This window comes from Alosa sapidissima, chromosome 17 (genome assembly GCF_018492685.1).
Source record: "Alosa sapidissima isolate fAloSap1 chromosome 17, fAloSap1.pri, whole genome shotgun sequence".
NCBI classification, from domain to species: Eukaryota; Metazoa; Chordata; class Actinopteri; order Clupeiformes; family Clupeidae; genus Alosa; species Alosa sapidissima.
This window is the reverse complement of record NC_055973.1, coordinates 1,043,179-1,165,074: the sequence shown is the minus strand read 5'-3', so window position 1 is coordinate 1,165,074 and position 121,896 is coordinate 1,043,179. Positions and strand designations below refer to the sequence as shown.

Genomic DNA, 121,896 nt, shown 5'->3' with positions numbered 1-121,896 from the left:
CGAATAGACGAAATATATATATATATATATATATATATATATATATATATATATATATATATATATATATATATATATATATTCTAATAGACATATACATATACATATATATATTCGAAGACATATACATATATATATATATATATATATATCCACCATATATTTATTTTACCTGAATATTGTAACTTCATAAATGTCAAACGAAATTTAAAGTTTGACTGACTGGATTTTGTATACAAAACATAGTGAAAACTGTCTAAGGTCACGCTCACTCTCCCTTGCTAAAATCACTTTCAGAAAGACTGCATGGCGCCAGCTTGATTCATGTCCTGTTGTACAGTAGGCTACATGCTGATCATTATCACTAGGCTAGTGGTTTAGGGCGCGATTTCTTTTCTCTCCCTTTCTGTTTTCTTTAGTCTTAACTTTTTTTTTTTTACTCAAGTAACGTATGGGATATTTTATGTACCGATTTTATAAACTACTTAAAAAATACAAAATACACAGAAAAACTACTCAATACAGTAACGTGAGTAAATGTATTTCGTTACTTTCCACCTCTGCTGTTTGGAACATATCAAATACACCCCGATCCATTCGTCGTACCCACAAATCAAGCTTGGCTTTAAATGCAGCGACTTTATCTGCCAGTTTAAAGACAGTCGTCATTCTCCCCTGCAGTGACAGGTTGAGGTCATTAAGCAACCTGAATATGTCACACAGGTAAGCGAGTTTTGACACCCAGCCCTCATCACTAAAATATGCAGCTAACGGTGACTTTTTCTGTAAGAAATCTCTGCAGCGGCTCTCGCAACTCAAACACTCTGGCCAGTAACCTGCAACCAACCAATATGGATAGCGTACCACGGTGACCCATTCACCTTCTCTAACAACTGTGCCTCAATATCCTCGGACATATCAATTCGCCTATGGACAGTGCTTGCAGAAAGCGGTACCTGAGCTATTTTTTTAGCTGCAGCCTCCCCAAGTTCATTGCACAGGCCTTTACCAGCAGGCAGAATTAACTCTTCCCCAATAGTAAAGGGCTTCTTAGATTTAGCAATCCGACTAGCCACTATGAGGCTTTTAGCGCAGCCACGTTCACCGATGTGGTTGCTTTACGCACTAGTTTTTTGTCCTTCTTGCTCGCGTTTCTTACGCTCAAAGAACTCAAGGGGTTTGTGGAGCAAGTGTAGGATGCTTGGACTCTAGATGTCAAATTAGCTTTGATGGTTTCATTGCTTCGTTTGACAACTTATCGCCAAATACCACACATTAAGGACTTGGTGCATGCGAGTCACCGGTCTCTGCGAAACCATATTTTAAATATGACTCGTCATATTTCGTATTGAATGACCCCTTCTTTTTCTTTGAGGTATCTGGCTCACCATCCCCAGTGGGTATTATTGCGAATGTGACATTATTGCGAATTAAATTGAGTTTATTTAGTTTGCATGCATTTTATTTTAAACTCTTGTCGTAGGCTACGGCCCGGTTAGGAATGTCCCGCGGCCCGGTTGGGGACCGCTGTACTAGGATACATATCAAAAGGATATGAAACAGCAATTCAAAAATGTGATGAATGGGTAATGTGATCATTTACAACCCAAGACTGGCTAAAATCTCACGCACACGGCAACCCAAGACAATATAAAACTGGCTAATCTCACGCACACGGCACACCAGAGTTATTGTTGGCATTTCTTTAATAAATTCTGGCCAGAGAAAAAGTATAAAAAGACATTGGTTGCACATTTTTTTGTGCTTGGTTAAATGTCTTAAAAAATAATTTTCAACTTTATCAAAGATCTACACAAGGGCTGGTGGGTGTTGTTACCAACACCACCTGATTTTCAACATCATTCAGTAGATTTCCATACATTCAGTCAGCCAAGTGCTTCTGGTCTCTATACAGTCTAATTTAAATCCTCTACTGAAAAATTAGATGATCTCCAGGTGTTCAAAAAGATCTTCAAAATGAATATTATTTAATGTCTAACCCATACATACAATGATTCTTCCAGCTTTATTCAGTAGTTCAAAACGTCTTAACACAGTTGTCCCTATGGAAGTGCTGGTGAAGCAGTCTTTAGCCATAAAGGTTCTTTTAAATTTCAAACTATGAATGATGATGAAACCAAGCATATACAGACACACACAAAAATTATGAGCAGGAAAAGCTCACCATAAAAGATACCCTGGGAGTTTGTCTATTACAGAGGAGTATAATATCTTCAAACAGTATCTTAATATTATTAAGAATCCAGTAAACATATTCCTTGCATAAGGGCTTAGAATGGCAGTCAGAAAGGAGGACACTGTCCTCTCAATGATGCAGTGCTCATGTGAGGGGCAAATCCATGGGGGAGAGGTGGGGCTCCAGACTGAGAGGGTGATTCCCATGCTTGGCCATGGTGAGATGTCACTGTTGAAGGAGGAAATGGCAGAGCACCATCCTTTCCTGAAATGGTGTGGTTGTAAAGTTGGAGGCTGGAGGAACCATTGACCGGTACTGGGCTTTGACTGTATTCAAAACGGTGGTCTATATCACCACTGAAGACCATACTGTTTATGTTATTAGTACCTCCCCCTGACCCCACTGTTGCAACTCCTGTAACTCCCCCTGGTAAAGAATTCTGGGGCACTGTCGTACCGGCAGCAATTGGCTCTTGCTTATGGATGCCACAAAATGCATCCCTTAGAGTGTGCACTGGTATTTTCCCACTCATCATATGACTTAGGTAGCCATCTGGAAAACTGGAAGAGGGGAAGTGGGCAGGCCCAAGGAAATCACCTTCAGAACTAGGACCCTCCACACCCAGAGGAGGAGGGTACTCGGGCAAGTGACACTGTTTGATTTCAGAGCCTTGTCGATAGTCCAGATCTTCACAATGAGGGGGTGGCTCAGGAGGCTCTGGAGGTCTCTGGTCTGGAGGTAAGATGGGCAAAGACTCCTGTGATCTGGAAGAAGACAGCACCTCACTTCCAATAGATACTGAAAGAGAAAACATATATTAGCCAACAGATCAAAGAAATGCTTGTGCAAAATTAGTAAGAAGCAGGAGCCTCATTACAGAAAATTCCTAACTCTATGATCCTAAACTGAGATAAGACAGGATTTCATTTAGATTTTTGGTATTACAGAAACATGTACCCTAACTACATTTAGGAAAATATCTTAGCTCATCATAGGATAGGAATTTGACCATCACAGAACAGTCCTAACTTAAGACAGTCCCAAGTTAAGAATTTTAAATTAAATAGGCATAAACCCAGCCCAAAATAACTTTGGCAGTCTTGTCAAGCCTAGCCTCTGACTAAGAACATGATTCTCAGAGACATACAATCATGTCACTAGATTGGGAAAATTGGACAAACAGCCTAAAGATATAGGCTATGGCCTTGTCCTAAATGGAAGGCAGCTGCCTGCTGCCTTCAGCTATCTAACGAGTCACTTGCCGTACCAGCTATGAATTTTGTTTTGGATGGCCTATAAAAGATAGCAACACAAAAAGCTGTTGCTAGGATACCAGAAACCAGAATAAGGTAAACCTCGACTGCACAGCTCTTACCAACAGCTACACATTTTGTTGGCAGCATGAGGGATGCATCTATGCTGCCTTCAAAATGTGTCAAAACAAAGGCATGTTAGAAGGCAGCATTTTATACCACTCTGTGATTCAGACATGCCTTAAAGAATATATATATGAAAGAAGTTAAATTAAGTCTAAATTAATTTCCATAATTTCATAGTCAAGCATGCAAGCTTTAGTTTGTTTTAATATCATTTCTTTAGGTACCCAAATACTTACTACTTACTACTTGTAACATTTATTTGTAATTGAGTGGGTGTATTCCTTTGGTTGCTAAGGACTTTTAAAGACATCATTACAAAAACTTTAAACGCAATTTTCTATGCAATGTATAGTGCCAAAACATACTGTAGCTTACATGCTATGTAAACTGGTCTAGGGACACTTGTGACAGCATCAAGCACGCATTTGAAAATCACACTGTGCGCAATTGGATAACACTATACGACCAATGTTAACTGACTGATTCTAGACTTTGGCGCAATTGGATAACACTACGACTGTCATCTGTTCAGCTTGCCTCTGACAGTTGGCCTTTGCTAATTTGGCAACCCAAATAAGAGGACGCGCCAGCCTATTATTAATACGCTATTCTAGAATTCATCGTTCAACATAAACGAAAATACCACGAGATTTCGCCCCATAACTCAATTTTTTTCACGGGTTATAGTAATGTTGTCAAATAAGCCATTACTTCAATTCATCGTGTTTCCTTACTCTCTGACGACATGGTGATTAGCCCATGCCTTGAACATTTGCCGGAAGTTTTCACTTCCCATCTTCGGTAGCCTGGCCTTAATTGCCTTCCTACGTACTTCTGCTCGATTTTCATCTCCACGACTCCGTCTGGGATTCTGGCCATTGGCCTCGCTCGCAGCGGTAGATTCGACTCCGTGCCAATCAGCGAGCAGAAGGCGGGAGTTGTGAGAGACGACGTCGAGATTCTGTGCTGTGTTTGAATTGTAGTCCTCGAGGAGTTGGCAATGGCATAAGTTAATGAAGCAATTCAGTCCGTGCTGGCTACGCTTCCAAATATTCAGGAACTGAACTCCGAACAAAAGGAGTGTTTAACACATTTTATTTCGGGCAAAGATGTCGTGGCCCTACTCCCTATGGGATTTGGGAAACGTTTGATTTGTATCGCGCAGTAGCCTCGATATTAAATTACAGCATGTGCGGCAGACCCGGTATGAATGAAGCGGCGTGTTTTCAATGATCACATCTAGCTTTGACAATTGTGATGATATTGTATCGCCGAGGCTATTTGCCCCCGTGTTGGGCTTTCCCCTGTGTTCCCCTGTGTCTTCTGTGTTCCCGGCGTGTGTGCGTGTGCGTGCGTGTGCGTGTGCGTGCGCGCGCGCGAGTGTTTGTGTCTCCCTCTTCCTCCTGTGTCATAGAATGTGTCAATGAGTTCTGATGTGTTTTGATTGGGGGGAGGTGTCCGGGAGGGAATATTTAGGGGTTCAGATAGGTTAGCGATTGCTAAGGGGAGGGAATAGAATAGGGGGTTCTAAGACGTCTAAGTTTAGTCAGAGTAGAAGTGGATTACGTGCGAGTGAGTTGTGTTGCGTTGTGTTGTTGGCCGATGAGTGTGAATGACGAGTGATTGAGACCGTGATTTATCAGCTATCAGTTTGTTGTTTTGTAGTGGACACCTCCTGTTGCCCGTGCACTAGCCTGTACATCTATAGGAAATAAACTACCGGAGTTTTGGAACGATATATCAGCCACCCCGTCTCCTAACTTCTCTTTGGCGTTACAATATGTTATCTTCAACCTTACTGTTGAATAGTAATCTGCTATTTGCTATTCTTCCACTAACTCTTACATTTGTATCGCAAAGCTGGCATGGTCATTTACATCCATCTTGTTCGCTTTGGTGGGGAATGATTGTTGTAGACAATTTCTGAGCGTTGTAGGGTAGCTTAGTTCACGATCGAGCTGGCGCATAACATACGTCACGGCCAAACGTTAGCGATTGGGTGAAATCGGATCCAATCGTTTCAAACTTCTACAGAGTCCACACATCCAGCTTGCAAACATTCGTCAATAGCCGAGATCCCAGACCCTTGTAGAAGCGAAGCATACCAAGGGGATGGCAAATGGCCAGGCTACATCTCCGGTAGTTTTTATTTAAAAAGAAATACATATGGGACAGGATCATCCAAGTGAATAGCTATAGCTTGACTAATAAGCGCAAACTGAAGCTATCTCCCTTAGTGTCATTGACCGCATAGGCTCATTTGACTTTCCTTGAGTAGGCCAAAGCATTCACGTTATTGTTGTCACACTTGTGTGCAAATTATAGGAATATGATCGAGAAATTGTAATGTTGTGGAAAGGTGGCCTGGATCAACTTTGTTTATTCCATTTCGGGTGGTTTTCGTGTACGAGATGTTTTAGTAGGAATTCCACACAAGTCTTTGTACATGAAGCCCCAGGTGTCTTGCTACGGGCATGAGTAAGAGTTGTTTGGATAAGATATGCAAAAGATATCAGTAAATATATCGGTAAAATAGGCACACATAGGCTTTCACCGCTCTACTGTAGCCACTCCCCCATCTGCGTGTTTGTGTGTTAACCGCATATCTGTCGAACTGTTCATGGGATTGATTTCAGACTTGGCAGGTGTCTTGATACGGGGTACCAGTAAGTGCAGTGTCACAAAAAGTGCAAAAGATATTGTTAAATATATTGGTATAAGAAGCACACGTTGGGTTTCTCCGCTCTACTGTAGCCACTCCCTCTCTCACAGTACAGCGCGGGACCAGAGACAGAGGATAGAAGCGGAGCTTTGGTAGCACTGAATCAGGGCACAGCATGGGTCAAGATGTTTGGATGATAATCAGAGTATCAGAGATTCCCCTCACCCACGGCGGAATGGGTGGGTGGCGGAATTGTTTTCTGAATCTGTAAAATAGCACCAGGGAATGTTTGCGCCGGAACACGCCTCCTCTTTTCGCTGAACCGCCCCCAGGAGCTCAAGTTCATTTCCTAATTTAACGACCTGCGTCTGTGTGCATCTGTGGAGGGGAAATTCCGCTGTGCGTTCAATGCAAAATAGGAATGATACACGCACCAGTGTATGAAGTCAATTGCGCTACGTGCAAGATAGAACCCTATGTGTTTTATGTAATTTAACAGTAGGTCATTATCCCCTCCATCCAAGTTCTATTGTTTAAGTTACTTAGTTTCAGTCAGTCTCTAACAGGCGTCTGTAGTAGGCTAGTGAGTTTGGTCGTTCGGTTATTCTTTGACAAATAAAACATTCCATGCTAACGTGAAATTGAACGTAGCTCGTTTTAAGGCAGAGCATTGTCCCACCTTGAATCAGTTATCTATCAGATTATCAGGTATGTGTGGGCTAACCAGCAAACTGTAGCCTACAAAATGAACAGATTCCGTCTTCAGTTTAACTTGTATTTAATCAAATTGTAGCATTACGGGCATGCGTAAGATGCGTGTCTCACACAGTTGATCCGATGCGTGACACTTGAGCCATTCGTGTCGTTGACTTCAATGCTGGCTGCAGGTGTTTTGCTCATTTCTGCAGCTGTGGATACATGAACTCCCGGGCTATCGAACACTGTACTCCTCTGCTCTCATATATTTTACGACCCTCTCTGATCTGCTGACCACTTCTAGTTAGCATGGCATAGCGGAGCGAAAGCATACGGTTTCTTTCCTTAGAGCAACTGTTGTCACGACAAATCTAACATTACTGCGAGTAGGCTAGTTGGCAAATAGCCTAGATATTATTAATGCTGTTAAGACATCATTTTCATCTATGGTAGCCACAATACATTTTAATAGCATTAAAAAGTTGTTTTTCTGTCACATATGCATTGAACTATTTAAAGTCTTGTTTTACCATTTTGAATGGATTCAGCTCACTCGCGATTCAGAAAGATGGATGCATTTCATAGCACTCTGTCAACTGTCACTATTATTTTAAGTTCTTACCAGGGATACTATCCTGATTCATATTGTATGCCTTCTACTGGCGCAACACATGCAGGTTTAAATGGTGCATAATAAGTTAGCCATAATAACTTCTGCTTTTGAGACAGACATAACGTCACACTCAGACATGAGCTTAGATGGTGCACTCCGCTCCTGATGCACATGAAATTACCGAACCATGAATTCACGTGAACCAATACTCGGTAATACCAACTTGTTTCGGTCGGTACCGGTAAAAGTACAGGGGTCGGTACCCAACCCTACTTATTATACAGTAGAAGTAGAGTGAGTATTACTATTTAAGTCTTTTATTATACTTACAATATTTCTACCCTGAAGGATTTCATTCACGCTCGGACTGGTAATCTGTACAACCGGTGGGCTGGTCCACATGTGGGCCGGTGACCTCCGGGATTTTTTTTTTTTTTTTTTAAAGTTATTTAGCCTATTTGCGGCCCGTCATGTAGGCCTAGCTTATAAATGCAGTTGCATCCATTTGGCTTGGGGGATGACAGGTCAATAATTTTGGCCTCTTAATGACAGGTTCAGTGTGTGTTACGATCGCGCCACCCTGCCCCACCCCTCAAGTGGATTTGTCCAAGCAGCCGCTAGTTCGAGTGCATGGTAGCCTAGGCTGTATAAGTGCCCTCCGCTGGCTGGTGTTAACATTATTGCAGTTTAACCGTAAACTACAATCAGAGGTCTAGTTTTATTCCATAAATATATTGTTTTTATAGACGTTAGTTGCACGCGCTACCAAGAGCTCGTTTAGGCTACTGCACCTACTGTAGTGCGGTTCTGTCAACATAAAAAAACGGGTAATGTAACAATTTTCGCACAACTTGGTGGAAAAGTGTAGCGCAGGTTAAAGAAAAACCATTCATTTTTTGAGCTGATACTACTCAAAAGGAACGTCAAAGTATTTCCCATAGGCCTATCCTTTTAGCTCACAATGAAAGTGAAACTTGGAAAGTGGTCTCCACCGAGTGTTACATTAGATGCACAATCAATCGCGAGTCGATGCGGGGGGGGGGGGGGGGGGGTTTAGTAGATTAAGGCGAGACACTACAGGTGAATAGGGTAAAATTTTTAATAAGCAGATATCACTATGAAACTTCCCCAGTTGATTACTTACATTAATATGAGAAAAAAATGTATTACAAGTTTGCTGTAATTTAATGTTTACATATGCAAATTAGGCATTATCTAATTAAATATGCGCTAATCTGCATATATTTTTTAAGGCACGAAACCTGAGCATTGGATACAGCCAGTTTCAAAATTATGTTTTCATTGTGTTCAGATATTAGATGGGGAAACATTTACAGAGGGATTTATGAATATCTACTTTTGTTATCCTGTAAATCAGAAAATTATATCACTAGCCCTAAAAAATCTATTTTTTCCATGTTTTTAGGCATAAAATGTCATGTAAGTCAGGCTAGGAATAATATATCAACAAACCCCTCTGTAGAAATCTTCGACATATAGTTAGGCATAAGTCTAGAAAGTTTGGTGTATGTACGTGCTTCTGAAGGGGAGTTTTTGAGCTCAGAGGAAACTCATTTTGAGAAAACAGCCTTGAAAGACAGCCAATGAGATTCCGTTCTCAGCCTAGACTCGCCTTTGAACTTTCGCCATTGGTTGCTGATACAAAGGAAGTGTCCATATATGGATCACATAGCGTGATACAGGAAAAACAGAGCTTTCCAACGGTAGTGATATCACATGTCACATGATCTGTTTTGGACCACGGTCGCGGGAGTGCATGCAAGGTTAGAATGCTAACTTTTGCTGAATTTAGGAGAAATATACAGGCGCGAGTAGACAATATAATGAAATAAACACCTAAATGTGTAAATCGGACGTTTTTGTTGTAGTAGTGTGATAGAATACATGCTAAGGTAACATACTAGCTCAAAATCTCGAAATTGACCAGTGCATGAAAAAACAATGTTTTCACCTGCCGTGTCTCGCCTTAAGTGACAAGGGCTGCATAAGAAAGGTGGGGGAGGATTGGGGGGCTAACCCAACTGCCAGGGGTCTTGGTGTGTGTGTTGGGGGGATGACGGGGGAGATGGGATAGTGTGCTGTGTATGTGGGGAGAGGGCAGTGTGCAATATGTGTGTTGGAGAAGCTTCCTCATGAGACAATGTGCTGTGTAGGTAGGGGGGGGGGGGGGGGGGGGCAGTGACTGTGTGTGTGTGTGTAATACAGAAACAGAAATTCGTTCTACTTGGCCTCCACTGTACCATTCCTCCATGGATTTAAATACGTGACATGGAACTTCACAGAGGCGTCTCATGGAAAAGGAGCCCCAGATGGCGTGGGGGCAGCCTTAAAAAACCTGGCAGACCGAATAGTGGCATACGGCCAAAGCATCCCAGATGCAGATACTCTGTTTCAGCAGCTGACCCTGAACTCCTCGGTAACTCTATTCCAGGTGTGTGTGTGTGTGTAACTATGTTCTAGGCTATATTGCACATTGTAGATTGTTTGGTTGAACACCATTTCAATCTTCTGTGAAATGCCTGTGACTTAAGAAACTGATAATGAAGTTCACTGTGACTTTGACAGGTGTCTGAGGACAAAATTAAAGAGAGGGGTGAATTGCTTCCTCCACACCTTAAGCCAGTCCCAGGGACAATGAAAATCCACCAAGTAGGTCAAAATTAATATATTTAAGTGCTCACATAACAAGTCACACTAGCCACATACTGTAAGTTAGTACATTCAAGATATCATTATGTTGCCATCCTAATCACATTTCCATAAATTAGTAAATCAGTAGATAAATTACTAAAACTGTTTTTGTTAATCTACACAACAGCTGATGTCCACCACTCCTGGGGTAGTTCACACGAGGGAAGTGTCATGTTTCTGTCAGAAAAATTGTGAGTGCTTCTCTCCATCACGCCATGCATTTGCGGAGGAAGACGACGTTTCCACAAAGCCACCAGAGGCTTCCATAGAGGTTGGCCAGTGGGTCCTTGTGGAATACGACGCAGATCTGTTCCCCGGTGTAGTTACACAGGTAAAAAAAATATTTCAAGGCATTACTTTCAGGTGAAACTACATTGTCAGGCTTGTTTAGTCGCCAAGTTTCAAATGAGTGCTGGAGAGGCAAGTTGATGGCACTCTCTTAAAATTATTCTTTATAAAATACAGATTGCAGATGACCAGTATGAGGTGGACACTATGAACTGCGCTGGGGAAAACCGATTTTATGTGCCATCAATTAAGTTTTCTGGGGAAAAGGTGTGGTACTACCGCCACGACATCAAAGACCAAATTCCCGAGCCTCTGCCAGTCACTTCCTCTGCGAGGCATTTTTGTGTTTTGCCTGATATTTGGGCTAAACACAAGCTGCGCACCTGATGCATATTGTGATGTATGAGATGAGATGAGCACAATGAGATGTTGTAATGATCATTTTGTATGTAAACATTCCATTTCGATTTATATCTACATTGATGTGTATTGTTTTCATGAATTTAATGTTTCACAGTTGTGTAATGAGATGTATTGATTATATTGTATTTAAACATTCCTTTTCCATTTATGTCTACATTCATGCTTATATTTTTAATGAATTTATGTCTGAGGTACTGAGGTACAGTATGCTGGAATGTGTTTTATTAAAATACACAGTTCAAAATGGGATATTTTCATTCTTTCTGAGAATAATTTTCAACAGAAAATGCCACATTTACTTCTCCATACAAAACTCTAAAGGTAAATCTCAAGAATTTGTTATATATTCCCAGCATTCACACTCTGTTTGTTGTGTAAAGTGTTATGGTGAATTAAGTAGGAATCTCATTACCGAAACTTTGACACTCATTTCCGAAACACCTTTCTCTTTACCGCAACACAGGTTTATTTACTTATTATTTTGCTGTTGTAAAACAAATTCTAGTTTATAATGGTATTTGGATAAATTGTATTTCTTCATTTGTCATCTGTACTAAATAAGTAATTATACATTTGAATTTTCAGTTAAATATCCTGAAAAAACAGGACATGAATCATGAAATATGTTGCGGTAATGAGACAAATCATAAAATTGAAAAAAAATGGGAAACTTATAAATATAATATTTTCTGGGCTATATACACATATGGGCACAACTGTTAATAATATCTATTAAAAAATTAAAATAGTTGTAACTTTTAAACCATATCTATTCTGTTATCATGTTGCGGTGCTGAGAATTTATGTGCTCTGACTGACTAAAATGCTCCAAAATATACAGAAAAAAATGAATATATATATATATTTAAGTGTTTTAAGAAGTTTAGACCCTAATCTTGCATAACAAAAAGAAAAATTGTATTCAAATGCCATTTTAAAATTTTCAAGTGTGAACCGTTTTAAATCTGTTTTTCATGAGAATCGCCCACGTAGTGTGTGTGTGTGGGTAGGTGGGGGCAGTGTGCTGTAAGTATGTAGAGGAGGTGTGTTGGAGAAGATCCTGAAGACAATGTGCTGTGTATGTAGGGAGGGGGAGGGGGCAGTGTGCAGCAAGTATGTAGAGGAGGCTTACTGTAGCAAGCAGTGTGCTGTATGTATGTGAGGTGATGACCGTGATTATGTAAGTGTGTAAGTAAGAAAGGCTAGGCAATCAAGGACATGGGTAGATAGATGGTAGATAGAAATCAAAAATAATAAATAAAAAGTTCTATGGAGATGTGCAAACGTTGGAGAAAGTCAGATATGTGTGTGTGTGTGTGTGTGTTTTGATGTGTGCTGAAATAAGAAAATAAATAAAAGATCTGTAGCATAGGGAGAGGGATGTAAAAGTGCTAAAAGTCATGTAGGGGGGGGGGGGGTGAATCATGAGTGCGAGTTCAGAGTTCGGATGGCCTGGGGATAAAAACTTCTCCCTCTGAGCGCACTACTCTCTGCAGAGTACTACAATCTCTAACTGTGGAGTTCCCATACCAGGTGATGATGCTACCAGTTAGAACACTCTCAACCGCTGAAGTGTAGAAGGCCTTTATTATGTAAGAACATAATGTAATCTTAAAAACGGCTGCCCTGATTAAAAAAAAATGTAACTGATCTCAGCTGGTATTCTGTCTATAATGGAGTGGAATGGAAATTTCTAAATGACCCCAAACTTTTGACCGGTAGTATATCTACAGGGATATTGTTGGGTTTTACATAGCTACAGCTTATGAAAAAGTAAGGATATGTTCAACTGAGAGGTCTACTATGGCTTGTCTTAATATTCCAGTCATCCACTTAGAACAAGCAATCAATTTGGGCACAACAAGATGCATTAACTTTAAATAAGAGTTCACCTGGAGACTCTGGGCTGGGCTTAGTAGGCTGTCTGACTTCGGATGGAGGCAACAGAGAAGATATCACTGCTGACCCAAGTGGGACTCTTCCTTTTGGCAAGTCAGCCCCCTCTCCTCCTGGATTAGGGTTTGGGCCTTCTCCCTCTGGCTGTTGCTGAGGCTGCTGAACCTTCAACAGCTGAGCCAGAAGCATAGTTACAGCTGTCTGTGTGGCAGCTGCTTCTGATGCCTCTCCCCCATCAATTTTACTGTTAACAGGGAGGGGCGACAGAGGTCTAGGGAGTGGTGGAGTACGAGGTATTTTGGGAGTATGGGAGGCGGGTAGAGGTGGAGCAAGGGTCTCATTAAGGTTGTCAAGCTCAACAAGTCCTGTAGGAGGAGCTCTGGTCAACTGCTGCAGAGTTTCCAAGTTCATCTTCGAGCTAATGGCATGGCAAAATTGAGCAGAGGCTGATGCTGTGCCTGTAGTATTCTTGGATTTAAGCAAATTGAACAACACCGCCAACTGCTCTTGTGTCAGCTGTGGGCTTACATCTTTAGGATCTGAAGGTGAAAAACAAGGACATAAAACAGATTTGTGAACAAAACTGGAGGATGCACCAATACTGATATCATCATGCTGTCAGTTTCATGGTATATCACAGTATTTGGTAACACTTTACTTGACAGTATCTCCATAAGAGTAACATGACATTGTCATGACACATGAACCCTAACCCTAATCCTAACCTCTAACCCTAATCCTTACCTAATCCTAACTCTAAACCTAACTAACTAACCCTAAACCTTCTTATAACAAAAAACAAATGCCACTTAATAACAAAAGCGCTACGTCATAAACATTGACTGACTGACTATATGACTTGTGTATGATATATTCATGACAGTGTCATGTCACTCTTATGTCCATACTGTCAAGTAAAGTGTAACCCAGTAGGTATTTATTAATTTAGCACAACTCACACTATAGGTTTGTATTTTACTTTATGAATATATTGAACACTTACAGAACACACTTTCTTTACATACATACACACACACACATTAATAATAATAAGCTTTATTTGTATAGCACCTTTCATACACAGAATGCAGCTCAAAGTGCTTTACATTTGAAGCATGTAACACAATAAGTCAGTCATTATCAATCACTTTTCTTCATTGCTGGGTCCGTTTATGATCCACTCAGCAACATATCAAAAATATAGAAAAAATATAGCTGCAAGCAGCAATGAGGGGGCCAAGCAGTTAAGCAGGAGTTGGGATTGGATTGGACTGGACTTGACTGTGTTGTGTTGTGTTAGATTGGATTGGACTTGATTGGATTGAATTGGATTGGACTGGACTGGATTCGAAGGTCACCGAATTTATTGTGTGTCCTCAAGATGTACTCCTAAGTCCACATACCAAGTTTGGTTTAAATCGGTGAAAGTGTTGATAATTATAGCACACCTTGTGGTCAAAGCACACCAAATTAATTGTGGGTCCTTAGGATGTGTTCACGAATCAACGTACCAAGTTTGGTGTCGATACGAAAAAGTGCGTCCTCAGGATCGGGTCCCGAGTCCATATACCAAGTTTGGTTTCGATATGTAAAGGCGTTATTGAGATATGAGCTAATTTCCTGTATCTCTAGCGCCCCCCTAGTGGACGAAGGTCACCAAATGTATTGTGTGTCCTCAGGATGGGGTCCTAAGTCCATATACCAAGTTTGGTTTCTATATGTGAAAGCATTGCTGAGATATGACTCTACTTCCTGTGATTATAGCACCCCCCCTAGTGGTCAAAAGACTACAAATTTATTGTGCGTCTTCAGGATGGGGTCTCAAGTCCATGTACCAAGTTTGGTTTCAATATGTGTAAGCATTGCTGAGATATGAGCCTACTTCCTGTGATTATAGCGCCACACTGTGGTCAAAATGTACCAAATTTCTTGAACCTCCTCCTAATTGGGTCCTGAGCACATGTAGTAAGTTTAGTCCTGACACGAGAAAACCTTGCTGAGATATCACTTCACTTCCTGTTTGGCGGCTTTGCCGACAATTTTAATTGGCTGTTACGGGAAAACACATTTTACCTAATTGCAGCGCCCCCTAGAGGTGAAAGGTCACCAAAGTTTTTGAACATCCTCCGGATGGGGTCATGAGTCCACATACTAAGTTTGGTTATGATATATTAAATGGTTGCGGAGATATGAGCTCACTTCCTATTTGGCGGCTTCGCCACAAATTTCGATTGGCTGTTACGGGAAAACGGTTTTAGTTCCGAAGAGGAAAAGGGATAACTTTTGTGCTGCTTTTGTGCAGATCATATGTACTAAGTTTCGTGAAAATCGGACAAACTATGTGAGGCGTGAAACTTTTTAAAGGTTTTTGACAAAATCCAAAATGGTGGAAAATCCATCATGGCGGAAATTGACATCATAGGGTGCATTGAACTCGGCTTGGTCCAAGGATTCCAACAGTACTTCATTTTTCAAAATCAGGCCAATGGGTCAGAAGTGCGTGAACACATGTGCAACTTTGGCCTGTTGGTGGCGCTAGAGCAGTCGAGGTGCCGACTTGAATCTTGGTGAAATTAATCATGAGACTGTGCCTAATTAGTGAACCAAATTTCACAACTTTTCACCAGACGGTTCTATGGGCTGCCATAGACTCCCATGCCAGAGGAATAATAATAAGAAAACTAACAAACACAATGGGTGCCTTCGCAGCTTCGCTGCTTGGCCCCCAATAACATGTCATAAGACTGGCAGCCTTAACCCTTTACCCCCCATAAGCACGCCATATGGCAACTGTGGCAAGGAAAAACTCCCATATTCCAGGAAGAAACCTTGAGCAGAACCTGACTTAATAGGGGGAGCCCATCTGCTTCTGGCTGGCTGCGCCCTCCAATGGCAGCAGATGTAGAATAATCTGAAAAAGTAGTCTACAGGATAAGAGGAGTGAACTAAAAGCTTTCCTGTACAGGTATGTTTTCAGATATTTTTAAAAAATATTTACTGAACTCGCCTGCTTGATGTACAGAGGCAGGGTGTTCCATAGTTTTGGGGCATAATGGATAAAAGCAGCTTCTCCACTTTGCTTGTGGAGCACTTTGGGTACGATTAAAAGATTAGAATTGGATGATCTAAGTTTCCTTTGTGGTTGATAAGATATTAAAAGCTCAGAGATATATGAAGGTGCTATGCCATTCAGAGCTTTGTAAGTAATTAACATAACCTTAAAATCAATTCTATAGGAAATAGGGAGCCAGTGCAGTTCAGCCAACACAGGGGTGATGTGTTCTCTCTTCTTAGTCTTAGTTAAAAGTCTAGCCGCAGAGTTCTGTATGAGTGCCAATTTCTTTAGATGTTTTTTGGGAAGACCAGTGAAAAGTGCATTGCAGTAGTCTAACCTGCTAGTGATAAAGGCATGAATTCGTTTTTCTGCATCTTGTTGAGTTAAAAAGAGCCGCACTTTGGCAATGTTTCTCAGGTGGAAATAGGCTGTCTGAGTAACTTTACTGATATGGGGCTTAAAACTTAACTCTGCATCTAAGATGACACGAGGCTTGTTACTTTTGGTTTGACCTGGTGCGCCAAGTTCCCCAGATTACTAAGAACAATGTCTCACGCTCTCTGTTTTGTCATCATTTAGTTTCAAAAATGTTTTGCTCATCCACTGATTAATGGAGGTTAGGCATGCAGTGAGGGAGCAAAGGCCATCTGGGTTAGTTGGCTCCACAGAAATATACAATTGGGTATCATCTGCGTAGCTATGGAAATTTACATTATGCTGACTTATGATGTTTCCCAACGGAAGCATATATAGGGAAAATAGCAGGGGACCAAGGCAGGTCCCCTGGGCCACACCAAAAGGCAAGTCATGTTTTTCAGACACATGATCTCCTAGACTGATATAAACATCTCTGCCAGTAATGTAGGTTTGAAACCAGTTTAGAGCATTATCAGAGAGACCCACCCACTTCGCAAGGCGGTGAATTAGGATGCTATGATCAATGGTGTCAAATGCCGCACTCAAATCCAGAAGAATAAGGATTGAGACTTTGTTTGAGTCAGTAGCTAGTCTGAGATCATTGACTATTTTTACTAGAGCTGTTTCTGTGCTGTGATTTGATCTAAAACCTGATTGGAATTTTTCAAGGATACTGTTTTCGTTGAGGAAGGTATTTAACTGATTACAAACGACTTTTTCAAGTACTATGCTCAGGAACGGTAGATTTGATATAGGCCTGCAGTTGTTCAGATTGGTATGGTCAAGATTCGACTTTTTAAGTAAAGGTTTCACAACAGCGGTTTTAAAAGCAGTTGGAAATATACATGTTTCTAATGAGGTATTTATTACCTTAAGAATAAAGGGAGCTAAGCTATCATATACATTTTTGAGGAATCTAGTAGGGATTGGATCCAAAACACATGTTGAGGAGCCGGTTTGAGTTATAATTATACCAAGCTCAGATTGAGTAATATTGCTAAAGAACCTTTTTGATTATATATACATATATATATATATATACATATATATATATATATATATATATATATATATATATATATATATATATATATATATATATATATATATATATATATATATATATATATATACATACATATACACACACACACACACACACACACATATATATATATACACATATATATATATATATATATATATATATATATATATATATATACATACACACACATACACACACACACACATATATATATATATATATATATATGGCCTATTGTTTCATATTATAACATAAAAGTATTACTATAAGAATCAAATTAGGCCTTCTACACACTCTGTAGTATGATGTGTGCCTGCCTCTATACTTGCTGATGTCCTGATTGTGTTATCTGCCTTAATTATACATATCTCAGTCTTTGCTGCAATTTCAAACTAATACTTTTTCTCCTTGGGAGAAGTCCTTTTGAGTCTTGGAAAATGCTTTTCTACATTTACATCGTGATTGACTCTGACACTAAATGTTTGCTCAATAAAAATAATATTATTTTAATATAAAATTGGTAAGCAAACGCTAAGCCCAATACACAGTAATTCAACACTGCTCCCTTTCGCCTTGACCCTTTTGGTAGGCCGTCAGTCTGCGGCTAGTGCAACAGAGATACATCCTGGCCAGGGTTTATTTTAGCTGGCTACAGTAAAAAAAATGGCCGTTTTCACTTGCAGAAAATGGAGAGAATGTCATGCATGCATGCTGAATGAATGAATAAAATATTAAATAGGCTTTTATTGCACAACAGATAAAATAAGTTACAGTGCCTATAGAAAATCATCATACCCCTTTGAAATAGTTACTTTATTTGTCATACAGCCTGAAATCAAAACCCATTTAAAAATATAGCTGCAAGCAGCAATGAGGGGGCCAAGCAGAATAGGCCGGAGTAGCCACGGCGACAAGATAGAACTCAGCAGACACTCGCGATCAACACTTTCAACAAGTGTAACATCAAATATAACTGATTTTGTAGGGGTGAAACAGAGCTGAGTATTGCCACCGCCTCCGCCAGCCAGCCCCCCCACCTAATCACCCCAGCACGTCCCACCCCGTCCTGCCCTGCCCTGCCCTTGCACGCACGCATTAGAATTAACTGGATGGAACATGTTGTCATCAGTTTCACATCAAAAAAACAAAAGATTGATAAAACACATCAGCAAATACAGTTCAAAATGCAATATTGCTAATTGCAGCACCCCCTACAGGTCAAAGGTCACCACATTTTTTGAGCGTCCTCCTAATGGGGTCATGAATATATGTAGTAAGTTTGGTGATGATACATGGCAGGGTTGCTGAGATATGAGCTCACTTCCTGTTTGGCGGCTTCGCCACTAATTTCGATTGGCTGTTACAGCCGAATGCTTCTGTCAATTGTTCCAGAAAGCAATGCACTGATAAGGCATGGTCTGAAGATGGTCTCTGCCATTTTTGGTGAGGATTCGCTGAAATTTGTGACCTGCGAAAACTTGTACGTGTTTTTGATTAAATCAAATATGGCGGCCGAATCAATTACGATGACATCACAAGTCGGCTTGGGTCGGCCTAAGGACCTCCAACAGCATTACCAGATACCACTAGTGTGTTTTAATTCTAAGCACAACTGCAGCTACAGGCCAAAAGGCATGTTTCTTAATTACAGCGCCCCCTAGAGGTCAAAGGTCACCAGATTTCTTGAGCATCCCCCTGATTGGGTCCTGAGTCCATGTACTAAGTTTGGTTATGATAGATTTATGGGTTGCTGAGATATGAGCTCACTTCCTGTTTGGCGGCTTTGCCGCAAATTTCGATTGGCTGTTACGCGCGAACGGTTTTAGTTCCGAAGACAAAAAGCAATGCATTAATGAGGCATGGCCTGAAGATCGTGTGTCAAGTTTGGTGACGATCGGACAAAATTTGTGACCTGTGAAAGATTAGTTTCACTTTCACTAAAATCCAATATGGCGGAAAATCCATCATGGCGGAAAATGACGTCATAGGGTGCGTTGAACTCTGCTTGGTCCAAGGATAGCTCATTTTTCAAAATCGAGCCAACGGGTCAGAAGTTACGTGCGTGAAAGCATGTCCAACTTTGGCCTGTTGGTGGCGCTAGAGCGCTCGGGGTGCAGACTTGAAACTTGGTGAAATTAATCAAGGGGTACTGCCTAATTAGTGTGCCAAATTTCACAACTTTTCACCAGACGGTTCTATGGGCTGCCATAGACTTCAATGGCAGAGGATTTATAATAATAAGAAAACTAAGAAACACAATGGGTGCCTTCGCAGCTTCGCTGCTTGGCCCCCAAAAAATCTTTTTCCAGTTTTATTTACAAATTTAGCCGTACAACATCAAAATAATGGAAAAAAGGCAACAGGTCTGAAAATTAATAAAAAAAATGAAAAACTAGAATAACAGGGTTGGAAAAGTCATCAATCCCCTGATTTAATACTTCGTAGAGCTACCTTTTGCTTTAATTACAGCCATCAATCTGTTTGGATATGTCTCTATTAGCTTTGCACACCTAGATTGGACTCAAACATGTCTTAAAACAACCCTTAACTTTCGTTTTCAAAACTGTGCAACTCACCCGAGTGGTTAGTGGTGTTCGTCTTTCGTGTTTTATTTGGCATTCTGTAAAATCCCATTGATTTCTGTTGGAAGACTCATTGCACATTGATATTACTGCACCACCGTCTATGCTTCAGGTTCAAATATTGAGCGGAAGTTTATCCGCGGTTGTGAGGTGTCTGAATAAATAGTTCCAAAATAGCAAATAAGACGGCTGGAAATCATACATTGCGCCGATATATTTGCTTTTAATAATCAACGAACACTACTAACCACTCGGTGAGTTGCACAGTTTTGAAAACGAACGTTAAGGGTTGTTTTAGGACATGTTCGAGTAGCCTACAGTATGCCTGTTGGCAGCCACTCTAAGTAGTCAAAGGCGATTCAAAACGAGTCAGAAAAGTCGAGACGGGACCAATCGTCAAAATTTCGGTGTCGACCACTCTAGTTCATCCAAAACAAACCAGAAAAGGGACTCAAAGTGCTAAATACCAGAATTTTCCTTCAAGCCACAGCTTTGTTCTTTTGGCAGTATGTTTAGGATCATTGTTGTGTTGGAAGGTGAATGACCTGCCCATCCTCAGCTGTCTAGCAGAGGGAATCCTCAAGAATTTGGGTGTACTTGGCAGCATCCATTATCCCTTATATCCTGACCAATTGCCCAGTCCCCGTTGAAGAGAAACATCCCCACAACATAATGTTGCCCCACCATGCTTCATAGTAGGTATGGTGTTTTGGGTGGTGTGCTGTGTTTGGTTTTCACCAAACATAGCGCTTGGAGTTCAGTCCAAAAAGTTCAATCTTAGTGTCATCTGACCATAAAACCTTTTTCCACATGGTAGCAGAATATTCCAGATGTTTTTTGCATAGTGCAGACGAGAAATAAAATATGTGGCAAAAAAAATATTTTATCTGTAATTTTTGTATATTTTTGATGGTGCTTAATTTATATGAGCATTCCATAGTCAGCTATGCATAATGGTGTGCCACAGGCCCTTACCTGGAAGGGTAGTGGAGGCCACACCTTTGTGTACCACAGGTACCGGGAGACCCTGTGGGGTGTTACTGCGGCTATCATCCAACCCCAGTTCTTTTCGTGGCGCCTTGGGAACAATCTCTTCTGGTATCTGCTTCTGTCTCCGCCGCTTCTTGCTCCACAATTCATGACAATCCTGCCACAAAGGGAGACTACAGGGATTTGTAGGGGGGAATTACACAGAGAACAATGAAATCAAATTACATGAGACGACTACAAATTTGAAGTGCAGAAGTCATGAGAATGTGCCATTAATTGCTTTGAAAAGGTTTAGGATTACGTTAACTAAAAAATAAGGGTTTTCTTGTGCGCACATACCCAGGAGGGGGCATTTTGGCTGGGTTTACATCTTTGAGAAATTCACTTCTTAGGGCCTGTTCTGCTGTGCAACGCTTGCTGGGGTCAAGGGCCAACATGTGATCAAACAGGTCTAGTGCTGTGGAAGAGATACTAAGAGAAAGAGAAATGTGCTCAAATAAAAACCTATATATAATAACAGTCAATTACAAACATGCATGTAGGGCTGGGCAATCTGGCCAAAAAAATGAAATCTCTCTCTTTTTTTGGTACTGTAGACAAGTGTCGGATTTATTTTCTCTACCTGAACTCAAGATAAGATACATTTTATCTTGATTTTCTGATTTAGGCATTTTTCACATCAATCAAAAACAAACTCAAATTAAATTCATATGATGTGATCTGATGTATCGCCCAGCCTGATATAAATGTTTCATGTATTTTGGTTTGACAGGAGCAAATGTAGGTCATATTTTCAAAGTAACTTCAAATATATATATATTTTGAGAGTCACAGGTGAAAACACATCTTACCATAGTTTGACAGCACATATGTTGTACAGGAGCATGTCAAAAACTTTTATAAACTAGATTCATTACACATAAAGTAAAATATTTCAAGACTTTTTTTTTTATTTAATCTTTATGATTACAATTTACAGTTCATTTATGATACAAAAATGTCAACCTGAGATCAGCTCTAATCAGCTAATTAAGCCAGAACACCAGCAATGGTTTCCTGAGCCTTTAATATCTCAGTCTGTGCAGGGCAATGTACTTTCCCATGATATTCATTTTTTTTGAGATGCACCTGTACTACTGCATACTTGCTGCATACCACAAGTTACTCAGTTCTGTAAATATGACTAAACTTTGTTACGGAGTCCAGAGTCCATGAGAAGACTTAACTCACAAAGAAAATTCTTCTCTCAGACGTCGACGGTACTGTTTCTTTGGCTTCATCGTGTTGAAGTATGGTAGCTTTATGACATCTGGCCACACAGCTGGGCAAGGGCTGCCACATATTCGACTACAAAAAATACAACTCAAAATTTAACTCATTACTCAAAGTACTTAACTTCTTCAGTCATACCTTGCTTCAATAGTCCGCACATAGACTATCTACAGATGCTTAAATTGTCAACAAATTATCTATTGACACCCTGTTAACTATAAACTATGATTAAGGTGATGTTCAGTAATTGTTCAACAAGACATTCACATAAATGCTAACCAGTGTTTCCCACAGAATTTACTATTCTATTTGTGGTGGTAGGTTTGCAGAATTAACTTGAATGCAACATTTTTGACAAATTAGCGCAGCGTGGTTATGATGCAGATTTAAGCACAATTTAGCCAGTCGACTTTTATGCCAACAAGGATTGTTAATGTTTTCTTTAAAGGGGAACTTGGCAACTATTTCAACGTAATAAACCGGTTTAGAAATCATTTGGATGGTTAAATGACCTGTTCCGGTAAAAAAGTTGACTTTTCCCGCTGCCCCTAGCGTCCCCAGGCGGAAAACCAACCTTGCAACATTGAGACTACCGTCCCGGAAAGAGAAGTGAGAAACAAGAAACTCGTTTTAAATCGTGTTTCTTACCTTGTAACATTCACATTGTCTGCCGAACTTATGCTAACTGTTTTTCTAGCTTGTAAACAAATCCATGTGCTTTATCGTTACCTTTTTCCACAGTTTGAAATAGCATAATGCACAATTTCTCCAGCAGAGGGGGAAATCCTGCCAAGTTTCCCTTTAAATGTGCATGTAGGTAGTTGAGATACAATGAGAGGCTGTGCAAAGGTGCACATAGCTCTACTATAAACCAATTCCATCCAATTTAAATAGCACAACATGGAAAATCATTGTATGGTGGTCAGTGTTGATATTGTGGTGGGGCGCCACAAATAAGTCAATGTATGAGAAACACTGCTAACAGATGATCTGTTAAGTCTCTGTGGGCAGAGTATCCAAGTAAAGTGTTCCCTTTTCTTTATGTAACTTTGTAAAATTGAGAATACCTTATGTTGTCTACGTTTCTGTGTGCTCTGATTTACGTAATCCTAAATGGGAAACGAAGGCTACATTCACATCAGGTTCGTTTGATGTGACAATCAGATCGGAATTCATGCATATTATTAGTTTATATGCATGTTCTTTTCCTGTAGGCTACCAATATCTCCTGTTGCAACAGCACACTGAGGAAATGACAAAAATAATAGCCTTGTAGGCTACAGCTGACAAGTCGTTTCCCTGTCCTCCAGAGCAAAATGTGATACAATGATAAGCTACTTTTATAGATGTAAGAGGGGTGCGCTCAAGGCTATTTGGTGCTTACAGTCCAGGACCATAGGATCAGAAAGACAGGCTGGGCTACTTCTAGGAGACTAAACCCAGGGATGACCGGAGCACTCTGAATACTTTTAATACTTTTATATATGTATATTGTTTTCATATTATACTGATTTATATAAGGATGTTCCATCTGCTGAATCAAATCTATTTTATGTCGAAATGGTCTTAAATATACAGTATATTTACTTCCTGTATTACGGGTAATGTTTTTTTCTTATTGACTGTAACAATTGCTTACACAAATGAATGGTTAATTCTTATAGACCAAATAAATATAAACCATTGTGTCTGACTTTATTATTACTTTTTATGCATATTTTTATGTTGCTGGTAAGAAAGAGAATGTGAATTCTGTTAACATCCTAAATCCCGTTTCCTGCATTTTTTTACACTGATCAATAAATTTATCCTAACTTTTGAAAGGTTACACATATTCCAATTCAGTCTTTTTTGTTAAATAGCCCACAACTTGCTGAACATGTCATACACTCTATATTTTTCTCTATCTTGTAGTGAAATATGATGAAAATTCATTTTTATGTGAATGAAATGAATTTTTGAAAATCCTCTCCAAATGTATATCCAACATTTGTCAAAGACTGTTCATTACTATATACATTACCATATGCATTTTCAATCATTTCATAGAACTGATCTGATTACAATGGTATATCCCATTGATGGTATGTATTATACTCAAGAAATAAGGTTTTTTGTGTGAAGTCATCCAGCACCAAAAATGGAATGTTCGGCGCGGGCACAAAAGGATTAACTGAAGTAGGCCTATCCCACTCGTTTTTCCCCCTAATATGGATATTATCTCTTTCATGGCCAGTTAAACCTACAAATTAAACCCATATGCTATTTTCTCCATTTCCCTACCTTTCCCTCCATTTCCCTATCGGCCATTTAGGTTAAATGAGGAGAATCAGGAATTAGTCTTTACATTTAGCCCAACGCTACTGTGGCATTGCGTTGGCCCATCTGCTTTTTCCTTCACCATCTTTAATATGCTACGTGTTTATAACTTAACCTACCATGAATTAGAGTTTGATTCATGGTCTTGTTATTTGGACCCTAACGTTCTTCTTGTAGTCCAAATCCAAATAATAAAACAAAGTAAGCGTTCAAAACAAAACACATCTTTATTTACAACCGTAGACTAGCCATATTTCTAATTGTGCTATGTGATCCACGTTTGTGCTCTGCGCTTTTATGAGTGCACTTGATCTGCCGGGAGGTTGCGGGGAAAACATGCCATAGATAGTCACTGATTTGGCTATTTTCTTAATAAAGTGTGGAATGGATTTAATATGGTAGCGCTCATAAAAAGTCACAGTGAATAAATCGAAGTGATTTTCAACATGGTAGCCATAGCCTAGAAGTGTGTGTGTGTGTGTGTGTGTGTGTGTGTGTGTGTGTGTGTGGGGGGGGGTGGGGCAGAGATTAAAATGCAATAGGCTATCATGAGATTGTTATAATTATCAGAAAATCCCAACAGGGCGAACCCGATGCCCTGACTTTGTTTGTTGTTCGATTTGTTGGCCTGTACCGTTTCATGGCTTCTGCTGAGAAACAAATAGTTTGCTACACACAACACTGAATTCAATTCAAACATTCTTTAGAATGCAACTGATCAACCCGTCTGCTTTCACTTTAAATGAAATCCTTTAGTGAACGATAAAGACATGAATCTGAAACACAAAACCTGTTGCCTTTGACAGCGGTCTGTTTACACATAGCAAAGGACCTCTGAACATTGGTCCTTTAAAGGAGCATTTCACCGATTAGCATTAAGCTTTGTATCAGTAGAAACCCGGTAGTATCTTTGAATGACCATGCTTCCCTCCCTCATGTCCTCCTGAGAAGAGAGATATCTGTATTTTTTTGTCCGGAAAAAAAAAAATCTCAGACTACGCAAAAATTGTCATTTTGCATCATTGGAGGTTTTTTTGGCCAGAGGCTGGAGACTACAACACTAGTTCCAGATGTTTTCAACCCGCCCATGTGACCAGCCTATGAGTGTGACCTCACTCCTAGAATGTAATAGTAGTTTGACATCTTTTTTTTTTAAGCTAACAGGCTAACTGATATGGCAAAAGGGGATTTTGATAATATGGTGCAGGAATCTGATTCTCATTACTGCCTGTACGATCCGCGATACAGCGATGAACAGGAGGCCTGCAGCAAGACCTGTCTGTCGATTAGTAGGAAAGCCTGGGCCGACTCGAGCAGGGGCAGTGTCAATGCTCTCAACGGTATGTGTGGAGCACCTTAGCTTTGTAAGCTAAGCTGGCTAGGCTAGGCAGGCAGGCCATGCTTTTTCCCTGTGGATAAAGCTGATAAGTAACAACGACCAGCTTCCATTGGGCTTGGCTAGCCTGCCTTATGTCTCTGAAGTCCCTTATCCATCCGTGACGCTGCACATCCAATGTCTGGATGGAGGGATTGCTCAGCAAGGGTGCCTAACGTTAATCTGCAAGAGATCTGCAGCTGCCACGACCACCGAGCTGCGACTGCCATGCTAGCATCTACCGTTAAGTGCCTGGAGTCTGGATTGAGTGCTAAGGAACTCTGATGACCGCGTCAACCATGAAACAACAAACAACAAACGGTTGCTGTCTAGGACCACCGAGCTGATAATTGGCAGGGTCGCCCATCACAAATTCGGACTGTCTTGTTCTTCCAGTGCTCTCCAGACTGCCAGTGAATTCTCCGGGTTGGTCAGTTATAAAGAACTTTGTTGGCGTTGCACGGTTGTGAAGACACAGCTGTGCGCAGTTTTCACGCGGGTCATCATTGCCCTTGGACATTTTTAGCTGGTTTGGAAATTGGACTAATTTGACAAATTTTTTTTTTTTTTTTTTTAGTTGATTTTCTTTTTACTTTTTATTTGTTAATTTGTTTTTTGTCTGTCTTGTATGTCTTGGTGTCACGGGTACGCTGGCGACTACGCCGCTCCATCCGGCATCTTTTGTCTTTTTGTTATGCGTCTTGTTTGCGGAGCGCTTTGGGTTGCACTCTGTGCATGTTAAATGTGCTTTAAAAATAAAACTGACTTGACTTGACCTGGTTCTAGGGCTTAGCTGTGTTTCTCAAGTGCCTCAAGTAACTTAGAGGGCTAAAATGTGGTCAGTTCAAAGATGTTAGTAACTCTGTGCCAGCACTTTCTCTGATTGTTTTCTAGGAAACTACAGGGCCTCAGCTTTTGAAAGAGGTCAAGCATTTGATGATAGGCCAAAAATGGGGGAACAGTGTCCTCTGCAGTAGGCATTGTGCAATTTCGGGATTCTAAGAATGTTCCTTACTAATAGGCTTCTACCTAGTCCTTCTCCTGTAGTCATTGAGATAACTAGATGTACCGCAGAGCGGTACAAAATATGACCGCCGCCCAGTCCAGCACATTTTTTCCACAAAAATAAATCACGCTGAAAGGCCTATATGATTCTAACTGTCTTATGCATTATCCACACTCAATTCTCACTGGTATCTGCTAGACAACAAGTACAAAAACATGATTAGTTCATAGATTTCACATTTAAAATTCATTTTATACAACCCCACCCCCATCTTGCCTGTTCATAATTCTGAGAAATTCTTGAATTGTGTGCATGTGTGCATGTACACGTTTATGTTTATGTGTGTGGGTGTGTGTGTGCTTGTGTGTTTGCCTGCGTATGTGTGTTTGTGCATGTGCATGCATGCGTACATATCTCTACTGTGTGAGTATGTGTCATACGTATGATTACTGTGAATGTATGTGTGTGCGTGTGTATCTGTTTATGCACATGTGTGCACATGGAATGGGTCAACATGACCCCTGGAGGCAAACATACGGAAAAAATTGGTCATCCTAGGCCCTACGGTTCTCAAGATATTCACAGAAAACTGTGTCTGCCCTACCCTCCTTTCGGGGGGTCCAGTACAGCGGGGGGGGGGGGGGGGGGGCTACAGATCAAAACGAAAAACGATGGTTCCATGCTATCCATGTGGGGTTACATGCCCACCAAGTTTCGTGTACCCCGGTCTTTCAGTGTCCCGGGAATCCTTGTTGGTGTACGGCCACTAAATGTACACATACAATAAAATAATTTAAGGCCCCCCATGAACGAAAGTTCACAAAACTTGGCATGCATTCGGAGGGTGTCATAATGATCCTACACTTTCAATTTCGTGCAATTTTGACCATGTCAGCCAGAGATATTGTGATGACAACACCTAATTTTTTGCTTTTTAATTTTTAACTAGGTGGCGCTATACATGAAATAAGTGGTAATGGGATGAGTTGACATGCCCCCTTAAGACCAACATACAAAAAAAAGGTGGACCTACTAGGCCCTACGGTTCTCGAGATATTCACAGAAAACTGTCTCCGGCCACCTACAGGCCAGTTGGTGTATAGTAACATAAATTAATTTATTGTGTGGCCCCCCATGAACGGAATTCCACGAAACTTGGCGTGCATTCAGAGGGTGTCAATGATCCTACACTTCCAATTTCGTGCAGTTCTGACTATGTTAGGTTACAGATACCTGCGATTACAACACCTCATTTTTACTTTTTTGTGTTTAACTAGGTGGCGCTATACATGAAATGAGTGGTTATGGAATGGGTTGACATGGCCCCTTTAGATCAACATACAAAAAAAATGGTCCTCCTAAAACTTACGGTTCTCGAGATATTCACAGAAAACTGTCTGCCCTACCCTCCTTTCGGGGGGTGCAGTCCAGCAGGGGGGCTACAGATCAAAACGAAAAACGATGGTGCCATGCTATCCATATGGGGTTGCATGCCCACCAAGTTTCGTCTACCCCGGTCTTTCAGTGTCCCGGGAATCCTTGACGGAAATTTTGACATGCGAAAAAAAAAAAAAAAAAGAAAAAAAAATCGGACTAAACCTATATGACCGCCGCTTCGCTGCACGGCGGTCATAATAAACACCAACGCATTCCTGAACTCGCGGTCGCCTACATTAGATTCCATTTTTTTCAATACAGCTCCGCATACCAGCATCGCACTTTGTCGCCGTGTAAATCACGAGTCAGTTCTATTCGGCGCCGCTCCATAAAATCCATTGTTCATCCAGTGTTTGCAAGTAAAAACTTCGGCGCTGATGCATGTGGCAAGTGCACCATAGTCTGTATAAAATAGCAGTGCACTCATGTCGGCGCTGGTGACATGGAATAAAAATATCACCGAAGCACTTCAAGTTTAAGCTTTAATCTAGCCTACAAGCTATTGTCTACACTCACACTGTTAGGCTACACGTGAACTAAACATGGAGATATGACTATTTCTGTTTGTTATGCACTTCATTTAAATGTGCTCTAGGCCTAGGCTACATTTTGCACACCTGTGCATATTTCTCAATATAAAAAGTTCCTTATTTTCAACTGAACTCAAAGATAATGAATATAGGCTATATGGAGTATTTTCTGTTTGTTATGCCCTTTATAATGTGTGTAGGCCTACATTTTGTGCATGCACTTCTGCTGTAGCATTTATTTCAGTTTATAGCCTATCAGCTATATTTCTGAAGAATACATTGTGCTGCCTCAGGTCTGCTGCATCTTTTGAAATTTGATTTGAAATAATCAAATAGACTTACATCTTAAAGTTAAATTAAAAATATTCTTTAAGACCACTGAAGTTTGGGGTGTAGTTTGATTGCTTGTTGAGCTCAAATAATAACTATTCACTGGAAACTGCAGACAGTTAGCCTGGGTGAACCCAGATGAACCTGTTAGCAAATTTGAATTTACTCTGCAGGTCCGTCTGGAAAGGATCCCATTGATGCAGCAGTGACATTAAACTGAATTGGGTGCATTCAACTCTTCTTGTACTGTATGTACACACCGCTGCCGACTTGGGCTGCAAAAGAAGCTCCGGCCGCCCAGTTTTGGCCGCTTGAACCTAGTAGCACCTAGGAAATATTCCAGCTGGAATGTTCAGTTACATGTTAGATTTTAAAAGACCTGCTACAGTAGGATAACGTATCCCTACACAAATTAACCTAATTTGATATTAAACACTACTTTATCAAGAAGCGGTAAAAATATGAAATTGGGCTTGCCTCAGTTTTGAATGTTGGTCGAAGACAGCATCTGGCAACTACCTCGGAAAGTATGGCCCGTATATCGCTAATATCCATAACTTAATAATGTATCTTTATTCAGCATATTAAAAAAACATTTTGGACACCATGTAGACCTTGAACAAGTACTACGTTTCTGCAAACACTAACTTGACCTCAGTAAACAGAACAAATGTTTCATAGGAACCATACAGTCTGAAGTATAGATTTTACTCTCTCAGCTGTGTACACCTCATTTTGAATTGTAATTTTGCAGCTCAAATCGGCGGCGGTGTGTACATACCATTAGCAAATCACTTCAAAAGTGCAGCAAACACATCTTTCTTGTAAGTGAAGGTTTTAAATGCAGTTGCTTACTCAATTCCAAAGAAAATACAGATTCCTGGGTTTTTGGTGATTCAGAAACGGACGTCAATGGGATCCTTTCCAGATGGGCGAATCCAAATTTGCCAACAGGTTCGTCTGATTTCACCTCGGCTAGCAGACCGTGCCTTTACAGTTGAAATATGCATGGATGGCTAATTGTTGCCTAGGTTCATTAGTTTGTATTCTTGATTAAAATAAACTTGCAAACTTATATGGATGCATTAGGACAAGCACACCAAGTTTCATTTGTGCCAGTGGTCCAACATCCTGGGAATTGTAACTGCACTTTGGTTCAAAGAACTAAACTAAACATCTAACAACCGGCTAACCGCTGATCCTCAATTAACTGGTCTTGGATGTGTTTATGTTAAGCCATACACAAAGTACGGTGCCCAGGGCAGTTATTGTCTCACTGAACAACAAACCAGTATATTCATGTAAATGAAAAGTTTTTGTTTGATCAAAAAAAAAGACAGATGACTAGGATAATGAAAATACCTAATGAGTTCCAATTGTGCAAGCTCCTGGTTGGCTTGAAAGATGGGCTTCTTGATGAATAATTCCCCAAGTATGCATCTACATGGTTGAAAAACAGGTCAAAGACAAAGAGGGTATCAAAAGTATAATTATGATCTGTATTAACAACACATTCTACAATATGGACTACAGCAATAACAGTTCCATATTCAATAGGTGTATCTTACCCACAACTCCATACATCAATGGCTGGTGTGTATCGCTCCTCCCCAAGCAGAAGCTCTGGAGGTCTATACCAGAGAGTTATCACCTTATTGGTGTATGGTCGGCTAAGGAAAACAAAGGAAAAAGCAGTCAAATACTGTTCTGTGGTTCTACTGGAAAATTGTAGGTCATACTGCCACAACATACAGAGGCATCTTCAACAAATTTGAATGTCACTATATAATGATGTAAATGAAAAAAATGACAAGCAACCACCTGAAGTGGAGTACAATAAGATACTCTATATTTAGGGGTCACTTTAAACATTATGATGGAATGTAAATTGAACATATTGTTTCCATCCATGTTTATGTATGTAGCCCTACATTTGAATCTTATGGAAGAATATTAGACTCAAATGTTTTGTACGTGTGTATCACGTTTTGAAACTGTAGAAATTATTTGTAACTGTAAAAATGATCTGTACAAGTAATTGTCAATATTACAAATATGCCCTACACATCTATTCTACTGGTACGGATCAGTTTTACAGCTACAAATCATCCTACAGTTAAAAATATTTTACCATTACAAATATATTCTACAATACAAACATGATGCATTCCTTTTCTGGCCGCTAATGACCTCTTCAATGACATTTGCTTTTCGACTATACATTCCCACTTGGATAGCTATTACAACGTTTTTATTATAACGATTTAGCTTTAAAACAATAGCACGTTACAAATAACCACATTTAAGGTCTATTTTAAATGGTAATTAGTTACATGGTCCAAAAAAAATCCCACTGTTTCCCCAAACTCATCATTCATTCTTAGGCTACTTTAGTTTTATGAAACAAGTGTCTATTTTTACTATCATAGACTTTTCTGCATATGTATTACATTGAGCAAAACATCCAGACTTACCATAACTTAACACTTCTGGAAAAAAGTATTTCATAATTAGGCCTACATATTTTCCCTGACTTCCCAGACCTAAATTTACATTAATATTTATTAATTTAGCAGACACTTTTATCCAAAGTGACTTACATATGTCAATTATATTACAGAGTCCATTGTCCCTGAAGCAATTTGGGGTTACGCCTTGCTCAAGTGTACAATGGTGGAAGCCCAGAATTGAACACACAACTTTTCTGGCTACTGCATGCTAGCCTAGCTCCTTAGGACAGACCACTCCTAAAATGTCAGAACAGCTTTTATAGCACAACATTGCCAGTTAAAATGCTAGATAACCTAGAAACTAGAAGGGAGAGCATTGCAGCGCTTAGGAGCGCTTTAAAGCTCACAGAAGAAAGTAGTAGCGTTTGTGATGCAGTCGGCTCGTAAAATTAAATGAGAATCGAAGTCATTTAAAAATTAAATCGCGCACAGGGGTGAATCGCGATCGCGATTTTATAACGATTTATCGTGCAGACTTAATGCCCAGAACCAATTTGAACACCAGAAGCATGTATGCTTCTGGAAAATCACCCTAAACCCTAAATTCCACATATATGTTGCCAAATGTTCTTTTTCTTACATTACATAGATGGTGATACGGAACAATAATAAACCATACGAAGAGTTTGCACTAATATTTAACCTCATACGAATGGCCTTGCACCTTTGGTGCTCGGGCCCTAATAATTATACTTCCAAAAACAATTAAGCCTTGCACCCTTCGGTGCCCGAGCAATAATAATAATAATAATAATAATAATAATAATAATAATAATAATAATAAGTAGGGCTGTCAAGCGATTAAAAATATTAATCGAATTAATTACATACTCTGTGATTAATATAAATGTATCGCATGCATCCATTTTGCTATGAACGTATTTTTACAAATATTTCAATTCAAAATTTGTCAGAGTAGTGATTCAATGAAAAGCCAAACCAACATTATAGACTTCAAAGCAATCAGTTTCAGGTATTTTTGTCATCTTTATCGCTCCACATAGAGTCGCAATATCTATATTTTACTTTGCCTTTGTAAATAGCTTACTACTCATGGCTTGTACCCCTTGTACACAATGAAAATGTTTTTGTTGTGGAGGTGAAGGACTAACTGCAGGCAGAGACTCCAAAGAGCTATAGGCCTATCTACTGATAAGGTAGGCCTAATGTTTCAAGATTCTCACAAGATGTTTTTTTAGCATGGTAAATGCACATTACTGAAGTTTCCACTCACTGTTGACGTGTGCAGTACCCTAACACCGAGGTAATGCAGTCAATCTAGTAAGGGAGTTCATCAGTTAGTTAGTCGGTCATATGTAGCCTAAACAATAAATTTGCAAAGTTAACGTTGACATGGCTGGCGGCTAGCATTATTTATTATAATCAAGGGGTGTTCTAACTAGTAGCTTTCCTCCACGTTGTTTTGCATTGAGGTGATACTTCGGACTTGACGAACTCCTATGTTAGGGAAATTCCTTACTGCAGAAATCGCAGAGAACATGCTCTTGTCAACAGTTCCATCTGGGCATTTTTGCTGTAAGTAAGCTAAATGTTCCATTCACTGGACTAAGCAGTGTTTTTTTCATCATCTTCCTCCTTCAGTCACTGTAGTCAAAACTGCACTTGGTCAAAGGTCACTACGAAATGTGATTAATCAGTGTTACTTTTTAACACTTTATTCTTTCTGTAATTAATTGAAATTGACATATTATTTTGACAGCCCTAATAATAACCCTTACAGAAACAATAGGGCTTTCACACCATCCGGTGTTTGGGCCCTAAAAATATATGTCTTACATATTCACCTTATTCCGCGCGCGAACATGAGGGGCGCTAGCTTTGCCCACATTGTCTCCGAACTTCTGATTGAGCAGTACATCCATTGCGATACATTGAGATAGCAGAGCTCTATCGAGATGACTGGCATCATACAGTATGTTATGGGTCATCCTAATGTTAGGAACGTTTATTTAGGATTTTGGTGACCTAAGACATTTCTGTTATACAACTTTCCTATCTGAAGTTAGGAAAACACTGACTTTGGAGCAGCTGTTCTGTAATGACTTTCTAAACTAGTTACCAAACAGATAAGGATTTGCGAGTTTCTCCATACGATACAGCGGCCACTCCGTAGGGGTGAATAGCCTTGGGTAGCGAAGTACAATATTGAAATTTGACCTACTGATGGCATTTGTCGTTTTGCTCCCAAGTTAGCTTCTCTATCCTCTTCTGCCATGTTATCCCAATGACGCTAACTAGACGTAGCTAGCTGACCGGAAGTTTAAAGACAACGTGGAATTTAAAAAAATGGGCGGGGCTGAATAAGGTAAATAGCACCTTTAGATGTCTTATGTTATACCAATACTTTTCCATGTAGAAGGTTATTAAATAGACAGATATTAAGTTACTCTCACCTTTCTTCAGAGTTGTAGAGCCTGGCCAAACCAAAATCAGCCAGTTTAATCTGCCCCCTGAAAGACAGAAACACAAATTATACATATTTCATCTATTACATCCTTTACAGTGTACTTCATGATCTTGTGGCACAAAAGGGCTTGTTGTGTGGTTCTGCTATATAGTCCAGGTATACAAAATATACACACCAATGTAATCTGGAAACAGCCATTTGGTATAAATTTTACTATTAACAAGTTTCACCTGACATACAATGATTATCTTAAATGAATAAATGGGTAAATAATACACTAAAATGTCAATGTGTCAAGATGAATTATTTTTTAGCTACATTTTTTTCCCCTTTATTGGACAGGACAGTGAAGAGTGGACAGGAAGTCCAGTCCAAGAAGTGGGAGAGAGGGACAGGGAATGGGCTCAGGAAATGACCTGGGCCTGTATGTGGTGCTGGACGGTGACACTGCTACTGCACTATGGCTTAGCGACTTACAATATAACAATACAATACTAACAATACAATACAATAAAAAAGTTGGTAACTTGGACTACATTTAAGGAAAATAGGATAACACTTAATTTTACGGGGTCCTTATATTGTCCATACATCATGCATTTGTGTGTACCTATAGATCATTAGTACATGTAACAAGAAGTGCTTGTTACAATACTTTGCCAAAGTGTCATCAATCTTTTGGGAAGGAAAAAAAGCTATGGGGTGAAGTTTGGGACTCTCAAAAGGTTCTCAAAAAATGAGCTTTTGGAGTTTCCAGCTAAAACAGCTGTTCCTCAACAGATTAACATCCAGCTTGACTCATCTTCACTAACCCCAACTGGATCGTTACATAACCTGGGCGTCGTAATTGATGACCGACTTAACTTCTCTGAGCATGTACTGTAGCCTGAATTGCAAAATCATGTCGGTTTATCCTTTACAGCACAAAGAAGACCTGAAAATGACCTGGGCCTGTATGTGGACCTTATCTGACACAAGATTCCACATAACCATGGCCTAGACAAGAAGTTATCTCCAAGCTGGACTATTGTAATTCAATGTGTTATTATTGTTGCTATTGTATTGTAATGTTTAGTAAGAAAGTTACAACTGATTCAGAATGCTGCAGCACGCCTGGTCTTCAATCAGCCAGAGTTACACATGTAACGTCTCTCCTAGTTTTCTCCACTAGCTCCCTATAGTGGAATTAAATTTAAATCTCTCACTTTGGCCTATAGGACACTGACTAGATCTGCTCCCTGCTTTACTGTTAATGTAACTTTGTATTGTTGTTATGCGTCACTTTGGACAAAAGCATCTGCTAAATACCATAACCATAACAATGTACTTCATTACGTAGATACACTGGAACAAGGACCCTGTAAAAAAGTGTTACTGAAAATGGCAATAATAACATTAAAATGTTTTAAGTATTATCAAACAAAACAGAGAGCTAGCTTGTCTTTCCCTCCCCCTACCTCCCGTGCAACTGAAACGGTCATGAACGTGCATCTCAGCGATGATTGGCTGGAACACAGTTTGTTATGTTTCATGCTCCAGGAGCCTGGGCTGTCCACAGGGACCGCGTTTATTTACAGCGCATTCAGGGGACAGGCAGTTAGTGGATCACGAGGAGATGTTTGCTGTATGTGACAAAAAAATGTTATAGCTTAGAAACCGCATAACAAGATTTCGAGAACCTCTGATTAATTAAGTGTAAGCTGAACAGATTCGCTTTAGACCCCTCTTGAAAGACCCCAAACTATTGCAGGAACTCAGAGGACTGGGCAACTCATTCCAGGAACCACTGAGAAGAGGAATCTTGAATTTAACCTTGCGTTCATGGCTGTTCGACACAACAAATCCTCATCAGAAGACTGCAGTGGGCGATTGGGGTGTCCTATGGGCCAAAGTGAGGGATTTAAATGTAATTCTGGTCACTATAGAAAGCCAATGAAGAATAACTAAGAGAGGACTTGTCCAGCCAAGACACGTGTCCTCTTTGGCTGATTGAAAATCAGGGGGCCTCTTGTACAAAGCTTGCGTACGCACAAAAATGTTGCGTACGCCATCTTTCACGCTCGGATGTATCAAGAGTAGATGAGCGTGACAATGTGCGTTCCTCCTGGGAACTTTATGTGTGGCGTACGCACATTTCCAATGTGTATCGTCAGTTGGCGACACTTCAAGGCAATGCAGCGCAACAACATTAGGCCTAGTTGATCACAAGTCTAGGCCTTTATTTGCACAGGATATTGTGAAATGTGGGCTATTAAAAATCAGTGTTTCCTCTACGTTGATTTAGGAGCGCAGGCCCGCCACGGTAAAATGAATGACGCCACTGTATCAGAATTAGCGCAGACGCACAATGTATAGTCGCAGACTGGTTGCCTTTTAAATGATCCTGCCGACATATCCTGCCCCGGTGGCCGCCGCTCACATTGCAATCCATCCAGTTTCACTTCACATATTGTTGATACAGCCTAGTTTATTGTAAAAACATTAACTTTCTTCCGCAGTGTTTCCTCTTCATTTTGTAGTCCACTACTTGAGAATTAGGGCAGGCACACAATATTGTCTGGGTTAATGGTAGGCTATAATTTCCCTCCGCTGGCTGGTGCTCACAGCAGTTCATAGCAGTTAAACAATAGTCAGCCATACTAATCAGAGGTATCTGTATTTTAATTCCATAAATATTGTTTTTATGAACTACGTTAGTGGCATGCGCTTTCAAGAGCTTCCATTTACGGCACCATAGGCTACTGCGGTGCGTGAGGTCTGTCAACGTCGCAAAAACCACGCAATTCCCGCAAAACTTGGTGGAAAGGTGGAGCAGATCCGACTCAAAGGGAATTAGTATTTCTATATAGTAGCCTGGCTATTTTTTTACGATAGCGAAAGAAAAACTTGTAAAGTGGAGGTCTCTCTGTGTCCATTTAGTGAATGATGAATTTGTGCGTAGGCTATTGCCGATGTCATTAATTTCTTCACATCTTACAACATAAATAAATGCATTAATAGTCTAGTGAAGTCAGAAATGAGCCTGTCTATAGGCCTCTTGGAAATCATGTTGCATGTTACATTAAATGCGCACTCAATTGCGATTCGAAGCAAAAAGTATCACTGGTAGATAACGAAGGTAAATTGCATTATAGCAATTTTGTAAATGTGGCGACGGCACACTTGGTGGAAAACGTTTTGTATGCACTTGTGGTTAAAGTGAATCGTAGACTATATAATAACCAAAGAAAGTAAAGGAGCTGATTTGCACCTCCGTTCACCAAATAAAGGCCGTGGTTGTGTTTCTACAATAAGTTGGCACAAAACTTAATTTTCTAAAGTAGTCTAGGCTAAACGTTTTCATTGTCAACGACAACTATGATGATATCCATGTTTTTCATTTAGTCAAGCATTGCATGGGGTAACGTGACGTGCGTCAGACAGAAGATGGGCCTGTCCCTCTCAAATCACATTAAAAAAAGTGTGATTCAATCAAATAAAAAAAAAAAATAAAAAAAATCCCGGGGGAAACACCCCCGGACCCCCGTGTCATTATTATTAGGCTATAGGTCCAAATTAAGCTATAGGTTAAAGCTCCTTAAAGCCTTAGTATAATATGGTGTTGTGTGTAAATAGAGGTTAAGAAAGATATTCTTTTTTTTTCTTTTTGGGGGGGGGGGGGGGGGGTCCTGAGACTGGCCTGCCCCCACTGCTAAAAAAAATCTAGAGGAAACACTGAAAAATTTCATTTTCAATAACATTTACTGTAGTTATTGAAACACAACAAGTAGGCCTATGATTCTAGATAAATGGGCCATTTCAGACCATGAAATCAAATATCTGAAAAACAAAGCTTGATTTGTTTGTTTGTATCACATTCATAAACAAATATTGAAATCATTTCATAAAGTCATTTTTTTTATTTTTGATTCTAAATGGAATATCAAATGAACGAATCATACACGGACCACCCACAAATGAGTTTTCATTTGTATCAATATTGCGGGATAGGCCATTTTGGCTTCGTGGCAGGTCTGCGCTCTCGAGTGGCCTTTTAGTTAGCATATTAAAATGATTGTGATTGAGGAGAGAGGGTGGAGTGTAATGCTTGTGCATGTGCGCTTACTTTCAAGTTAATTGGGATGTACAAAGAAAAAAGTTTGCTGCGTACACACCGTTTCATACATCTGAATTTTTTTGTGCGTGCGCTACTTTCCAGATTTTCATGTACACAATGTTTTAATCGAGAAAAATCCCACGCAAGTTTTTGTACATGACATGAGGCCCCAGGTGTGCTGCAGCATTCTGAATCAATTGTGACAGTCTCATTACACAAGCAGGCAGGCCAGCGAACAGTGAATTACAATAGTCCAGTTGGGAGATAACCATGGCTTGTACAAGATGTTGTGTGGAATATTGTGTCAGATAAGGTTTGATATTCCTAATGTTTTAAAGGACAAACAGACATGATTTTGCAATTTAGACCTCACTCAATTATGACGCCTCAGTTACGTGCCAATTTAGTTGGGGTCAGTGAAGATGAGTCAAGCTGAATATTAATCTGTTGGGAAACAGCTTTTTGGCTGAAAACACCAAAAGATCAATTTTGGAGAGATTAAGCTGAAGGTGCTGATCTTTCATCCAGTCTGAAATATCCTTAAGGCATGCAGAAATCCAGACTTCCCAACCTTGAAGAATGTTTTTTGAGTAGCACCTCGAGAAAAAAAAAACTGCTCATGTCGCCCTTTATGAATGCAGCCAACAGACATAGCCATGCACACAAGATGCATTTTGGAAAGCGACCCATCCTTAAAGCAACACCAAAGAGTTTTTTGTAACTTAAAATATTGTTTTCATCAACTCGCAACAGGGTGAACGGCACTTCTGCATTCGCTTCGCGGCCCTCTATCGGCTATAATCGCACTATGTAAGTTTGCCAGATCGGGTAGCGGATCTGTAGTTCAATGGAATGAGAACTTTATAATTTCATAAAATCATGCAACATATTCTACCTTGTCTATGGACATAGTTATTTGCAAAGCCGTTGCTGGATAAACAAATTGCGTGCATGCGACAGAGGAAAAGTTCTTTGGTGTTGCTTTAATGTTGGATATCTATGTAATTTTGGTAACACTTTATATTAAAGACACACATATTCACCATTAATTAGCTGCCTACTAACATGTATTATAAGTCACTAATTAATACCTTATTCTGCAAGACCTTATTCTACCTTTACTAGACCCTTAATTAAGAATTTCCCCCATGTAAGCTCCTAATTACCCCTTATTCATATATAAGTTGTTGCATATGAATTATGACCTAAATATGCATGGCTTAGTATGGGGCTTGTAAGGTGGTAGTACCACAATAACAGTTATTCACTCCTAATAATACTTATCAAAGATGCTCTTTTCAAATGGAACTAGACACTAAACCACAAGTGCTAATAGTGTACAAATAACTCATAATTAAGTCTTTGTAATGCAGAATATGTTCCCTATTCTATCTATCTATCCCTTATGTTATGCCAACATATTTAATTCAACTGAATTTTGGCTACAGTAGATAGAGACTTATGGACATATGTTGTTGTCAATGAGCAGTCTATCCCTTAACTCACAATAGCTTACATGTTTTGCTTTCTAATGCAAATGACTGATTTCATTTAAAGAATTTCAATTCTCAGTTTCTTTCAGATGGCGGTGTCTTTCTGCCATCTGTGAGGCTGCAATGATTACAACTAAAGCGATAGGTGCGCCGCCTGGAAGCCTATTATTTGTTCTCGCTTGTTTTCGTGCTAATAAACCAGAACAACAATGATCTATATGCCCCAAAGATAAAACAAATTGAACACTCATCAATGAGAAGCTCAAAATATTTAGCCTAGGTCCACTTTCAGACTCGGTGTTAATGGCTGCATTTGGCCTTGGAAAGGTTTGCGCTCCCTGAGCGCCTTTTAGTTATGAAAACGTTAACCATCAGTGAATCACCATGGAAAATATAATGCTAACTGAAACAACTGATGAACACGTAAAAACTTTCCAAGACAACATCAAACTATTAGGCCTAGGTGAATTCACAATCGCACTCAGTTGAGATTTTTTAGTTTCGCAAAATGGCATCTGGGGGAACATGAATTTGCAAGTGAACACTTGTTAAGCTCACCTCATCGTCTTTGCCGTAACCCACCGTTGGCTGAAGAAAATATAGCATAACGAGGGGCCTTTGCCTGTCATTCTCACTTGTCACTTTCTCTCTGTACTGTATCTCACTCTCACATGAAATAGATTTGCGGAAGATTCTAATTCACATGCTCCAGTGAGCTTTTCGGAGAGGTTGGATGTCTACTTGTTTTTGCGTAGTTTTAAGTAAAAAATCGTACCCGCATACTTTGATTTGAAAATGTGTGGTTGCTATGCAAAATGCCTACAGGTTGGCAGGTCTGGAAATCTGATGAGAAACAGTAGTCCTCAGGTGGGAAAGACAGGTATAGTTGAGTATCATCCACATAGCAGTAACAGGCAAATTCATGGGAGCGAATGATCTCGCCCAAGGTGGTGTAAATAGAGAAAAGAAAGGGACCTAATACTGATCCCTGAGGCACACAGTGGTGGTCATGAAACTTTGATACCCGTCCCTGCCAAGACATGTTAAATTAATGTCCTTTAAGGTAGGATTCATACCAGTTAAGAGCTTTTCCAGTTCAGATAATGTAAAAAAGAAAATGTCATGGTTTACAGTATCAAAGGCTGCAGATAAGTCAAGTAGAATTAATATTGATGACTGAGAAGAGGACTTAGCTACTCTCAATGCTTCAGAGACAGACAGTGGTGGAGGAAGTACTGAACCTCAGTACTTAAGTAAAAGTACAAATACACAGAGAAATATTTACTTTAGTAAAAGTAAAAGTACCACAATGACAACCCTACTTAAGTAAAAGTAAAAAGTACCTGCTTTTAAATGTACTTTAAGTATTAAAAGTAAAGTATTTGCATAATGATTTATTCTCTTAATATCTATATTCTAAAAGGAAAAATCAGTATGGGCTGTGGCATTTTAATTAAGCTAGTTTTAGGTTATACTCGACTAGATAGTTTTAAGTTAATGCAATTGTGCTTACCATCTGTGGCCCAGTTTACATTCTGACCTACAATTCTAGAGACTGTAATTCTGGTTATCTACTAAGGTGATCTGCTGAGTAATATCATTCAGCAAAACACGAGAGCCTGAAGTTTAACGGGGTAGACAAGGGAAACGTCGGGTGGATCGTAATGCCAGGTGTCTTTATGATTAAGTTCAGTTTCACTTGCGCAGACGCATAGACATTGAATGAGCGCTCACGTTACTACCCCCCAATTGTAGGCTATGCATCTTTATTTAATCACACACAATTAAGGAATATTTCCTAATCTGGAAAATGTTACGTTTTTTCCGGCCACCGGTTCATTAATAGTCTACCATTCATTTGTGCCGCAAATGATCAGACGTGTGACAGAAGCATGGGCATAGCCTAACTTCGCTGATCCGCGGATAGCAATCTCATCGGAGAGGAGGCCCTAACGCTGCAGATAACAGACAGAGAAAGGCACAGAACACAGTTGCATGTACAGTGTAGCCATGGGTGAATATAGCCTACTGAATGCAGATGGCTACAAGCTCACGCTTTGCCTGGTCTAGACTAGAAGCTTGTTTCTAAGAATGCACGTAGCGCTCCAGAATATTTGGTAGCAACCCCCCGGTAAAACAAACGTGTGTCAGAGAGAAAAAAAAAACTGATCATAAAATGTAATCGTAAAAAGGAACGATGGTGTTGTAGAAATGTAGCGGAGTAAAAGTACAGATAATTGCTGTAAAATGTAACGAAGTAAAAGTCAAAAGTATGCACTATAAATTTTACTTAAGTAAAGTACAAATACGTGGAAAATTTACTTAAGTACAGTGACGAAGTATTTGTACTTCGTTACATTCCACCACTGGAGACAGAAGAACAGTTTCGGTAGAATGACCACTCTTGAAGCCAGGCAGCTTAGGGTCTAGTAGGTTATTCTGATATAGTAAGTCACAGACAGTGTTGGAACAATGGTTTGGTTAAATTACTAAGTAATGAAAATACTTGATAAAAAGGCAAATTGAGATACAAATTGAGCACAGAAATGTGTTTGGCACATAGCCTACAGGTGGATGTCAAAAAAAATAGAATATTCATTTGACTTTTTATTTCAAAAAGTTAAACTTCCACATTACAAAGTCTATTCTAATATTTTGAGATACTAGAGTATTGATTTCCACAAGCTCTGAACCGCAATCAGGATTAAAACAAAAACAGCTTGAAATAGTTCACTTTATTTGTAGTGAATCTAGAATATGTGAAGGTTTCACTTTTTGAACTGAATTATGGAAAATAATGAACTTTTCCACAATATTGTATTTTTTAGATGCACCTGTAAATGGTTAACAGAGCACATGTTACTCACTTGTTATTGAGAAGGATATTTGAGCACTTAATATCACGGTGCAAAAAGTTCTTCTTATGGCAGTAGTCAAGGCCTTCAAGAAGTTGCCTCATGAAGGATTTGATATGACTTTCATTGAAGTGTACCAAGCCAGATTCCAGAAGCCCCATAAGGTCATGGTCCATGTATTCAAACACTAAATAAAATGCCCCTGTAAAAGATCTCAGGATTAACAATAACAAACAAAAAAAATAAAAAATAAAAAAAAAAAAAAAAAAAAAAAAACACATTTTTACTCAGTAAGGAGAAAACCTGTTTACTTTAGAGATAGCCACCAATCATTTTGGTATATATACTTACTATCGCATAAATACAAAATTTCATCACAACCAAGTTACCAGAATCAAGAATGCATGGTAAACAATTTTGGATAAACAAAAAACAGATGTATAGGGAACACATAAGTAGGGCTGTAACAATATGCGATTCGAAACAGAAATAGCGACACTCATATCCACAAACCTGTGTCGCGGTGTCAAAAGGCAGAACCGCGAAACACCCTTTATAGTGTTTCACGCAGTGCTTTGCAGCTTACGCGGCCGCATAAGCAATAAATATCTCCCGCTTTCCTTACAGGTAGCCTACGTTGTCCAAAAATAAATAAATAAATCATAATTTCATACCTCTCGTTGCTTTCATTGCAGACTGTGTGTTCAACTTTACCAAACAGTATAGAAGTAAACCCCCTCTCCATGCCCCGCTCTCTCTAGCTCTCCCTCCCTCCCTCTCCCGCTCAATGGACACGCACGACTCGACTCGATCAACACAATCCAAATAAAACATTCACAAACAAAAATGCTGCACATATTTGTTTAAAATTCTTGCATTCAAGTTGACTGATCATCTCAATACCAATGTTTCCCAAAAGGGCCTGTCCCAAGGAGAACAAGTATTACCTTGAAACTTAAACACACATGGGGAAACTGAACAGTCCAATCAGTAGACTATGAAGCTAGCCAACTATGCTACTTTGTTTACAATCAGACAGCTAAATTAAAGAGGTAGAGTTGTAATGGAAATAGTAGGCCTAGGCTATAGGCTAATCTGCATAAATGTGCTGTCATAAATATCAGACATTCAGTATTCTCTCTTTTATATCAGGATATAAAATAATACAGATATATTATTATATTGCAACTACACCCCCCCCCCTCCAAAAACAGAAAAATCGAGGTTTGTATCGAACCATGGGTCAAAAATCGTGATACAAACCGAATCGTGAGGTTTGTGTATCGTTACAGCCCTAATAAGAAGTTGAACAATTTAATACTAGGAATATTGCATATTCCCCCAAAATGTTCTAAAAGATTTTCCATGAAGAACTGAAGAATATGTCAATATGAACCTGAATATATCAACAAACAATCTGACAGCCTGAAGCAACACCCTGTAGATTAGAATATTGGTGTTTTTCTTTTAAACATATTTTCTTGTCTCTTTGTCTAAGCCACAGAAACCACAAAAGTTTTATATTAATTCATGGTTGTACAGAGCAACATATACAGTGTGTTGTACATGCTAGAAACTATGTGATGGACTATTTACCAGTGTAGTACCGGTGGGATACATTTATATACATTCATTAATTTACCATACTTTTTCCAAAGCGACTTACATGTCAATTATATTACAAGGGCACTGTTACATTCTCCCTGGAGCAACTCGGGGAAGTCCCTTGCACAAGGGCAAAACGGTGGAAGCCGGGAATTGAACCCACAACTTTTCTGGCTACTACACGTTAGCCTAGCTCCTTAACCACAATGCTACCACCGCTCCTGGATGCATTGCAATACATCTCCTTGTTCTGTGTGTTCACTGTGTGTTTCACTAATTCACGGATTGGGTTAAATGCAGAGACCAAATTTCCCTCACAGGATCAAAAGAGTATATATACTTATACTTTATACATTTTTACATCATCCTCTACCGGCAACCCTTCGCTCAACACCACCATCTACAGGCCGATGGGAGTACGGTCACTAAATGTACACACACTGTTGGGCAGCCGTGGACTTGTAACCGGAGGGTTGCCGGTTCGAGCCCCGACCAGTGGGCCGCGGCTGAAGTGCCCTTGAGCAAGGAACCTAACCCCTCACTGCTCTCCGAGCGCCGCCACTGTAGCAGGCAGCTCACTGCGCCGGGATTAGTGTGTGCTTCACCTCACTGTGTGTTCACTGTGTGCTGTTTGTGTTTCAATAATTCACCGATTGGGTTAAATGCAGAGACCAAATTTCCCCTCACGGGATCAAAAAAGTATATATACTTACACATAAATTAATTTATTGTATGGCCCCCCCATGGATGGAATTCCACAAAACTTGGCATACCCCCAGATGCTGTCAGGGTTATCATACACATGAAATTTGCAGTTCAGAACATCTCAACTGAAGATTAAAGCAGTATATTCCTGCATTTGAATTTTTCACTGGGGGGCGTGCAAATCACAAATGAGTCGTTATGGGCTAGGTTGATGCGGGCCCATGAGACCAACATACCATAACAATTTTGTCATCTTGTGCCACGGTTCGGGTAGTTAAAAACTGCATTTTAGTCTAGTGGGGCTATGTACCAACCAAGTTTCATATGCCCCAGTGTTTCGGTATTCAGGGAAATGTGCAAAAATTGACAGGGGGAAAAAAAAACAACTCCTACATGTTACACTAGCGGTGGTCATAATAATAGGCGAGTGCAGATGCATGCATATATTAGGTTACTCTGCTAGTCACACACAGGTTTTTACTAAAGCAAGGTTTAGTGGCATACAGTCTCGGGTGCAAGCAGATTTCTTAAGATGCATCAACTGTCAAAAAACTGACATGCTCTTTGATGTTGCACTGCTTGCCACACTCATTGGTGTAAAGGATGTTACGCCCAAAACACAGCCATGACTGATTAAGAAACAAAAGAAAAACCCTTTAGAACAATGCGCCTGGCGTCTGATCACAAAATCACACTGTTAAATTAGCGAATGTGGATTGGACATGCCTTAAACCTAAATTGGACATGCCTATTTCACTATGATGGCTTCATTTATCCCTTGTTCAAACATGTTTAGGCAGTGTTATACGAAGATTCTAAGACATTTGTCTAGAAATTAAAACAGCTGATAAGAATGTCATTATTATAAGTATAGTATAACTATATATATACACTCTTTTGATCCTGTGAGGGAAATTTGGTCTCTGCATTTATCCCAATCCGTGAATTAGTGAAACACACACAGCACACAGTGTATACACCAGGGGTCTCAAACTCAAATGAGCTGGGGGCCAATTCTGCCAACGTCATCTGATTAGAGGGCCGGCTATTTCTGCAAACAGAAGTGCAAGTGTTTTTATCTAGTTTTAGACACCTGTGCTAGCAACCTTAGCTAATAAATAAAATAATGATAACATAAATATTAATACAAATTATAAAACAAATGAAAAGCATAAAAACAGGTATGTGTGTGTTTCACACCAAATAAAAATATTTTCCTCTCATAACTTTTTTTAACCTGGCAAACTATAGGCGTCAGGGTTAAGAAAGCAACACCATTGGATTTTTATATCAAAATTTCAAAAGGCCATGGCTTGAAAGTGGTCAGAGATAAAGTCCTACTGTAAATGTAAAAATCTTTGAGTAAAACAAAAGTTTATAAAGGGGGTAAATTTACCCATCTAATTTGCCACTGGATGGCAAGCACCTCAAATTATCCACCTTTCAGTAAATACTGGATGAACATATTTGAGCAGGTTTACTTTCCTTTTTTAATATTACCCACATAACAAATTAACAGGAAAACATCTACGATGTATACCAACACCTAAGATGTATATGGTTTCTAAACCACAAGGCCGACAATAAAGTATTCTGGTCAAATCAGTTCCTATCGCGGGTAATCCGAGTACCCAGAAGTTCGCATCATATTGCGGGTGACTTTGTAGTTTAGAGCCCTATTCCTACTAGCCCTGCTGTCTGTACCACGTCCATTACGGACACCATCATCACGATTACCACTGAAACCTCCAAGCTATTTTGGGCAGAGGGTCGAAATAAGCATGGTATGCTTAGTGGACACCGTCGTATACACGCAGACGCACCTCCATTCAATAGACGATCGATCATAATCTCCAAAAGGATATTCTCCTTCAGATTTAAAATAGGTGAGTAACATAGCCTACCTAAGACTTCATCACACGTAAACGTTTTTCAACATTTGGTGTAGGCCTATTTCTGCTTAATTTCTGCTTCAATTTATGCAACAGTATGGCCTGCATCGCTTCCGCGTCATTTAAATGCACGTCTTTGTGTTTCTCGCTAATACAAGTATTTCCTGAAAACTTTGCGCAGCGATTTTGGGTTTGAATGAAGCTCTGGATGTCTAGCACATAGTGGAGCAGAGTACAAATGAGATGTCACCGTACTTGGAACTATCGTCTATTTTAATCAGTATCGTTGTTTGTCGCAATTAAAAAGTCTCATGATCCGGATTACATTATTATTTTGACATACGTCGCGGGCCGGAATTGGGCCGGATTTGGCCCGCGGGCCAGGTGTTTGAGACCCCTGGTATACACAGTGAGGTGAAGCACACACTAATCCCGGCGCAGTAAGCTGCCTGCATCAACAGCAGTGAGGGGTTGGGTGCCTCGCTCAAGGGCACTTCAGCCGTGCCTACTGGTTGGGGTTCGAACCGGCAACCCTCCGGTTACAGGTCCGAAGTGCTAACCAGTAGGCCACGGCTGCCCACAAATACGTTTATACAGAACTTTTTCAGACTAGAACAAATTGTTAACAGCACTGCAATCTGGCTTCCATTTTATCCATGCATGCAAGCCTATCTAGCATAGCTAACATCAATATAAAGGAATAACACTCAACTACCATCTGAGTTTGTCATCTAAAAAATCTAGGTTTGAATTTTGTACATATCCCTCAATTAGGTACCGGAGTCCATTGACCGATTCAGAAATTAAGGGCCGGATTCACAAATCAGGGTTTCCCGCAGAAAATTGGTTAGGCAAGGTGGTAGGGTGGGGTTTGCGCGGGAGTGAGTGTGTGTGTGTGTAGGGGGGGGTTATTGTTTGTGCGATACACTAAATACTCCACCATACAAACTATATACACACACACACAACACTATACAAATATTTACAAATAAGAACAGTGAATTAATGTGTGCAATTTTAACAAACAGTATACAAACTATACATCACTGAAGTGCAAAACAACATTTTCAAAATGTGCAAAGGTGATCACAGTCACTGCTTATGACCGAGCTGACAACATCGCTACAGGCATCCTCCTTGGTTTTAAAAATAACAATTCAAGGGCCCTTTTATAATTGCATTCTTTAACAAGTGCAGACCATTTATGCCTTCATGCAGGCTGTCAGACTGTTGCCCTGCAGCCTGTTCTGTAAGTCTGTCTTGATCTATACACAGAGAGTGAATGAAGTTTAGATTATTTTATACTTTTGTGTAAGATTCACAGTTTTGAATTAGAATGTTTAGCGAACGGTGATAGATAGCGTGATGACATTCAACCACCAGATGCCACTGATCATACGCATCACACAATTATATAGGCCTACCCGTAAATCCTCAAATTCTGGCCGGAATAAAAATTGTAAAAAAGTAGCCTATGACTATCAGTTCAAGAGCACTAAAAAACATTGTTTTGATTTAACTCAATGAAATTAAAGAGCTCTTCTTAATAGTTTATATTGTTGGTTGGTTTAATAGCCTACTGTTGCCAATGAAAAGTCCTAATGGGTCTCAACACATCACTCAAGCTACCAGTCGCTTGGGCTACTACTACATTTAAACAATAGTTGCCGCGAGGCATTTCAGTCTACGAATTTAATAAAAAAGTAAATCATGCATAATTAAAAAATAACTCAATTTAGGCCGTACGCAAAAAAGTTTACATTACAGCAGCGCACATTCAATGACTGAAAGCGACTGCCTGTGGGTGGAAATCCCGACACTCTTTCAAGTACATGAAACTTAATAGTGAACCATCAAATACCCGCCAGATTTCAATGCCCATCAGTCCCAACATTTAGCAATATAATCAAACAGTGCAAAAGTAAAATAAATCCCAAACCAAACCGAAAAATCGTATGCTTTTGATAGCCTACCGCCGGTATGCCGCTGCAAACAAAACGGATGCCTCACAATAAAACGCAGAAATAAAGGCCTGCCCCAAATAAAGCCCTGTGCTTTGCGCAGCCTAAGTAAATAATAGAACCCGGCCATAATTTGAGGAATTACAGCATTTAAAGATTGTAAAAAACTTCCAATTCATGGCACGTTTATTATTATTTTCTATATGTTCTGCAGAGAAGGGAGACTGGCGTTGGTCACGGTTTGGAATGAAAAGGAGAAAACATCGGCCTAGAGTAACACGGCGGATATCACTCATATACCTATACATTATTTTTTTTGACGACGTAGTTAAGGCGGCAGGCATGTGTTGCTAAGGCGGCCACCTTAGCTGCAAAGTGCTGCTGGAAACCCTGCAAATATTTTAAGATAAATCTTCTGTAGATTAGTAGTATAGTTAGTAGAATAAGCATAAGAATATAATAAGACTTACCCACTCCACAGTACACCCGATGCAAATAAATTATAACGCCAGCCTATCGATGTAAATGTCTGTGTTGATAGTTGTATTTCTAAAATTATTCTCAGGGTTCCCGCGGGGTCTTAAAAAGTCTTAAAAAGCCTAAAATTCAGAACTTTAAATTTAAGGCCTTAAAACATCTTAAACACGCCCAGATTTACATTCCGAGGTCTTAAAATTAATTTAGCCAGGTCTAAAAAATATTTTACCATCGTTCATTTCCAAAAAACGCTGGCCGCAGAAAGTTATTACAAAGTAGCAAAAAAGTATTGAGTCGTAGCTTGCAAAGCAGAGCTCTAGCGTCTTTGTTACAAAACCAGCAGAATGCTGCCCTCAAAACATTGGTTCAGTGTGTTGTAGTTCTTTCTGGGGGATATTGGTGTTGGTATGTAGCCTACGCAGTGATAAATCTACAAATCCTGTGATAAATGAAATAACTGCCCGCAAAATACGTCTGCGTCTCCTCAGAATTTGTTAAAAGTTCGGCTACGTATGGAAAATGGCTAGATCCAGTGATGCCAGTAACATGGCTAGATCCAGTGATGCCAGTAACGCTCTATTTTCTAGCAATCAGATTAAAGTTAATTATCCAAGTCCCTGTGCGTTAGGCCTACTATTTTTGTCATTTACCTTAAGAAAAAAGCAAAGAATATATTTTTTACTGTCTCGGGGATTAACGCTCACGTTTTCAGCATGATGACTCACGTGTAATACCACGCAGCAACACAAACATAAACAACAATAGAGGGAGGATGCACATTTTAGCTATACAGACATTATTTTGAGTTTGTGTCCGCTAAACATGATAACATTAAGGTACGTTGCACACTCTGTGCTGGTGACAAAGTGCTGTCTAGCTAGACATCCCAAGTGTCCCGAAGTTCTGGGAGTCTCCCGATAGTGGCTTCCTGACACCCGCAAATCAGATCAAATCTCCTGGAATCTAGAACGAACAAGAGCGCGCAAGCCAGACCGGGAATTCAAATCGCGTGTGCATCTGAGTTTAGCGAGCACACGACGGAGAGGGAGAGAGAGAGGGGTGGTGCGTATCCAAGACAGAGAGCATCCTGGCCCGTTTTGCTAAATCAACCAATCAATTTTCAGAATAGGTAGGCTTTTATCTTTTTTCTCCCGAACTAAATGAATCAGTTCAGTGTATCTAGGAACAGGAGCGTCATGGCAGAGTCAGTGGCCCCCAAAAAGGAACATTGACCCATTTCACATCAGACTACACAAAAGTGTACCCTTGTCTCATACAGTAAGAGTAAAACATAATGATATTTTTGCACACTGCACTGTTTGTAACATTGCCCATGGCTGCAAAAGACTTGTTGAGGTGAGTTTAACAAGTGTCATTTAATTTGCTATTATTACACGGCTCTTCAGAGAGCCATGATTCAGAATGGGCCTTCCCAACGTTCGGGCCTATGTTAAATCTACATAAATCACCGGCAAAGCATTTAATGACCGCTGTCAATGGCAACGGGTTTTGTGCTTCTGATTAATGTCTTTCATATCACTACGCAAGGACTGGAACTTCATTCAAACGTGAAAGCAGACGATTGATCAGCTGTGTTCTAAAGAATGTTTGATTCAAGTTCAGCAGCGTGTGTTGCGAACTATTTGTTTCTCAGAAAATGCCACGATGAACGGTAACAAATAGGCTAGGTTATGTAGGCTAAAGTCATATCGTGGGGAGTTTATTATTTCGTTTTGGCAAGTAGCCGTATAATAAGCGGGATAATGTATAGAACGCCGGTCATTACTGTGAAAATAAGTCCCTTCAGGGCGGAACAAGACCCCTCCGCTGCGCGTCGGGGTCCGGTTCGCCCTGTCGGGACTTATTTTCCCAGTAATGACCGGCGTTCTATACATTATCCCTTACCTTATTCAGGCCTATACTAGATGGCTAGTTGCCAAGGCTACATGAAAAGCCTTTTCTTCGCAAACGCCGCGCTCTCCCGTTTGTTCTCTTGTTGAAAATGAAAAGCCCAAACTACCAAAATCTGCATATTTTATCATCACAATTTCTATAGGCCTTCCTTATTGAGCAAACATATGAATTTCAGTATCTAAGTAGGCTAAAGGGCTACCTCCCTAAAATTACTTTTTTTTCAGGTTGGGATGTCTGCTATACATTGTTGGCATTACTGTTAAAATGCATTTCCAATAAAGTGAATATTGGCAAAACCGGTTGTCATTTTTATATTTAGGCGGGGGGGGGGGGGGGGGGTTGTCGGCAGCTGCTGAAAGTAACTAATAAAGTAACTTGTAATCTAACTTAGTTACTTTACTGATTACTTGATTTTAAAAGTAACTAGGCCTAACAGATTACTTTTTCAATGTAACTGTGGCAACACTGGGTGGATCACAGCGATGTCTGCTGTTGGTTACCCAGTGGTAGCCTACCCAGCTCCAGGTACGAGGCTCGCTGCAAACTTTGCAAAAAAACTATTCAATTAGGGACTCTGGGTGTGAAGGCGCTGGAGTCACAAGCCAGAGCATGCAGAGAAACATAAACTAGCCGCAAAATGCAAACTGTTTATCAGCACTAGCCGCTATAACATCATTCGAAAACTCCGGTTTCGCTCTTTCAAGTGACGTCTGTGCGACTTGTGCGAGAGAAGTACTCCGTGAGCAATTCAACAGAGAATAATGGAAGTGAATTTGGACGCATATTAATACTATATATTTTTAGGAGGGCTTTTGATCATCTTTAGGTGGTTTCAGCTCCCCCAAAATACTGTAAGCCTAACGACGTCCTTAACAAGGCTCATACACATACCCCACCCACGCACACTCTCATGCAAACACACACACACATGCACACAAGTGCAGAGTGTCCACCCAAAACACACTTTCACACCCAGTTTCAACTCCAGTCTCATTTTTTACTTCCTTGATGAAATCTATTCTATTTGAGGGCAAGTTTGTTTTAGATTATTTTCATTTTGGGCTTAAGGTTTAGGGCATTTGGCACGTGACACGGATATTCCTTGAGTATACTACAAGTGAGCAATGTCAAAAGCAATTGGGTTGTAGATGTTGGGTGTGGAAGGTTACTACTGTGATTGATTTATCTGTAAATTAAATTAATGCTTTTTCAACGACTTTTCAATGATTTTTTCAGAATTTCTTTGATTTGAATATTTTTTGTGTTGTGTAGGTCTTAAATTTCAATCTTTATGGTCTTAAAATGTCTTAAAAAGGTCTTAAATTTGACTTACTGAAACCTGCAAGAACCCTGTATTCTATCCTTGTATCTCAATGATCCAATTACATTTTGAGGGACTAGTTTCTCAGGAATTTTACATGCTAAGGTTAGTAGTACTGCGCTGAAAAGTAAACAGTGAAATCCAATCGGGCCACCTAGTAGTAGCCTAGGTAATATCAGTCTGCTGCTGCATATGCCTACTACCAACTACAAGGAACAAAGTATAACTATTCCAATGCGATGCAAGGGTAGTTTTATTTTGCACTATTCTATCAACACAGACATTTACATCGATAGTCTGGCGTTATAATTTATTTGCCTCGGGTGTACTGTGGAGTGGGTAAACCTGTTTTTAGAGGCAGGTTAGCACATACCGTTGACTTGCGCTAGCCTAGCACCAGCGAACTCTGCAACCAGAAGGACTGGATGAAACCTGTTGAAAATGTCCAAATGCTATGTCCAAAACCCTGAACTACCCCTTTAAGTACTACAGCCTACAAATAAACATGCTAACGCACCAGTTGCAAAGACTAAGAATGACTTACAACATGTACAGGAAACAGGATTTTAAAGAATATTAGTGCCTACTTTATTTTCAGTTAATTCTATTTTCCAATATTTCGTTTTCATAGCATCATGCTTTGTCATATTTGCATTTCGCCTAGGCTTCTATCAAGTAGCCCATCTTGCAAATTGTTTTCATTTTATTTATTTGTGAATCAATCTGTGGCAAATCCAAAGAGATGGTCATGGTGACCTTAACCTGTCTGACTAAATACTGCCTACTACTAAGCTACTACTAAAACAGCCCATTTTCACTTCCACAAAACATAGCATAGCCTAATGAAATATGTGTATAATTATATGTATTTGAAATATCTCACTGCGTTGGTGAGGGCCATACACAAGTGTTACTTTCATTTTGTAGCCTCCTTTAGCTTGCATTCTTTGTTAACAAGCATGCATGAAAGAATGCTATCGACAACTCCAGACTACCTTGGAAGAAAAGAGGAATATTAGGCTACTTTTTTCCCCACTTTATTTATGGTGATTTTAAACAGATATCAGATTACATTTTTACAGTTGTATAATGTATCTCTTACGGCACACTATTAGACAGACATAAGGGAAATAATAATAATAAAAATAAATAAATAAATAAATAAATAAATAAATACTAATAAAAAAAACAACTAAATTAAAAACACAAGACAAAACCAAACAAAAAGAATAAATCAAGGGCATCCCATATTTCAACATGAATAAGCCAGATCAACAGTACATGGACAATGACCGCATAGAGTTCTAGGCCAGGTAACATACTTACATATTGAGTAAATGGATCCCATGTTTTATGAAATGTATTGATAGAGCCATTCAGGGTGCATCTAATTTTCTCCAGTTTTATATTTTTCATCATATCCCTGATCCATTGACTGTATGTTGGAGGCATTGGATCTTTCCATTTAAAAAGAATGGTACGCCTAGCCAACAAGGAGGGAAAAAAATGAACCGTTGCAGGTAGCTGGTTGATCGGAGTCATCTTGGCATGATGTAATACCAAAGATGGCCATTGAAAGGGAAGGCTGGATATTGTAATTATATGTCTGGGATATTGTGTCAAAAAAAAGAGTTCCAGAACTCAGAAAGCTTTGAACAAGACCACAACATATGGCCGATGGATGCAGGGGCTTGTTTGCACCCATCACTAGGGTTGCAAAATTCCGGGAACTTTCAAAGTTGGAAACTTTCCATGGGAATTAACGGGAGTATATGGTAATTAACAGGAATAAACAGGAATTAATGGGAATAAACTGGACATTTTTAATATGGCAAGTTAGTCTATAACACGGAACTTAAATGTAGTGGACAAAACCCCATCTTGCAGTCTAATACTGGTTAAAACGACCTGATTTTATGCAATTTCAGTCGAATTTCTACCCTTCACATATGTCAATCTAAGCGAAAATACGAACATACAAATCATATTGCTTATTACGAAACAAAATGTTAATGTTTGTATATGAAACAGTTTGTATGAATAACCCAAAATTCCCAGTAAATTCCCATTAATTCCCATAATTTCCTTTAATTCCATGAAAGTTTCCAATTTGGAATATTTCCAAAATTCCCCAGCTTAACTTTCCATGGTAAGTTTTTTCCATGGTAAGAAATTTACCGGAATTTTTCCACACCTTTGCAACCCTACCAGTCACATAAAGGATCGACATCTGGAAATATTCTAGCAAGTCTAACTTTTGAATAGTGTAAGCCAGGGATTCCCAAACTGTGGTATGCAAGCTGCCACTAGGGGGTACGCGACATGAAAAGGGCAATGTCGGAAAGGTGTTAAAATGATTAATTAATTATCGAATTAATTCATAAATAATAAATAATTTCAAATCGGGTTATAATGATATGGATATGTGAAATTAAAGGGAATCATTTGTAAACATTTGTAAATACTAGGCTGTTTTCATAAAAAAAATAAAGCTACCCACAATGCACGTGATTTCCTGTGGGCAGCCAGAATATCTGGCGCGTTAGTAGGCTAGGTAGAAGGCTACGCAAACATGGAAAACTGACTAAAAACAGGGACACTGTCCAAAAGCCCTAATTAAAGCGATCGAAGAGGAGAAGTGAAAGAAACAGAGCAGGAGACAGGTAACGATGGGATGGGGGGAGATGAAGGCGGAGGTGGAGAGCAGGGGGATGACTTATGTACACCGATGTATGTACACTGGAAAAGAAAGAATATTCCCTTTTAGATGGAAGTTTCCATGGGTCCCATCAGTTTATGTGTATCTATGAATACTTGCACTGTTTGTGCTAATTTAGTTAGTTTTGATGTAGAGTGAGATGAGCGATCTAATACTGGGTCCATTACTAGATTGTAATCACCTGATAATATGAGGTGATTGTCTAGATTGGGGATAAGTAACAGGGAGCTGAAATAGCTTCCCCACAACCATGACATATCTACCATTTGGGTCCGATATGGTATTTGTGGCATTACATTGAATATTTTTGTTAATAAGTATGGCTGCTCCTCTACTTTTGCTGTCAAATTTTGAATGAAACATCTGTCCAACCCAATCTCTATGGATCCTGACCTGATCCTTGTTGCGCAGATGAGTTTCCTGTAACATTGCTAAACCAACTTCCAGGTGTTTTAATTGTGAAAGGACTTTTTCCCTTTTAAAGGATAATTCCGGTGTGATCTTGACCTAAAGTGTGTTGAAACATGATACCGAGTGTGAACGTATGTGTCATACCTCGGCTTGTCCCCTGCACTCAGAAATCTGGCGCTAGTTAGCCAATGCTACCAACAGTGTTTCGTTGCGGTGCCTCGGGCATCGGCCTAGCTAGTGCTGGGCGGTATGACCAAAAATGTATATCACTGTATTTTTCAAAATTCTTACGGTTTCACGGTATATGACGGTATTTTTTTTCAATGCATAATCAGATGTTCACAGCATTTTCTACAGGTTGAGAGAGGAATTGCTGCAGTACTTTGACTAAGGATGGTCTATTTTACTGTCATGATGTAGAATAACTCCACACTAGTGGTAATGCAGTTTTGCATGGCCCCAGAAAATTATGCTGTTTACAAAGAGCCACTCATGATTCTAATGAAGAATCTAATCAGAATGCAAAGACCATTGCAGTCAAAATACTTTACCGTGCAAATTTCACAAACATCTCAAAACCAGTACAAAAAGTAGTGCAACTTGCAATAATTATGGACCCTTTCAAGAAAGTTCCATTATCAGCATCATAGTTGGCCCCACAAGACTTCCTTTTTAACATTCCACATGTTATCTTAAGGCAGAGGAAGTAGATGGGGCCCAAATAGAACGTTCAAGCATTGTTTTCGTTTTTATTGTTGAAAGGGTCTATACTTTTTTGAAAATGATACAATTTAAAATAAAAGCTCTCTGCTAATATGCTTACTCTGTCAAATAGGCCTATCAGAAACATTCCTTGTTATCCTTAGTGTGGTTTACATGACGTTAGTGGTAGGCTAACGTTAACTTCATGTGGATGTCTTGTTGTTGCCATGAGCTTCGGTTCGGTTCGCTAGGCAAAACATTAACAAAAATGTTCGTTTTGGTGCACTGATGACAGAAAGTATCATTTCTAACTAGCCAGCTAGTATTGCTCAGTTCATGTCTATAACATGCATTACTTGCTACCTGGATAATTTCAGCGAATATTCTTAAGGTGAGATTAATGATAAGATCATTAAACTTCACTGTGTTCGGTGGGTTGCTAACTAACGACAATACCTACTAGCCAGCCAGCTAGTTACAGCTGTTGAACAATCTCAATAGAATTTTCCTGACGGTAAATCCCTTTCAATGCAGTATCCCTTAAAGATTTTGCTTAACTAAAGACACAATTTAAGGTATTCTGTGCAACACCCTAAAATAAACCCCTTACCTAAGGAGAAATTAAGCCTTAAGCTTGACATTTAAAACGAGACATGGAGAACTTTGAAAAAGCACTGGTAGTTTATTTACAAGACGATTTATACAGACAGTACCTTAAGGAATTTTACCGTTCGACGCCATATTGAATTTAGTCACGATAAGTTGAGCGACAAGTACGAACGAACAGGTATGATAAGTATGGAGCTACTTTGAGCCTCGTAAATGGTGTAAAACAGTGATTTATTTGCATGGCTAGGCCGATGCCCGAGGCACCGCAACGAAACACTGTTGGTAGCATTGACTAACTAGCGCCCGATTTCTGAGTGCAGGGGACAAGCCGAGGTGAGCTATGAGACATACGTTCACCCTTGGTATCATGTTTCAACACACTTTAGGTCAAAATCACACCGGAATTATCCTTTAACATTATGGTTAAGAGCCTTTACATTCCAGCTTTTAATATTAACATTAGGGGTGTGAATCTCTCATGTAAAAGACGATACGATTCGCATCTAGATACATGGGCACGATTCGATACAAGAAAAGATACATGTTTATAAAAAACGATTCAGTACGTTTCGATGCGATGCGATTCGATGCAGTTCAAGAATGGAATGCATTCTGAAAGATTTTTTATCAAGGTGCACATTCATTTTATATCATCAATTATTAGAGATGCACCGATTGCAATTTTCTGGGCCGATACCGATTTTTCATAGAGTTTGACCTGCCTATACCGATTTTAGCCGATTCCGATTTCATTTCTTCTAACCATTTTACAGCACACACGCAAATAGTTATTTTCTATCTTTTCTTTGATAGAACATGTTAATATAGACGTGTAATCAACTTATCAATGATGAAATGGCTGTTAAAAAAAATGGAACCGGTGAGCAGACAGATTCTTTTTCAAGTCTAACTTCAGATGCAGTATCAAATTATGGATTAAGTTAAGTTATGGAACACCCATTTTATGCTTCTCACATCCAATATCCAACTAAAGATTTAAGAACAATTTTCATGATACATTTGAACATACTACCATGTAACATATTTTCATATGCATTGATGAATTTATGGGAGGGCGAGGAAAAAGTGGTAGCAGCCTAGGCCATCACGCAAACACAGGGGAGAAGTGCTAATAGCGATTAGGTGCTCCACCATATGAAAACAGTGCACGTCTGTTTTGCGGTGAAAGATTTAAATCCAAATTCCGATTAAATGCATCAATTAGGCTATAGAAACTTTCAGAGACGACTGATTCAGTATTCAGAGCATCAGTTTTCTTCATTGTAGGCTACTATGTCAAAAGCAACTTTAACGTTTGTTTGCCTTTCTAATAGGCCATCGTTTGTTCACTTTCACGACATCCACTTCTCAATCTGCTAGACTAGGGTATTTTAAGACATAGCCCTAGTCTACGTGCAGTAAATAGTTAGAGTATTTTTTTTTCCAGTGGAGTAGAACTACTAGGGCTACTGTATGTCGCTGCTTGTTGACATCTTTGATTATTTTTTAATGTCGCAGTCGTTTATCTCCGTTCAGCAGGCTTGTGGCTCAGCTTTGGGCACGCAATTAGCGGCAGTGACGGGCGGTGATGAGTGATGTTTACGTAGCCTAATGAAGTGACAGCTTAGTAAATTCCACGCAGTAGGCCAATGGTAAAGCACAGCGTTTGCTGCATAGAAAAACTCACTAGCCTATTAGCGCTTTCTTTGTAGCCCTACATCCAGCCCTGAGTGTTGGCCTGGTTGCTAGCTTCTTCAAACTTTGCAAACTCAGCTGGGTGTTGTTACAATTGCGGCGCACGAGTGTATTTGACCGGCATAAAATCGGCATGTCTCAGACTGACGGTCGCCGGTCATGGCCGATCACGTGAAAATCGGCCGATTCCGGTCACCAGCCGATCTATCGGTGCATCTCTATCAATTATCATGGTTGTCAATTAGGCAACAAAATGTGTGAATATGATTATCTAAACTGAGGTTTGTTTCATATACTGTATTGAAATAAAAAAAAAAAAGTCTACATTTCAGTCAAACACAGCAGCCAAATACAACATAAAAATACATTTTTATAGACTTTACAGATTTTATATCTGATTGTTTTCATTGAGCTGTAGCCTTGTTGAGGTAAGACAATACCGAAATAAAATAAAACAGTGCTTAAGACACTCTTGGCCTTTTCTCATATAGGCCTAGCCTACTCTACAAGAATAAAATAGGCCTACAAATCAATTAACTCTTAGGGCTTATTTTGTTCCAACAGTAGACCTAATGCAGAAACCTAAAATGCCTAGCCTGGCGGGCCATCCTATATCATTGAAATGTATACAGGCTGAGCAAATTAATTTGCCGCCGCTAGGGTGCGTCTAGATTTCTAGGCTATAAAATGCCACAAGTCTGAGTGAATATGAACAAAATCATTGGCTAATAATTTATGCATCGTTTTAGCAGCAAGGGCCAAATTATTATTTAACATTAAGGAAATCCCTTCATCAAAGGTAAGGCTACTCTACAGACTATCGTTGCTGTTTAGGAATGCTGTAAATTAATTTCGCGCTGGATTTCGAAAAACAAAAGCCGACCGAGTGCAAGTTGTCACATGGTTAAGTTGCAATAGATGTATGGGTAATGAGGTCATTTGACAACTTTGGGCAATGAATGTAACCAATAACGAACTGCATTACCCACAATTCCGTGCCACGTATAGTTTCAAAACCGGAAGTGGGATGAACGCGCTGCATGGAACATAAATGAGTCTGAGCCTCTGAGCGAGCAGAAAAGGTTGTGCACCGATTCATAACAAGTAAATCGATATAACGACCGGTTCATTTCAGTTTTTTTCCGATACGGGGCTTCACGTATCGATGTAGCCGTATCGTACACGTTAAAAATGGATACCGATACGTATTGGATAATCTTTACACCCCTAATTAACATCAATGTTACCTGGGATTACCATGGAAATATTATGTGTCATTGCAAGTGGATATGTAGAAAGTACATAGGCCTGTCCTATTTAGGTCACACAGAAAGAGGATGGATGCACAAAGAAAATAAAAGAAATACACACAAATACATCTACAATTAACATTCATGAAACATAGGCCTAATGCCTGAACATGGCACCCCCCTTGATACACATTATGTTTCTGCAAACTGTAATTTGCAACCTTCCTGCTGTTAAACAAGTAGTTTTAACTTAAAACTCTGTGAGTGAAAATTGAAAATTGGCCAAGATAAAGTCCTCTGACAAGACATTCATTCCTTACTGTTCTGTACTGACCCTAGGCAGATGGGTCAGGCCCTTGAGTCGTGGATCTGCTCGAGGTTTCTTTCTATATGCATCTCCAAACTCTAGGGAGTTTTTCCTCGCCCCTGTTAGTCATGGGCCTTTTCTGATTGTTTAACACTCTGTAAAGCGCCATGAGACATGTGTAATGGTTTGGCGCTCTGTAAGTGATATTGAATTGAATTGACATTATAATGTAAACATGACATGTCATGCTATTGATAATGACAGTAGAGTTAGGGGAAAAAGATTGTCCATCATAATTATTGTCCTATTGCTATTCAGAGGCTGAGCTACTGAACGTGTAGCCTGCTCTTGCTTCCTTTCCCCCTATAGACTATTGCAATTAAACAATTTACCGTATTGTTGTTCTGGATTGACTCATCATCTTCAATATCTTCAGTGGAATGTGGAGGAGATTGGCCAGCGATGCGATTGTTGATGTAATCGAGCGCTTCCGCAGGGTTGGTGAACTTCACTCGCTTATCGTCATGGTTGAATTGTAGTGTGGCTGGGTAGTACCGAATTTGATATGTGCGGTGTGGAGCAGCTGCTTGCAGTCGGAGAAGGCTGCACGACGCTTATTGATGTCCGCACTCAAGTCGGGGAATATGCGAGTTCTTGATCCGTTGTAGGTAAGCGCACCTTTCTCTCGCACAAAGCACCGGATCCACTCTTTAGTCTGGAAGTGATGAAGCTTGACAATGAAAGGTTGGGGTTTGTCACCCTCTGTTGGTTTAGGGGCTAAGGTTCTGTGAGCTCTATCGACAGGCAACGGTATTTGGAAGTTTTCTTCTCCAAACAACTCCACAAGTAGATTTGTGATTAACTCCGTTGGCTTCTTCCCCTCTGTATTTTCCTTTATCCCCACGATTCTTATGTTCTGTCGTCTCATGTAGTTTTCTAGGTATGATACTTTCTCCTTCAGCTCACGATTCTCTCTAGCTAGGGAGGCTTGAGCTAGCTCCACACTTTCCAGTCTGTTATCGAACCCATTAAGTCCTTCCTCCACACTTGTAATTCTATGGCCAAGTGTATTCAGTGTTGTGTGTAATGAAGCAATAGACTCGATGGACGCTTGTATAGCACCAACTGCTTTTGCTAATGCATCAATGGATTTGATATTAGCATCTTTCGAGGTTGTGGTGATTCTCGAAGTTGACTGGCTTTCTCTGCTGTCCCTGTCGGAGTTAAAGAAGCCCTATGCAGGTCTGGTTATTCCTTCGCTGTTTCGGAGTAAACCCCCACTAGCTAGCGAGCTAGCCATCAAGAAACCAAGCTAAACACATACAGGGCTCACAATAAAACGGTCGAGCAAACACATTGTTCAAGAGACTATCAAATCACATTACAAAAACGAAGTTCACCCAAGGGTAGGCTACTTACAATTTCAATAGCAACAAAGCCAAGTCGGAGTCCGTTTTGCAGTCTTCTTAGAAACTACAATCTGACTACATTTAAGGCGCGATTGGATACTTCCGCTGAGTTAGATCCGGATGTGTTCGGACCGCGACCAGAAAGTTGCATATTCGTTTTTTCCGCGGAGAAGCACTAGGGGGAGACCAAGCACCCACCAAACGACGCAAAAAGTGTTGTAGAACCATCAGAACGACTCTCAACCTGCATAATTAAGGTCATTTTTGCTAACATTGTTGCATAGGGCTTCTTTAACGGTCTTATTTGGCACCCTCTCACTTAATTCACGGCCAATGACCGAATTATTAGAATCCGGGTAATTTAAGGTCCACAAAATACGAATTTTGTAAAAGATTTTGCAGGAGCTGCGGTAGACACGTCTACTCTCTTGGCATGCTCAACAGCACCCTCTCATATTAGGCTACTTTTGTATCAGAATCTCATCTCCTTCTTGTTCCTCCTGAATCTTTCTTTATTGTTGGTATATTTATACTTTTCCAATAAATTTGGTGATTTGAAGAAATTAGTTACACATCTCATGGTAGGCTAGCCTAAATTGTTGCTTTTTTCCGCATAAGTTAGACACTTGAAGTAACGTGAAACTGCTGACGTTTATGGGAGCTGTGGTTTTTATGCTGCATTTGCATCAGGGTATGATTCGCACTGGTAATGTTTTTCAATGTTTCAGTGATTTTGTAGACAATTTGGTTAGAAGTCACTTATACCAGTGCACCTAAATATATCATGTTGAATTTTGCACAACAGTGGTGCACTTAGTGCTGGGCGGTATGACCAAAAATGTATATCACTATTTTTCAAAATTCTTACGGTTTCACGGTATATGACGGTATTTTTTTTCAATGCATAATCAGATGTTCACAGCATTTTCTACAGGTTGAGAGAGGAATTGCTGCAGTACTTTGACTAAGGATGGTCTATTTTACTGTCATGATGTAGAATAACTCCACACTAGTGGTAATGCAGTTTTGCATGGCCCCAGAAAATTATGCTGTTTACAAAGAGCCACTCATGATTCTAATGAAGAATCTAATCAGAATGCAAAGACCATTGCAGTCAAAATACTTTACCGTGCAAATTTCACAAACATCTTGTATAAAACCAGTACAAAAAGTATTAAATATGGACCCTTTCAAGAGAGTTCCATTATCAGCATCATAGTTGGCCCCACAAGACTTCCTTTTTAACATTCCATATGTTATCTTAATGCAGAGGAAGTAGATTGGGGCCCAAATAGAACGTTCAAGCATTGTTTTCGTTTTTATTGTTGAAAGGGTCTATACTTTTTTGAAAATGATACAATTTAAAATAAAAGCTCTCTGCTAATATGCTTACTCTGTCAAATAGGCCTATCAGAAACATTCCTTATTATCCTTAGTGTGGTTTACATGACGTTAGTGGTAGGCTAACGTTAACTTCATGTGGATGTCTTGTTGTTGCCATGAGCTTCGGTTCGGTTCGCTAGGCAAAACATTAACAAAAATGTTTGTTTTGGTGCACTGATGACAGTCAGGATCATTTCTAACTAGCCAGCTAGTATTGCTCAGTGCATGTCTATGACATTTACTTGCTTGCTACCTGGATAATTTCAGCGAATATTCTTAAGGTGAGATGAATGATAAGATCATTAAACTTCACTGTGTTCGGTGGGTTGCTAACTAACGACATCACCTACTAGCCAGCTAGTTACAGCTGTTGAACAATCTCAATAGAATTTTTGTGACGGTAAATCCCTTTCAATGCAGTATCCCTTAACGTTTTTCCTTAACTAAAGAAACTAGTGCTGGGCGGTATGACCAACAATGTATATCACGGTATTTTTCAAAATTCTTACGGTTTCACGGTATATGACGGTATTTTTTTTCCATGCATAATCAGATGTTCACAGCATTTCCTACAGGCTGGTCTATTTTACTGTCATGATGTAGATTAACTCCACACTAGTGGTAATGCAGTTTTGCATGGCCCCAGAAAATTATGCTGTTTACAAAGAGCCACTCATGATGCTAATGAAGAATCTACAAATTGCATCTTGTATAAAACCAATACAAAAAGTAGTGCAACTTGCAATAATTATACTTTTTTGAAAATTATACAATTTAAAATAAAACCTCTCTGCTAATATGCTTACTCGGTCAAATAGGCCTATCAGAAACATGCCTTATTGTTATTGTGTGGTTTGCATGACGTTAGTGGTAGGCTAACGTTAACTTTATGTGGATGTGGATGTCTTGTTAGCCTGCCATGAGCTTCGGTTCGGTTCGCTAGGCAAAACATTAACAAAAAAGTATTGCTCAGTTCATGTCTATAACATGCATTACTTGCTACCTGGATAATTTCAGCGAATATTCTTAAAGTGAGATTAATGATAAGATCATTAAACTTCACTGTGTTCGGTGGGTTGCTAACTAACGACAATACCTACTAGCCAGCCAGCTAGTTACAGCTGTTGAACAATCTCAATAGAATTTTCCTGACGGTAAATCCCTTTCAATGCAGTATCCCTTAAAGATTTTGCTAAAGACACAATTTAAGGTATTCTGTGCAACACCCTTAAATAAACCCCTTACCTAAGGAGAAATTAAGCCTTAAGGGTCATACTTCAGGAGAAAAACTGAAGGTGTTTTGTGTTTACCCTCAATATGCCTCGCAGTCGCACCATGCGTGCGTGTGAAAAAAGTCCCGTCTGAAACACTGTTGGGCAGCGCAGCGTTCCAAACGTTGTGTAATCAAATACACCGGTATGGCGGTATATTAAAAATTCATATCATAACGAAAATATACACCGGTATACGGTGTGAACCGGTATATCGCCCAGCAATAAAAGAAACAATTTAAGGTATTCTGTGCCACACCCTTAAATAAACCCCTTACCTAAGGAGAAATTAAGCCTTAAGGGTCATACTTCAGGAGAAAAACTGAAGGTGTTTTGTGTTTACCCTCACTATGCCTCGCAGTGGCACCATGCGTGCGTGTGAAAAAAATCCCGTCTGAAACACTGTCGCGGTATATTAGAAATTCATATCATAACGAAAATATACACCGGTATACAGTGTGAACCGGTATACCGCCCAGCACTAGGTGCACTCAGGCACAATTGCAAATGAGTGGTTTCCTCTAAATGTGTGTTTTTGGTATGGATTGTGGAGACTGTGGTTTTTTTGAACACAGACAGATAGATTGCAGGTATTGTATCTTACAGGAGAGAAGGCTATACTCCATGGCATGGTATGGTATGGTATACACTTTCTGCTTCATGTTCAAATCAGACTGATTTACAAAACACAAAGTCTAATATAATTAGCAAATTATGTTAATATCAGTAACACATCATATTTAACACACCAATTTTTGATTATTGCAAACCCACCCCTAAAGACACAGTTTTAGTGTTGGGTTAATTACCTTTATCGTTTTTAAAGTCGAGAGCATCCTCCTTATCTGTAACAATTTCCTTCATGTTGATTATACTCTTGTGGTTTAGTTGACGAAGGATCTTTATTTCTCTGATGGCAGTAATGGGAAAACCTTCCTTCTCATTGTCTAAACGAACCTTCTTCAGCGCGACCATTTCAGCTGTCAGAGGTCATGAAAGTTTCAAGATATGAGAATTAAAAACAAGCAAAACACCCAAACAGTCCAATCATTTTTCAAAGATGAAGTTAGAGTGACCTCCTACCTGTGTCCTTGTCCTTTGCCTTATACACCTGTCCATAAGTACCCTCACCAGTGATCCCAATGATTTCAAACTTGTCGACACATCGTTTGCCCCAATCAATTTCTGCCTCCTTAATCTCTCCAAACCGAGGGCCACATATTCTGTGAGAAACAATTTCTGAATAATGAAAAAATGACAAAATAAATAGCAAAAAACTTAACATGGTGGCTATAGATCATACTTTGGCCTCCTGCGTAGAATGTTGGGCTTTTTGTCTTCTGATGGACTAGATGTGGAAGTATCCTCAGGGAGTGCTGGAGGAAGTGGGAGGTCAGTAAGGAGGTGTCTCGCTTTCCTCTCTGGCTTCTGTTTTCCTGTGTGTGCCGGCAAGCACTCCTTCATTCTGAGAACATAAACACAGACATACAGTACAACATATCGGATCCATTCAATATATTTTCTTATCTACTGGCTAAGTCACAAGAGTTAATAACCATAACACAAACCTTTTCACCCCATCCACATTTTCCAAAAGGAAGGGTGGCAAGTGCAGAGAGGGCATTGTGCCTACTGGTGGTCTGGTAACCGGTTCCTGCTCTTTACTCTGGCTAGCCATGACTTTATTTTTCTCCTTTTGAATGAGCGGATCCTCCTCAGTTTTTATGCTTTTGCTTCTGGCAAGAGGGACCTCTGATGTCCTCTTGAAGATCTTAGCAACAGGTATATATTGGCTAGACATACTGGAATCCTGGAATCTTGACATTCTCTCCTGATGCGGCAGGGGTGAAAATGGTCGAGTCTTTTTCAAAGTAGCATGGTTTGAAGTGTGGCTGTCTTGAAGCACAGAGGCCGTGGATGTGTTACACTTGACGGATGAGGAGTTCTTCACTCTGGCTGCAACTTCAGCAGCTTTAACTTTCTTCTGTTTGCTGAGCTCAGCTGCCAGTGTACTCTTTAATGTCAGTGTGCTGGGAGATAAGCTTGAGGGTCGGCTGCGAGAACGGGAATGGTGGCGATGGCTTCGGGAACGTGACTGACATGATGAGGCATATGGGCTTCGGCTGCGAGATTCGCCACATCGACGACTAATGGAGCAGAAACAAAGAGCAATATTTGATTACACCTCCCTATTACCCATCCTACAGAATTTACAGTGAAAACAATCCCATGTACCATTAGTGTGCGAATGAAAAGATCTTAAGGCTGCAGGTATAAGTATAAGTATATATACTTTTTTGATCCTGTGAGGTAAATTTGGTCTCTGCATTTATCCCAATCCGTGAATTAGTGAAACACACACAGCACACAGTGTACACACAGTGAGGTGAAGCACACACTAATCCCGGCGCAGTGAATCAACAGCGGAGTAGTGAGGGGTTAGGTGCCTTGCTCAAGGGCACTTCAGCCGTGCCTACTGGTCGGGGTTCGAACCGGCAACCCTCCGGTTACAGGTCTGAAGTGCTACGCAGTGCACGGCAGGTAAACATGATTTTAGCTTATTTCTCTTCCTGTTTACATTTTTGACAGAATCTTCCAATAATTGAGTTTTGTAAAAGTTAAGACTGCTGTTAAGATCACTCACACCAGCCCTAGCTTTGGAACAATGTGCAAATTGAGTCTTATAAACTTTTTTTGACCAATATGTTTTATGCTATGCAGATGACACACAGCTCTATCTGTCCTTTCCACCTGATGACCCCTTGGTTTCAGCACGGATCTCGGATTGCCTCTCATACATAGCTACATGGATGAAGGCACACCACCTCCAGCTGAACCTCTCAAAGACTGAACTGCTGGTCCTCCCAGCTAAACCTACCATACACCACGACATCAACATCAAACTTGACTCCCTGTCTGTTTCACCTACCAGGACTGCAAGAAATCTAGGAGTTGTTCTCGACAACCAATTAAACTTCTCAGATCATGTTGCCTCAGTCGCCCGGTCATGCCGTTTCGCACTCTACAACATACGGAAAATCAGGACTTACTTGACTCAAGATGCTACCCAACTTCTGGTTCAGGCAATAGTCATCTCACGACTCGACTACTGCAACACCCTCCTGACAGGTCTCCCAGCCTGTGCAGTGAAACCCCTTTAGATGATCCAGAACGCAACGGCGCACCTGGTCTACAACCAACCCAAAAGGGCACATTACCCCACTGCTCATCCAGCTACACTGGCTACCTATGGCGGCCCGCATCAAATTCAAGGCTCTAACCCTTGCCTACAAAGTAGTCTCCGGTTCTGCTCCCACCTACTTGAATGCCCTCATACAGACACGCTACCTCCAGACCTCCTCAGACGAACGACGTCTAGCTCTACCACCGGTACGCTCAGGCCAATCCAAACTTTTCTCATCTGTTGTTCCTCGTTGGTGGAACACACTGCCAGTTCCTACAAGGGCAGGAACATCCCTCTCCATTTTCAAAAAACTCCTGAAGACCCAGCTCTTTAGAGAAAATCTCCTCTCATAGCACCACTTACAACAAGTCTTGCTGATCCTAGCACTCACCAGCAGTCTTAAAGTGACACGTAACTGTTAAAAACAGCACTCACTGATGCGCTTCTTCTTACTGTACTCTACCGTTTTTTTAAATTGTCCTAAAATTGTTGAGAATTGCTTTAAAACTTAAACTGTTTTCCATGTTGTTAGTCGCTTTGGCTAAAAATGCGTCAGCCAAATGTAATGTAATGTAATGTAATGTTTTATAGAGTTACCACAGTGCCACCTGTGGTTGTATAGAGTAACCTGTGGTAACTATACAAAACATATTGATGTCAATGGTGCATTTTTCCCACGTTCAGGGTGGAAAATAAAAAAGCAAGATTTGCATAAGAATTGGTGTTTTTAAAAAGAAGGGATCATGGAGAATGAAGAAAAAAAATCTTTGTATATTCCCACAAGGTGTTTGGGTGCTCTCAAAATGAGAACCAAAATGATTTTTCAGACTTGTGAGGTCTGCTGTTCAGACCCTGAAGGGATTTCTTTTTTGTTCATTGCTTTTTGTGAGTGTGTTTCTACTCATCTCAATAAGGAAAATAAATTAAGAGCCTATGTTGAGTACATATGTCTTCTGAAGGCCTAAACAGAGCCCAGTTAAAAACTCCAATAAAATCTTGATCAACTTTGAGGGACAGCTATGACCATGCAGGATCATCCAGACCAAACGTGATGATTTTACTACATACTATTACTATTTATGTGCCAGCATGCAAAATTTGAGCCTCCTACATGGTTTAGTTCTTGCGCTGTGGGCTTGTGAACTTAGACAAAAAAAAGAGCCCGAACAAAATCGACATCCCCTCCCCCTGTAAAACTGGCTGTATCTTGGAAAGTATTGATCTTACATAAGAGTAATTTTACAGTGTGTCTCCTGGGTAACATAGGTACACCTGGTCATTTTTTCAGATTTTTTTTGAGACCCAAGTGCGTGGGCCCTGGTTGAATTGACGTGGAATGACCCTTGTTAATTTTTTGAACAGTTATTGTATCTAATGACACAGAAGTCGAAGAAAATCTTTCTGGGATCATAGAACAACAACAACAACACGTTACATTTTATATACATTTTCTCAACACTCAAAGCGCTTCATATGGAAAGGGGGACCTCACTAACCACCACCAATGTGTGGCACCCACCTGGGCGATGCATGGCAGCCATTATGCGCCAGAACGCTCACCACACACCAGCATGAGGTGGAGAGTGACGGAGTGAATGAGCCAATTACAGTGGGGGATGATTAGGGGGCCAAATTGAATGAGCCAGGTTGGAAATTTAGCCAGTACACCGGGGAATCCCCTACTCTTTGCCATTAAGTGCCATGGGATCTTTAATAACCACAGTGAGTGAGGACCTCGGTTTAACGTCTCATCCGAAGGACAACATCTCCTGCACTGGGGCATTGGGATCGATCTTTTTGGCCAGAGAGAAGAGTGGCACCTACTGACGACCAGAGATGCGCGGTTCGCGGTTACAGCCGCGGACTCCGCGGTTAAACAGCGGATCGGGCGGATGACATGAAGAAATATGATATTTTAATTAAATTCGGGCGGGTGGCGGTTGAACCAATCAAATGAAAAAATATATAGCCTATACATTGTTAAATTGTGTTACCTACATCCAGGTGTATTCCGATGTTTCACTGAGCAACCCCTCTCACGCACGCACACACACACTAAAGGTAACAAAACGTGTAAATTAAGTAGCCTATCGTAGCCTACCAGCATTTTTTCCTCTCCAGTGTGCAATAAGAAAGTAGAATAGGCTACAGTGCAAGTTGACCGATGATTCATCTCCCATGTCGCGTCTCGTTGCAGAGCCTTGGTAGGCCACTAAGCAAATCTGCAACCTATGAGCCTCTGCCAGTACTGGAGGAGGCCTAAACATCTCGTAGATGAGACTGCCTGGGTTATTTTGTTTCGATATTATATATAAAACACATAGTCATTGTAGCCTACCATTCAGGGAATATGCATTTAAAAGAGAGACAGATTAAGGAGTGATATGACTCAGAAATGACATCGGGCAATGGCAGTGCGAGATGTTCAGAACGTAAGAGTTAAAACTTCTACAAGCTCAATAACATCCACAGCGGAAAAAAGAAGGTAAGAAAAATAGTCGGAAAACTTAGATGTGTAAGGCAAGCAAGTTTGGCGGTTGTTACTAAAAATGTGAACATGCACGTTGCACTGTTGTGCGGTGGACTTTCGGAATGAATAGAGTCGGCGTTTCTTTAATATCGAGGCGCCATAGTTTGTCCGATCGGCCTGCTGGTATAAAATGAATTGCGCTGTCTGTCTGAAAAAGACGCGCTCTCTTCCCATGTAGTCAAAATGAATGGGAGTCTTCAGAGCAGGCTCGTCATAGTGTCACCCTGACATGACGGTGCGTAAAGTAGCCTATAATGTGAATGACTTGTTATTATGACCGCCGCGCAGCGAAGCGGCGGTCATATAGGTTTAGTCAGATTTTTTTTTTTTCTTTTTCGGATGTCCAAATTTCCGTCAAGGACTCCCGGGACACTGAAAGACCGGGGTACACGAAACTTGGTGGGCATGTAACCCCATATGGATAGCATGGAACCATCGTTTTTCGTTTTGATCTGTAGCCCCCCCGCTGGACTGCACCCCCCGAAAGGAGGGTAGGGCAGACACAGTTTTCTGTAAATATCTCGAGAACCGTAGGGTTTAGGAGGACCATTTTTTTTTTGGTATGTTGATCTCAAAGGGCCATGGCAACCATAACCACTCATTTCATGTATAGCGCCACCTAGTTAAACACAAAAAAGTAAAAATGAGGTGTTGTAATCGCAGGTATCTGTAACCTAACATAGTCAAAACTGCACGATATCGGAAGTGTAGGATCATTATGACACCCTCTGAATGCACGCCAAGTTTCGTGGAATTGCGTTCATGGGGGGCCACACAATAAGTTAATTTATGTTACTATACACCAACTGGCCTGTAGGTGGCCGGAGACAGTTTTCTGTGAATATCTCCAGAACCGTAGGGCCTAGGAGGTCCACCTTTTTTTTTGTATGTTGGTCTTAAGGGGGCATGTCAACCCATCCCCTTACCACTTATTTCATGTATAGCGCCACCTAGTTAAAAATTAGGTGTTATCACAATATCTCTGGCTGACATGGTCAAAACTGCACGAAAGTGTAGGATCATTATGACACCCTCCGAATGCATGCCAAGTTTTGTGAACTTTCGTTCATGGGGGGCCTTACAATAAAATAATTTATGTGTACATTTAGTGACCGTACACCAACAAGGATTCCCGGGACACTGAAAGACCGGGGTACACGAAACTTGGTGGGCATGTAACCCCACATGGATAGCATGGAACCATAGTTTTTCGTTTTGATCTGTAGCCCCCCTGCTGTACTGGACCCCCCGAAAGGAGGGTAGGGCGCAGACAGTTTTCTGTGAATATCTTGAGAACCGTAGGGCCTAGGATGACCAATTTTTTCCGTATGTTTGCCTCCAGGGGTCATGTTAACCCATTCCATGTGCACACATGTGCATAAACAGATACACACGCACACACATACATTCACAGTAATCATACGTATGACACACTCACACAGTAGACATATGTATGCATGCATGCACAAACACACATACGCAGGCAAACACACAAGCACGCACACACACACACACACACACACATAAACATAAACGTGTACACGCACACAATTCAAGAATTTCTCAGAATTATGAACAGGCAAGATGGGGGTGGGGTTGTATAAAATGAATTTTACATGTGAAATCTATGAACTAATCATGCTTTGGTACTTGTTGTCTAGCAGATACCAGTGAGAATTGAGTGTGGATAATGCAATTTAGTGAGACAGTTAGAATCATATAGGCCTTTCAGCGTGATTTATTTTTGTGGAAAAAATGTGCTGGACTGGGCGGCGGTCATATTTTGTACCGCTCTGCGGTACATCTAGTTTTATTAAGGAGTACAATAGGCCTTAATTAGTAGGCTAAATAGCAGCATGTTGAAATTATGTGCCAAATTGCGTTTTTTATTACAATGATAAAATTGTAGGCTACAGGCCGATGTTCTTCTCTCTCCAGGGCCTAAATTTCACTGCGGGATTACAGATATTGCACATAATTTGTCCCACAACTCTCGCCATCATAATGCGAGAAATTCCCGCATACACTTTACAGCCTGTCTGATGATGTTAATCTAATCATGAAGTGGCGTGAATGCAGGACTATTGACCAGATGGATCAACTAAGGAGTTGAATTGAACATAGCCTCACGCACACGCACAGAGAGAGAGAGAGAGAGAGAGAGAGAGAGAGAGAGAGAGAGAGAGAGAGAGAACCACTTTGCATTTATGCTTGCATGACAAACTTTTACATCTGGAGAGAGCTCCTTGATAACTATTCTGCAGCTCAGGTTACATCTGTCAGTAGGCTGCTCACTAAAATTATTTATGATCCCAGAAAGATTTTCTTTGACTTGTTCGTTTTTTTAACATTGATTTTATCTAATGACATAGAAAACATAATGAATTGCATCCACATACCCTTATGCACTATGCGCAACTTTTATTCACTAGCCTAAAAACGTGAGACTGAAGGTTAATAACCCTCACGTATTTCTTAAAGTAACAGGCACTCAATTACACACATTACCAATGTGCACTCAATTAGATCTACATACCACATTAAAATTGTAAGTGTAATAGTTTAAAAATCAATAACTCTTTTGATCCCGTGAGCGAAATTTGGTCTCGCATTTATCCCAATCCGTGAATTAGTGAAACACACTCAGCACACAGTGAACACACAATGAGGTGAAGCACGCACTAATCCCGGCCCAGTGAGCTGCCTGCAACAACAGCAGCGCTCGGGGAGCAGTGAGGGGTTAGGTGCCTTGCTCAAGGGCACTTCAGCCATGCCTACTGGTCGGGGTTCGAACCGGCAACCCTCCGGTTACAAGTCCGAAGCGCTAACAATATGAAGTATTCAAATTACTATGTTTAGTTACTAGTATGCAGATTATACATTATTAACTAAACACTTCATATGAATTTCAAAATATGTGTCCCTGCAAGGCGAAACCAGTCGTTTTGTGCACGATAAACAAACGTACAGGTTAAAATGACGAATTTCACGTTTTCGCATAATTCGACAGTATATAGTCTACACTTTCATATTGTGAACAAATTTCACGGATAAACATACATTTTGACTGTTAAACCCTTACTTTATTTAGGTGAACATTCAACACATTAGCAGTCATTCTCTTTGTCCACGCCGCTATAAGGTTTTACGGTAGGGTACGGTAGAGCTACTTTACTTACTAAGTTACTTACCCGTTACTTAATGTGTCAGCTCTATATTGTTCTTGGCAGATGTAACCGAATACGAATGTGAAAGACTTGCCGTTCAGGGCACGAACGGTCAAATGCACAAACTTTTAGAAATATCCTGGCGTCATTTTAGGGACCAGGAGAAGTTTTCCATTGAAGTAGGCTTGTGCATTTTAAAAGTAGGCTAGGCTATACACAATCTGTGTACACAGAACTTCCTCTCCCCTTACTTCCCCCGAAATACATTAATTATATTCTATAGTGACACCTTATGACCATCCCAGGTATTAACTAGGGGGCAGAAAAAGACTCATTGCACGGTTGAAACTGCATAGTCAGTCATCCACTTCAAACGCTACCGTAAGGCTAATCATAGCTGTGCCCTCAAAACTATCGCACGTGACAATTTACTTAAAAAGGTGATTTTCTCCTCTTCTGGTGTATCGTGACAAGAGAACCATGCCAACTTTGGATGCGGTTATCTTAGCGATACTTTTTGCAATACCCTCGATATACATATCATTGGAAAGCTTAGTTTATGGCCGTTCGTGTGAATACAATAACTTAATTTTGTAAATTTTACCAAAGCGACTGATTTGGCCTTGCAGAGTCACATATATGAAACAGAAACATATGACACAAGCCATCATTTTCCATGTGTGTTTGTGGAGAGTGTCAAGTAGAATCTAGGATGGCCACTGGCAGAGGTGGAAAGTAACTAATTACATTTACTCACGTTACTGTATTGAGTAGTTTTTTTGTGTATTTTGTTTTTAAGTAGTTTTTAAAATTGGTACTTTTATTTTTTACTTGATTACGTTTTGAGTGAAGTATTGTACTTCGCTACATCACAAATCCCATCCATTACTGAGTAAAAAATGTAAGACTAACGACAACCAAAAGGAAAGGAAGGGGGAAAATTGCGCCCGGAACCACTGCAATGATCAACATGTAGCCTACCATAGGGCATGAATCAAGCTGGCTCCAAGTCTTTTTGAAATAGATGGAGATGGAAGTGGATCACGAGATACCTCAGATTACCTGTGTAACCTAGGAACTCCGCTCTTTCAATGGGTTGCCTCAGTTCTATTGCGGAGACATTCAAGCAGGTTAACACCATGGGATTTCGTGTTACGTGTGTGCTCACCTTTCTTTGGAAAGAAGTTTATTAGCAGCTGTTTCCCCTCATTTTGATCTCTCTCTTTTTCCTGTTTTTGCCTTTGTTTTTTGGTAATCCAACTTGGTTTTCTTGGAGAAAGACATTGTACCAGCAGCACAACAATTAGCTGTACACTACTAGCGATGCTCAACTATGTAAACAAAATGAGATACCTTATGAATCGTTGTGCAGGCGGACCAAACCATTTTGCGCTTTAGCAAGGGAGAGTGAGAGTGACTGACCTTAGACCTTGTCAAACTCATATTAGGTAGTGGGCCGGATGTGGGGGCTGTCATTGTCATGGTCATTATAATTTTTCTGCATGGGTATCAGAGTGTTGTTTGATTATCACTTATGAGCAAACAAGTCAATGAAATTGAAATGCCCTACTTCCTTGTTAGTTTTTCTGCTTATTCCCTGCTGAGGATGGTTTGTAGTGCTAGATTTCTTTTATTATTATTTTTACTGTTCAAATAATGGCCATAATAATCTATGATATGACCTAATATGCTGAGAAAATAAATTCAAAAAGGTGCTTCGGGAAGAAGTTTTTTTTTCACTACAAGGCATTTCAGGCCACAGATATAACCTAGGGGACACAATGAAAATAAATTAACACTCCCCTCAATGTCAACACTATTTCTTTGCATTGATGTGCGACTTTACGACGAACTCCGGTGATATGCAAATACATAAAACATATTGATGTCAATGGGGCATTTTGCCCATGTTCAGGGTGGAAAATAAAAAACAAAGTTTGCATAAGACAAGTCAAATTGGTGTTTTCAAAAAGAAGGGATCATGGAGAATAAAGAAAAACCTATTTAAAAAATCTTTGTATATTCCCACAAGGTGTTTGGGTGCTCTGAAAATGATAACCAAAATGATTTTTCAGACTTGTGAGGTCTGCTGTTCAGACCCTGAAGGGATTTATTTTCTGTTCATTGTTTTTTGTGAGAGTGTTTCTACTTATCTCAGTAAGAAAAATAAATCAAGAACCTATGTTGAATAAAAAATATGTCTTCTGAAGGCTTAAACAGAGCCCAGCCAAAAACTCCAATAACATTTGTATCAACTTTGAGGGACAGCTATGACCATGCAGGATTATACAGACCAAACGTGACGATTTTGCTACATACTATTCCTATTTATGTACCAGCATGCACAATTTGAGCCTCCTACATGGTTTAGTTCTTGCGCTGTGGGCTTGTGAACTTTGACAAAAAAAAGAGGCAGAGCAAAATCGACACCCCCTCCCCCTATAAAACTGGCTGTATCTTGGAAAGTATTGATCTTACATAAGAGTAATTTTACAGTGTGTCTCCTGGGTAACATAGGTACACCTGGTAATTTTTTTAGAATTTTTTGAGACCTAAGTGCGTGGGCCCTGGTTGAATTGACGTGGAATGACCCTGTTTGTGTTTCACTATTCACCGATTGGGTTAAATGCAGAGACCAAATTTCCCTCACGGGATCAAAAAAAGTATATATACTAAATATTACACAAAAATGTCAATAAAAATATCAGTATCATTATCGGCCAAAGTGAAATTTTAAATATCGGCCCAGAATGTCAATATTGGTGCATCATTCCTTTATGATGTTGGTGAGCACTACTCAGATTATGTGAGCTAGTGAGATACTTAGCAAGTAACTCTCCAAATGTAAAAGTTTGCCAATAGGTTGCGTAGCCTAGGTTATTTCTGAAATGTCATTACACCCAACAGTAGGCCTAAATTAACTAAAGGCCCCTTCACACTGCCAAAATCCCCGCAAAATTATGTACCAGATTCGCGGAATGCCTGTCCTTTTTACATAGACCGAGGCGGAACGGCGGGACGAAGTGTCTCCCCAAATTTACTACCAAGCACTAGGGGTGTAACGGTTCATGTATTCGTATTGAACCGAAACGGTACGGGCGTCACGGTTCGGTGCATGAATTTACACGGAGAATACACGGTATAAAAATACATAAAACTCGTGTGCGGATTAATTAATGTCATGCGCAATTACTGTTAAGTAGCCTACCGTACGAGAGTTACGGGAGTTCTTTAGCGACACTTAACGCTAATCTGTAGCCTCCTTAGCTCTGAAGCTCTGATTGGCGCCTATGTTTTTTTTTTGTCAGGTAGTCGGTTGAGTCAGTCAGTCAGAGATAGCAGCACTAAGGTGCGACCCACAAGAGTTAGAGGATCCACTGGTCTCTTTAAGATCGCAAGTTTGAGAACTTCAGTTACAGTTACAGGCGAGCGAGAGAGTGGTGGATAAGATGAAACTGTGTGTCGGCGTTGTTCAGCAGTTGTTGGGTATATGAGTGGAAATATAACATGCTACACATATTCAAAGCCAACACCCAGATGATTGGTAGCCTATCACTGAAACGAGAAAACGAGAGGGCGCTTCCCCTGCGCTTCACAAGCCTTTGGATACACATACAAATAGGGCCAAAACCTACGGCTTAAATTAAACAATTTCGTAATGACAGAAAGCTATGTAAATCGCTTGGTAATTACCTTTATGTTGGGGTAACTTGTAACTTCTCACATGAGGAGCTGGTAGTGTTAAGTGCATGGACAGTAACAGAAAGTGTCAACGCTAACCAGGCTAATAAACAAACCATGCTACGGTGAGTTAACGTCGAAGGGCAAAGTCACGTGACTTCTAGTTGTAGTCTGTTTATGAAATGAAAGGAGCAATTTCGTTTAAAAGAAGGCAAAATAGTGTGATGTTTTCACAGTTAGTAGGCTAGATTATTACTGTACACACACTGACCCTTCCATATACAACTAAACACAGATGTTGAAGGTCTTGCTTAAGTGGATTTTTAAAAATTATTATTCTATTCTATCTAATTTGCCCTTTCAGAAATAAGAGATGCTGTAGGCCTATTTTCAGTTTTATAGCTGATTGTCTTATTTTGTTTACAAGTTACACGAGTCTGGGTACTTATTGTACTGTTTAGCCTACATCTTACACACTTCAGGCTGTTGCAGATAGCTCAGGGAAGAGACTTAATGACACTAGGTGGTACAGTACAGAGAGACATGCACAATAAAAAAAAAAAAATGCATTCTGCATTTTTGTTATGCTTTTCCCTCCATTGTACCGAACTCGTACCGAACCGTGATGTCCGAACCGAGGTATGAACCGAATCGTGACTTCTGTGTACCGTTACACCCCTACCAAGCACCCTAGACATTTTGCCGAACCGATAAGTTCCAGCACCAGTGTGGAAACGTTAAGGCGGAAAGGGGGGACGTGGGCGGACATTTTGATGACACCACATATGCCCAACCCACCACAGGAGATTTAAAATCTGACCGATCAAAAGCAGCAATAGCAGAGATAGCACGCAAGGACAATGAACTCTTACCTTTATGGTCTACAAGTTATCCTCAGTTAGTCCACTGTTATTTCCGTCATGCAATCTTCTCAATAGAGCTAGTTAGGCGGGGATCACATCTGCCAGCGGCAGCCGCAAACGTAACGCAACGCTCAGACCATAAGTTTTATCTCGTTCCTAAGCAACACAAACGGTTTGTCAATTAAATACGCTCACGTTGCGCTTTGAAAGTTGAACCAAGTTCAACGCTCAGCTTGTTCAGCGCTAGCGTTACGTGCCGTTGCCACTGTTCCGCTGCCGAACCAAAGAGAACAATAGGAAACCTGCCGCTTGCCGCTGGCTAATGTGATCCCCGCCTTAGAGATAGAGATAGCCTTGCCATATTCTTCTATCACACAAGTCTGACTAAATTCAAAGTTTCACTCCAGAAACACTTTGTTGTAGCCTATGGACCTTGCGCAAAACTTGCGACAAAAGGCTTTACCCATACAAACTGTCATCATAAGAAAAGCATTTGTAGATGAATGGTCAACATAGCGGACTCATCTTCAGGGAATAGCAACGTTGCTCTCCTTCAATAACATGAAGCACAATTTTATTTTCATACATTAATTTGATTAACAGGCTAGACTAAGCTACATGACAATCAAGCACACTGAAAATGTTTTCTGTTGCTTCAATTTACTGCAAGCAACCGGAATCCATGCATTTCCACTGAATTATTTTTGGAATCTGATCCCTTATCATACCTGTTCATTCGCACTGATGGCTGCGAACGGTAAACTTCATGTCTTCAAACTACTGTCTGTATAAATAGTCTTGTAAATAAACTTCCAGTGCTTTTTCAAAGTTCTCAATGTCAAGGCCCTCTGAAGTCTACCAATGAAGTATGGAGCTACTTTGAGCCTCTTAAATGGTGTAAAACAGTGATTTATTTGCATGGCTAGGCCGATGCCCGAGGCAAATCGGCCCCATCGAAAAACTGTTGGTAGCATCGGCTAACTAGCGCCAGATTTCTAAGTGCAGGGGACAAGCCGAGATGAGCTATGAGACATACGTTCACACTCGGTATCATGTTTCAACACACTTTAGGTCAATATCACACCGGAATCCTCCTTTAACCGTGATGTTGCACACCGTGGTTAATAGTAAAACCGGTTTACCGTGACATCCCTACTATATGTAGTTAGTTAAAATAAAGGTTAGTATTTCTTCTCCTTAGGACAAGCACTTTTGAGTCTTGGAAAACACTTTTCCATTTACAGGGATTTTGCATACATTCAGTGTCAGAGTCAATAAAATGAATAGAGCCCTGCACGAGTAGCCTAATCGAAATTGACAAGCAGCCGTAACTAAACACGGTTAGCTCGACATCCAAACAGTATTCTAACGTTAGCTTAGAGATACGGCTTGATTGCATACAACTTAACTGCTTAATAGCAATTTAGCCCGTTGTCTTTTTATGCAATGTTTCTATGCACCAACAACAATCCTTCAACAATTGTTAATGTTTTGTTAAATGTAGCCTACATGCAGAGGAGGGGCAGCAGGTCTGTTATGAGAGAGCGCGGGCCGGGGCAAGGAAAGGCTGCGTTCATAAATAGCACAGCTCAATGAAAGGATTTTATCTCATTTAAATTATACAGCATAGAACATTATTGTGTAGCGGCCACTGTTGATTTTATGGCAGCCCGCCACAGATTAGTCAATGTATGGGAGACACTGGCAGCATCAGAATTTGCTTTAAGTGACAGTAGACAGTGAGGGTCATTCAAATATTTGCAAAATGTAGACTACTTTACTCGCATTTGGCGAGTGGGTGACCATTTTAAACCCTGTACCAAGTAACGACACTAAACAACGTTGGCGTGATTTCGTAACTTACGACTTTGTACCGGCTTGTATTACCAGTGAAAAACGGGTCCTGGGAGAGAGTAGTTAGTAGAACTGATTTAGAAATGGACTGTTCCTATAACTAAGCTCCTTGTTTACCTGCCCCAAAAAGCTTGACTTCAAACTGTCAAAAATCACAATTATCCAATAATATTAAAAAAATGTTACCTTTTCCCTGGGCTTGGACTTGAAGACTTTCGGTAGGGACTTCCTGCTCGTCTACAACCACTTGGCCTATAAGGACTAGAGAGTTCTCCTTGTTCAAATGGGCTATGACGGCCATAACTTGGGGATCTCCGCCAACTGTATGGGCTTACAGGGGATCGGTTTCTTTTGTCACATCCGTATGGCCCTGGGGACTTTGCAATGCTGTAGGCACCATACAAATCCACATCTCGACCAGAGTATGCTGAACTGGGGGAAGGTCGCTTGTTGCCAAAACCAGGACTTCTCCTTGATATCAACTGGTAGTTAGAGCCCGGTGACTGGTAGCCGAATGAGCAGGACGTCCCATATGGACTTTCTGCCTTAAATGCCAGACTTCTTCCATAGGCCCTAGGTTCTTCACATTCTTCTTTATATGCTTGTGGTGTATCTCGATATGAAGAATGAGGATCTTTTTCAGACCTGCTTTTGACTTTGTGTCGTTTAGATTCCCTCTTATCCAGTGATGTTTGTGGCAAACTAAGGGGCGACTTCTGAACAGTGCGGTCACTGTTCCTCGAGCTCTCCTTGTTGTTTCTCTTGTCAAATCTGCCTCCTATATGAACTTTGGAGTCTCTGTCATTGTTTAGACGATCCTTTCGTCTGTGCTCATTTTCTTGTCTGTGCCTTTCAGTTGGAGTTTGCCTTTGTGGGTCTCTATTTAAATACAATGGGTTAGGTTCTTTCCGTTGCCTTCTATCAGGGCACGTAAGGCCGCTACCGTCTAAAAAATCGCCATCACTGAGAAGGTCCAATCTACTAGCACCGTGTCTGGGCGAGGGGCTCCCCGAGAAGCGTTCAGACTGAGAGCTCACATCGTCGTACTCCACCAAAGTCCTTAGCTCCCCGTCTCTTTTAAAATAACATCTACGTTCGCTGTTGGGTTCGTCTGGGGTGTGAATGGGCTTTTCTTTGGCATGTTTGTGCCTCTTTCGCCGTGAAGATGATGAACGCCTCTTCTCCCGATGTTTGTTTCTTAAAGTAACAATGCTTACAGGATTAACGTTAATGTTACTTCGCCTCGCCTGCCCGGAATTTCGCTGTGCCAATGGGCTGCGTCCTCGGGCCTCACGAACAACGTCCGAATTAGGCATTTAAAACAGACGTGGATAGAGAATATCCTGATTATATGAACTGGTATACTTCAAACGACCTTCTCAAGCGAACAAAACCAATCACATAAAGATAATTGAACTGGCATGCTACTGTTTTCAAGCTAGCTAAACAGTTAAGTTAACGTTAAGCAGACGCCAGCAGGTTATTCCACCATATATGTTAATGTTAACGTTCCGTATCCATCATCAGGTTAGTGGATAACAAAACTTTAGTAAGTACTTATTTACTTCAGTTTAGTGCCGAGTGACGAACATTATTCCACTGGGTCTTGATCGTCTGCCACCTTGAAACCGTCGCAAACTTAGCTAACGTTGGCTAGCTTAGTGGCTAGCAAGTTAGCCAATGTACTCCAAATGCCCCAACAGCGTGAAGTGCTTTGGTTTTGTCGTTTTCCGTGATGTAGATCTAGTACTCATATAAACATAATGCGCAAAACTAAATTTCACAAAAAAACTAAATGATAGAAGAGAAAATGTTCGTCTGGACTAAAACTTCTAAACGTTTCTCCTCATAGATCAACTCATTAAGTAGGAAGTAGCCACAAGCTTGTCATTCCAAGAGTGAATTAACTTCAGCAGATTCAAGTATGGAATCCGTTGTGAGGAACCAACACAAAATTATATTGAACTTATTACAGCTACATGTCTGCTTATGATAGTCGCTGCTAAGAGCATTTTTATAGATATTGTCACATGTTTTAATTGAACCATCTCCGTCACAGGCGCAAAAAGTAATGAAAATTGCGAAGACGTTTAAATTTTCCTAGAACAATGGATTCTCGGGCCAAAGACTGTGTAAATCAAAGATTGCATGGCTAGCGCTACCTTCCCTTCTGTAATGATGCCTGAAATTCTGGTACTTTTTTATTTGGAAAATGTCAGAAAATATAAACAGTTTTAATGAAAATGTATTAGCATGGTTTATTTTCACTCTCTCTAAAAACTTACCCTGATAGGCCTATAGTGGCCTATTTTTTATTATTATTATTATTATTTTATTTATTTTATTTTTATTTATTACAGTGCATGCACTGTTCTGTTTTGAAGAAGTCTTCTTTTTATTATTATTCTTCTAACCAAAATGACTGAGTCCAATTCAGCTTCAACTGTTTAACGTAGAAACATCGTTCAAACTCTGTAACGTGTCTTGAAAAGGACACTTGGGCAATGTATTTTTCACTTTTGTAAACTTTATACTTTTTGCGATATTAACAAAAAACTACCAAATGTAATTTTGAGGAAATTACCAGTGCATGAAAAAGCAAGAGACATTAACATAAAATGCAAAACAAACTTTTATTTGGAAACAGTTGTGGGTAGAGGAAACAGTTGGCGGGAGTCATAGTTGATGACAACTGACAGTTGAAATGAACAGTTAAATAGTTCAATATTTTAAATTGTAAAAATTATTTAATAGGGAATTATTGTAGTGAGGACTTTTATTTTGAAACAGTTGTGGGCAGAGGAAACAGTTGGCGGGAGTCACAGTTGTTGACAACTGACAGTTGCAAAAGAGTGTCCCAGTGACGCCACTTCCATTTGCCTCCATGGGACCTCACCTATCTTTCAAAAATTTTTGAACGCCAGTCTATGGCGAAAAATAAATGATTTTCTGGTCCCGGTTGACTTGTGCCTTGAATTACCCATATGATGTTTGTCAATTTTAAAGACAATTTTTCATGTAAAGACATTTGCAGTTTGTTTCGTAACTATTGAATTACAACATTGTGAAAGATCGTAATTCCAACGACTACAATTGTAGGAAAGCTGAGCGTAAATGGAAGAAGTCTGGTCTTCAGGTTCATTATGACATTATGAAGGAATCACTTAAACACTATAACATCTTGGTTAAGGATGCAAGATCACATTACTTTTCAGAACTTATTTCTGATCATCAGCATAATCCTAGATTTCTATTTAAAACAGTAGAGCAGCTGGTAAAGCCATCTACTGCCTGTGTCCCAGTGGAAAGTGATGCTGATTGTGAAAAGTTTTTGTCCTTTTTTACTGAGAAAGTAGAGTCAATTAGAACTTCTATCACTCCTAATACTATGCACTCTGAAGTCTCTTTCTTACAGGATAGGCATACTTTAAACCACTTCAATACAGTTACTCTATCTGAACTTCTAGAGACAGTGTCATATATGACAGTATCTTCCAGTCCTCTTGATGTAGTACCAACAAAGGTCCTATTAGAAGTAATTGAATCTGTTGGGTCCTGTTTGCTTTCTATTTTTAATAGTTCACTTTCAAATGGTATTGTCCCTGATTACTTTAAAACTGCAAGTGTGAGCCCACTGCTAAAGAAATCAGGGCTTGATCCATCTCTACCTCAAAACTACAGACCTATTTCCAAGTTATCATTTGTATCAAAGATTATTGAAAGATTAGTGTCCAAGCAGCTTGTCTCTGCACTGGAAAATAATAATCTTTTTGAAAAGCTACAATCTGGTTTCCGAAAGTATCATAGCACTGAGACAGCACTGCTGAAAGTTACAAATGACCTTTTAAGAACAGCTGATGATGGCATGTGTTCTGTCCTTGTACGTCTTGATCTTAGCACAGCCTTTGACACTATTGATCACAGCATACTGCTGCATAGACTGGAACATTGGGTGGGAATTTCTGGTACAGCCTTACAATGGTTTTCATCTTACTTGTCAAATAGGAAGTTTTGTGTTTCTGCAAACAGTTACACATCTTCATTTTCTCCTGTCAAGTATGGGGTACCTCAAGGGTCAGTTTTAGGACCAATCTTATTTTGTTTATACATGCTTCCTCTTGGGCACATTATCCAGAAACACTGTGTCTCCTTCCACTTCTATGCTGATGATACACAGCTGTACCTGCCCATTAGTTCCTCTGATCCTAGTATGCTGAATTCCTTAAATGAATGTCTTTGTGACATAAAAAACTGGATGTCAAACAATTTCCTCCAGTTGAATTCTGACAAAACAGAAGTCCTCATCATTGGATCCCAGCACATAGTGAAACAAATGATACCATTCTTAGGTCCCTTTCCATTTTTAGACTGTGTAAAACCTGTTGCAAAGAATCTTGGTGTCTGGTTTGACAGTAATTTGAGCTTTGAACGTCACATCACAAAGCTCATACAGTCTTGTTTCTATCACCTCAGAAATATTTCCAAGATTAGTTCCATCTTAACTTTTAAAGACACTGAGACCATTATACATGCATTTATTTCTTCACGCCTGGATTACTGCAATAGTCTTTTTTCTTGTCTGAACCAAAAATCTATAAAGAGACTTCAAACTGTTCAGAATTCAGCTGCCCGGCTTCTTACTAAGACAAAGTACTGTAATCACATTACTCCTGTTTTAGCCTCACTGCACTGGCTCCCAGTAAGCTTTAGAATTGATTTTAAGATTCTTCTGATTACTTTTAAAGCTCTACATGGCCTGTCTCCCAACTACATATCTGATCTCCTACACCTGTGCGTACTTTAAGATCATCTGGTAGTGGTTTCCTAACTATTCCTAAGGTCAGTCTCAAAACTAAAGGGGAGAGAGCATTTAGTGTCAGGGCACCTAAGCTCTGGAATGACCTGCCTGATGAAATCAGGTCAGCCAAGTCAGTATGCTCTTTTAAATCCCTCCTTAAAACTCATCTTTACAAGCAAGCCTTCCTTAGTTTTGTTTAAGTAATATACTTCATTTTGTGTTAAGTTTATTAAGTTTTATTTCAGTGTCAAGTTTTATTTCAGTAAGTTTTATTTCAGTGTCAAGTTTTATTTCAGTATCCTAAGTTTTATTTCAGTATCCTAAGTTTTATTTCAGTGTCAAGTTTTATTTCAGTAAGTTTTATTTCAATGTAAGTTTATTTTCCTTTTTCAAATTTATGTTAAGTTCTAATTGAATTATATATTATTTGATTGTTATATTATTATGTCTTATTTGCATTTTCATTTATGTTGATATTGTACAGCACTTTGTAACTTTGTTTTGAAAAGTGCTATATAAATAAAGATTATTATTATTATTATTATTATTATTACAAACCCATCAGTCGCGCTAGTGACGTTAGCTCATTCACAGCCACACTAGATTGTACAAGCACACCAGCAACAGGTCTTAATTGGGCTTTCCTTGCCGATGCAACCGTTAACTAGCATAACAGCTAGCATGCTAATCTTATCGTTTCATTACGTTGGTGACGTACATCGTTCGAGACGAGAGATGTAGTCCACTGAGCGGATTCGCACAAAACCAACATAACTTTTGAAGTCTATCGAACAACAGTACTTTCTTGACGTGGAAAATTATCTTTTAAACAGGGGCGTCATGCAAGCCAAAATTCAGAGGGGGCACAATCAGGCATTTTTTTTCGGGAGGGGGGGTCATGTTAGAGGGGGGCCGGAGATTTCTCCCCCTGGAAATTTTGAAAATCTGGCTGCTAAACATACCATTTCAATGCAGTTTGGAAGGGACAGAAATACCTTAACAGAGCAAGCAGCAACCCTCATCTATCTGAGGACTAAGATAAAGTATCTATTTGTGTAAGGTAATGTACAGTAAAACACATAGGTTGGTGAAAGAACTGTAAGCTCAAATTCAGCTCATTAAAGTGTAAGCTCATTAAAGCATGTTTAGACACACATTGCCGTTGTCATGATTTGATTGATATGTGACCCAAGAACAATCTTACATTAAAAAAGTTGCTGAGGTCTGACTTTGTGGTGCTCAGAAATTAAATTAGTTTAATCTTAATTCATGTGATGAAGGACTTTGAACGAAGTTTGACAGGTCTCAGTGCTGAGTAAGGTTAACACTAAATATTTGAATATTTTACTACTAGTAATATATTTTTCATTACCATTATGGCAAGCAATAGGCTAGGCCTACCTCATTTGTAAGTTGCTACCTGCAAATCATGAGCAAGTGACCTGATAACCTAAGTTATTAGCACATGAGAGAGACTATTATACTTTCTTGCCCTCTATCTACATCACGGTCATAGCGATCCTATTTATATAAAACAACTTTAGGCCTCCTTTTAAAAGGGTAGCCTATCCCTTTTCACTACATGGATTAGCTGCCACATACGTGAAGAGAACAAGTGGAGATTGAGAAACATCCAACGCAATGCCTTGGTAGGCCCCAGGGTGCGATTTGTAGGGGGGGATGGTTAGGATTTCCCACCCTCTGGTTTTCCTATCCCTACCTCTGCTAAATTATTTTTATCGTCGGGGGGGACAACATTTATCCCCCTCTGCCCCACATATTGATTAATGCTACTTCATATAGTAAAGCGCGTAGAGTAGAACGTAGGCCTATTGTCAGAAGGAACTTACATTAAATGAGGAGATATTTGCTGAATGTCACAAAAAGTGTTACAACAACTTTTAGAAATAATCTGTACTGCAAAAACGAATGTTGGTGGGTATTTAAACTATCTAGCGGGTGTTTTAACAGCTGCAAGAAATAGAAGCTTCATGGTCTTTATGTTCTGGTTCGCGAATTATTTTCATAAAACTTTTCATAAAAAGTTGCCCTATAACTTTACTCTCCAAACTCTTCACTGCACTGTAGGCAATTAACTGACAGTATGATAGGCTATTTTCTGTAGGCTACAATAAACACATTTATTTTTTCAACTTTTGCAATATTACGCACTTGGCTACTGAACGCAAATCAGCAGGAGAGAGAATGCACGTAGCCTACGCAGCGTGTAGCGCAATGTGTAGGCTATTTGGTTACCAACTAACACTGTTAGCCAATTCACTAACTTAAGACTTCAGTGCCATCATATACAACGTTTTTTTACACAACAAATACAGAAAGGATGGAGGCAGCAAAAGTAGAGAAGTCATTTCAGATGGGGCAAGAACAAGGTGAAATATAGCTGCAAGCAGCAATGAGGGGGCCAAGCAGAATAGGCCGGAGTAGCCACGGCGACAAGATAGAACTCAGCAGACACTCGCGATCAACACTTTCAACAAGTGTCACATCAAACATAACTGATTTTGTAGGGCTGAAACAGGGCTGAGTATTGCCACCGCCTCCGCCAGCCAGCCCCCCCACCTAATCACCCCTGCCCGTCCCGCCCCGCCCTACCACGCACGCATTAGAATGAACTGGATGGAACATGTTGTCATCAGTTTCACATCCAAAAATAAAAGATTGATAAAACACATCGCAACTACAGATCAAAATGCAATATTGCTAATTGTAGCACTCCCAAAGGTCAACACATTTTTTGAGCGTCCTCCTAATGGGGTCCTGAACCTATGTAGTAAGTTTGGTTATGATACATGGCAGGGTTGCTGAGATATGAGCTCACTTCCTGTTTGGCGGCTTCGCCGCAAGTTTCGATTGGCTGTTACAGCCGAATGCTACTGTCAATCGTTCCAAAAAAGTGATGCACTGATAAGGCATGGTCTGAAGATGTTCTCTGCCAATTTTGGTGAGGATCCGCTGAAATTTGTGACCTGCGAAAATTCGTACGTGTTTTTGATTAAATCCAATATGGCGGCTGAATCAATTACGATGACATCACAAGTTGGCTTGGGTCGGCCTAAGGACCTCCAACAGTATTACCAGACACCACTAGTGCGTTTTAATTCTAAGCACAACTGCTGCTACAGGCCAAAAGGCATGTTTCTTAATTACAGCGCCCCCTAGAGATCAAAGGTCACCAGATTTCTTGAGCAGCTTCGCTGCTTGGCCCCCAATTTGTATGCTTGTCAAAACGTAGTCCTACCCTGCATTAGAGGAGCTGATCATCATACCAAGCACACTCGCTGTTTAAAGTCATACACCACGGTAAAGTAAAATTTTACAAAGGTGGCAAAAATAATATAGGGTATTATTAGCCATGACATTACTAGGCTATGAATTGTTCGTTCATTTTTTTTTTTTTTTGGGGGGGGGGGGTTTACAAACTTATTCAAAATCATCCCCCCCTCTGGTTTTTACACAAATCGCACCCCTGGGTAGGCCTAATGTTATTATATTAGGTTGGATTTTGTAGTCACTGCAAATGTAACACCCTCGTTTCTATGAAACTGGAAACAATTGAACCAGGAGACTTTGCCAAATATTTGTAATATGTGTAAGAGTAGCCTAGTAACTATTTGATCGCCAAGTCAAAATTTCCTGGTCAACCACAAATAATTCCACTACTTTTTATTGCTTAGCTAGACTACTTATCACTTCAACACCAATGACTGTATCTGTTTAAACTGTAACTGTAACAGTTCAACTGTTCAAACTGTAGCGTTAACTGTAACAGTTCAACACAAGCAAAACATTGCGAGCTCAATGCGCGCGTGAGTTGTTACGGGAACATACACAGACACCAATTTTAGGAAAAGGGCTAATGTTGACCGGTCTTCAGCTATTTTGGTACGGTTTATTACACATCCAGAAGAATGCATTTGAGTCGTTATAGGCTCTGGCTTATTATGGAGCATAATAGGAACAAAGTTAGGATCAAAACAATTATCAGGGAGGAAAAATCCGAGGGGGCACGTGCCCCCTTTATTTCAATGGGCATGACGCCACTGCTTTTAAATTCACACACATCATTTGTGAAATTCGTGGCACAATTCAAACTGGACCAAAAAATAATTGATATCTCTCCATTAACTCCCGTTCATATTTTTTTGAAAGACAGGTCCCTTGTAGCAGAAGTAAAACGGAAGTCACTGGGACACTCTATAGTTGGATAGTTTAAATTGTTAAATTATTGAATAGGGAATTATTGTAGTGAGGACTTTTATTTTTAAACAGTTTTAGGCAGAGAAAACATTTGGCGGGAGTCATAGTTGATGGGTGTGTTCCAAACGGGAGACAGCTGCCTACTGCCTCCCTCCCTACATAGAGAGCTGTCTCACTAGACATGACTTTGGATTAAATGCATCTTTTAAAAATTAGCGTAGCACTCTAGAATCTTTGGTTAACACTACGGTATGACGTTAGCAAAGGCCTGACGTTAAACTAAATTAGCTTATGTAAGCTAGCAGGCTAACGGTATAAATTAGTTTTACGGCCGGCAGATATATCAGACCAGACGCTATTAATGGTTACAACAATGGCATAATCAGATAGTAAATTGTTTATTTATAATCTGTAATCTGCAAATCTAAGCAAAATAAGATCACACAAATGACATTTTAAACAGATTCAGCAGCCATTACCGATGTCATCCGCCATGTTTGTTTACCTTTCACAGCTGTTTCAGACGTTGCCGCAAGGGATTGTGGGTAGGAGGCAGCATGAAGTGTGCATCGATGCTGCCTTCAAAAATGACCGTTATTTGGGAATTCTAAGATATCTTAAAAGGCAGCAGAATTTGTTTTTTCGGTTTCGAACCGCACTTGCTGCCTTGCTCCCCAGTTAGATATCTTAAAAGGCAGCAACTTTACCCGTTTCGAACACACCCTACGTCTATGTCAAAGTCTATGGGGAAAATAAGCTTGATTTATGTTAATATCTCAAAAAGTATAAACAGAGACTTTCTAATGAGGAGACACAGCACTCAAAAAATCCTCCATAGAAATGCATGGGGTTAGTCAAAGTCCTTTTAGGCAAGTCCCTCCACTCGGCGACCATATACCAACGTTTCTGATCCGGGTTGAACGAGTCACTTGAGTTAGTATTGCTAAATCGCAAAGAAATTCAATCCTACCTCTGAGTTGGTCAGTGAAAGATCTTTGTTGGTCTTGCATTGGCAGTTTCACGCAGGTCATCATTGCCCTTGGACTTTTTCAGCCGGTTGGAAATTGGACTAATTTTAACATGATTATTATTATTTTATTTATTTATTTATTTTTTAAATCAATTTTCTGTTGTGTTTGTTATTTTTTAAAAATCATCATCTGGTGTCAACGCTGGCGACTACGCCGCTCCGTCTGGCATTTTTTGTCTTTTGTTTTTTGTCAATGTATTGTATGTAGAGCGCTTTGGGTGGCACTTTGTGCATGTTAAATGCGCTATACTAAATAAAACTGACTTGACTTGACTTGACTTGACTTGACGTTCAAGCAGTGCAGTGGGGTGCTTCATTTCGTTAAGTGCCTTCTCATGTTGGATGTGGATCCTCCATGATTTGAAACCAGGTTTTTGCAGTCCTACTTGCATTTAGCCTTTAGAGTTTTGCTCTCCTGGTCAAAGTGCATCCACACATTGTTCATCTTTTTGGTGCTCATGTTCAGAACATTTGATCTTATTGACAGAGAGGGTAGCCTATATTATAATAATTAATTATTTGTTGTTTTGTTAACAATAGAAAAGTTTGCCTAGAATGTAGCGGGTAGGACGTAGGCAGTGGGACTTGCGCCTTGATTGGACGTCTTGATTGAATCAGGTGGTGGCCGCTTGGCGCTACACCTTTAAATCCAGCAAACTGCCGGTGCCTCATTATTAGTGTGTCTCGCCACCCAGACTCTTGGAGTATCGCTTGGTCATAGAAGTTAATGTGAGTTCTTATCCTTAAATGTATTTTAGCATTACATGTATCTTAGCCATGGTTGCCATGGACCTGGTCTGACTCAGGACTATTGCATTGTTTTGTTGCTTGGCCTGGTGTTTGTGTGGTTAGTGCCGTGGTTACGTCCAGCTCCTTGTCTCCACAAGCCCTCGCCAGCTACAAATTGTGTCTGCGTGTTTCAATGAAAATGTAAGTTCTCTGCTTTTACACATGAGCAACGTTCAGCCTTTTATCCTTAGGCACTGGCTGTAATGAATTCACATTAATTTGCGTTCTGTTTATATTAGTCACCGGTCTAGAGTGTGACCGCTAACTTGCTGAGTGCTGTTTGTTGTGCTGAAAGTAAGTTCACTGGCTTCCTTTCTCCCTCACGTGTGTACATCTGTCACAGAAAGCTTGTTCATATGTATGTAGCAGTGTTGACTCGCCACGTCTGTATTATAGTTTGGCCTGGGTATGTACGAGTAAAAACCTGACGGCTTAAAGTGATCGCTACGGAATTATAACTAAACAAGCTAGACACCGCGGCCTGCGTTCATACAGGTTGGTAATGTAGGCTACTTTAGCATCTTGACCTGTTCCGACTGCTTATACCCAATTGAGGACCTTTGCGGCTTAAGCCCATTGATGCATAGGCTGCAAATTAGGCATAGCTTTGATTTTGACCTATATAATTACTTGTATGATATCATACCCATGTTTTCTTTGCAGGAGGACCGTCGTACGCCACCTTGGCCACTGTTTTTCCTGTGCCCTGTTTTAGTTTTCAGTTGTGTGTGTGTGTGTGTGTGTGTGAGAGAGAGCGCGCGTGTGTGTGGGAGGGAGGCCCACCGTGCTGCCCATCAGTCTCTTGTATGTGTTGCTGTATGTTTCATGTTTGTCTGTTGCATGTTGTATGTATTCTAGGCCATTGGGTTAGTGCAATATTCGGGGGGGGGGGGGGGGGGGTGGGATGACAACAATCTTGTTGTATGATCACTGGATTGCTGTGTATAGTAAATGCATTGCTGTGTGTGACCTGTGACGTGTCCTATATATATTCTGTGTTTGCTGATTGAAACTTGCTGAATCTTTGAGTGTCTTATCCAAACACCTTAATTTTACACATTGTTGTCCCTGTGAGTTTACTGCCCAGAGGCCTGGTGTCTGTTCTAATGTATGCATCTACGTGAATAATAAAATAAACTGTTTTGTTACTTTTATAATACTCCAGTCCCTTTTCTCCATTTATTTCCCTTTTATTGGGATAACCTGCTTGTAACAGCTAAACTCAGATTGTTGGTTACAAACTGTAACTGGTTTGAAGGCCCCCCCCCCCCTAGGGGTCACATAGGTCTAATGCTACTCTGCTACAATGTTTATTACCACTACTATATACTCCTAGTAGGCTACTAGGAATCTATTCTAATAAGTATTATAGGCTGCTAATACTAGGCAACTAATATTACTATTAATCATAGCTATACTGTTAGGTAGCCTAATATAATATAATATAATATAATATAGCCTAATATAATAGCATCAAAACCTCCACCCACTCACGGGAAAGAAAGCAGTTCGAGCCAGACTGTTTATTTATTGTCTTAACCTAGCCTAAGCAATTGACTTTCAATGTAGACATAGAAACAGGAACGTAGAAATGCCCTGCAGTAAATAAATTATTAGAGCCCGAGCACCGAAGGGCGCAAGGCCCTATTGTTTTTGTAAGGATTATTAGGGCCCGAGCACCGACGGTGCGCGAGGCCGGGACGGCCTTGCACACCGAGAGGTGCGAAGCCCTATTGTTTTTGAAAGGATTATTATAAGGGCCCTATTGTTTTTGTAAGGATTATTATTATTATTGGGGGCCAAGCAGCGAGGCTGCGAGGCAACCCATAGTGATTCTATGTGTTCTTATAATAATAATAATAATAACGAAATGCTCATTTGCAATTGAACCATACCATACAGTAAAAAGTTGGGAAATTTGGCACATTGATTCGGTATAGTCATATGATTAATTTAACTTTCATGTCAAGTGCTCTAGCGCCCCCAATGTGTCAGATTTTGCATTACATCTATGCGCTTAAAGTTTCAACCATACAAATTGAGGTATACTTGGAATCCTTGGATGAGGCCGAACTCCACGCACCCCATGACGTCAATTTCCGCCACGTTGGATCTTCCGCCATATTGGATTTAATCAAAAACACTTAAAAGGAATCAAAGGTCAAAGTTTGTCCGATTTTGACGAAACTTGTCGCAGATGATCGTCAGACCATGACTCTCAAACGCATTGCTTTTTGGAGCCATATTCAAAACCTGTCGCCTGTCATGACCAATCAAGTTTGGCGGCAAAGCCGCCAAACAGGAAGTGAAATATTTCAGTTAAGCTTTAACGTATCAAAACCAAACTCAGTACATGGGCTCAGGACCCAATAAGGAGGAGGCTCAATAAATTTGATTACTTTTGACCTATAGGTGGCGCTATAATTAGCAAAATTACATTTTGGCCTGTAACGGGTAATGTGTTTGAAATTAAAACTTGCTATTGGTGTCTGTTAATGTTAATGTACTAGTGGTGTCTGTCGGGGGCCCTAAGGATGACAGATGTGATTTTGTGACATTAACATAATTGATCTGGCCGCCATATTGGATTTAATCAATGTAACTTAAAAGTTTTCACAGGTCACAAAGTTCATCCGATTTTCATGAAACTTGGCACAGATGATCTTCAGACCATGACTCAGAAAAGCATTGCCTTTTGGAGCCATATTGATAACCCGTCGCCTGTGGTAACCAATCAAGTTTGGCGGCGAAGCCGCAAAACAGGAAGTGAAGTGATATCTCAGCAAAGCTTTCGCGTATCAACACCAAACTCAGTACATGGTCTCAGGACCCAATTAGGAAGAAGCTCAATAAATTTGATGACCTTTGACCACTCTGTGGCGCTATTATCACAGAAAGGGGGCTCATATTTCAGCAATGCTTTCACGTATTGAAACCAAACTTAGTATATGGACTTGGGACCTTATCCTGAGAACACAAAATACATTTGGTGACCTTCAACCACTAGGGCGGCGCTAGAGTAACACAAGATTAGGTCATATCTCAGCAATGCTTTGACGTATCAAAACCAAACTTAGTTCATGGACTTGTGACCACATCCTGAGGATGCACAATCATTTTTGCGACCTTTGACCACTAGGGGTGCTATAATTTGCAACACTTTCTCGTATCGACACCATACTTGGTATGTGGACTCGTGACTACAACCTGAGGACGCACAATACATTTGGTGATATTTGAGGTATGCGTATGTGTGGGGGGCTATTGGGGTGTGTGGGAGAGGAGGTTTATCTGTGTATATATGTGTGTGTGTGGGATGGGGGGTTAATTGGGTGTGTGTATAATGTAGCAACATTGGGTTGCCATGACAACTCCTGCTCAACTGCTTGGCCCCCACATTGCTGCTTGCAGCTATATTTATTATTGTTATTCTACTTTTTTGCTTTCCTGTTTTTGAGGTGGTTAACATGGTTTTTCATTATTATTATTATTAGGGCCCGAGCACCGACGGTGCGCGAGGCGCGAAGCCCTATTGTTTTTGAAAGGATTATTATTATTATTATTATTATTATTATTATTATTTGTTGACCTTTTTGCTATTTTTGAGGTGGTTAGCATGGATGAAAAGTCTTGGAATTTGGCACACACATCTGGTATCACAATGGCTACACAGGCATAAAGGCTTGGCCCCGGGCGTGGCCCAGGGACTCAGTAGCGCCCCCTTAGGTGATTGATCCAGTGGTTGGCACATACTTTCAGCTAGACACACCAAATTTGGTAGGTGTGTGTATCTCCCCAAGATGAACAACTTTCGTATGTACAATGCATTAGCCACGCCCAACAGGAAGTGAGGTATTTGGGATTTTGTGCGGACTAAATGTGACTAATTGTGATGCCAAAAGAGGTGCTTCCCATCGGTGCAAACGCATGAAATTTGGCACACACGTCAAGAGGTACCGTGAATACACAGGGGAAAAGCCTTGGCACCGGGTGTTGCCCAGGAACTCCATAGCGCCCCCTTATGTCACTGTGACTTGTGGTTGGCATATAGTTTTAGATACACACACCAAATTTGGTGGGTGTATGTAACTCCCAAAAACAAACAACTTTTGTATTAACATGCCATTAGCCACGCCCACAGGAAGTGAGGTAATTTTGAAGCTTTTTTTGATATGTTGTAGTTTGAGGAAATGGCAAAACTATGAATTTTAATACCCTTCCACATAAACAATAAATGTGTCTTAATTCACAATGCATGGCTTGAAATGTTTTAAATTTCACAGGTCTTTGAATACCATGGGATTGATGATATTGACATGCCCATAATGCATATTTGGCATAGCGCCACCACCTGGCAACAGAAAGAATGGCAATTACACTGATGTCACATGATCATTTTTAACATACTCCTCCTAGACGGTTTGTCAGATTCATGTGAAATTTGGCAAATATGATGCCAAGATGTTGCTGATGTTAAATTGCGAAGGGATTTTTGATATGTTGTAATATGTCATGCTTTTAATATCTTACCACATAAACAGGAAATGTGTCATAAAGTCACAGTGCATTGAATGAATGGTCTGAAACTTCTCAGGTTACTAGATATTATGATAGTGATGTTCAGACACCCAATGGGCCTGCCTGGCATAGCGCCACCACCTGGCCAAGTAGGAAATGTGCCAGAAATGGACAATGCCTTAAGTGACTGATCTGAAACTTTATAAAATATTGGATATCATTATTGTGATGATATTCACACATATAATTCATATGCCTAGCATAGCGCCACCATCTGGCCAAACAGGAAATATGCCAGAAATGCTCTATGCTTTGAATGACAGATCTGAAACTTCTCAGGTTAATAGATATTATAATTATAATGATATCCAGAGATCCTATGGGCCTGCCTGGCATAGCGCCACCACCTGGCCAAGCAGGAAAATGTGCCAGAAATTGGTAATGCCTATATTGGTTGATCTGAAACTTTGCAAAATATTGGACATCATTATTGTGATGATATTCACATGTGTAATTCAAATGCCTAATATAGCGCCACCATCTGGCCAAAAAGTGTATCAGCAATGTTCTTTACTTAAAATGAATGGTCTGAAATTTCTCAGGTTAATATATATTATGATTATGATGACACCCAATGGGCCTGCCTTGCATTGCGCCCCCACCTGGCCAAGCAAGTACATGTGGCAGAAAATAAAATACACGCGTCAAATATGTACATTTAGCAAACGCACCACGTCGGTGCTTTGTTGGATTCCAACATGTCACGGGTTGCGGCCCGCAGGTGCTCGGGCCCGCCATTGCCGCTTGCGGCTATATTTAGGGCCCGAGCACCGAAAGGCGCAAGGCCCTATTGTTTTTGTAAGGATTATTATTATTATTGGGGGCCAAGCAGCGAAGCTGCGAAGGCACCCATTGTGTTTCTAGCTTTTCCTATTATTGGGGGCCAAGCAGCGAAGCTGCGAAGGCACCCATTGTGTTTCTATGATTTCTTATTACAGTGCATGAAAATGCACTGTACTGTTATTCCAAGGCATTTTATTATTACAGTGCATGGAAATGCACTGTACTGTTCTTCCTAGGCTTCTTCTTATTACAGTGCATGAAAATGCACTGTACTGTTATTCCAAGGCTTTTTCTTCTTATTACAGTGCATGAAAATGCACTGTACTGTTATTCCAAGGCTTTTTACAGTGCATGAAAATGCACTGTACTGTTCTTCCTAGGCTTCTTCTTATTATAGTGCATGAAAATGCACTATACTGTTCTTCCAAAATTTCTTATTACAGTGCATGAAAATGCACTGTACTGTTATTCCAAGGCTTTTTACAGTGCATGAAAATGCACTGTACTGTTCTTCCTAGGCTTCTTATTACAGTGCATGAAAATGCACTGTACTGTTCTTCCTAGGCTTCTTCTTATTACAGTGCATGAAAATGCACTGTACTGTTCTTCCAAGGCATTTTATTACAGTGCATGAAAATGCACTGTACTGTTCTTCCTAGGCTTCTTATTCTTCTTCTTCTTCTTCTAACGCATTTAATGCAGCTTCAACCGTTTAATGTAGAAACTTCATTCAAACATTGACGCGTAGGTCTTAATTAGGACATGTGGGCTTTGTATTTTTCATCTTTGTAACTTTTATACTTTTTAAACTATTAATTAAAAACTATCAAAATTTCCCCATTGACTTAACATTGCCCTTTATGACATCACAGCAATTAGAATCCTATGGCAGGTGTTCGGGCCACCTGGACCAACTGCCAGTCTCAGGCTTTAAGCATACAAACTGGCCCTATTAAGACTACACATCCTGTTCAACTGCTTCCTCTGCCAAAAACTGTTTCAAAATAAAAGTCCTCACTATAATATTTTACTGTTAAACAATTTAACCCTTTAAACTACTGAACTTTTTAACTGTTCAGCCATTGTAACTGTTACTTGTCATCAACTATGACTCCTACCTACTGTAGCTAGTTAGCTAAGTTAGCTAAGTCACATGGTTAGCATAGTTAGCATGCTAACATGTTAGCATGCTAGTTAGCATTTTTAGCAAAACTGCTTAAAATGATTAGCTAAGTTAGCTAAGTCACATGGTTAGCATAGTTAGCATGCTAGCATGTTAGCATGCTAGTTAGCATTTTTAGCAAAACCTCTTAAAATGATTAGCTAAGTTAGCTAAGTCATATGGTTAGCATAGTTAGCATGCTAGTTAGCATTTTTAGCAAAACTACTAAAAACAATTAGCTAAGTTAGCTAAGTAACATGGTTAGCATAGTTAGCATGCTAGCATGTTAGCATGCTAGTTAGCATAGTAACTTTGTTAACATTATTATCTTTGTTAACATAGTTAGCATAACTGCTAGCAAACATTAGAGCCATTCCAACTGTCAGTTATCGTCAACTATCTACCTAAATAATTTAACCATTTAAACTATCCACCTATTTAACTGTTCAGTCATTCCAACTATATTAAACCTCATCTACTTAGCAACCAATATAGTTTGTTTTTACTCTGTATGATATTTTACATCATATTTTTGCATTTTCATGCACTATATTTCCTTCAGGAAATGCTTTTCTAGTTACAGTGCATGAAAATGCACTGTACTGTTATTCCAAGGCTTTTTCTTCTTCTTCTTCTTCTTATTCTTCTTCTTCTAACGCAGTTAATGCAGCTTAAACCGTTTAACGTAGAAACTTCATTCAAACTATGTTACGTAGGTCTTACTTAGGACATGTGGGCTTTGTATTTTTCAACTTTGTAACTTTTATACTTTTTAAACTATTAATTAAAAACTAGTCAAAATTTCCCCATAGACTTAACATGGGCTGATGACATCACAATAGAGCCGTTAAGCAATTAGAATGCTATGGCAGGTGTTCGGGCCACCTGGATCAACTGCCAGTCTCAGGCTTTAACCCTTTGCAGACTGTGCCGAACATTCCATTTTTTCATACTCGATGGCCTTATGGCACAAAAAGGCTTATTGTATGATTATGCTACATGACAAAGATACAATATACCAACCACTCTAATCAGGAGAAATAGCCCTTTCAAATGGTATAAAATATAATTAATAAGTTTGAGGAGAACATACATAATTTTTAAAAAATATCTTTAAAATTCAACCCCAAAAAACACAAAAATATCAGTTTGTCAAGATTAATCTAATTTTTCTCCCAATTTATATTGTAGATAGAGAAAAACATAGAGTGTATGGGAGATTCACAATTTTGTCCTCTACTCAGTGATAAAAACAGAATAAATGTGTCACCTTTTGTTCAAAAGTTATGATACATTTATTAGACCTTTGCAGACGGCACGAAACATTCCGTTTTTTCATACTTGATGCCCTTGTGAGACAAAAAGGCTTATTGTGTGGCCATGCTACATGACAGAGATAAGATATACCCACCATTGTAATCAGGAGAACTAGCCCTTTAAAATGGTACATATCATAGTTAATAAGTTTGAGGGTAACACACATTGTTTTTAAACAAAACCTTCAAAATTCAACATCAAAAAACGTGAAAATATCAATTTGTCAAGATGAATCTTTCTTTTCACCTAATGTCTGTTGTAGATATAGTGTGCAAAGGATAGCCAGTGTTGTGTTCTCCTCAGTGAAAAAAAACAGAATCAATTTATCACCTTTGGTTCAGAAGTTATGATTAATTTACTCATAACAGTAACAAGTAGAATTTTTAAAGAGTAGAATGTTTTCATTTCCCGGTTTGGCATCTGACCTAAAAATACAGATATAATGGTCATGTAAAAAAATAAGCTGTTTTACCATCAAAACAAGCTCAATATGGGATGTCTTACTGTACTCTGAAGAGGCTAAATCAATTGTGGGGAGGACAGATAAAGGCTGAAAGACAGACTAGCTGATTGTAACTGCTTCTCCGTGTGCTTCATTCTACTATGAAAACAAGAATATAGAGACACTGGCACATGTCATGGGAAATAAATCATTTTATTTAGAAAAGTCTGTGTCTAAACAATGTGATTAAATAACCAGGAACAACAACTTCAGGTAAATAACATAAACATATGTTTACAAACATGCAGTAACTATTAGAACTACAAGAATGACAAGACAACAAAGATCAACAAATCTTACATGGTGAACAAAACATCAATTCATACTAACATTCACACACATATATATAAACAATTAAAACGTTAGAAGAAATTCAATACATTTAACAACCATACAGCATATAATTCGATACAATATATAATTATCCATATCATTTGCCCCACACATAAGGTGATACACTAACGCCACATTCACACCAGATCCGTGGTGTGTGCATTGTCCCAGCTGTGGCATGGTTGTGTGTGTGTGTGTGTGTGTGTGTGTGTGTGTGTGTGTCCATCTAAGACTAGCAGACGATGGGGTGTAAATGCTATTGGAGTTGGTGTCTCTGTCTGTGTTGGAAGGATAGGCAAAGTGTATGCTTTCTACCTGACATGGGACTTGACCAAACTCAAAATAAAGAAATTGTCAGATAAGAAATATAGAAATTGAATTACAAATCTAACCAAACTATTATCACTATAATCCCTCTCATTATTGTTATAAGCAACACTCTTATCACAACCAGAAATGTGCTTGCGCCCAGATGGATGCACACACACACACAAACATGCTTACCCAGCTGAGGATGATGGAAGATTATCTCCTCCTGTAGCACATCATTGTCTTCTTCTTCATCCAGAAGCTACCCATCCATGTCCCATGTCCATGCCATCGTGGTCCTTGGAGTCATATTTGCCATCAGCAGTCGGCTGCTTTCACCCCAGTTGCACGTGCTTCTCTCCCTCCATCTAAAATAACAAATCACAGGTCTGATAGTGAATAGGTTGTTTAGTTTTATTTTACATTACTTCCACATAATCTTAATCACCACCAACCATGACTCTTTTCACTAAAAGTATTATTGTCACTGGAGGACTCCAATATTGCTTGGAGAGGTAACATTAGTCTCAGAGCTCACTACAGTAAGTGTTATTGCCTTGGCTAAACCATACATAGCATACCAGCTTACAAGCAAAAATTGATTCATGAACATGAGTCAGGAGATATGACAGAAAACATCTAAACAGCGTTTGCATACACATACACACCGTGCATAGGCTACTGCAGTTGCGTAAAGACAAAACACCCCCTTAGAAAATAATGTGTCGACGAGCAGGTTTGGGTGTATGAGCTCCCATCATAGTTAGCCACCCAAAAACCTCATAATTGTAGCAGCCAACCTTACAGCCTAAAAGCTAAACAATACTAAGACACATTTATAACAAATCTTCAGTCATGTATTCATGAAAACAGCAGTCAATGAATAAAATCCTTACGTTACACCATCGGTGATCAACACGGTCTTCACGTCGGTAACATAACATTAACGTTGTCATTCATGTCAGATGTTTCTATCTAAGTAAGCTAAGCAACTTGGCTACAAACAACTGTAAATTGTGCTATACATATTACGAAGGAATGAAAGGTTTATTTGACAATAAAATACCGATTAGGTGTACTTGACATAAAGTTGGCAGTCATGAAGCACGGGAGTGAACTTTATCGCGACTACGCGTCAAGGACATGTTGCAGCCTCTCCTGATGCTAACGTTACCTAACTTAGCTAGTTTTCTATCAGATGACAAGCAAGCAACATCGTTCAAAATAGAACAAATCGTTAAAGTTTCAGTCTTAGTAGGTCTGTAATCTTGGTTGACATATAGTTGCCCCCCAAAAATGACTGAAAATGATGAGTTTACTAAAGATTACGGTGTGCTAAAATACCAGCTGTCATCAGCTGAAGTGAACACACACACGCATTATGTTACGGCCATGCATACAAGGTGTAATTACCAGCAAAAATAACTTTTAAAAACGATTTTGAAGTAATAACATGGATAACAAGTAATAATAACATAAAAAGACTTGTTTTTACCTCAGATGATCCAGTAGTTTCTCCTTTAGACGACGTCAAGATCAACGATGCATAGTGCTTCCTGCTGTTTTTCCTCTAGTGGAGGGAGACGTCAACTCTTGATTTTTCCTTCACGTAGTAAAAGAAATTCGCGCCACAAATCCCTTAACCAATCATATCGCCAGAAAGCCTATGATGTGACGTTTTTGAGGAAGTTTTCAGTGATAAAATTGGTTGGGGTATGGCGGAGTTATTAGACTGAACGTCATCGGTACTGGGGTACCGAAATTAGAATGGGCCGTCTGCAAAGGGTTAAGCATACAAACTGGCCCTATTAAGACTACACATCCTGTTCAACTGCTTCCTCTGCCAAAAACTGTTTCAAAATAAAAGTCCTCACTACAATATTTCACTTTTAAACAATTTACCCTTTAAACTACTGAACTTTTTAACTGTTCAGCCATTGTAACTGTTACTTGTCATCAACTATGACTCCTACCCACTGTAGCTAAGTTAGCTAAGTCACATGGTTACCATAGTTAGCATGCTAGCATGTTAACATGCTAGTTAGCATTTTTAGTAAAACTGCTAAAAATGATTAGCTAAGTCAGCTAAGTAACATGGTTAGCATAGTTAGCATGCTAACATATTAGAATGTTAGTTAGCATTTTTAGCATAACTGCTAAAAATGATTAGCTAAGTTAGCTAAGTAATGTGGTTAGCATAGTTCACATGCTAACATATTAGCATGTTAGTTAGCATTTTTAGCATAACTGCTAAAAACGATTAGCTAAGTTAGCTAAGTAACGTGGTTAGCATAGTTAGCATGCTAACATATTAGCATGCTAGTTAGCATTTTTAGCAAAACTGCTAAAAACGATTAGCTAAGTTAGCTAAGTAACGTGGTTAGCATAGTTAGCATGCTAGCGTGTTAGCATGCTAGTTAGCATAGTAACTTTGTTAATATTATTATCTTTGTTAACATAGTTAGCATAACTGCTAGCAAACATTAGAGCCATTCCAACTGTCAGTTATCGTCAACTATCTACCTAAATAATTTAACCATTTAAACTATCCACCTATTTAACTGTTCAGTCATTCCAACTATATTAAACCTCATCTACTTAGCAACCAATATAGTTTGTTTTTACTCTGTATGATATTTTACATCATATTTTTGCATTTTCATGCACTGTATTTCCTTCAGGAAATGCTTTTCTAGTTCTTATTACAGTGCATGAAAATGCACTGTACTGTTCTTCCTAGGCTTCTTATTCTTCTGCTTATTCTTATTCTTCTTCTAACGCATTTAATGCAGCTTCAACCGTTTAACGTAGAAACTTCATTCAAACTATGTTACGTAGGTCTTACTTAGGACATGGGTGCTATGTATTTTTCAGCTTTGTAACTTTTATACTTTTTAAACTATTAATTAAAAACTAATCAAAATTTCCCCATTGACTTAACATTATGATTATGACATCACAATACGGCCGTTAAGCAATTAGAATCCTATGGCAGGTGTTCGGGCCACCTGGACCAACTGCCAGTCTCAGGCTTTAAGCATACAAACTGGCCCTATTAAGACTACACATCCTGTTCAACTGCTTCCTCTGCCAAAAACTGTTTCAAAATAAAAGTCCTCACTACAATATTTCACTGTTAAACAATTCAACCCTTTAAACTACTGAACTTTTTAACTGTTCAGCCATTGTAACTGTTACTTGTCATCAACTATGACTCCTACCCACAGTAGCTAGTTAGCTAAGTTAGCTAAGTAACATGGTTAGCATAGTTAGCATGCTAGCATGTTAGCATGCTAGTTAGCATTTTTAGCAAAACTGCTTAAAATGATTAGCTAAGTTAGCTAAGTCACATGGTTAGCATAGTCAGCATGCTAGCATGTTAGCATGCTAGTTAGCATTTTTAACAAAACTGCTTAAAATGATTAGCTAAGTTAGCTAAGTCACATGGTTAGCATAGTTAGCATGTTAGCATGCTAGTTAGCATTTTTAGCAAAACTGCTAAAAACGATTAGCTAAGTCAGCTAAGTAACGTGGTTAGCATAGTTAGCATGCTAGTTAGCATTTTTAGCAAAACCGCTAAAAACGATTAGCTAAGTCAGCTAAGTAACGTGGTTAGCATAGTTAGCATGCTAGCACTAGCATGTTAGCATGCTAGTTAGCATTTTTAGCAAAACCGCTAAAAACGATTAGCTAAGTCAGCTAAGTAACATGGTTAGCATAGTTAGCATGCTAGAATGTTAGCATGCTAGTTAGCATAGTAACTTTGTTAACATTATTATCTTTGTTAACATAGTTAGCATAACTGCTAGCAAACATTAGAGCCATTCCAACTGTCAGTTATCGTCAACTATCTACCTAAATAATTTAACCATTTAAACTATCCACCTATTTAACTGTTCAGTCATTCCAACTATATTAAACCTCATCTACTTAGCAACCAATATAGTTTGTTTTTACTCTGTATGATATTTTACATCATATTTTTGCATTTTCATGCACTGTATTTCCTTCAGGAAATGCTTTTCTAGTTCTTCTTCTTCTTCTAACGCACTTAATGCAGCTTCAACCGTTTAACGTAGAAACTTCATTCAAACTATGTTACGTAGGTCTTACTTGGGACATGGGTGCTATGTATTTTTCAGCTTTGTAACTTTTATACTTTTTAAACTATTAATTAAAAACTAGTCAAAATTTCCCCATAGACTTAACATGGGCTGATGACATCACAATAGAGCCGTTAAGCAATTAGAATCCTATGGCAGGTGTTCGGGCCACCTGGACCAACTGCCAGTCTCAGGCTTTAAGCATACAAACTGGCCCTATTAAGACTACACATCCTGTTCAACTGCTTCCTCTGCCAAAAACTGTTTCAAAATAAAAGTCCTCACTACAATATTTCACTGTTAAACAATTTAACCCTTTAAACTACTGAACTTTTTAACTGTTCAGCCATTGTAACTGTTACTTGTCATCAACTATGACTCCTACCCACTGTAGCTAGTTAGCTAAGTCACATGGTTAGCATAGTTAGCATGCTAGCATGTTAGCATGCTAGTTAGCATTTTTAGCAAAACTGCTTAAAATTATTAGCTAAGTTAGCTAAGTTACATGGTTAATTAGTTAGCATGCTAGCATGTTAGCATGCTAGTTAGCATTTTTAGCAAAACTGCTAAAAATGATACTTAAAATGATTAGCTAAGTCACATGGTTAGCATAGTTAGCATGCTAGCATGTTAGCATGCTAGTTAGCATTTTTAGCAAAACTGCTAAAAATGATTAGCTAAGTTAGCTAAGTAACATGGTTAGCATAGTTAGCATGTTAGCATGTTAGTTAGCATAGTTAGCATAACTACTATAAATGATTAGCTAAGTCACATGGTTAGCATACTTAGCATTTTAACATTGTTAGCATGCTAGTTAGCATAGTAACTTGGTTAGCATTATTATCTTTGTTAACATAGTTAGCATAACTGCTAGCAAACATTAGAGCCATTCCAACTGTCAGTTATCGTCAACTATCTACCTAAATAATTTAACCATTTAAACTATCCACTTATTTAACTGTTCAGTCATTCCAACTATATTAAACCTCATCTACCTAGCAACCAATATAGTTTGTTTTTACTCTGTATGATATTTTACATCATATTTTTGCATTTTCATGCACTGTATTTCCTTCAGGAAATGCTTTTCTAGTTCTTATTCTTCTTCTAACGCATTTAATGCAGCTTCAACCGTTTAACGTAGAAACTTCATTCAAACTATGTTACGTAGGTCTTACTTGGGACATGGGTGCTATGTATTTTTCAGCTTTGTAACTTTTATACTTTTTAAACTATTAATTAAAAACTAGTCAAAATTTCCCCATAGACTTAACATGGGCTGATGACATCACAATAGAGCCGTTAAGCAATTAGAATCCTATGGCAGGTGTTCGGGCCACCTGGACCAACTGCCAGTCTCAGGCTTTAAGCATACAAACTGGCCCTATTAAGACTACACATCCTGTTCAACTGCTTCTTCTGCCAAAAACTGTTTCAAAATAAAAGTCCTCACTATAATATTTTACTGTTAAACAATTTAACCCTTTAAACTACTGAACTTTTTAACTGTTCAGCCATTGTAACTGTTACTTGTCATCAACTATGACTCCTACCCACTGTAGCTAGTTAGCTAAGTAGCATGGTTAGCATTTTTAGCATGCTAGCATGTTAGCATGCTAGTTAGCATTTTTAACAAAACTGCTAAAAATGATTAGCTAAGTTAGCTAAGTCACAAGGTTAGCATAGTTAGCATGCTAGCATGTTAGCATGCTAGTTAGCATTTTTAGCAAAACTGCTTAAAATGATTAACTAAGTTAGCTAAGTCAAATGGTTAGCATAGTTAGCATGTTAGTTAGCATTTTTAGCAAAACTGCTGAAAACGATTAGCTAAGTTAGCTAAGTAACGTGGTTAGCATAGTTAGCATGCTAGCATGTTAGCATGTTAGTTAGCATTTTTAGCAAAACTGCTAAAAACGATTAGCTAAGTCAGCTAAGTAACGTGGTTAACATAGTTAGCATGCTAGCATGTTAGCATGCTAATTAGCCTTTTTAGCAAAACTGCTAAAAACGATTAGCTAAGTTAACTAAGTAACGTGGTTAGCATAGTTAGCATGCTAGCGCTAGCATGTTAGCATGCTAGTTAGCATTTTTAGCAAAACTGCTAAAAATGATTAGCTAAGTTAGCTAAATAACATGGTTAGCATGCTACCATGCTAGTTAGCATAGTAACTTTGTTAACATTATTATCTTTGTTAACATAGTTAGCATAACTGCTAGCAAACATTAGAGCCATTCCAACTGTCAGTTATCGTCAACTATCTACCTAAATAATTTAACCATTTAAACTATCCACCTATTTAACTGTTCAGTCATTCCAACTATATTAAACCTCATCTACTTAGCAACCAATATAGTTTGTTTTTACTCTGTATGATATTTTACATCATATTTTTGCATTTTCATGCACTGTATTTCCTTCAGGAAATGCTTTTCTAGTTCTTATTATACTTCTTCTTCTAACGCGTTTAATGCAGCTTCAACCGTTTAACGTAGAAACTTCATTCAAACTTTGTTACGTAGGTCTTACTTGTGACATAGGGGCTATGTATTTTTCAACTTTGTAACTTTTATACTTTTTAAACTATTAATTAAAAACTACTCAAAAGTTCCCCATTGACTTAACATTGGGCCTTTATGACATCACAGCAATTAGAATCCTATGGCAGGTGTTCGGGCCACCTGGACCAACTGCCAGTCTCAGGCTTTAAGCATACAAACTGGCCCTATTAAGACTACACATCCTGTTCAACTGCTTCCTCTGCCAAAAACTGTTTCAAAATAAAAGACCTCACTATAATATTTTACTGTTAAACAATTTAACCCTTTAAACTACTGAACTTTTTAACTGTTCAGCCATTGTAACTGTTACTTGTCATCAACTATGACTCCTACCCACTGTAGCTAGTTAGCTAAGTTAGCTAAGTAACATGGTTAGCATAGTTAGCATGCTAGTATGTTAGCATGCTAGTTAGCATTTTTAGCAAAACTGCTTAAAATGATTAGCTAAGTTAGCTAAGTCACATGGTTGGCATAGTTAGCATGCTAGCATGTTAGCATGCTAGTTAGCATTTTTAACAAAACTGCTTAAAATGATTAGCTAAGTTAGCTAAGTCACATGGTTAGCATAGTTAGCATGTTAGCATGCTAGTTAGCATTTTTAGCAAAACTGCTAAAAACGATTAGCTAAGTCCGCTAAGTAACGTGGTTAGCATAGTTAGCATGCTAGTTAGCATTTTTAGCAAAACCGCTAAAAACGATTAGCTAAGTCAGCTAAGTAACGTGGTTAGCATAGTTAGCATGCTAGCGTTAGCATGTTAGCATGCTAGTTAGCATTTTTAGCAAAACTACTAAAAACGATTAGCTAAGTAACATGGTTAGCATGCTAGCATGCTAGTTAGCATAGTAACTTTGTTAACATTATTATCTTTGTTAACATAGTTAGCATAACTGCTAGCAAACATTAGAGCCATTCCAACTGTCAGTTATCGTCAACTATCTACCTAAATAATTTAACCATTTAAACTATCCACCTATTTAACTGTTCAGTCATTCCAACTATATTAAACCTCATCTACTTAGCAACCAATATAGTTGTTTTTACTCTGTATGATATTTTACATCATATTTTTGCATTTTCATGCACTGTATTTCCTTCAGGAAATGCTTTTCTAGTTCTTCTTCTAACGCATTTAATGCAGCTTCAACCGTTTAACGTAGAAACTTCATTCAAACATTGACGCGTAGGTCTTAATTAGGACATGTGGGCTTTGTATTTTTCATCTTTGTAACTTTTATACTTTTTAAACTATTAATTAAAAACTATCAAAATTTCCCCATTGATTTAACATTGCCCTTTATGACATCACAGCAATTAGAATCCTATGGCAGGTGTTCGGGCCACCTGGACCAACTGCCAGTCTCAGGCTTTAAGCATACAAACTGGCCCTATTAAGACTACACATCCTGTTCAACTGCTTCCTCTGCCAAAAACTGTTTCAAAATAAAAGTCCTCACTACAATATTTCACTGTTAAACAATTTAACCCTTTAAACTACTGAACTTTTTAACTGTTCAGCCATTGTAACTGTTACTTATCATCAACTATGACTCCTACCCACTGTAGCTAGTTAGCTAAGTTAGCTAAGTAACATGGTTAGCATAGTTAGCATGCTAGCATGTTAGCATGCTAGTTAGCATTTTTAGCAAAACTGCTAAAAATGATACTTAAAATGATTAGCTAAGTCACATGGTTAGCATAGTTAGCATGCTAGCATGTTAGCATGCTAGTTAGCATTTTTAGCAAAACTGCTAAAAATGATTAGCTAAGTTAGCTAAGTAACATGGTTAGCATAGTTAGCATGTTAGCATGTTAGTTAGCATAGTTAGCATAACTACTATAAATGATTAGCTAAGTCACATGGTTAGCATACTTAGCATTTTAACATTGTTAGCATGCTAGTTAGCATAGTAACTTGGTTAGCATTATTATCTTTGTTAACATAGTTAGCATAACTGCTAGCAAACATTAGAGCCATTCCAACTGTCAGTTATCGTCAACTATCTACCTAAATAATTTAACCATTTAAACTATCCACTTATTTAACTGTTCAGTCATTCCAACTATATTAAACCTCATCTACCTAGCAACCAATATAGTTTGTTTTTACTCTGTATGATATTTTACATCATATTTTTGCATTTTCATGCACTGTATTTCCTTCAGGAAATGCTTTTCTAGTTCTTATTCTTCTTCTAACGCATTTAATGCAGCTTCAACCGTTTAACGTAGAAACTTCATTCAAACTATGTTACGTAGGTCTTACTTGGGACATGGGTGCTATGTATTTTTCAGCTTTGTAACTTTTATACTTTTTAAACTATTAATTAAAAACTAGTCAAAATTTCCCCATAGACTTAACATGGGCTGATGACATCACAATAGAGCCGTTAAGCAATTAGAATCCTATGGCAGGTGTTCGGGCCACCTGGACCAACTGCCAGTCTCAGGCTTTAAGCATACAAACTGGCCCTATTAAGACTACACATCCTGTTCAACTGCTTCTTCTGCCAAAAACTGTTTCAAAATAAAAGTCCTCACTATAATATTTTACTGTTAAACAATTTAACCCTTTAAACTACTGAACTTTTTAACTGTTCAGCCATTGTAACTGTTACTTGTCATCAACTATGACTCCTACCCACTGTAGCTAGTTAGCTAAGTAGCATGGTTAGCATTTTTAGCATGCTAGCATGTTAGCATGCTAGTTAGCATTTTTAACAAAACTGCTAAAAATGATTAGCTAAGTTAGCTAAGTCACAAGGTTAGCATAGTTAGCATGCTAGCATGTTAGCATGCTAGTTAGCATTTTTAGCAAAACTGCTTAAAATGATTAACTAAGTTAGCTAAGTCAAATGGTTAGCATAGTTAGCATGTTAGTTAGCATTTTTAGCAAAACTGCTGAAAACGATTAGCTAAGTTAGCTAAGTAACGTGGTTAGCATAGTTAGCATGCTAGCATGTTAGCATGTTAGTTAGCATTTTTAGCAAAACTGCTAAAAACGATTAGCTAAGTCAGCTAAGTAACGTGGTTAACATAGTTAGCATGCTAGCATGTTAGCATGCTAATTAGCCTTTTTAGCAAAACTGCTAAAAACGATTAGCTAAGTTAACTAAGTAACGTGGTTAGCATAGTTAGCATGCTAGCGCTAGCATGTTAGCATGCTAGTTAGCATTTTTAGCAAAACTGCTAAAAATGATTAGCTAAGTTAGCTAAATAACATGGTTAGCATGCTACCATGCTAGTTAGCATAGTAACTTTGTTAACATTATTATCTTTGTTAACATAGTTAGCATAACTGCTAGCAAACATTAGAGCCATTCCAACTGTCAGTTATCGTCAACTATCTACCTAAATAATTTAACCATTTAAACTATCCACCTATTTAACTGTTCAGTCATTCCAACTATATTAAACCTCATCTACTTAGCAACCAATATAGTTTGTTTTTACTCTGTATGATATTTTACATCATATTTTTGCATTTTCATGCACTGTATTTCCTTCAGGAAATGCTTTTCTAGTTCTTATTATACTTCTTCTTCTAACGCGTTTAATGCAGCTTCAACCGTTTAACGTAGAAACTTCATTCAAACTTTGTTACGTAGGTCTTACTTGTGACATAGGGGCTATGTATTTTTCAACTTTGTAACTTTTATACTTTTTAAACTATTAATTAAAAACTACTCAAAAGTTCCCCATTGACTTAACATTGGGCCTTTATGACATCACAGCAATTAGAATCCTATGGCAGGTGTTCGGGCCACCTGGACCAACTGCCAGTCTCAGGCTTTAAGCATACAAACTGGCCCTATTAAGACTACACATCCTGTTCAACTGCTTCCTCTGCCAAAAACTGTTTCAAAATAAAAGACCTCACTATAATATTTTACTGTTAAACAATTTAACCCTTTAAACTACTGAACTTTTTAACTGTTCAGCCATTGTAACTGTTACTTGTCATCAACTATGACTCCTACCCACTGTAGCTAGTTAGCTAAGTTAGCTAAGTAACATGGTTAGCATAGTTAGCATGCTAGTATGTTAGCATGCTAGTTAGCATTTTTAGCAAAACTGCTTAAAATGATTAGCTAAGTTAGCTAAGTCACATGGTTAGCATAGTTAGCATGCTAGCATGTTAGCATGCTAGTTAGCATTTTTAACAAAACTGCTTAAAATGATTAGCTAAGTTAGCTAAGTCACATGGTTAGCATAGTTAGCATGTTAGCATGCTAGTTAGCATTTTTAGCAAAACTGCTAAAAACGATTAGCTAAGTCCGCTAAGTAACGTGGTTAGCATAGTTAGCATGCTAGTTAGCATTTTTAGCAAAACCGCTAAAAACGATTAGCTAAGTCAGCTAAGTAACGTGGTTAGCATAGTTAGCATGCTAGCGTTAGCATGTTAGCATGCTAGTTAGCATTTTTAGCAAAACTACTAAAAACGATTAGCTAAGTAACATGGTTAGCATGCTAGCATGCTAGTTAGCATAGTAACTTTGTTAACATTATTATCTTTGTTAACATAGTTAGCATAACTGCTAGCAAACATTAGAGCCATTCCAACTGTCAGTTATCGTCAACTATCTACCTAAATAATTTAACCATTTAAACTATCCACCTATTTAACTGTTCAGTCATTCCAACTATATTAAACCTCATCTACTTAGCAACCAATATAGTTGTTTTTACTCTGTATGATATTTTACATCATATTTTTGCATTTTCATGCACTGTATTTCCTTCAGGAAATGCTTTTCTAGTTCTTCTTCTAACGCATTTAATGCAGCTTCAACCGTTTAACGTAGAAACTTCATTCAAACATTGACGCGTAGGTCTTAATTAGGACATGTGGGCTTTGTATTTTTCATCTTTGTAACTTTTATACTTTTTAAACTATTAATTAAAAACTATCAAAATTTCCCCATTGATTTAACATTGCCCTTTATGACATCACAGCAATTAGAATCCTATGGCAGGTGTTCGGGCCACCTGGACCAACTGCCAGTCTCAGGCTTTAAGCATACAAACTGGCCCTATTAAGACTACACATCCTGTTCAACTGCTTCCTCTGCCAAAAACTGTTTCAAAATAAAAGTCCTCACTACAATATTTCACTGTTAAACAATTTAACCCTTTAAACTACTGAACTTTTTAACTGTTCAGCCATTGTAACTGTTACTTATCATCAACTATGACTCCTACCCACTGTAGCTAGTTAGCTAAGTTAGCTAAGTAACATGGTTAGCATAGTTAGCATGCTAGCATGTTAGCATGCTAGTTAGCATTTTTAGCAAAACTGCTAAAAATGATTAGCTAAGTTAGCTAAGTCACATGGTTAGTATAGTTAGCATGCTAGCATGTTAGCATGCTAGTTAGCATTTTTAGCAAAACTGCTTAAAATGATTAGCTAAGTTAGCTAAGTCACATGGTTAGCATAGTTAGCATGCTAGCATGTTAGCATGCTAGTTAGCATTTTTAGCAAAACTGCTAAAAATGATTAGCTAAGTTAGCTAAGTCACATGGTTAGTATAGTTAGCATGCTAGCATGTTAGCATGCTAGTTAGCATTTTTAGCAAAACTGCTTAAAATGATTAGCTAAGTTAGCTAAGTCACATGGTTAGTATAGTTAGCATGCTAGCATGTTAGCATGCTAGTTAGCATTTTTAGCAAAACTGCTTAAAATGATTAGCTAAGTTAGCTAAGTCACATGGTTAGCATGCTAGCATGTTAGCATGCTAATTAGCAGTTTTAGTAAAACTGCTTAAAATGATGAGCTAAGTCAGCTAAGTAACATGGTTAACATACTTAGCATTTTAACATTGTTAGCATGCTAGTTAGCATAGTAACTTGGTTAACATTATTATCTTTGTTAACATAGTTAGCATAACTGCTAGCAAACATTAGAGCCATTCCAAGTGTCAGTTATCGTCAACTATCTACCTAAATAATTTAACCATTTAAACTATCCACTTATTTAACCGTTCAATCATTCCAACTATATTAAACCTTATCTACCAAGTAAATCATTTACCTATATAAACTATCCACCTATTTAACTGTTCAGTCATGCCAACTATATTAAACCTCATCTACCTAGCAACCAATATAGTTTGTTTTTACTCTGTATGATATTTTACATCATATTTTTTGCATTTTCATGCACTGTATTTCCTTCAGGAAATGCTTTTCTAGTTCTTATTCTTATTCTTCCGCTAACGCATTTAATGCAGCTTCAACCGTTTAACGTAGAAACTTCATTCAAACTATGTTACGTAGGTCTCACTTGGGACATGGGTGCTATGTATTTTTCAGCTTTGTAACTTTTATACTTTTTAAACTATTAATTAAAAACTAATCAAAATTTCCCCATTGACTTAACATTATGATTATGACATCACAATACGGCCGTTAAGCAATTAGAATCCTATGGCAGGTGTTCGGGCCACCTGGACCAACTGCCATTCTCAGGCTTTAAGCATACAAACTGGCCCTATCAAGACTACACATCCTGTTCAACTGCTTCCTCTGCCAAAAACTGTTTCAAAATAAAAGTCCTCACTACAATATTTCACTGTTAAACAATTTAACCCTTTAAACTACTGAACTTTTTAACTGTTCAGCCATTGTAACTGTTACTTGTCATCAACTATGACTCCAACCCACTGTAGCTAGTTAGCTAAGTTAGCTAAGTCACATGGTTTGCATGCTAGCATGCTAGTTAGCATTTTTAGCAAAACTGCTAAAAATGATTAGCTAAGTTAGCTAAGTCACATGGTTAGCATAGTTAGCATGCTAGCATGTTAGCATGCTAGTTAGCATTTTTAGCAAAACTGCTTAAAATGATTAGCTAAGTTAGCTAAGTCACATGGTTAGCATGCTAGCATGCTAGTTAGCATTTTTAGCAAAACTGCTTAAAATGATTAGCTAAGTTAGCTAAGTCACATGGTTAGCATAGTTAGCATGCTAGCATGTTAGCATGCTAGTTAGCACTTTAAGCAAAACTGCTTAAAATGATTAGCTAGGTTAGCATAGTTAGCATGCTAGCATGTTAGCATGCTAGTTAGCATTTTTAGCAAAACTGCTTAAAATGATGAGCTAAGTCAGCTAAGTAACATGGTTAACATACGTAGCATTTTAACATTGTTAGCATGCTAGTTAGCATAGTAACTTGGTTAACATTATTATCTTTGTTAACATAGTTAGCATAACTGCTAGCAAACATTAGAGCCATTCCAAGTGTCAGTTATCGTCAACTATCTACCTAAATAATTTAACCATTTAAAGTATCCACTTATTTAACCGTTCAATCATTCCACCTATATTACACCTTATCTACCAAGTAAATCATTTACCTATATAAACTATCCACCTATTTAACTGTTCAGTCATTCCAACTATATTAAACCTCATCTACCTAGCAACCAATATAGTTTGTTTTTACTCTGTATGATATTTGACATCATATTGTTTGCATTTTCATGCACTGTATTTCCTTCAGGAAATGCTTTTCTAGTTATTCCTCTTCTTCTAACGCATTTAATGCAGCTTCAACCGTTTAACGTAGAAACTTCATTCAAACTGCGTTGCGTAGGTCTTACTTAGGACATGGGTGCTATGTATTTTTCAGCTTTGTAACTTTTATACTTTTTAAACTATTAATTAAAAACTATCAAAATTTCCCCATTGACTTTACATTGCCCTTTATGACATCACAGCAATTAGAATCCTATGGCAGGTGTTCAGGCCACCTGGATCAACTGCCAGTCTCAGGCTTTAAGCATACAAACTGGCCCTATTAAGACTACACATCCTGTTCAACTGCTTCCTCTGCCAAAAACTGTTTCAAAACAGTTTCAAAGCAGGTTGGTGTCAGGTTATCATGCAAGCAGTTTAATTTAGTAGTGGTTTGAGACCCACGTGGAGTTTATTTAGTTTTATTTATTTGGTGGCATATTCATGGTCCAGCGCATGTAGCCTAGCCCACTACAGACAACCTGACACTTCCAACGCCGACACATGGTGTTGTAAAGCTTTATTAAACAACAAAGTGGAGCATCACAAACATGTCTATTTGAACTTCAGTTAAACAGACGAATCTGCGGCCAGGTATCGGAGGCTAAATCATCAGCTGAACACACCTGCAAGAGAAGGGAGCGGTTACGTTAACTCCAGAGGCAAAGTGAACAGTCCAGCCAGTTAACATGAAAGCCAGTTACCATATAACACCGGGACGATTGAAACACGGGACGAATGAAACAATCCAGTTTTCTCCGAGTGTAATGATGATAGACCGACGTCCTTCGGTCAAAACATAGAGAATGTTAACCTCCTTCTATCAGCCAAATATCTTCCTGTTATGTCAATTTATCACGGAGTTACTGGCGATAAACGCAAGGGCGCAGGTTTGGTCTCAGCTTTGGTGGGGACACGTTGTCACGATACCAACATTATTGTTTCAATACCAACGGCAAGTGAAGAATCTCGATTTCGATACTATTGCAGTTTTTTCATATTTGATTTGGTTTGTGTGATTTGTGAGATCATTCACATCAGTGGCAATCATAGAATTTCATTGACCCTCCACACACACACACACACACATAGAAAGTGATGGTTGCCATAGGTTTCTTTTTCATATTTTGGAATTCATATAAACTATAAATGTATATTGATCATTATTTAGGCTAAGTATTTTATGATCTGCATGATTACGAATAGCTAAACATATTTAGTAATTTGATTACATCATATTGATATTTAAATTATTAGGCTACACTTGTCTATATCATCACATTTGGTGTGTAAATCTAATTGAGTGCCTGTCACTTTAAGAGGAACGTGAATGCTGAAAAATAGTTTCGCAAGTGCAAGGATATGTGGATTCAATTCATCATATTTGCTATGTCATTAGATAAAATACATGTTCAAAAAACTAACAAATCAAAGAAAATCTTTCTGGGATGAGATCATAGAGCAGATAAGTGTTTCGCAATGTTCATTTCTAGGCTATGGAAATGCACCAGTTTATCTTTTATTTCTTTGCATTGTGCAGGCTACATTCACAAATACATTAGCCTACATAAACAGAATATAGAAACAGGAAAATGTCTCGGATCCATTGTTTATTGCGACTGCAAGATTGGTATGCCATTAAGCCTAACAGTCAGTGATGGTGACTTATAGCCTATGTGACTGTCCGTGCGGCAGCTAAAAAAACAGCTAATGCTATTTTACACAGTAAAATCCGTATTTGAAAGCCTGGTCACCAGTTGGCAGTTTGTATGGCTAATTATTTTGCCTAGACTGCAATGAAAAAGCTTCGTATTTTTGGGTGGCATAGCTGATCTACAAACCACAAAAAGGGACAAACATGTACAGGCTGAAGGGCAAAGAGAATATCACAATGTATTACTCTGGCCTTTTTTGGGATAGGGTATGTATTGGCAGACAGCCCTAACTTACCGTTGTCGTTGACACACCCGCTCGCTTGACTGCCGGTGCAAACAAGTACAGTAGTGTGCTTTGACACTCTCCGTGCCGTGCGTGTAGGCCTACTGTAGCGTGCATGTCAGATAACCCTTCCCTCTCGTCCTCTGTTTTTCAGCAAATCATATGATGACGTTTCACTGTTGTGCTGGCTGTCGGAATGATCAGCAGCACAAATAAAATATTGGTGGGGACAATTTTGTCATCTTAAAATATTGATTAGGACTAGTCCTTAGCGTCCCACCCTAAATCTACGCCCATGGATAAACGAGTTTTGATGCGCAAAAGTAAACTTCATTAGCGTTAATTTTTTTCGATTATCAATGAGTGTCTTTCATTTAAAGGTTTGACTTAATGCTTATTCAGTAGACCATTTAGTGTTCTCCACAATCCCAGACTTTCATATCGCATGCTTGTTTACATGGAAAGCAAAACAAGCTATGTGTTGGGACGATTGAAACACGTGTTTCAATCGTCCCGACCAGGCTGTAACTCCATGTATTTTAATTAAATGCACAAATATCTGTGTTTAAACAATCATTTATGGAGGTGAGACATGGAAAAACAGTTTTAGGAAGATGAAAATTTGGGCCCACCAGGCAGGGGGTTTTCCCATGTTATCCTATGGAGAATGACGGCCGGTGGGTCTTTAAGCCTACTTATTTGGATGTGCAGTGGCCTAACCCACGTAAAAACCTAGTGAAGCGACATTTTCAACCATATAAACATGATATAAATGGGAAAACTTACCGTTCTAGCTATAAACATGGCAGAATCATCCACAGGGCATGATATTTCAAAAACCGCTTCATACACACTTCACGATGATGGCAATGTTAACAGACATGCACAAAGACGTATAGCCCTGCAACAATCTATCTAGAATAAAACCTTTTGGGAGTACCATTCATGATATATGTAGTAAAATGTCGAAGTTGTTGGACGTTAATATGGCTTATGTTTCTTTCGTCCCCTTATGTTGTTTCAACTGTCCTGACCAGGAGGGACGAATGAAACATTACGCACGTCCCACTTTTGTTGTAATAATTCCTGAACAGTTTTGTTCAAAGCTGAAAATGCATCTGTATTTGACAGAGGACAGATGTAGGTTACTAGTGACCAAATATTAGCTTTCAGTGTGGTACGATCGCTTTGTAAATTACGTTTAATTAAAAAGTGTTTCAACTGTCCCGGCTCTCCCCTACTCTCCCCTACTCAACGGCCGGCTGATCCGACTAACCCGCATTGCTACTCAGCCGCTCCAATCTGAGTCCCATGGTCTGTGAGTCTGCAATGTTTCCGGCTCTGCGGGAATTTAAGCACATTTTTTGTAACTATTGGCTAATTTTGCAAAACTCACACAAATACACACAAATAGGAAAACCGTTAACCAAATCAGCAAAACATTGTAGTTCTCTTGCAAAGAGTGCTAACACTTAACTCTTCTAACTGCCTTAACTCTTCACACCTTCGTAAAAATGGTGTTTTCATATCATAAAAAAAAAAACAGTAAACACAAGCCATCACGATAATAAGCACACAATGTGCCAACTACACACTGATGGTATGAATAAAAAACACATTTGGCGTTTGCTTTCTCTGTGCACAAGGTATGTCAGTTTGAGGTCATACTTTTGCCATCGTTCTGTAAACATACAAAGTATTGGTTTTCCAAGTCAAAACACAAAATAGCAATTTCACTGAGAAAGGAAAATCAGTCTACATCGTGTCGTCTCTCTCAAAATTGTGTATACATCACATGCAATGTCCTCTAGTCCGAGGCACGGGGGGAAATATATTCTGGAATGCCGTATCCAGGCCTAACATGATGCCTGGTCAATATCCCCACATGTAGACTGATTTTTTGCGTGTGAAAGGACTATTTCTTACTCTTCATACTCTTCCCCTTCCTCGTCCTCCTCTTGCTCCTTCCTGTCCTCTTCCTTTAACTTCACCTCCTTGTCCTTGTCGTCCTCTCCCTCTCGCTTCTTCACCTCTGCGTCCTCTTCCTCATCCTCTTCCTCCTACTTCTTCACCTCCACGTCCTCTTCCTAGGCCTCCTCTAATTCTCATTCTTCTTACTCTTCCTGCTCCCTCCATTGTACTCCACACGGACAACTTATCTGTGGCTTATTTACACTGCTTAGGCTGATTGCAAAGTGAACTAATTATCTAAAAAGTTTTCATGATGTGAGTGTGCCAGACAGTTGGCAAAATAGTGTAAATAATAGGCATACATGTGTATAGTTTTGCTAGGAGTGTGTTGATCATTTGGAAATTGAGTGTAAAGCAGTGAGTTGTGTTTGTTCAGTAGAGTGCTGTACAGTGGATTGTACCTACAGTACAGTGTTACAAAATCGGTTTTGCTATATAAATTAATAGTTTTAGAAATTGTGCTATAAGAATCACGGGTAGCGTTTAAGCATTCAGAAAAAACTGTAATACTTAACTTGACCAGTAACCCTATTACTTCAACCTATTCTTGCACTGCTATAGTTTGTTATATTACTTTGTCTACATTATTCTCTTATATGTCCATTTATTTTATGCTAGTCTCTAGACTTTATTCTTGCATTCAGGCGCGCGGGAACCTATTTTTGACCAGGGGTGCTAAATAACAAAAATAATGGATGTCCGACGAATTCTCCCCTCCTGGACATGTTTCGGATTTTGACTGCTAAATACGTAATTTTAGTGCGGTGTGCGGGTGATAGAGATAAGTTTTAGAAAAGTCCTGGGCAGCCACAAATTCAAATGTTCCGCGACAGCAATCCGAAGCCACCTCGCCCACCCTAACCCCACAGAAGCGCACTTGACATCATGAGCCTATTTCAGTAGGCCTATAGCTAAGGAAAATTACTTTTCTGATCGTCAAAACCACACCAGTGATGTTTGGCTTTAAATATAGGCTAATAATCAGGCTGCAATGATCTTGCAAATAATTTCTGAATAGCCTAAAGTGTGTCGTCTCCACAGCAAGTGTCCTAATAATTTCTATCTTAGCGACTAGGATAGTGAAATGATTTCACTAGCTATACATTTATTAATTTTGTAAAACTGTAAAACACAATTAAAGTTTCTTTCAGCTTATCCATGCTTTTTTGAACGTGTAAATCGCATAGAATATGTATACCTATATCAACCGTAGATCGCTATCACATAGGCCTAGGCCTGGCTGAAACCACGCTACGGTTCTTACAGTAGCCTAACTGACTCACGTTCACGTTGATCTCTATAACTGTTCATTTTTAGTAGCCTATATTCGAACCTATCCATAACCCTTTTTTGTTATTTGACTCATCATTTCACATACAAAAATATAAATAATGTCAGACAGCGAATTAGTAATTATTTAAACATCTATATATATATTTTTTAAAATCGATCTCCTGCCAGCAGGGGGTGCTGCAGCACACTCAGCACCCCCCTTCCCGCGCCCTTGCTTGCATTGGACTTACTTATTTGCACCATCACCATGACACTCACTCTCATACAGCACCTTACAATGCATATAGAATCACAGGCTCAGTCCCTGCCCTGTCACTGCAAGCGCCTCATGCTTAATCATCCTTAAGCACACTATGTGGATATTTGATTTAGCTTTATTTAGTATATTTAATATATTATCTTCTACTGATCTATCTATCTATCTATCTATATCTAGTTTTGTTACAGAAGATATAGGTGATAAAATGATATTGGTCCATGGCCAGACATTTGATTGATGAGTCTTTGAAATGGAGCGACAAATCAAAAACCTGAAAAGTACTTTATGTCAGTATGACCTATAGATGATGTATGCCTTTTTTGTGACATTCAGATGTTTGGCCTCAGATGAGTTTGTTTAGTTTCACTGACAAGTTTTTTGACAATGCTGGGAAATGTGTACATTTGTGGAGCAGAAAATCAATGTATTGAGCATGCAGAAGACTTTGATTATGTCGATGAAAGAATTTTGACCGTAGGCCCACCCGTTTAGGAAATAACTGCAAAAACATAAACTTGATCATTACCTTTAGGCCAGTGTGTGCCATTTCATGCACCTTAGTAGCAGGAGGTGTTTTCAACAGACCTGCAAATTTTGGTGCGCTTTGACCTGCCCAATCACTTTTAGCCCTTTCTAAAAACTAACGAGAACAAAAACAATAGTGCTTGGGCCCCTAAGAATTTTGATGGCACACAAACTCTCAATAGGGTGAATGGCACTTCTGCCGCACTCTGAGCAGGTCTTATACTTGTAAAACAGTATAGGAAGTCACTGCCCCACCTCCGAAATGGAAATGTCTGCTATGCTATAGGAATTTGGAGCTCTTTTTCTGCAGACTGCTGTCGGTGCATTCCCTAGGAACGTAATTGCTACCCGGATGTGCTACCTTCTATCTTTCCTGTCTTCCGGGGCGCATAGTAGTTTGGCGTGGATCACAACTTGGCTGGTGCAGCCGCCATCAGGTGAATGCTCTCACAAGTAAGAGCTTGGTCTGTTCTGTCGGCGTTGAGGCCGGTGTAGCACTGTTGAGCCTGGTGTCTGCCTTAAAGCAGCTTGAGCAGTGTTGTTGGAGCTAACGCAGCTTCCCCTCCCTCTCCCTCAACTTGATGGTCAGGAATAAAATCTTTATAACTTGATGTACGAAGTCGGCCGGCATCACCAAGTGTCTCCACGCCACAAGGCTGCAAGTTTATTGCGTCCTCTTCAACCATCGGTTTGACGCTGGGGTTATTGTTTGCCCTACTGATTGTTGGTCCTGTCCTGGTATTATTTATCGTACCAGTTTGGTTTGATTGTGCATGTAATTAATTTAGGTTTATTTTGCATAATGCATGTGTAGGGTGGCCTAGCCGTGTGGTGCATGCTTTGCATGTCTAATTGAGTACTTACTTTTCTCTGTTTATTTGCATGTAGTTTATTGTGTTCTTTTCTGAGTTAATCCTGTGCCTTGTTTCTTGTTTAATGCATGTTTAGAGCTGCATGGCTTTGTGCTGCATGCACATTTGCATATTTGCTGGGTTAACTCACCTGTAACTAGCCTACTTAGCCTCCTTAATTGTAGTGTTTCATTGTGGGAACGGCTGCGGTGCATGTGTGTTTGTTAGGGGTGTGTGTGTGCGTGCATTTGTGTGCAGTGATGTTATTCCCCCCCATCGCCGTGACCAGGGTGGTTGCACTGCTCCGGCTTGGCCTCTGGGGCCTTCAACGTCTGTGGGACGGCCATCCCAGCCTCCAGCCCCACTGCTCAAAAGCTAAGTACAATCTTACCGCCTAATTCCCCCCATCGCCAGTTCTAACCATAGTCTCTCCCCCTCGTTCTCTTTTGGACAGGTGCGGTGTGGTCCAAGCGAGCGGCAGGCTAACCCTCAGGTGGTAGGGTCCCTTCACGTTTCCTGTAGCACACCTCGGGTGTCAGTCCATATCTTTAGAGTACAGTGTGATTGCAGTGTGAGTGCAGTGATTGCAGTGTGATTCTCACGTGTGATGTGGGTGTGTCTTCTGGACCGCTTTCCCCTCCTGTAGTTCTGCCGGTTGTGGTAAGCCCTCACCCTGCTCCGTTTTCCCTTTTCTTAAGAGTGATAGACCTTGTGTGCCAGCTAACGTGCAGCCTCGTTGATCACCGTATGTACAGTATTGTGCGTGTGTGTGTGTGTTTTTGTGTCTTTCATACCGGTATCGTTCAGGGAAATTGGTGTGACATTTCCTCAGAGTTGTGTTTTTATTAGGGCTGTCAATCGATTAAAAAAATTAATCTAATTAATTACATACTCTGTGATTAATTAATCTAAATTAATCGCATATATAATTTTTGCTGTGAAAGTATTTTAAATATTTAAATTCAAATGAATCATTGAATAATCAGCATTAGTGACATTAAAGTTCAAAAACTCTTTTATTATTATTTTCACTGTTCAAATAATTGCCATAATAATCTAATGATATGACCTAATATGCTGAGGAAATAAATTCAAAAGTGCTTCGGGAAGAAGTTTTTTTTCACATACAAGGCATTTCAGGCCACAGATATAACCTAGGGGACACAATGAAAATAAATTAAACACTCCCCTCAATGTCAACACTTATTTCTTTGCATTGATGTGCGACTATAGAGTTGATGAACTCCGGTGATATGCAAATTCCTTGCTGCAGACATTGCAGAGGACTTTATTTTCAACACTTTATTTTCATCAACACCATCAGGCCGTTTTTTAAAAGTAAATGTTCCAATCAATGATCCAGGCAGCACGTTTTCTTCTCTCTCCTTCATTTTACAGTCTAATTTTTACTGACTAGAACGGCTCGGGGTCAAAGGTCATACGGAATCGATTAATCTGCACTAATTTTTTAATCAGTTATTTTTTCTCAAATTAATTCAGCTAAATTAATCAGTTATTTTGACAGCCCTAGTTTTTATGATTATAACTA

At 39.4% G+C, this 121,896-nt stretch overlaps 1 protein-coding gene and 1 long non-coding RNA gene across 2 annotated transcripts; one reads left to right on the top strand and one right to left on the bottom strand.

Annotated features, from left to right (window-relative positions):
* The first annotated feature begins 908 nt into the window (after positions 1–908).
* LOC121688484 lies at positions 909–1,114 on the top strand. The gene is made up of 2 exons (XR_006024604.1): positions 909–988; positions 1,020–1,114. It is a non-coding gene; the product is annotated as an uncharacterized LOC121688484 (long non-coding RNA).
* Positions 1,115–1,688: 574 nt separating this feature from the next.
* On the bottom strand, positions 1,689–81,485 carry cdk13 (cyclin-dependent kinase 13). Its single transcript, XM_042068001.1, has 14 exons — positions 79,706–81,485; positions 65,809–66,387; positions 65,544–65,705; positions 65,324–65,463; positions 65,050–65,220; positions 42,622–42,811; positions 34,152–34,208; positions 30,796–30,897; positions 30,590–30,667; positions 22,189–22,305; positions 21,298–21,429; positions 20,944–21,131; positions 12,863–13,405; positions 1,689–2,995 (listed from the first exon to the last, which is right to left on the bottom strand). Exons 1-14 carry the CDS (start codon positions 80,833–80,835, stop codon positions 2,304–2,306), a joined length of 4,281 nt encoding a protein of 1,426 aa, XP_041923935.1. The 5' UTR covers positions 80,836–81,485; the 3' UTR covers positions 1,689–2,303.
* Positions 81,486–121,896: the final 40,411 nt, after the last annotated feature.

What these genes read in the sequence shown, in the direction of transcription:
- cdk13 (XM_042068001.1), bottom strand. Translation starts at nt 80,835, where the DNA reads ATGCCTAATTCGGACGTTGTTCGTGAGGCCCGAGGACGCAGCCCATTG. An exon ending in AATGTGGATGGGGTGAAAAG is followed by an intron (nt 65,706 to 65,808) that starts GTTTGTGTTATG and finishes TTATGTTCTCAG; the next exon opens with AATGAAGGAGTGCTTGCCGG. An exon ending in GCCCAGCCCAGAGTCTCCAG is followed by an intron (nt 2,996 to 12,862) that starts GTGAACTCTTAT and finishes TTTCTCTTTCAG; the next exon opens with TATCTATTGGAAGTGAGGTG.